Raw genomic sequence first — 142,517 nt, forward strand, 5'->3', positions numbered from 1 at the left:
AGAAGAAACATTCCCTTGTGAAAATTGATTACTTGTACTTCCTTAGTTTTTTAGGCTTTTTTATTAAAATAAATAAGAAAAAAACTTTAATTCCCTAATTAAGCATGCCTGAAAATAATTTCAAAAATACGTAGTTTCATGTCATATAAATCACTCACAAAATGGGTTTGCATACCAATTCAGGGGAGCCGCCCACGAAATGGGCCACGGATCCAACACACGAACAGCAGCCATGAAATAAGCACCTCAGGGCTCAGGTACAGCGTCCGCGAATTGGTGCAACTGCGCGAATTGTAGTATGGAACCTAGTCTCTTGGGGCACTCTCTTATTTCACTTGATACTAATATTATGCCACTTCTCTTATAAACAATGGCAGTGCGACAAGGGCAGATAGGAGTGTCAAACAAGCGTGAAGCACTAGTCTGAACCTTTGCAAAAACAAATTCTAACTTGGGGAGGATTCCAGTTAAAATTCCAAACAAACAAACAAATGTACCTAAATATAATACCTCATTTTAATTAGTCAAAATTACAATTCATACCTAAGAACTTGACAGTTAGCATATTTATAATTCACAATCAGAACACTCCAATCATATATACCTCAACAAAATAGAAGGTATTAGGTAATAATGTAATATTAGAAATCTTGGAATCATCATCATCAAGGAGCCACCAAATGAAATTGATTTGCTTTTACAGTGAGATCAGAACTAAGTTATATAACTAGCAATTCCTTGTTATTTCCATTATGGAAGTTCAACTTTCCAAAATCTAACATAAGATCGAACCTTAATATTCTCTATTTAAAGAAAGATAGTTCACATAATAAGCACAACATTACCGATCAAATGCTCACTACACTAACAGAAGCTTTGGGTCAGCCCAGTATGTAATTCGCCATCACTCCTCGCAGCAGCTTCAACGCTTTTGTTCTTCCCTCTTTAAGAGATGATTTAAATGTTAATACTTAACAGTTAGAAGAACTAGAAGCTTTTATTCCTTCAGATGCTGTCACTAGGATTGTGTAGCTTTGCAACTTGTTTTATTAAGTGAAATAAGAGAGTACCACCCCAGAGTTGCACCAATTCGCCGACGCTATACTTGAGGTGCCCATTTCGTGGTCCGTGTATTGGATCCGTGGCCCATTTCGTGGGCGGCTCCCCTGAAATGGTATACAAACTCATTTTGTGGCAGCTGAGGCCCAGCACAGTTGGCATACCTGTCCGCTTCATACAATGCTGTACCCGGGTTCAAATCCCAGCTGAGGCTGGTTGTGGTTTAAGAACTCATGATACCCATGGTTGTGTGTGTGAGTGTGTTGTGTATGTGTGTGAAACATGGGGCTTAATGCCTAGGATTGGGGGTTGTCCAATCCACTTGACCAAAAAAAAAAACTCATTTCGTGGGTGATTTATATGGCATGAGATTTTGTATTCTTGAAATTATTTTCAGACATGCGTAATTAGGGAATTAAAATTTTTTCCTTATTTATTTTAATAAAAAAGCCTAATTTTTTATGGCGACATAAATAAATATTCCATATTGAATAATTAAAGAAAAAAGAGTATATGTATTTAAATATGAAAAATACTAGAAAATTAGCTGAAGTTATTATTTTTTATTATTATTATAATTTTTTTAGTCTAATAATCTTAAAAAATATTTTTAATTTACACTTTAAATTTTAATGACTAACTATTGACAAAAAATAATAAATTCTACTAACTTTCTAGTATTTCTCTTTAAAATAACATAATTAAGTACATAACTACAACATTAAATTACAACTAAAATAAAACGAAATGATTTATTGTTTAATTTTTTTATACAAGAATTATTTATTATGATAAAATTTTTACTTTTTCTTTTTAATATTTGAAAAAAATATGTGTTTTATTGTATCATAAATAAAGAATGCATTATAAAATTGTAAAAGAGAAGTAGAAAAAATCTAATTATCAAATTTTATATTTAAAAAAAATTTTAAAAGTTAAATTTGTGTTTATAATTTTTTATATTTTATAAAATCATAAATTTAAAAGATCAGATTTGTGTTAATAAATTTTTTATTATTTTAAAATTACAAATCTAAAGGTTAGATTTGTGAATTTGTAAAAATTTATTATGAAATATGATCTTCAAATTTTTTATATCCACATTAACAAAAGTAAAAAGCACTCGACTTTTCTACACCAATAAATAACAGGTCATGCTTGTCTATTTCAAAAAAAATTAGCCTAAACTTTTGTCTTCTTATGTGGGATAATAGATTGAACAAGAAATTCACGTTGTGCATATGCTGAGATATCATGTTATGTTACAGACGTCAACTCATCTTTTGTATGTTTAGGCCTCGATATTCGAGGCCCAATTTATATTTACAGTAAATAAAAGAATGGGCCAATACTTAAAAATTTAAGGCCCAATTTATATTTACAGTAAATAAAAGAATGGGCCAATACTTAAAAATTTAAGGCCCAATTCAACCTCAAGGTTAGTACAAACAACTGAGCCCATTACGTTAAAAAATAAAAATATCATCCTTTTCCACTATCCATTATCAAGCAGACAAGCACCCACCACCACCACTCTCCAACTAGTATCGGCGACGGCAACACCGCCGGCGACGGAGATAACAGCGCACTTCTGTTCTCCTCTGCCGCCTTCTTCCGCTCTGCTTCTTCCAACCTTCACAATCCGTTCACCTCTGCCTCTTTGCCTCTGCTTCCCTCACTGTAAGTCTTGGATGTTTTGCCGCCGTTTTGCTTGCTATGAGAGTCTTGTTGATGATGTGTGATGAGAGATTATATGATTCCAAGAGTAGTTAATGTGTTTTATTTTGAAGCTTGTTTGAGTTTGTGCCGTGCTTTATACGTGTTTGATGAAATGCTTAATACGAGAATGGGTTGTAAGGGTAGAATACATTTCCCGTGAGGCAAACTACTGTGTGGATGGGTTAGCTTTTCTTCTTCATAGTTCAATAGATAGTATTATGATCCTGCAACAGGACTTGCAAAGATACACTGATTGAGGAGTGCTGTGTTCTTGTTCCTTTTATTTCAGAAGCATAATTGCAAAAAAAAGAGCTTTTTTTTTGGGTGGTATATTCTGTCTTTCTTCTTTGTTTATGTACTATTCATAATTTGGATTTAAGCTTAGAATGATTTCAAGATAATTAAGTGCTGTTTTTTGTGAGTAACATAAGGACATCATGTTTCTTATTCATTGTGTATCCTTTCTTTGATTTTTTCAGTATATCGATGTTGCATGCAGCATCACCTGCCCCTGGCTTTTGTTTGAGCTTTCCCAGGAACCTTGATTGTCCTCGTGAATCGACAAAGGCTTTGGTTAGAGTGAGGTTTTCGGTTCGCTGTTCGGTACCAGAGTCAAAGAATGGAGCTACTAAAGTGGAGTATACTCCTTGGCTTGTTGTAGGCCTGGGTAACCCCGGAAGTAAATACCATGGAACTAGGCACAATGTAATTAGTTATTCACCACGCAGTTCTTGAAAGTTCTTATGCACAATAATCTTCTCATGGTTTGATGTGTGAATCTTTTGTTTGTTTTTTTTCCCTATCTGTTAGGTGGGATTTGAAGTAATCGATAACATTTCTAAAGCAGAAGGGATTCGGATGAACACAATACAGTCTAAGGCATTGATTGGAATAGGTAAATCATCGCCCAGCAATGATTTTATTCTTATTAATATTTCCCCCCTCTTTTCCTCCTCCAAATTTATCGGCTTCATTTATCTTGGTAACTTTAGCATTGATTTGCCTTTTCTTCTGTTATCTTGTATAGGTTCTATAGGAGATGTACCAATTTTGCTTGCAAAGCCTCAAACATACATGAACTTTAGTGGTGAATCGGTTAGTTTCATTTCATCACATAATTGCTAGATTTTCTATGATACATACATGCACACTTAGTGAAATTGGTAATAACTCAAGTCAACAATATATCTGATTTACTACTTTTTTGTATACGTTGGTATTACATCTTTTGTGTCTCATATTCATACAAATGACTTATAAATTGTTACCCCTTTTTTCTCATTTATTTTCCTAATTTTTCTTACTTCTAATATTCCTAAAGGTTGGGCCTCTTGCTGCATATTATCAAGTACCCCTTCGTCATATTTTAGTAGTATGTTTTCTAACCTTACTTCTAGTTGTAGTCAATGATGACAATTTACAAGTTCCTTAAAAGTTACTGGGAATTTTGTGTAGGTTTATGATGAAATGAGTCTTCCAAATGGTGTTTTAAGGCTTCAACCTAAAGGAGGACATGGTTACCACAATGGGTAATCCTTGTTGAATTGTTTCATTACATGGTTTATAAATTTGTGATCGTGATGATTTTTCGTGCATCAGATAAATATGATTCAATATTACTTAATTATTAACAAGCATCTTTAAACTAATTGACAATAATGGACTGAAATGAATCAAGATATATTTGGGAAATTGTAGAATATTTCTGTGTTTATGTCTTCTTGTGATTGAAATCATGCATAACAAGTGTTAGATTGTTACAGGTTGAAAAATGTAATGGGCCATTTGGATGGTTCCCACGGGTTTCCTCGGCTTTCCATAGGTTAGTTCCTTCCCATATATCTGCTTTCAGTTGATGACTTGCTATGGTGTCTAGTTTATCCATTAGTAGTATGTTTAAAATTGTGTTTATAGGAATTGGAAATCCTCCTGGAAGTATGGATGTGAAAGCTTTTCTTCTGCAGAAGTTCAGTTCACTGGAGCGAAAACAGGTTATACTTCGTGGCTTTCAACCTAGCATGATTTGCTTTAGTTCTTTTATTGTTGCATTACACTTTTCTTCTTATATTTGTAAATACTTTGCACATTACACTCATGTTATGATAGTTAATATATTCTATCAGTTTGAGAACAGTTTAGAACTTATTTGGCTAATAGACTATAGATGGATCCTAACAAATTTGGACAGATCTAACCTACAAGATGCAGTTCGAGGAGTAAAATCCTCGAAGTTGTGTGATTATTTTATTATTTGTCGCAACTTATTTTCCTTTTTTTCCCTTCCTTGATTGAATTTTGATGAAAAAATATATATGTTTTTGACAGATTGATAGTTCATTGGAGCAAGGAGTTGAAGCAGTGAGGACCCTAGTGTTAAATGGGTTTAATAACCATGTCTATAGATTCAACTTAGGGCAAAAATACAAGTACCATAAGGTTTAATTTTTCATAAATTATAGAAATGAACAAATAATAGCTATGTAATATTATTCTCAACTGAACCACAAAATTTGGGGAGAGATGAAATCCATGAAGTGTATGCTTGGTAGCAATTTTATACAAAAAACACATGCTGAGATGTAAATTTTTAAAGCACACTTGTTTATATTCTGGCTCAAGCAGATAGTTGAGCTTCATGGTGAGAAAAATTAGTTGCTGCTAGGACCAGTTCACAGAATTGGTAGCCTGTATGTAAAAGTAAAACAATCAAACACAAAAAGCACGAACTAGAAGGTTTTTTTTTCTTAATTTAACAACAATGATTTACTAATAAAAAGAGTTAATAGACACACATGACTTAAAAAACAAACAAATAAAACCCATAAATGAATAAAAATTTCATGCCTCCAATTTCATTATAAAGTTTTAAGACCTAGTATTTTTACCACGTGTTCATAAATCATTATTATCTCCCATCTAGTAGCAATAATTGGTAATAATGATATTAATTAATTAAGTAGTAAATATAGAATCCAATGTAAACCATAGAACTTTGACTCTTCAATGCAACAACAAATGGGACCCTTTCCCAATCCCATTTGCAACGTTAATAAGAAAAACTGAAAAAGTGAAAAACCCCTCCTTTCTCTCTCTCTTGGCCTAGATAGATTTATTAGACCGTTACAGAATCAAATATTATATTTATATTCATTAATAAAAGCAAAGCATTATTTTTTATTTCTTCATTTCCTAATCAAATAAACCAATCTGAGAGAACAAAAGAAAACAGCAATGGCAACAATAGCAAAGAGCAACGTCTCTCTTAAACAACCGTTACAAACCCACCATCATCAACCAAACCCTTCTCTCGATTCTCTCTTCCACGCCCTTGACCCAATCTCTCTCATTCTCAATCCCAATAACAATAACAATAACAACTCTGTTTCGATCTTGAACCACTCTGTTCTCCCCATGAGTCTCACAACACAGAGCTTCATCATCATGGAGGACATGGAGAGAGGACCCAGATACGAAGCATACGCTGAACTCAGAGAAAGGAAGCTTAGAATGAAGTACCCAAGGCAACAAGAGCGAGAGGAAGAGGAAAGTGAGGAACTTGAACCCAAACAACTACCAACCCCACCAAGAAAACAGGTCAAGTTTCAGAGTGGTTTAAGAAAAGGTTCCTCTGTTTCTGCTTCCGCTCTTGCTCAATCTGTTCCTGATTTCTCTGCTGTCTTGAGGAAGGAGAATCGGAAACCAGTGAATGCATTGCCTTCAGTAATGGAGCTTACACCGCCATCAAAGAGTTACTACTCCAAAGGTGTGTTCTATAATTTACTGATAGCTCTCTTTGAAAGACCAAATCTTTTCATCAAATTGCTATGTTTGAGTTTCTGGGTATTGTGTTATTGTGTCTTATACTCTTATTCAATTCTGGTATTTGTATTTGTACAATTCAGGTGGGGTGTTATCGTCGAGTTCGAGAGGGAGTAAATCAGCAAATGCAGGGGAGAAGAAGAAGGGTGGTGGGATTTTGATGGCAAGAAAGAGTTATGCAACTATGGATGAACTCAGGAATTTCACTTCTGCCACTGCTAATGCTATCAATGGTGAAGGTAGCAGAGGAGTAGGAAGGAACAATGGTGGCAGGGTGGTGGGAAGAACTGTCTTGGGGTACAGACAATTATAGGTGGTTTTAAATTGTGATTACAGTTTGCCACGGGAGAAAGAAAATGCAGCTGATGTAGTCACATAAATTTGATTGAAAGTTTACAACTGCAACATTCCACAACTTAAAAAGCCTACTTAGTGGCTATGGTGATGGAATTCTTTTGAAATTTTGGGTTTTTTTTTTCACCCTTTGTTGGTTGTTTGAGTTTGTGAGAAGGCTTTGGATTTTGGTGATGCCTCCACTGGTTTTTGTTTTTTTCCTACATATATTCTTTCTGTTTCTATTCTTTTTTTGAAGAAACTTGCAGTATTGTGTAAGTTGTATCTGAAATTGAGGATATGGATAAAAGTGTATTGTTTTTCAAATATAATAAATGAGTAAAAATGCGGTTTCCATTATAACTTGAAAGGGTCTTATTCTTCTAAGTAAGACAAGAACAACCTTTGATATTGTCTGATCGGTCCTTATGTGTTTATGTTTACATCGATATTGCATGATCAAAGAGACACTCCTTGGTTCCGTTTTCTGATTTCCTTTTTTCTCTGTCCTAATATCAGAACATACACCCCCACTTTTGAGTTTTTTATTTCTATCAATGGTTGTTTGAAATATTCAAATTGATCCCGATATTTGCCCGAGCCTCAAATTGACCTTTAAGTTTTCTTTTACATAATCTGAATACCTTGAAATTTAAATAAGAGATTTTGGTGGGTTTTTAGTAACCACTCCAAAACCTAGCCTATAAAAACAACTTTAGTGGTTGGTTAATAAAAAAAAAAAAAGTGATGAGTGGAGGCATAAGAATATTAAATAAAAGAGAGGTTAAGATTTAGCTTCTGCATTAAGGAGAAGACGAGTAAGTGATCTAACCATGCATGTTTGAATATGCATCTAAAGATAGTTTTTTCCTTTCATAGAGAAATATGATTTTAGTGCTTTTCTTGTGTTAATGTTTTATTATGTGATTTTCTTGTGTTACTTCATTTTTAGGGTTTGATTCAGGATATTTGTTCCCTTTATGTTGAGCTTGTCATTTTGCTTATCAAAAACAATAATAAAATATATTGATCCTTGGCATATGTGTTTATCATGGGATTAAAGATTTGGCGTTAATTTTTATGAAAAACGTCACATTACTTGTATTTTCTTTCTTTCTTTCTCTCATTTTGCTACTGTTTAATTACAAATCTTTCGATGAATATTTAAAGAAATATAGTTTTAGTTTTTTTGACCTATTAACCATGTAATCCTGAATTATTTGTTTACATTAGATTCATTGCAAGTTTGAAGCTTTTATTGATATAAGTTCTCACATTTTAATTTGTTATTATGAATGTATCTTTTATTGTAAGTTTGTTTCTTTGTTGTATATTTTCAGAATTCTAAAGTAGTAATTGTTTTCGGATTTTAAGGCATATTGTCACGGTTTTGGACACACTCCAACGCTACAGTACCGTCACTCGGACTTACTCAACTTCTTGAGCTAAGACTAAGTCAGTCTCACCCTCAATACTTAGCAAAAAAGCTAAGAACACAAGAGAACACAAGAAAAAGGAAGCTTTGGTGGAAATAACACTTTATTGCTCAAGTATTTGTTACAAATGATTCACGCATACACAAATTTTAACTCTCACCCCTATTTATAGCCATCCACCTCCTCAATGGATGGTTAGGATTAAATCTAATCAACGGTCCAGATCAATCATCTAGAACCTTCTTTACAAATATCTATCCTATCACAACTTTCTAAATGTTTCTAGATTATTTCATACCACTCTTTATACTTTCATATACATCTACACTCTTCTAGAATACTCTATGACCTTCCAGAGTCTTCTAGAACCATCTAGGGTATTCCGGGACCTTCTAGGACATTCTAGAATATTCTGGAACCATCTAGAGCATTCTCAAACACTCTAAAAAATTATACAAATATTGTTAAATTTAACCTTCTAAAATTTACCGTGACATTCTTCCCCACCTAATGCGCAGACGTCCTCGTCGCGTTCTGTTCATGATAGCGCACTAGGTGTTCTTGGAATTGTCACAGATCTTCACGAGTTTCCCAACTAGCTTCGGTTATCAGGAGCCCTTTCTACTTGATCAAGTATTGGATACTTGGTAGTACCCCTCTTCGTCGCACGATGCGATTAGCTAAGGTCTCTTCGATTTTTTTATCAAAGGATCTAATTACCACGGGCGGAGTACGACTCGAGTCACCTCTACTCGGTTCGTCTTGGTCTCCGTGATATGGTTAAAGCATACTCACATGGAAGACCGGGTGGATCTTCATAGAGGGAGGGAGTTGTAGTTTGTAAGCAACCTCCCTAACACGTCCAATGATCTCAAATGGCCCTTCGTATTTGCGGATTAAACCCTTATAAACTTTGCGAAAGGCTTTGAATTGTTGTGGGAGAAGTTTGATCATTACCTTGTCTCCCACTTGATAGCTTGCATGCCTCCTCTTCTTATCTGCCCATTTCTTCATCCTCTTGGCAGCTTTGTCGAGGTAAGAACGAGTGACATCTGCTTGTTATTTCCATGACTTAATCATATGATAAGCTCCAGGGCTCTTCCCTGAGTAAGAGGAAGAAAGAGAGTGAGGTGTAAGCGGCTGTTGTCCAATCACAATCTCGAATGGGCTCTTCCCTGTAGACTCACTCCTTTGCAGATTGTATGAGAACTAAGCAATGTCTAGGAGTTTTGTCCAATCCTTCTGATTAGCACTTATAAAATGCCTCAAGTAACACTCAAGTAAGGCATTCACTCTCTTAGTCTGCCCATCAGTTTGAGGATGGAAGCTTGTTGAGAAATGAAGCTCCGACCAAGGAGTTTGAACAGCTCTGTCCATAGTCGTCCTGTGAAGCGTGGATCTCGATCACTAATAATGCTCTTAGGCAATCCCCAGTACTTCACCACATTCTTGAAGAATAGTCGTGCTGCTTCCTCTACAGTGCAGTCAGTAGGGGCAGGTATAAAGGTAGCATACTTCGAAAATCGATCCACTACCACGAGAATAGATCCAAACCCCTCGGACTTCGGTAAGGCAGAGATGAAATCTAGAGAGACACTTTCCTACAGTCGCTCTGATGGAGGCAGAGGTTTCAACAACCCACTTGGTGTCTTGTTTTCAATCTTATCTTGTTGGCACACAAGACAAGTCTTCACATAACTCTCTACTTCATCTCTCATTTGAGGCCAATAATAAGAAGATTCAATGAGTGCCAAGGTCCTTCGCTGACCTTGGTGACCATCCTACTTGGTGTTGTGGCATTCCCTTACTAATTTTTTTCTTAGATTTTCCCATTTAGGGACGTATAGTCTTCTCCCTTTAGTGTAGAGAGGTCATTTTCCAACCAAAATCTTTTTGTCTTACCTTCTCTAGCCAACTCCACCAACTTCTTGGCTAATGGATCGTAATGCAACCCTTCCTTGATGATATGCATAATATCTCCTTCAACCATATAAATGGCCGCTAACTCAACCTTGCGACTCAGCGCATCTGCTACCACATTAGTCTTGCCTGACTTGTATTCAAATTTGAAATCAAACTCAGCCAAGAAATCTTGCCACCTAGCTTGTTTAGGGCTTAACTTCTTCTGAGTTTGGAAGTAGCTTGTAGCTACATTGTTTGTCTTGACGATGAAGTGTGAACCAAGCAAGTAGTGACGCCAAATTCTCAGACAATGCACTACCGCGATCATCTCCTTCTCTTGGACGGTGTATCACCTCTCTGTATCATTCAACTTGCGACTCTCAAAGGCAATCGGATGTCCTTCTTGCATCAGAACCCCTCCAATAGCATAGTCAGAAGCATCAGTGTGGACTTCAAATACCTTTGAGTAGTCGGGTAGTGCTAGTACTGGTCCTTCTGTGATAGCAGCCTTCAACTTGTCAAAGGCCTTTTGACACTCTTTTGACCATTCCCAAAAGTGATTTTTCTTGAGAAGATCAGTTAATGGTGCAGCCTTGGCGGAGTATTCCTTGGTAAACCTCCGATAGTAATTAGCCAACCCAAGGAATGACCTCAATTTAGATACCTTATTTGGCGACTCCCATTCTTTGATAGCCTTCACCTTTCCTTGATCCATGCAAAGAGTTCCATCTTTAATGATGTGTCCCAAGAAGTGGACTTCGTCCCTTGCAAAGAAGCACTTTTCCTTCTTCACATATAGGTTATTCTCTCGCAAGATCTTAAACATGGTTCGTAAGTGTTCTACATGTTCCTCCAAGTTATTGCTATAGACAACGATGTCATCTAAGTACACCACTACAAACCGATCAAGGTAAGGTCGAAAGATCTCGTTCATCAAGGTACAGAAGGTCGCAGGAGCATTGGTCAAGCTAAAAGGCATCACCAACCACTCATACGATCCATACTTCGTGACACACGTGGTCTTAGGCTCATCACCATAAGCAATTCTCACTTGGTGATATTCTAACCTCAAATCCAGTTTTGAGAACCACTTGGCTCTACTAAGTTGATCAAACAACTCGGCTATCAAAGGAATAGGATATTTGTTCTTGATGGTTACCTTGTTAAGTGCTCGATAGTCGATGCATAGTCTCAATGAACCATCATGCTTCTTTTGGAACAAGACTGGTGCGCCATAAGGTGCCTTAGATGGACGGATGAACCCAGCATCTTGCAAATCCTTGAGTTGCTTCTTCAACTCCTCGAGTTCTGGCGGTGCCATCCTATACGGTGTTGAGGCGGGCGGCTTTGCTCCTGACTTCAATTCAATCTTGTGGTCCACCTTCCTCCTATGTGGTAGTTGTATTGGCAACTCGAGAGGCATCATATCCTTATTTTCTTCAAGGACTTCCTTAATTTTGGGAGGGACGTCTTCTCTTTCGGATGTTGACTCCTCTTGTAATAGAGCCAAATATGTAATCTCTCCCTTCTTGAACCCTTTCTTGAGTTGCATAGCAGAAAGTATCGGTGGTTCGTTAACTTTAAAGACTGTAGGGACCATGCATGGAGACCATTTCTCCATGACGCATACTATGTCGTAGTATGGCATAGGTATTATATTTGCCTTTCTTTACAAATCGAGCCCGATGACTATTTTAAAATTGTTCATGGGTGCTATTGAGAAATCCACAAGGCCCTTCTAAGAACCAAGAGTCATCTCAACCCCTTTTGCTACTCCCTTAAGGGGTTCACCCTTGGTATTCACGGGTTTGAACCAACCATTCTTTTCGGTGATCTTCAACCCAAGCCTCTTTGCTTCATCAGGCGTAATGAAGTTGTGTGTAGCACCAGTGTCGATCATAGCCATGACAGGTTTTTCATTGATAAAGGCTTTGACATACATCAAGCCTTTTTTTCTACAGTGCTTGCCTCTTTGCCCTTCACAGCATTTATGTGTTGGATAGATCCAACACACTCAGTTACTTGAGTTTGAGCTTTTCGTTCCTCGGCGATAGATGCCAAAGTCCCTAGTTTGGGACAATCCTTCATTTGGTGTGGTCCCTTGCACACGAAGCATCCTCCTTTGGGCACGAAAGCCTTCTTCTTTTCTTCGTACTCTTTCTTTGAAGAGTATTTTCCTTCCTTCTTGGTTGAGAAATTCTTCCCCTTGTCTCCCCCACCTTTAGCAGAACTAGGCTTGGAGGAAGACTTGGGTTTAGAGTCTCCCCTATAATACTCAGTGAGTGATTCGGCCACCATGATGGCCTCATCGACATCCTTAACATTCCTTCTTTATAGTTCTTGCTTTGTCCAAGGTTGGAGTCCATCAATGAAGAAGAACAATACATTCTCTGATGCTAAGTTGGGGATTTGAAGCGTGAGAGTAGTGAACTCCTTTACGTAGTTGCTAATCGTACTCTTGTGCTTCAACTCCCTCAACTTCTTCCTTGCTTCATAAACCACATTCTTAGGGAAGAATTGTCTTTTCAACTCCCTTTTGAAATCTTCCCATGTGCCTATGTTGCAAGTACCCTTTTCCATATCTACGCACTTTCTCCTCCACCACAAAGTAGCATTATCAGAAAGGTAGAGAGCTGCAGTGCGTACCTTTATTGCTTCTTCGACCACCCCTTGGCCTTTGAAGTACCTCTCCATTTGCCATTGGAAGTTCTCCACCTCGCGAGCGTCCCTTACGCCCTTGAACTCCTTTGCCTTGGGGAGATCAATCTTTGTCGTCTCCCTTATAATGGTTGGTCGAGATTTTGCCTCCTCGAACTAAACTCGAACTTCCTCAAATAGCTTTAAGGAATTCTCAAACTTCTCTTCGATTTGGAGCATGCTTTCTTTGAAAGCATCTAGTTCTCCTAACACGTGAGCCTCGAGGGTCCCCTTATCATGTTCTATCCTTTGGAAACGTTCATCCATAGAGGATAGAACATTCTCCAACACAGAAACTCTCTCTTGAAAAACGAACCTTCTTGCCTCCCTATTGAGAAGGAATAGCATTCTTTCCCCTTTGAGACTCAACATGCTCCATGGTGATACTAGAAGCCATACTCATAAGCGACTTGTGCTCCCTCTTGAACCAGGCTCTGATACCAAATTGTTACAGCCTTGGACACACTTCAACGCTACCGTGCCGGCACTCAGACTTACTCAACCTCTTGAGCTAAGACCAAGTCAGCCTCACCCTCAATACTTAACAAGAAAGCTAAGAACACAAGAGAACACAAGAGAAAGAAAACTTTGGTGGAAAGAACACTTTTATTGCTCAAGTGTTTGTTACAAATGATTCACATATACACAAATTCTAACTCTCACCCCTTTTTATAGTCATCCACCTCCTCAATAGATAGTTAGGATTAAATCTAATCAACGGTCCAGATTAATCATTCAGAACCTTCTTTACAAATATCTATCCTATTACAATTTTCTAAATGTTTTTAGATTATTCCATACCACTCTTTATACTTCTATATATATCTACACTCTTCTAGAATACTTTATGACCTTCTAGAGTCTTCTAGAACCTTCTAGGATATTTCGGGACTTTCTAGAACATTTTAGAACATTCTAAAATCATCTAGAACATTCTCAAATACTCCAAAAAATTATACAAACTCTAAAATTTATTATGACAATATGCTTTTTTTTGTTTGATGCGGACTTCTCGTCCCATTAGTTGGAAGGAACTTATGGTAACTACTGTCTCACACAAGTTTTCTAAGGCTACTACGTACTCATGTGCCAATTGGGTGAGTACATTCTCACAAGTTATTTTATTTAAATATATTAATATTAATATTAATTAGTCAATTTGTTTTTGTATAACTATTTTCTCTGTTAGTAAATTTATAATCTGTTCACGTACTCATGTGCCAGCTGAGAGAGTACATCTTTACACGCTATTTTATTTAAGTCTATTAATATTAATGAATCAATTTGTTTTTCTATAACTACTTTTTTTTGTAATTGTTTTATATCACAAAACAAAAAATCAATTATGTTTAAGAATTTATTATGTTTAAAACAGACTCATTTTTATCATGTATTAACTATGAATTATTACAACAAAAATTCTAGATAATAAAGTACTTAATTTATTAATTTTCTCAAAGTATATTATTTTTAGAGTATATACTCATTTTGGTCCTCAAAGAATTTCAAATCAGACATTTTAGTCCCCAACTAAAATTAATTATTCGATTGGTCTCTAACAATTAATTTCGTCAGTCACTTAAGTCCTTGACTCCGTCAACTCTAACGGAAGACAAAATGGTCCCTGAAAACTCTAACATAGGACAAAATGATCTCTGACAACCCTAATAAGGGACAAAATGATCTCTGACCCCTTTATTCGAAAACGACACGGTTCTTCCCCAATTTTTATCATATCTCGCATAACCCTAACATTTATACTCTCCTTCTTTTCCATTTTTTCCTTCCTCCTCTTTAACTCCAAGATTAAGCCATGGTGTAATTGTCACACGCGTCGCACCTACCTCAACATGTCATGAACCACACACTTTCTAAATCTTTGTGACTGGTACATCCACCTCCTCTGCACTTCACCCACCAAAAGCATCCACTTCCACGTCTTTGATAACATCACTGATAAACCACTATTTTATGGTTTATCTTGTGCTAAATTGAGTGATTTTTATCAGTTCTTCATACACTTATTCATGTAATTCGCATGTTCTACGTTTGCCTTCCAAATTTGGTATTATGATTGAAAACTTGCTTCTTAAACCTTTAAATTGTCAATTTTTAATTCTTCTTTATACTACTCAATGTCGTGATCTGTGCGTTAAGTGTTTTCAGGTTTCATAGGGCAGGAATGACTTAGAGAATGGACAGGGAGCTTGCAAAGAAATGGAAGGAACATAAGAAACTAAGGAGCTGACCAGCGAGGAGCGACGTGTACGCGCACCTGACGCGTGCGCGTGCTTTGGTGCATCCCACAGCGACGCGTATGCGTACTTGACGCGTACGCGTGACACGCGCAGAAGACCATCGACGCGCACGCGTGACTGACGCGTACGCGTGACGCTGGAGGCGATTTTAGGCTTATTTTGGACCCAATTTTCGACCTAGAAACACATATTAGAGTCAGGGAACAGCAGAGACTCAGGACATTTTTCATTCTCACTTAGTTTTTAGTTTTAGTTTAGGAAATCCTAGAGAAGAACACTACTTCTCCTAGGGTTCTAGCTTTTCATAGTTTTGCTTTTGGATTGGATTTTGAGATAGCACTACTACTACCTTCGCTTGAAGTTTCTCCATTATAGTTTGCTTTTCTCTTGCCTTATTCTTACGCTTTCCGTTCAATTGCTTGGATTCATGTTATGATTTTCTTAATTTTATATTTATTAATATAACGAATCATTTGCATATTTAATTCCATTCCTTGCTTGAATTTCTCCGTTCAATGATTAATTTTAAAATTTTTAAATATTAATTTATTTTATCTATCATGTCTCTCATCTCTTCTTATTCCATGTTATATAAAAATGGCATTTATGTTATGATTTAAAACTCCCAACTTGACTTGGGAGTTAATTAATTGGATCCCTGAGTTGAAAAATTCAAGTGTAATTTGAACTTTGAAATTGTTGTCTTACTCTATTTTCACAAATTCTAGCTCTTCCCTAGGAAAAGACTAAGACCTGTGAGTTAGAGTTAGTATACCCAATTAATCTTCCTTCGCAACTACAAGAGGATAACTAATTGGAATATTAAATTTATAGAGTGTGCATTGTATAGTTTGAAGTTATAGTGTTAGATTGTTAGATTGTTAAAATTAACGGAGTAAAGGACTTAAGTCACTGACGGAGTTAATTGTTAGGGACCAATTGAATAATTAATTTTAGTTGGGATTAAAGTGTCCAATCTGAAATTCTTTGAGGACCAAAATAGGTATATACTCTTATTTTTATTTAAAAAATCTTTTTTATTGATCTTTACTTTTTTTTTTAAAAGTTGATTATAACATTTTAAATTTGGTTATTATGAAAAAAACCAGAATAATATGCTTTGACAAGCTTGTTTTTCTTATTTTTCTTAGTCACGTCTCTTGGGAGGCTGCCCCTAAAAATGCTCCTTCTACAGTTTAGCCTAAAATTTTTTATGTACTTTTTATGACTTTTATAGTAATTTTGTTGATGATTCAGGTATTCTTATGTGAATGTATATATATAGAATTTTTTTATTTAAATAATCTTTCACTTATTATTTGTTAGAGAATAAAGATTATTTATAATCATAGATATTTTCTTCATCCAATCCATTTTAGTAGCATGTACTTATTTTTTCATTGAGACAAACAAAATATAAGCAACAAAAAAATTACTATTAAAATAATCACCAAAATTTTAATAATTAACAGTACGTACAATTTTTTTTAAATTTATTTTTAAATTTATAATGGATACAAAAAATATTCAACTTTCAATCTTATAATTTTTCTATTCACGTACTCCCACGTACTCCTGCGTGTTTAAATTTTTTTATCATATTTAATAGGATATAAAAATATAAATTGGGTTCAAATCATCTATATCAATAAATAAAATATCTAATTTAGAAAAAAAATTTCGTCAACTTCTGGCCTAGGAAAAAATGGCATAGGAGCGGTAGTGTTTGATAACGTGGAACATGTATATGCACCTCTGTTTGGGGAAGAGGTGAATTTGTATGAGCCTAACAGGGTAATGCTCCCCGATCTCGAGTTGGGACCTCTATCCCTGATCCTCTTGCTTTTGTTTGAAAGTAGAGAAAATTATGTACAAATTTTAGCAACATTTTTAGAAATAAAACAACAGTTTCCACTACATTCTTTTAAAATGCTTAAAATAAAAGAGACTTTGACCTTGTTGTCATTGATCTTATCAATTGGTTAGTTATGAATCATACACAAAATAAGCATTTGTATCTTATATTTATTTGTCTACTAATAATCCATGGAGCCCCAAATGGCTTTTGTACAAAAATACATGTTGATTCCTACGTACTCCCACGTACTCCTACGTGTTTAAAATTTGTTTGTCATATTTAATAGGATATGAAAATGTAAGTTGGGTTCAAACTATCTATATCAATAACTTCCATAAAGACACAAAAAATGTCTTTTTCTAAAGATATTTTTTAATAATTAAAATTTAACACATAATTATTTAAATTATGTTATTTTTGTCAAAATTAGGTCTGACAAATTAATTTGACCGAAAAATAGTGATCAAATTTTAAATTCATCTAAATTAATATTATTTTTTATAAAAAATGACTACAATACCCCTATTATATAAAATTATTAAAATATTCTTATTATATATATTAATTTTGAGAATTCTAACCCTTTTCTTCTCTATAGTTATAGGGTTAAAATTTAAAATTTTTAAAATTAATATATATATATAAAATATATAATAGAAATATTTTAGTTGTGTTTTATAATAAGAATATTGTAGTAATTTTTATAAAAAATATTAATTTATACCGATTTAAAATTTAATGTATTAATTTTTTGTTAAACTGATTTATCCAGTCTAATTTTAATAAAAATAATATAATTTAATTAATTATATGTATTAAATTTTAATTTTTAAAAAACATCTTTAAGAAAAGACGTTTTTCACATCTTTATCTAAGTGACAATTTCCCTGCCAACAATGACACTAACATGTTACTAGGAAACTCTTTCTAATCTTGTTTGGGGCCAATTATTATGTATGTTAGATAAACTTAGTAAATACTTTTATTGTTTTTCTGATTTTTTTTTTATTTGTGTGTCTTGTTATGGTTTTTGTTCCTTTCCTAATTCTTATTCTTGAAATGTAGGATGAATTCGAAAAATGAATCCAGTGAAGAGACCTAGGAGCTAAGATGCCTAGTCCCTAAAAAAATATGAAAGACATATTACAATAATGACTTTGAAAAAATAAAAAATACTTTATATTAAATGTTTTTGTATGAGATCTTTTATTTTCAAATTTAGGAATGATATATTTGGTAATAACAATTTTGAAAAATATTTTGTATTAAGTATCTTATGTAATATTATGCTTTTCACTATAATAATGATAGGTTTGGACATATATAGATGGAGGTGGTTTTAAATTGCAATTACAGTTTGCCACTGCTTCACAAAGAAAGGTCTTATTCATCTCAGTAAGACAAAAACAATCTTTGATCTTTTATCTTTGATCTTTTATTTGATCAAAGAGATACTGCTTAAAGTAATTTAATACATTTATTTAAATTTATCTTTGATTATCTTTGCTATCTTGTTCTCTAAAATATTGCATGTGTAAGATCAAAATTGTTATTAAACATTCAAATAATAGTAATTTATTTCTTTTACATTGTTCTGACTTATTGATCATAATTGGAATTTGTCCCTCCTTGTTACCTAACAAATCATGCCAACAAATCATGTTCTAACATTGAAAATGACTTCTTTTAAGAAAAAAAAAATTGTAAAGATTAGAATAGATGAAAATGCTTAAAACAAAAGAGACTTTGACCTTGTTGTCATTGATCTTATCAATTGGTTAGTTATGAATCACACACAAAACAAGCATTTGTATCTTATATTTATTTGTCTACTAATAATCCATGGATCCCCAAATGGTTTTTGTACAAAAATACATGTTGGTTCCTAGCAATGACTATTAGTGATAGGGAGATAGATATTGCATGATGAACAATGCTGGTGTTTGCAACCTACAACAAGGTCTTGAACAATTTCATCCAACAAACTTTGAAATATGCACCTATCTATCATAACACCAGCCTCAAATGTTTCAATATCAAAATCTATCCATTTCCCCAAAGAGTAGCTCATTTCCCATTCTATTATTTCATCATGTTCCATCCCAGCCATGCTCCCCCATCTTTCAATCTCAGCCTTTACCTCCTGAGCCAACACCTTGGATTTCAAGCATTGCTGCAATTTAGTCCACCATAGCTTGAATCCACACTCAAGATAACGGCAGCAATTTGATTCTAGATATTCTATAACACAGTCAAAGAGGAACCCCTTAAGTTTGTTTTGATGTCTAGAATCGGTGCAGCCCACAAAGAGATTAAAATTTCTCCACATAATATCACTTGCCATGGTGTCCAGTTCGTCGAGGAGGAACCGATGAATTACAAGTTCCGGGGCTTCGTCCCGACCAAAGACGGTGTCGATTCCGATAACCAATTCAGCATTCAAGATAACATCTTTCATATGAGTGAGCTTGCTTCTTGTCAAACTTGGCCCAAAAGAATATAAGCTTTGTAATGGCCCGGGAATTTGGTTGACAAGATCAATCAGTAGCTCACAAACTACTCTCCCTTTGTTTGAAGATGTTGTTGCAGAATCTGTGAGTTCAGCATCATGTTCCAATTGTTCCAGCTGATCATAAGAGTTATTCATGGAGTAAGGGTGATAACCCTGCCCTGAAACTAAACAAAGGATCATAGGCATAAAAAAGAGTACTCAACCCTGTAAATGCAGTGGTTAAACGAATTGACAAGACCTTTTCTGAAAAAATATTCTTGTTACCTGAGCTTTCATCCAAACTACTAGAAGAAAAGGAAGCTTCAAGAACTGATCCAGGACTGTGATGATTACCATTGCAAGAAGCTCCGAATATCCCTTCTTGTCTTGGCCCATTCTGATAAGAGTAGAAAAAAGAATGATAAAAGTCAAATAGAGATGCACTTTTCAGAAAGAATAGCACCAGGCTCAAATTGACAATAAACTAATCTCAAATAATTCCAAGTGCATTGGTTAACGTAAATTTAATGATGTTATATATGCATTTCATGCTAACAACAATAATCATACAAGGGACATGAAAGTCAGCATATGTGTATCCACTTAACCGACTGCATTTTCCTACAAATGCAATAAGTTAATATCTAGAATGAGTCTTTGGAACCAAAGTAACTCTATTAAAGTAAGCTAAGAGGGTCATGAAATTTAAAATATGAAATTTTTTTCCCCGAATGGCCGAATCACAAAATTCTGATATTGCGACCGATGCATGAACATAAGCAAAGAGCATGCTATGCATATATAATAAGAGAAGAAACTTATGGTAATCAAATGATCAGAATACAGTGAGATAAAAAAAAAAACAAAAAGCAAAGACTTACATGAAACCTGGAATTTTCATCAAACATATGACCATTACAGCAAATCAGGCGCTCTGAACTTAGAGCAGATATCAGCTCCTGAAGAATCATTGCAGTTGATTTTTTTGATGGAGTACCTGTAGCCAAATCATAATCTTCTTGAGAAGTTAATTCTTTCAACTTTTGTTCTAGAAAGGCACTTAACCCATCAACTCGCAAGGGCGAAGGTCTTTGGAAGCATGTCTTCCTCTCAATATTGTTGCTTATCTCTTCCTTCTCAGAATCTATGCCTATCTTTTGCTTCAAGTGAGAATTAAATGTAAAAGAAACCACCTCATTGGTTTTGTTGTCATTAACCTTCACTGTTTTCTCCTTACTGCACTGTTTACTTTTGATGTTAGAACAATTCCAGGAGGATGCGATGAATCCCTTTTGTTTCCCGACAAGTGCATCGGATCGAAGATTTCTCTGACTCACTCCAGCTGAACAAGGAGCTGTACTTTTACCTTGCATGACATTTGAGGTTCTTCTTTTTCTCTCTAATGTCCTTACATCAGACAAGGATTTGTTCTGACTAAAACTTGGTTTTTTCTCAAGGTCGAATTTGGAACTATCTACTTTGGTGGGTGACCTTATCCTCACTTGACCACTTAGGCTTCTATTCAGAGCAACAAAGTCTTTAGTCTCATTCACACTGCTTGTAGATGATGACATTCTTTTTACTCCTGTATTACTCATTGTAGAAGCAGATGAACTTCTTTCGTTGCTCAACATTCGTTCTTGTGTTTGCGGTTTGTGCTTTAATGCAGAGGAAGATGCATCACCCTCTCCAGTACTAACTGATTGGCTCGATGGGTTCCAGATATCTGGACCGTCACGGGGCACTGTCATTCTCTTGGTGATGTGTTTGTTACAAAATTGATGCACATTATCCATTCCTTCTTTCTCAGTAGCAAGAGACATGAGCTTTTCCTGACTTCTTAGAAGAACTATTTCTCTTTCTTGTTCATGAGAGGGAGAAGGAGAGGGAGTGAAGAACCTACCATTCTTCTGTGATGATACCACAGAGGTTGTTGCAAACACATCTGACACAACAGGTAAAGGAACATCCAGCTTGCAGTCAACAACATCAACTAAATTACCACAATTTTTGCAAGAAGTCTGCCCCATCAAAGGCTTGGCTGTGCTTGCATCATAGTCAAGTTGATTTTGCATAACGGCCGAACTAGGCCCCTCACAATTTGTCACATTGCTGGTTTTAGGAGGAAATGCCGAACCATGATATGTGAGAAGAGAACCTTTAGCTCTGCTTCTAGCCTGTAATCCAGGTTCCAAAATTCTAGTAGCTGCTCCTATCAACCTAGAGCTTCGAGAGGCACTCTTCGTCGAAGGAATTCTTGGGCTCATCAACTGAGATGCAAGCTTTGGATGGTGATGATGATGATGATGATGATACTTTCTTGCTCTGGCCAAAACATGCTTAATTTGCAAGGCCTCGGCTCCAAACCTCGTCACTGCCCGTCTCTCATCTGTCCCGGTCTTCTGAAGCTTCTCAGGTCTTGAATCATGCTTCATAACCACTATTTCCGAATCCATGCCGTGCCTATCTAACTCACAATTACTCTTACACTCCTTCTCATTATCACCAAAACCATCCAAATTCAAACCTTTCTTCGACTTATCACGCTTTGAAGCCGGAATAGATTCTAGGCCCATCAATCTAGCTACCAGACCGGGAGCTCGCATTTCACTCTTTTGTGGCACTATCACCTCAAAGCCATAATTCCCACCTTTCTTGGCACTTGGGAAACCTCCACTATTCTCATTAGCAATCTACAATTGAAACATAGGCACAACATTATTACCCAACAAAAGAATAAGATCCGAAAGTAAAAGCAACACAAATCACAAACACTAACACAAGCCATCAAGCATGAACTATATATATAAAGCCTTACCAAGTGGATCTTGGAATTTGGCATTTTTTCATCTCCCTTAAACCTTTTAGCACGAGCTGATACACTCAACAAAACAATAACAAAGGTAAAAAAAAGAATCATCGGTTTCCACAAAACCAAGTTTGTTGGTGACAGAAGAATTGAAGTCAAAACAAATATATATAATATAGATTGAGGACACAAAAAGAAACTAACCAGGAGGCAGAAGCTTCTTAGAGAAGAGCTTCTTCTTTGCAAGCTTCCTCTTCCATTCAAAGAGCTGAAAGAAAATGCCAGAACAGCCACCTGGCTTCTGTGCCTTCTTCTCCGCAATGGCCAAACATGAAGAAGTAGAATCACTCATTCCACCAAATCAAACCAAAAAACCCAACTTTTATTTAGAACCAAAAAGAAAAGAGCAAACTTTTAGCTCTTAAAAACTCTCTCCACCAAGAGGAACTTCACATTCTCTCACCCCACAAACCCAGAAGAAAAAAAATCATATCTTTTCTCCATAACCATAGCACAAAAGTAACCCCATTTGAGAAAGCAACAAAAGAGTTGAAATAATGTCAGGAACCAGAAAAGACACGGGAACAAACCCCTGCAAAAACCACTGTGCTAGACTGAGCAAGAAAGCAACCATTGATGGGGATAAAACGACGACGGAGCTGGACCCACCACCACCACCACCGTAGTAAGCAACAAAAACAAACACATAAAGATTGAAGTTACCACCGAATCATGCAAGGATCAAGAGGAGACAGGGAAGAAGAACAACTAGTACTGCATAACACTAGTGAGTGAGTGAGTGTAGTCGATGATGGAGATTGTGGAGAGAGAAAGAGAGAGAGGTGCGTAGGATAAGAAGGAAAAGGAGACAAGAGAAGAAACAAAACACACCACGCGCATGCCGAAGCATTGGTCAACTCAAAACAATGGAAGCTGCGAAATCTAAACAATATAGGTAGTAATAAAGAATAGTATTACGTATTTTCGTAGTATTAAGGAGTATGAGACAAGAAACGAAAACACAGGTTTTGGTTCGATAACGTTGTGTCTACGTCTTCCTCTGTTATTGCGCGCCAGATTAAGGATCCTTTTCTTTTCTCTCAATTATTTAAAGAAAAACCCAAAATAATCCTGACAATTATTTTAAAAGATAACGAAATCTTTGATAAAAAAAATATCAGTTGTTAATGTTATTTTTTTTTGTACAAAAACTAATCAGTCCTAAAAGAATTAGGAACTGGATTGGATTTTTTTTTTTAAATTTTGTTATTCTTTTAAAATAATTGTCAGGAGTCAGATGAAGTATTCACTCAATTATTTATATTCACATTTGGATCACTAGTTTTTTTTTCTCTCTTTAAATTCTTAATACTTGATTAAAACAAGAAAATGAATCTTATAGTGCTAGTACTTATTTAAGAAAATAAACAAATACTAAATTCTAGAGTTAATTGAACGAATTTGTGAAAATATTTATATGGATTTTCAATTTCCCATGTTCTAGTAAGTAGTGTTTAAGTTGAACTTTTTTGGAAGTCACGCGCTGTCGGTGAGGGTGTGAAGTAGCAATATTAGTAGAGTTTTATTTTTGAAGTTGAAGGAGCAAAATCAGTGGTGGATTCAATGTTAAACTTTGTATGACATGTAAAGCCCCCAAAAGGATATTAATCATCCTACACTTTTCCTTCCTTTCCACCATTTTCCTCATTACTTCTTTGCTTTCCATCAGCAAAAATGTGGTAAGTGGCAACAATGTATCTTACAATCATCATCACATTTTCTCAACCTTTTCTAGGGCTAAAATCTAAGAGAGAAAATATAGGGACAATAGAATATTTGTACAATGTGTATAATAGAGGTTTAAGGATGTCCGATTCAGTATTAGAGATATAATCATTAGTGTTATCTTTTTCTATCGGCTTAAACTTTTGAGATGAGTGGTATCATGACATGCTATCAGAATTTTAAATTTAAAATATCTACAAATATTCTATTGGCTCCCTAGCAGAACTCAATCTAAAATAATCCGCCTTAGTATCTCTGAGCTAGACAATAATATTGCATGATAATATATGTGATTAACAAAATTACATGATAATCTCACAAATTCGATTCCTATAAAGTTATGCAGTTATTTAAAAAAAAATACGTTAATTTACATTATAAACTACCTTTAAATTAAGATAATGAGACTCAGAAATAATAAATATTATAAATTTAAAAATAATTAAAACATTAATTTATAATTTTACTAACATTATCACTTTAATTTTTTTTCATAAATATATAATCTCTTATATAACACATTTCACATACATTACTCATGTAAATTTTTTTAAGTGTTAATCACTCAATATTTATAACATAATATTTCTCTTACTCATTACACATTGTTAAACAATATCTAATACTATTAAAAATATTAGAAAGGATAAGAAAAAACAATAAAAAAAGATTTTTATCTATTTAAATTATATAGAATAATATAATATAAAAAAATATTTATAAATATTAAAAAAATTAAAATAATAAAAATATAATATTTTATAATAAATATTCAGATATATTAAATAATTCTAATTAATATTAATAGATGCTAATATATTCTTAAAAAAAAACATAACACATGCGACAAATTTTTTGGTATACAAACAAACTAATAGTGCACGTTAGCAAGAAGTTTATCAAAACATCAATTTAACTTGTGCTAATATTTTTTAGCAGTTAACTTAAAACATTAAATTTTTCAGTGTTTCAATATGTCTATTTTATACAGTTACTCAATGCTCATACTTTGAGCTCAAATCATTAGCAATATAAAAAATATATATATGAAATACACGTGAATTTCGGTGGACCCCCCTCTTAGGGAAATTGGCAAAAAACAGTAACCAAGGTAAGATAATGTGAATATCAATGTAAAGAGAAATAGAACTATTGTCACATGATGAGAGTGGTTCGTATAAAGTGACCTTTCACCAATTATAGTTCTTTAACTTCAATAACACCAAACGATTACTACCTTTTGCATAGTACTAGTAGTTAATTTACGAAATAAAGTGAAAGGATTTAATTAATTACTATCTACTTTTTCGATATTCCTAAGAGTAGGTGACTAGATTATATTAGATAAACTGGATTGTGTGTCTTTAACCATGAGAAAAATCTACAGGAAATAGACGTTGGATTTTGTTATTTTGGTCTTTAGAAATGATATATCAGCTTTCATTGTCACAAAACAAAAAAGGTTATAGGGAATCGGCAAGCATCAACAGGAACCGCAGGATGACGTGGAAACTTTTATCAAAATTCAGGCATGAAGACAAAAGTGAAAAAAAGATAGCTGCCGGTTGGGCTTGAATTTATATAACATTATATTAATATATTATAAAATATGTAAATTGTGTTTATTAATAAAATGAATGCGGATGGAATCGATCGGATATTATATCGAATATATTTATAAAATATAAAATTATTTTTAAAAATTTATTTTTATTAAAAATATTAATAAAATTTATGTTTTTATTTTTTTAAATATGTTTATTCTTAAAATAATATTAAATATATTTTTTTAAATCATAAATTAAAATAATACAATATATATGATAATTATTAGTTAAAATAAAACATAAAAAACATTTACTTATTTATTTTTTTATTTTTGCGGATACGCAGATATACAGATAACTATACAAAATTTTCAATTCGATTCTATTAGTGTGCGGATTGGATCCATCCAATAGTTTTACGGATCAAATCCATATCCGCATTTTTTTATCGGATTTGGATAAAAATTGCGAATATGTGGATCGGATCCGATTCATGAACACCCTTATTTATTAGTATCTATTATGAAATAATAATGCTAAATATATACTAAAAATAACTATATTAATATAAAATATATATTGAATTATAAAATATATCCATGATATAATTTTGATGATTGATTTTAATATATAAATAATATTTTTTTATAAAAATACGTTGCGATTAAACACCAAAACCATACAAATAGAGAAGCATGAGAATGCAAGGGGGAAATTGTATATTAGGTAAGTGCAATGAGTATGCAAGTATTGGATTATTTCTCCAAAAATATTATTACATTACATCTTATTACGTAATTACGTTGGTCCTCTTTTAAAAACTTCTCATGTTTAGTACTTAGTAGGTTGTAATTACTAATTAGTATTAATCAAGGTTAGACACCAAAAAAAAAATCAAGGTCTTTTTTTGTGTGTCAAGAGTAAATAAATTGGGTGGTGGCAAAAGTTCCTTCTTCAAGTGTTTTGGATTAGAAACTTTCCATCTTTCTTTTTAACTAAAAGAATACTTGTGTACGTTTTTGGCCCAAAATTGATCATTGATGGAAACGGTGTTTTTGGGAAATGGGCTTCATGAATTAAAGAGTTTATTAGCCTTCATTATCCGGTGAAAGTTTTACTTAGCTTAATCCTGGCCCAATATTACCAATCAACAACTATAGTGTAGTTAGTATTTAATTTACTTAGCCTTAAAAAGAATTCTTTGTAACTATAATTGATAAAATATTAAATAAAATAAATTTTGATTATTTTTTTATCTTCATAGTATTACGGTTATCCTTTTTCGGTTCATATTATAAATTATTTCTCTTAAAATAATTAAGAGATTTGTCAAAAATGCTTAAGAATTAATTAGGGGTAAGTATTGTTTTGGTCTTAACGTTGAGAGTCAGAATGAAAACCGTTTTCAACCTAATTTTTCATTTAGAATTATTCTTAACGTTTTTTTTCGTATTAAAATTGTCCTTTTAACTTTTTACGGACAAAAATGCCCTCCACCATCACCAGCACCTTTACCACTACCACCATCATCAGCACCTTTACCACCACCACCACCACCTCCCTTACTCCCATTAAATACTAATAATCAGATTCAAGAACACCAACAATAACATATTTAAATTCAGAAACATCAACATCAAATTCAACAACAAAATCAATCAGAAAAATAATAAATCAAAATCAGAATCGAAAGCAAGAATCAGAAGCAGAAGCAAATAAGTAAAGCAGAAGCAAAAACAGACAAAAGCAGAAGCAGAAGAAGAAGCAGATGCATCCGGATCTCAAGCGACAGCGGCGTTTCTCGGCGGTGAAGGCTCGACCACCCATCACCAGCGGCAGCAACGGAGCGTGCAACGGCGGCTGGGCAGATCAGCGGTGGTAGAAACCCAGCTCAGCCTCGGATTCCTATCTACTTCGCGCGCCGCCCTCCTCGCGTCGGGCTCCCCTTCCTGGTGACACACTCCATGGGAGTAGAAGCATGCATGAACGGCGGCGACGTCTTCCTCTGTTCGCGGTTTTGGCGGCGGCTCGTGGGCAGACCAGCGACGATGCAGGTTTCGCGATGGCGGCGGCGGCTATGGCAGCAGCATCCTCCCCTCCACCGGCATTCCCTCTCTCTTTTTCGGATCTCCTCTCTCACTGGCTCGTGCTCGATGGCAAAAGACCCAAAGGTGGCGGCGATGGCAAGATGCGACAGTGGAAACTCGCAGTGAAGGCAACGACGGCACTGGAATGCCGGGGGCTCCCCCGTTTCCCCTCTCTCCTTCCCCTCCCCCCCCAAACACCCCTCGCGTCCTTTCCCTTCCCCTTCCCTCTCATTGTCCTTTTCTTTTTAAAAAAAATTATAATTTTTTTATTAGAATAGGGGTAGTTTAGTAATAAAATAAAAAAATTTATTAAAAAGAACGATTTTAATACAAAAAAAATGTTAAAAATTATTCTAAATAAAAAAATTAAGTTGAAAACGATTTCGATTCTGTCTCTCAATGTTAGGGGCCAAAACAATACTTACCTCCAATTAATTATGAAACTATTCCCGTATTAAAAGCAGGCAATAAATCCTTGTCAAACATAATATCAAGGGTCTCCAATAATAGAAAAAATAATATTTAAAAAAATTAAAATCTTTTGGGTTGTGATTTTATTTATATTTTTTATTTTTAAAATTTAATAAAAAAATAAAAAGTAAATTCATCTTTTAAATTTAAATAGTTGTACGATATAATATTAAAATTTTAATTAAAGTAAAATTCTTATTGTAAAAAAAAAGGTTAACTTTTCAAATTCAAAGAAATTATTGCCTAATGGCTACAAATATTCCTAGCAAAACCGTATATATTAATAACAAAGAATATATTTGGATAAGAGAATATTATGATGATATATATATGTCTACTTTTACAACTCATCACCTGCATTTGTCATATGTGCGCACATGGCATATTGTACTACCAAAATAAAAACACTATATATGTTTTCTTTGTGAGAACGATATGCTTCCATAGATTAACCTTGCTTATATATATGATGCTTATTTTGTATCATCTTCAACTTTGGAAAACAAATTGGAAATTTTATGTTATGTATGTTTTTTTTTTATTTTAACTTTAAAATTGTGTAAATTGACTATTTTGATAAAATTTAACATTCAATTTTTCCTACTAAGAATATATCTACATTATATTGGAATACATTAAAAAGAAAAAAAAGAAGGATATGCATAATTTGTACACAATGTACTTGGGAAGATGAATAAAGAGCACATGGTGTTGGTCTTGAAGATGGGTAACAAAAACCTGTGGCCATATAGTGTTTGCGTCAAGGAATTGGATTTTTGATGGTCATCCATGCCCTACACCTTTATTTATGTTGCTTTCTACAAAATTAAATAATTTTATAATTCAAATATTATTAGTGTGGTACCCTTCACTTGCGTTCTAAAAAGGGTTCTCCACTTCCACCACTAGAGTGTTAATTAGGACCAATGTATGATGTATAGTTAGTACCCTTGAGATCATATGGTTGTAATTCTCAACTTAATTAATCATCTAACAAAAGTTTTACAAATATAATTTAAGTACAAAATCACATTTAAATTAATCAATGTAGTTTGAGTTAGTTGAGTAATTAGTTTAATAGTCTGTTTAAATAATTTCAAAAATTTAAATTCTATTTTTATATATGAAGTAATTCATTAATTAATGATAAATATTTAAACTGGCTCAATAATAAGAATAAGGTAAAAATTCGTATGGAGTTGTCTTTATACAAAATTGATATTTAAAAATTGTTAGATAATTTGATTAATTTTAATACTTTTTAATTAGGATAAAATATATTTTTTGTCTCTAAAGTTTGACAAAAATTTCAAAAATATTTCTACGTTTTATTTTGTTTTAATTTTGTCCCATAAATTTTCGATTTGCATCAAATATACCCCTCCCTCAAAACAAACAAATCACGCATTATTTTCATACATTATTGTTAGATTGATCTTAAATTTGTTGAAAATTTAGCCGTCAAGAGTATATTTGATGCAATCGAAAACTTTTAGAACAAAATTGAATTTTAAAAGTTTTGCAAAATTTTAGAGACAAAAAATATACTTTATTTTTTTTAATTATAAATTTTACATAAAAACAACTTTACGTAAATGTTTATCTAAGAATAAATGGTCATACAAGATGAAATTTCTCTCTTTGAATTAAAAACCTTAACAACTTTTTAGTTAGTTCTTTATTGGATTCACTTGAATTTAACACTATTGGATGCTAATAAGAGGTGGCTACTATGCTGAATGTAACTGCCATGCTTGACTACTTCAGTGTGTGTATGGGTTTGAATTTCAACAACTATTGCATCATATCATTAATGATCAGCTTTAGTGGTTGGAAATATGGCAAGAAAGTTTGTGCCATGCATGCATTTTGACATTTTTGGTCATACAACTTTTTATCCTACAAAATGTGCATTCCATGCAATCATGTTCAGTTCTTCTTTACCGTCTCCGTGCGTAATTAAAATATCTCTTGACTTGGAAACTTTCCTCCTCATGCATCCAAAGGGACTGATCAGAATCCAAGTTTGAAAAACAGGGAAAGGGTTATTATTACTTCTCTTTGAAACGGTTAACCATCCTTCACTACTTTATAAAGTCATCAATAGTTTTATAGGGGATAAAGTATATTTTTTGTCCTTAAAATTTGACAAAAATTTTAAAAATACCTCAAAGTTTTATTTTGTTTTAGAAATTTTTAATTTGCATCAAATATACTTTTAATGGCTAAATTTTTAAAAAATTTAAGACCAATCTAACAATAATACATGAAAATTATGTTTGATTTGTTTGTGTTGAGAATTGTTCTTATGAAATTATTGTTAAATTTGTCTTAATTTTTTTGAAAAATTAATTGTCAGATGTATATTTAATGCAAATTGAAAATTTATGGGACAAAATTAAAACAAAATAAAACTTAAGGATATTTTTTAAACTTTTATCAAATTTCAGAGACAAAAAATATATTTTATTCGTTTATATATTAGTATCCTATACTTTACTTAATATTTATGAAAATGATGATACTATATACATTATTAAGGTAGTGTTTATTAGCGAGTAAAGTGGCAATTACATTTTTAAAGATTTCGATTTCGGACTAATTAGTTGCTGTTGAAAAACAAAATATCAAATATATTTTTTACAATTGTAAATGGTAGACATAATATGTCCTTTCATTAATAGATAGTGTAAAACAAATAGAGTTGTCCTTATATTTTATTATTTATAGTGGTGTATGTCTCGTTACTATCACATGAATATAGAAACAATGTAGTTTTGGATAATGAAACATTTATTATCTTTTGAGTTTCTATATAACATTTATCAACCGCTCTTTATTTACCACGAATACTATCAAACAGATGAAGTTTCACTCCAAAAATTATTATTTACGTGACAATAATATAATCTTTCAGAAATAAACATATCACAGTAGTTAACGATACATATAGACATCATCCTTAAATTTTACATAATAAATTAATAGAATGACATAACGCATCAATTATTTATTATCTTAAAAAATCAAATTGATATTTTTCTTTTCAAAAACTAGTTAATCCAAAATCAAAATCTTCAAAATTAAAACCTAATTGTGACTTTGCTTGTTTATTAGCAATTCCCTCTTGGGATGGCTCATCAGCAAGGTGAATGAGAGAGTGACATTACACTATCTAACACCTTGAGACTAATAATTAATGAGTATGGGTGAAACTTAGCTTGACTCAACCACAAAGTTAACTTAAGAAACTTGTTATGTCTTCATAATGTGTTTTCATAACTATATACTCTAATGCCCTTAGCATGATTGTCATGAACCATTTGTATGTTTAATTGATAATAATATAAGAGCAATGTTAGGGGATAGCAACTTTGGTGATTGGTAGTTATTAAATAGTTATCAATTATGATTTAATGGCGTGAGATTGGTGTGAGATTTCATCCAATGACTTATTTTTCTCTGCTGGTTATATGCTGGCTAAAATTTAATAAATTTGCTGGCACCCTAGACTTTTCCATAATATAATTAATGTGACATTGCATATATAATATCATTTATGCAAGATTTTCTTGACGAGACATGAGATATATCAATAATAATAATTTCAAAATGAATCATTTTCATTTTATTTTTCACTCAATATAAAATTAAGTGTGATTTATACTACATATATTAAACTAATGAATCTGCCGTTTCCTGAGACAGTTGGCAATGGTTGTTTATAGCTTCTAACTGAAGCTGAAGCTGACACAACGTGCATGCAACTACTAACGTAGGAACAAAAGTTAGCTATTTACGACGTTGTCTCCATTGAATTTCACCCAGAAATCTTTCTATGTATGCACTATATATAGCCATTTTATTTATTTATTTATTTATTTTTGGCCAAGGGGATGTTTGTATATAAGGACCTGCAGCATAATTCTTACTACCCACTAGGATTCTTCTTAGAAGATATATTCTTATTAAAAAAAAAAATTGTACCGTGACAAATACTCTTTTTTTTATTGGTGGAAACCTCGACTTCACGTGAAGTTGATAGTTGAGAGTCGTTAGATGAAAATTTAGCTAAATCAATCAAACCATCTAACGATTTTCAGCTATTAACTTCACGTGAAATCGACTACACCTGAGTTTCCACCTTTTTTTATTTTTATCTTCTATTTAAATTAATATTAGTCAATTTTTCAAATTTTTATACTACAAAATATTGACTATTAGCCTTCCCCTTCTATAAAATGATCATGGTAATATTTAGGTAAGAAGAATTAATTTTTCACCATATCTAAATTAATTATTAATTAATATATGCGAGTCTTGTTAATTAGAAAGTTCAACTTTCAATAATGTTGTACATGTTAAAAATTAATTTCCACGTCTAAAGTAAAAGCTTGTATAAATTTCCTCTAACCGCTTTACCTAACACATTATTATTTCAGAGAATAACTTGTTACAGAGCTATTTTATCTAAATTAGGCATTTTTTTTTCTAGTCATCAAGAAATTAATCATATAATCTTAGAGTAATCATTAAGAAACTGTCTAATGTAGTGATAATCTGATAATCCATCACCAACAACAAAACAAGTAGAATTAACATTAGAAAAAAAAATGTAATCAAAATCAATATATTTACAGAATCTCTAGAAGAACAAAAGCAGGGGAGCAAAACACAGACAAAGGACAAGAAGCCATGAAAACTACAATGATCTGTCATTTTGTGCCACAAAGCATCATACATTACTTAAAAAATATTATTCGTGTACTAAAATCAGCCACTAATGTATTTGTGTATAAATACATGTATTGTTTAATTTATTTTTAATGTGTATTTGTATTCTAACATGTATTTTATACTAATAACCGACTTTGGTAGCTGATTTTAGTGTACACATAACGTAGTCGTACGTTACTATCTTCCTTCTAAATCACCTTCATCATCTTGTTTTCTTGATGCAAACCATTCACCTTTCAAAATATCTAACCATACTTATTCCTTTTTTTTTCCAAATCACACACATGTTAGATAATACAAGAAAGTACATAGTAAAAGAGAGGAATTAATTTTTGCTTCACACTTCATTAGCTAATAAAATTGCAGATAAGAAAAATATATAAAACAGACAGTCTGATGTATAAGCATTTCGCGTTAACGTAGAATTCAGAAAGATCCGCACCAGGGTGTAATTTAGGCTACCTAACCTGATAATTATATTAGGTTGGAGTACATAGAGTTATTCTAATGCAAATTAATAATCACTTCTTCTTGCTCTTATCTCTATTGTTGGAGAAGATTGAGGCCAAACCAAATAGATTAGCAGAATGAACATTAAGAGCAGGACTAACAACTCTAACACTGTTGTTACCATAAGATCCAAGATGATGATGCTGGTGATGATGATGACTCTTATTATTCAGTGGAGGCTTTTGAGAAGAAGAAGAAGAAGAAGAATGTTTGTGTGAATTTTGCTTATTAGTACCTGCTTCCTTTGACAATGGATTCCTCTTGGTGGTGTTGGATGATGATCCAGTTGAATTGCTTCTTGATAGAAGTGGCAAAGCACATAAACTTCTTCTGTATCCATTCCCACAACTGCTACTTCTCTTGAAGTTCCAAAAGGACTTTGAATCATTATTATTATTGTTGTTCATGTATTTTCCTTCTTTTGATGAACCTTCTTTCTTCAAGTTCCTACTACTAGTAGAGCTAGAACAACCACTATTGCAATAATGGTGATTATGATCATGATTATGATTATGATTATGATTAACAGTAACACATGATTGTGGAGGCAATGGAGGAGGGTGTTGTGGTGCTAATTGATGAAGACCCTTTTGATGGATGATGTTGTTGTTGTTCTTCTTTGGTCCCTTGATTTCAGTGGGAATGATCCTTCCACCTGAGAAAAACTCATCCGCTGGAAAAGACTCAACAAGCTCAAAACTTTCAGTGACACAGAAATCAAAATCATTGCTTGATTCCAAATCAGAAGTTGTTGATCCAAAGGGGTGCTGCTCAACAGGTATCACATCAGATTGTGAGAAGTCATGTGAGAATGAGATTCTTGGACTCATTGATGAGTTTGAAGAAACCCCACAATTCTCTGAGCAAAGTTCAATTGCCATGTATGTATGTTTAATCCAAAAAATTCCAACCCCTTTTTTTTTTGTGGGAAACAAATCTGAGTGAAGAACTCTTGTATGGGAATTGAAGCCTATAATGGCAAAATCTAAGACAAGAAAATGAGGAACTTTCAGCAGTAAAAAAAAAAAAAAGAAGGATTTAAATGGGGCCAAAAAAAGTTACATATTAGAGGACTAGTCAATTTTGGTTTATAGAAATAAACCTAAGCAAGTAATGAAAGCATATGAAAGAAGGATACTACATATCATGAAAGGTCTCAAAAAGAGAGAATACCATAAAGGAGATGTGAATTATTATGAAAGGTAACAAATCAAGTATGCAGCTGCAACTTTATTTATTCTCAGTGGTCCAAAGTGGACAAAATTGGATCAGAGAGAAGGTGTGAGAAATTATATGCCTTCATTCTACCGTGTTGTTTCAAGGGATAGCTAACCAAACAGTAAAGACTTTTTATTTGTTAATTGAATCTGCATCGTTGTAAATTATGTGGAATAATAACAAAAAATAGGTTAATTAGTTGTGGATTATTATGTGGAATAAGGGACGTGTGGAGAGTGTTGTTGTTTGTTGAGAGTTTGATAAATGATAAGGATTAAGCACCTAATAAAATGTATCTAAATGCCGGCTTAGGTGTAGGGTAGGTAACTAGTTTTAAACAAATCCAAATTAAGCACCATTAGATACTATAAGATTAATTAATTAATAGATTTATGCACCTTTAATAGATTCGTGGCAGCAGCAACCGTACTATCATTTGGTATTCAAAGACACAAAAAGATTATTGTTATTTTAGGATACTTTTTAATTAAGTAGTTATTATTATTGTTATTATTATTAACGAAGAAAGAGAGAGAAAGAGAGAGCATTTGTGTTACTAATGGCGTGTGCGTACTGTTATATATCAGTGTCATGTAAACATCCAGGACCATATATATAATGTGTTTAATTTTTTACTTTTAATATATTTAGTAGTTTTAATAGATCAAATCAAATTAAAAAAAAAGGTAAAATATTTTTTTTATGAAATTTGTTAAAAATTTTAAAAAAATTTTTAAATTTTATTTTTGTTTCAATAGTTTTTTATTTATATTAAATATATTTTTAACAGCTAAATTTTAAAAAAATTTTAGACTAATCTAACAATAATATATAACAATTATCTCTGATTTACTTGTATTAATGATTATTTTTATAAAATAGTTGTTAAATTTATCCTAAATTTCTTAAAAGATTAATCATAAAAAATATATTTAATACAAATAATTTTTTTTTAAATAATATTAAATAAAATAAAATTTTAAAATATTTTAAAATATTTTAACAAAATTTAAAAATAAAAATATACTTTACTCAAAAAAAAATAAATGTGATGATATACTTCATTTTGTGTGTTTAAAACTTTAAACGTGAAAGATAGGAATAATTCTATATATAGAAGCTAAGGGTGATTAATTTACCTAATTGGTTGATGCATGATAAGGGTGTGTCCACATAAAAGATCCTTGTTATCTTTACTGTGTTGGTGAATGGGTCCATTGTGTCCAGAGCCTGCAGTGTCTGTTTCTTGGTGTCTACTACGTTGTATGTGTCCAATCTAAGTGGTTTTTTTTTTTTTTTTTTTTTTTTTCACTCATAATGGTACCTTCTCCACCACTCACTCATACACTCACAATCATATCCATCAAAATCAAACCTATTACTACTTGTGATCCCAATAGGCATTATATATAGTTAGTTCAACATTAGGGTGTCGTTTTTTAAATGTATTCTAGTCTTAATTTTAAATAGATTAAAAAAAATCACATTTAATGAAATTTTGATTTATCTAAAGTAAATGATTGATACTTATTTTCAAACACGGCAGTTCTTGAAAATCTTAAATTCAATGCTCTATAAAACTAAGGACATTTCGCTGATTTAGTGTAGGAGAGTCACTTTGATAAAGATGTTTAAAATATTTTTTTAAATATATTTTTTAATAATTAAAATTTAATATATATGATCAATTAAATCGTAATACTTTTATTAAAATTAGATAAGACAAATTAATTTAACCAAAAAATTGTGAAATAAATTTTAAATCAGTCTAAATTAATATTATTTTTATAAAAAATGACTACAATACCCCTAATATAGAAAATAATTAAAATACTCTTATTATATATTAATTTTGAGAATCCTACGTTATAACATTTTCCTTCTCTGTCGTCACACGGTTAGGATTTAAAATTTTTAAAATTAGTTATATATATATATATATATATATATATATAATAGGGGTATTTTATTTATTTTTTATAATAAGAATATTGTAGTTATTTTTTATAAAAAATATTAATTTATACCAGTTTAAAATTAAATTTATTAATTTTTTGACTAAACTGATTTATCGATTTAATTTTAATTTAAAAAAATATAATTTAATTGATTATATATATTAAATTTTAATTTTTAAAAAACATCTTAAAAAAAATATTTTTAATATCTTTATCTAAGTAATTTTCTTATTGTATTTATGTGTTAGACACATTTTAAATATAATATTTATTGATATTTGTTGGATACATATTTTTACTGTTTTAATAAAAAAATTTTATTAAACATAATTGAACATACTTAAATATTATTATATATCAACGTTGTTAATCTTATTTTTAATATATATTTTTGAAATAAATTAAAAATTATTAAAAATAATTAAAAATTAATTTATTTTTTAATATTATATATATGTATATCTCTCCAAATTTTATAAAGTTTTAAAATTATTATATTTACGTATTTTATATTGTATCGTATCTCATATCTGTATTAACATTATTCGTGCATCATAGATAGAACTGCTATACTCATGACTTAGATTAGTTCCCTCATAGTTTCTTATGTGGCATTTTCCCCTTGTCTCTTTCTATATATATTGTCATATATATCCACTAATCCAAGTTTTGAAAGAGGAATCTAAAAGAAATTTCCGTATCGACGGGATTTTAATGTTTTATATTTACTGAAAAAAATAGATAGATGTTAAGGGTGTCCTGTGTATGTTTGTATGTTCAGATATAATAATAGCTATTCTCTTCACATTCTCACTAAAAAAATTTGAGTAGTTTTTGGATAAGTGATTACAAAATACTAAATAAGAGATTTGATAATAACAAAAATTAAAATTTTATTCTTATTATCCGAAAAATAACTATACATAATTATATTTTAAGTCTGAAAAAACTCTTATGAAAATAGAGGGCAAATTACTTAAATAAATAGAATAGAAAAAACGTTTACTCAAATGTACAAAACTGATTCTTGTTACCTGCATGTGCAAAAAGTCATTTTTATGTAATCCGTGGCAACTCACCACGGTTTCAAAACGTGCATAAATCGTGGCAGGTCCTAGCGGATTATGGCCAAAAGATATAGAGTGTAAACCGTGGTAGGTCACCACGGTTTACTAAGGAGAGATAGCGTGCATAAACCGTGGAGAGTCACCACGGTTTATGAAAAAACTTGTTTGCACATAAAACTTTGTGGGTCACCACGGTTTATGTATGGTAAATAATGGCCAGAAAACCTTGTTAATTTTATGTTCAAGAGACACAATTTATTTTTTATTTTTTTTTATTATTCTTGTTAATTTTTTATAATTATATTTTTTATTATTATATTTTTCATCTCAAATTTTTTTAATGAAAAAAATGAGAATAAATTAGATTTCCATAATTTGTTCTAGTTTATCACTAAACAGAATTACAAGAACACAAAATTTTGTGTCTCTATCCATCAGTGTCTTGTCCTGTCCTATTTTCAGTGTCTTATCCTATTTTGTTGTTGAAAACAAAGGCAGCCTAATAAATACACACTATATAGTACATTTTATAAAGAAAAAAAATCATCTATTTCTATTGAATATTTATAATAAAAATTTTTCGTTCTCTTTATGTATTATTGACTAATATATACTATAAAATTTTTACATGTATTATCAATTAGTTTTTCATTATGTTTATCCCTATTTTTCATTTTACACTATATTTAAATATTTATTATACTATAAAAAATATTAATGAACATAATAAAATAATTACTTATTAATATTTTTTAGAATACTCATTAATATTCTTATAATATAATAAATATTTTTTATTTTAAATTTAACAAATACTAATGTATCAATATACACTTATATGTGAATTTATTAAATCTATATAAAAGATTTAATCAATAAGCATGTTAATGAATATTAATATACCAATATTAACAAGTAATTATTTTATTGTACTCATTAATATGTTATAGTGTAATAAATATTTATTTTATAAATAAAAAAATAAAGATGAATATAATGAGAGAGGTCACCTTAAGCTTAAACCAACTTTTGAGTAGTTTTTATAACTTCGCCTAAGATTTTGAAAACTTCATAAAAACTCAAAATAAAAAATAAAAACACAGATTCCAAACATTAATGTTAGTGTAATTTATTTTTAAAAATATTTTTTTATTTTATAATAGAAAAAAATCCAAAAATTTCATGGTGTTTATTATTGGAGTCTAATTTTTTTCTAATTTATTTTACATAACAAATTTTAAATATTTTAAATTTATTAAATTTCATCATTTTAAATTAAATATTAATTTTTTATTTTTTAGTAAATAGACATCAATTTTTTAAGCACTATAAAAATTATTTTCTTAGTATTATCTGATTTTTTTTTATTGTACTCTTTCTATTATAAAAAGCTGTTGTTGATAAGACATAATTTAAGATTCTGCTAATAAATTTATTGTGCTAATAAATTAAGTTGTGTCTCTTGGACAAAAAATTAACAAGGTTTTTTGGCCATTATTTACCACACATAAACCGTGGTGACCCACAAGGTTTTATGTGCAAACAAGTTTTTTCATAAACCGTGGTGACTCTCCACGGTTTATGCACGCCATCTCTTCTTAGTAAACCGTGGTGACCTACCACGGTTTACACTCTATATCTTTTGGCCATAATCCGCTAGGACCTGCCACGGTTTATGCATGTTTTGAAACCGTGGTGGGTTGTCACGGATTACATAGAAATGGCTTTTTGCACATACAGGTAATAAGAATCAGTTTTGCACATTTGGGTAAACGTTTTCTCTATTCTATTTATTTAAGTAAATTGCCCGAAAATAGATCAAAGAGATAATTATTTATATATCATCTTTTAAAATACAATTATATTAGTACATATTACAATTAGCTATCAAAATAAATATATAATAAAATATAAATATACATTAAAAATAAATTAAATTATACATGTGTATTTATATATAAATAAGATAAACTATATTTTTTATCTTTGAAGTTTGACAAAAAATTTAAAAATATTCATAAATTTTATTTGGTTTCAATTTTTATCCTAAAATTTTTTTATTTGCATCAAATATATTTCTAACGGTTAATTTTTTAAAAAATTTAAGATCAATTCAATAATAAGTAATAACATAAGAACAACCCTCAATACAAGCAAATCAAACATAATTTTCATGCATGGTCTTAAAATTTTTTGAAAATATAGCCATCGAGGATATATTTGATGCAAATAAAAAACTTTTGGAACAAAATTGAAACAAAATAAAACTTACAGATATTTTTAAAATTTTTACCAAATTTCAGGGATAAAAAATATATTTTATCCTAAATATATGGTGACTGATTTTAATAGCCGATTTGTATAAAATAATTTCATGATTGCACCCCATAAACTTTATACAAATTTTTTTTATAATATTTTGTTATATTTATTTCCAAAGTATATATGTATCTTGTTGTTACATATATATTATATAAAATAGAAGTGCATGAGGGTAACTAAACTAAAAATGTTGCAACGTAATAACCTGAATTATATTATTCTCTATGAGCATGCATGTTTGAAACTGGAGACAAGTTCTATATTACAGGGATCTATTGTTGGTGGCGTTTTCTTTTCAATTGGTTGTGTCATGTGTGCACACTGTACAGCACAGCATTGCAAATTTGCAATTAGCTAGTAAATAAATAATTAAATATAGACTACAAGCCTACTACTATAAATCTATGATAAATTAATAATTATTAGTACATATATCAATCATAATGTGTACATTATTGATGTTATGTGCCAAAATAGAAACTAAGATGCCATTATTAGAATCTTCCAAATCAATGGATACAAATGCGTAGTACCTATTGATGGTTGTGATGATGATTATTATCAATGTTGTATAGTTCTGTATGTTACTCAAACAATTATTCTCGGGTTAATATCATCATTTATTTGTTAATAATTTCTTAACAATCTATCATTCACTTGAATCCATTTTGACGCGTTTTGCACTAAGTTATTGTTATTATTTTTTTTTTATCAAACTTTGTTTAATTATGTAATTTTGCTCTAAGGACATATATAGTTGAAATGGTTGAATATTTCTTCTATTAGTTTAAATTTTTTTAAAAAAGTAATATTATGATATATGTTCAAAAAATAATATTATGATATAATAGTATAAGACAAATAAAAATAAATTATAAAAAAATTTTAGAAAAAATTCTTACTTAAAGAGATGTGTTAGAGATTATAATATTTTATGTGTGTTTTTTTATCACCTTAAATTTTTTAGAGAAATGATATTATAAGTTTATAACAAAAATGTCATGTGTATTATTTCTATATTATTTCATATGATCAATATCTTCTAAAATAATTAGTAAAATAATAAAATAAAAAATTAATCACTCTTAAATAATTAAAATAGTAGGACATATATATTATTTTTAAAAGTTATAATTTTAATAGTGATTAATCTTTTATTTAATCATTTTATTAACTTTTTCATCTTACAAAATCTAAATTTCTAAAATATTTAATTGAGCGGGCATATGATTTATACACAAGACATGACATTGCTAATCACATCTTATGTTAAAATCAAGTAATTAATTAATTAATAATGTTGCTTCCTCTCTTACACTTCAATGTCATCAATGACTCAAAAGAAGGGACCATCATACATAAATGGCACCTTCTTTGCCCCACCTTTTGAAATTTAAATAATTTTCATTTTTATCTCTGGCCACTTGGCATGTGTGATTGAAAAAAAAAAGCCCTTTGGAATAGTCTAAGCTAAGTAAAAAAAAAAAAAAAAAAAAAAAACTTAGAACAATATTTGAATTATATTACCATCAATATATAAATTAAATAATAGTAGTGCCAATAATTTAGATGGACCAATATATTAGTAAAAATCATTACAGAATATCAATCAAATTTATTATTGTACTATATATTCAGTAATAATAATAACCCATTTTTAGTTAACGTGTTACTCCAAAGTGAAATCTAAAGTATATGCAAAACAACCACCAATTCCATGATAATAAACCTCATTAAAAGGTGGATGTTAAATAAGATAAGATCATTCCGAATGCAAATAAAGTGCAAATTAAAACAAATGTTTATTATTATTTATTAATATCTTTTGTGATTGTCAGACAAAATTGAGAACATTACATCTTTCATATAATCAAGTTGTCACAATCTGAAAGCTCTGATTGTCTTGGCATAGCTCATAGGAGGAAGAGCACAATTGGATTCATATAACTTTGGGGTCCCTAAATTGGCAATAAGCTCCAATCTTATTGAATTAAATATTTTTGGAAAATAGTTAATGTCCTTCAAGCATGCACCAAATGGGGCATATAACAACAATTGGTGTCTGCTAGAATGTTTCAGTTACGTAAGCCCTAATATAATTGCCCTATGATATAATATAAAGGCCTTTAATTTTTATGACATTTACATGCACATAATTAAGGAAAATAACAAGCTTTACATACATACTGTTTCATTAAAAATCCAAGTAAATGAAATAATACATATATTCCAATAAAAAATGTTATTTATACACCAAAATCAACTACTAAATCAGTCACTATATTATATATAAATACGTGCATAGCTATTTTAATGAAATAATACAAAATGATTCTTGCCATATATAGTGCATAGCTATTTTAATAATCTTAAATTCCTGAAGGGAAATTAACCATTGTTCTTGATGCTAAGCAACCAAATAAAGAAATCAAACTTGTTACCGTAGACGATTAAAAGTTAAAAACAAAAATAATCTTTGAAATTTAAACAAAAGTAATCATAATTTTTTTTTGGGTCTAAAGAGTAATCATAAATTCATTAACTTTATTTTTTGGGACATTTAAGAATAGTTTTTTTTGCGTAAGTAGGTTTTTTTACATGGATATTGGGCCTATAGCGAAAGGAGCAAAAACTAATACTTTTTAAAAATGGGCCCAATACATGTCAAAAAAATAAATGGGCCCAACAATAAAGCCCAAGTTTTTGTTTGGTCTATTGTTCGGCATTGAGGTATGAAGAACAAGCACAGGAAGCGAAAAGAATCAACGATACCTCAAATTCAATTCCTCAGAGACAGAGAGAATGAAGTACGAGGTAATGAAGCTGTGATGTCTTCGTAGAATACTAGAAATTATGTTGTGTGTTCTTAGGAACAGAAATGGAGGTGCTTGTTTTTCCATTACATGTCACCTTTTCAATAATCTCTCTGCAATTGTTTCAGTTCATTCTTCTCCTCCACAATCCATTCTATCTACTAACTCCATTGTTCCCACACGCAAAACACCACCAACCACATCTTCTTCTTCTTCTTCTCTTGCTGTTTCCATTTGTTCTTTGCTCTGCCACCGTGTCTCTTCCAACAGTGATAACATTGATAATGTTTTGGGTCCCTACAAGGGAGTGTTGAGCTCCAAGATTGTTCTTAGGGTGTTGATGAGTTACAAGCAACTGGGTAGGGCCAAGACCTTGAATTTCTTCTCTTGGGCTGGGACCCACATGGGGTTTCAGCTTGATCACTCTGTTGTCGAGTACATGCTTGATTTTTTGTGTAGGAGAAAGCTCTTTGATGACATGAAGTGTTTGTTGATGACTGTCTCACTGCATAATCAAGGTAGTGTTTCTTGCAAGGCTTTGTCTATTTGCATCAGGTTTTTAGGTAGGAATGGAAGGATTAGGGAAGCATTGTCACTGTTTGATGAAATGGGAACTGTTTTTAGGTGTAAGCCTGATAATCTTGTCTACAATAACATGCTTTATGTGCTGTGCAAGAGGCAATCATCTGAGGAGATGGTTGACCTTGCGCTTTCGATTTTTCGCAGGATTGAATCTCCTGACACCTATTCCTGTAGTAACATGCTTGTTGGTTTGTGTAAAGTTGGTAGATTAGAGGCTGCTCTTGAAATTTTTGGCCGAATGGATGAGATTGGTGTGATTCCATCTCGATCTGCAGTGAACATACTCATTGGTGAATTGTGCTCAATGAGTGCTAAAGAAGGTTCTGTTGAGAAGCTTAGGGTGAAAAATACTCGTAGACCTTATACTATACTGGTTCCTAATGTTGGATGTAAGAGTAATACTAATAGTGGTTCAATTCAGGCTGCAATTGCTGTATTTTGGGCAGTTCATAAATCTGGCTTGTGGCCTAGTTCTTTTGTTGTAGTTAAGTTTATCTCCGAGCTTTGTCGCTTAGGTAAGACAGAAGAAGCTGTTGAAATTTTGATGATTGCTGAGGAAAAGAAGTTAACTTGCGTGGGAGAGGGATACTCGATTGTCATAAGGGCGTCGTGCGAACAACGCCGAGTGGAGGAAGCTAGTAAATTGTTTGGGAGAATGCTGCAACATGGTTTAAAACCGAAATTGGTTGTTTACAATTCTATCATATCCATGCTGTGTAAGTTGGGTAATTTGAATGATGCTACAAGGGTCTATGAAATCATGAACAAGAAAAGATGCCTTCCTGATAATTCGACCTATGCAGCTTTAATCCATGCTAATGGTGAGAGGAAGAACTGGAAAGTTACATATGACTTGTTAACCGAAATGCTGGGATTTGGATGGATTCCACATTTTCACACTTACAATTTAGTAGACAGTCTTTTGAGAGAACATGATCAGTTGGATCTGTGTTGTAAATTGGAAAGAAAATTAGAGAACAAAAAGCTGCAGAAGCTGTGTAAGATTGGTCAACTTGATGCAGCTTATGAGAAAGCAAAATCAATGCTTGAAAAGGGTATTTGTTTATCACCATCTGCCAGAGATACATTTAAGGATGTGTTTCAGAAGTGTGGAAAGTTAAATGTAGTGCGGCAATTACTGGAGACAACTGATAGAGCCTGATTAGTTTTGATTGAACAAAATGTACAGTCCTTTGTAGTTGGAACAATTTTTGAAACCTATATTTCTCTTCAAAATTTCACTTACCCTGTGATGTTCACTGAACTGCTAATAGATGCTTAGTAATTTTGGTATCACTTAGTTGTTGGAACTTGGATCAGTTTTGATGATTCAGATGTGAAGTTTATATTACAAGATGTTTGGGAGACAATAAAAAACAATCTAAATCAACTCAAAATTGCATTATCTTACATTCATTAATTACATCTGAAATAAACGTAATAAGTATGTAATTTTAAATGTTATATACATAAAACTATAGATGTTAAGTTAAATAAGATCATTTTAGATTATTCTCTTCCTAACATTACTATTTTTTTAATATTTTTGACAATTTTTTTAAGTAATCTAACTTCTCCTCTCCTACATTCTCCTGCCATTAAACCATCTATTAACTCTAAATGCCAAATTTGTTGCATTTAGTTCTTTATCAGGGCTAAATTAAAACTTTGAAAAATAGTAAAATATTTTTATTATATTTTTTTATTTAAAAAAAAAAGTAAAAACTCATGTGCAGTTAACTTTACATGAAGTTGATAGTTGAGAGTCGTTGATTAATTTGACTAATTTGACTAAATTTTCATCTAACAGTTCTTAGTTATTAACTCTACGTAAAGTTGACTGCACTTGAGTTTCTACCTTTAAAAAAATTATGTTAACATAGAGTTTTGAAAAAAACTAACTGAACATAGAGGTAAAATTTGTATTATGTAAAATGTTGGTTATTAAATTAGTTAATTAAATTATAAATTATAAAATATACACTAAAAATATGTAAATAAATATATGTAATTTACACGCATTTAGTATTTTTTTAAGAAAAATATATAAATTAAGGCAATAATGAAACAAATTAGAAGTTAACTTAGAAGTGGCAAACGAGAGAGAACTAGAGAAAGATCCAGCTACACCATTTTGGCGGTTCACTCATTCACTTCTGATTCTCTGAACTCTACTTCAGTTTTAGGGTAGATTAGGTTCCACTTCTTCTTCTTCTTATTCTTCTTCTTCTTCTTCAATCTCTAATCTCCAATTTTGAAGAAGATGGAGAAAATGAGAGCGAGAAACTTGAACTCAGTTTTCTACGCTGAATCCTATCATCCCATTCAAGCTGGCAGCATCGACGGCACCGACGTTCTTCCTCACGACAATGCCATTTATCGCGCTCACCTCTGTTCCTCTATCGGCCTCTGTTTGTATCTCCTTTCTTTTCTTCTTCTCCTTTTCTTCTTTCCGACGATGAAATAAGAATAAAAATTTGATTTTTTTTTTATTTTTATGTTGAAAAATTGGATTTTGCAGATGACCCTTTCGGTGATCCTAAGATTATTGGAGACCCTTATTGCACTCTTTTCGTGGGTCGTCTCTCTCGTCTCACCTCTGAAGATACTCTCCGCAAGGTTCCCCCTTCTCACTTCTTTTCTAAATTGTTATTTTTTTTATTGGGTACAAAATGATGTTTTCATCTTCCATGTTAGATTTTTTTAGTAGTTAGCAAGGCCTACGAAATAGGCGTAGATGTTACTTTGATCTTGTGGAAACTGGAAACTACACATAAGAATATTTTAGAATTGTCTTAACTATGTTTTAAGTTTTAACTTAGTTAATGTTGATTTGGTTTTTGCCTTGAGAAGAGAGAAGTAAGAAGCAAGATATTGGATTAGAAGGACATATTCAATTCTGAATTTTGCTTGTGCTTCTGAGCAAAGAATCCATTGGTGAAAGTATGAAAGTAACTCATTTGTACTACTTGTTGTTTGTAGATATAAATTTCTGCATAGATTAGATTGATGCAATTCAGTTTTAAAGACTAAAGTGTGCTCGATTTAAGAACTCAGAATTGATGAACAAATGAAACAGAGAGGGAAAAGACTATAATCCTGATGCACATTTAGATAATATTGCCACTTCTTTTGCTGCCTCATTTTGTAGAACTTTTGTCTGATGTATTATGTGGTTTTGGTCTTTCAGGTTATGAGTAAGTATGGTCGGGTGAAGAACTTACGCTTGGTCAGGGACATTGGTATAGTTCTTTAGTCTATCCTAATATTCAATCTCTCTACCATTGTGATTTCATCATGCATCTTTTAACAGCCAAGTTTTTATGGTTCACGATGTTATACATTTATTGTTCTGAATGACATATATTGATAATTACTCTTTTAGCCATATTTCTGTCAAGCTGTGGGGTTCAAGTTTATAATTTGGATTTACTTTGATTTTGGTTGCAGTAACAGGAGCTTCTCGTGGTTATGCTTTTGTTGAATTCGAAACTGAAAGAGAGATGCGACGTGCATATATGGTGCTGTAACGTGTTAAAAAATTGCTTATGTTTTTTAATTGTTTGAAATGTTAATTGTGCTGATATATGTTTTTCTCATTTGCAGGATGCTCATCATTCGTATATCGATGATTGTGAAATCATAGTTGATTATAACAGGCAGCAATTGATGCCAGGATGGATTCCTAGAAGATTAGGTCAGTTAAAGTGTCTCATTCCTTAAATTGTATTTGTAGTATCTGCTCACTGAGCCAGAGCCATCTCATATCTCTGTTTTCTCTCACAGGTGGTGGCCTTAGCGGCAAGAAGGAATCAGGACAACTTCGTTTTGGAGGAAGAGAGAAACCGTTTCGTGCACCCTTGTATATATTCAGTCCTCTCAATTATATCTGCTATTTTCTTTGGAAATATCTTAGAAACTAGTTCTCAAACCATGATCTGCTTTTTACCAGGAAGCCGATCCCATACGAGGAATTGAAGAAGCTTGGCATTCCACCACCACCTGAGGGTAGATACATGTCACGCTTTCAGGTGTTGTTATTAACTTTACAGCATATATTTCCTTGAGATGGTTTCTTATATTCTCATTTTGTAAGAATATTTCTGTACTTACTTCCATTTGCTAATGTGTATATACAGGTCCCATCCCCTCCTAGAAGAGAAAGGGACCTTTCGGACAGGGAAGAAGGCTCTCATAGAAGGAGTTCCAAGGACAAGAACAGGACTGAAGATGCCCTCAAAAGTTCGGTAGACACTGAGGAAGAGCATTATAGAAGGAGTTTGAGTCACCGAGAAGATGAGGAAAGGCATTATAGGAGGAGTTCGAGTTATCGAGAAGATGAGGAAGGACATTATAGAAGGAGTTCAAGTCACCAAGAAGATCACTCACGCAAAAGGAGATCTTCAGAGAGAAAAGAAGAGAAGGCTAGCCATTACCATCATAGGGGGTCGTCTGAGAAAGAACATCGATACAGGAGTTCTGAATCCGAGAAGCATTCTCGTAAACAAAAAGAAAGAGCTGAACACTCTCATAGGAGGGAAAAATATAGCCGGCGTTCACCGAATGAAGACTAAGGCGGACGACGATCCGGCGATCAAGCCCTTTTGGATTTGTATGTATATACTGTATACATGGAAGATATAGGAACTCTCAATGGTTAGCACTTTGTAGTTACTGATTTCTTATTAAGAAGGGTCATGTCCCAATCCTTACTGATAGAGCCAACTCATTTTTCACCAATGTATGTTAATTCAAGTGATACAACATTTTTAAGGTACCAGCCCCAAAAAGTGATTATGATAAAGTCATAGTTTGAGTAGAATTAGTGTTGAAGCTGAAGGAAGTTTGGATCAAGTCATTTTAAGATAGTGTCACACAGACAAAGATATCGAAAGGTGACTAGGTCTTTACATAATTACACAGGATATTTGTTCGAGAAAAGTTAAACGAAAAGTTCAAAGGATCAAATTAAATTATATCTAAATGTGTTTTTAAGGTATTAATTGGTAAAAGCAGTTGAGTTAATTACTTAATAGCCAAGTATTATGCATTTCATTTGAATAGACATTCTGTGTTTTACCTTCATTTTCTTTTCTATTTTCTTTTGATAAAAAGTACTGTTTGGTAATCAAAATACAGATTTATTTAAAAAGTAAGATAATACGGGTATGTCTAAAACGAGCTCAAGAGTTATGTGCTTATTGAATGAGCCACACTTATATAGGACATTAGATTTTATTAAATGAAAATCAAAGACTAATATAAAAAAAGAGCATTAATGGACTCTAATAAATATAGAATATAGTAGTACATAAATAAATATTTTAAATAACAATACTTTAATACACAATACTTTAAACGACAATAAAATCTTTGATTCTTAAATAATTAAATATAAAATATATAAATATAAAATATATGAGTATTTTTTATTTAATAAAATTAATTATTATGTAAAACTTTTTTATAATATTAAAAAATTATATTAAAATAATATTTTAAACTGTAACATAAAAATATAAAATTGTTAAATTTTATTTTATATTACTTGATAAATAATTAGATTATTATATTCAAAATTTATTAACTAATTACTTTTATTAAAGATATTATTATATAATATAATTTTTCATAAAAATATTTTAAAAAAATAATTTATTTAAAATATTATTAATAATACATGTAAATATTAATTTTTTTATTTTTTAATTTTAAAAAAATAGAATAAATAATATAATTTTAAATATATACCTACATAAAAAAATTAATATTTTTATGTATTATATATAACGTTTTAAATAAATTTTACTTTTACAAATATTTTGATAAAAGATTATATTATATAATAATAGATTTAACAAAGTAATTAGTTAATAAATTTTAAATATAATAAATTAATTATTTATCAAGTAATATAAAATAAATTTTATTTATTTTATATTTTTATGTTGTAGTTTAAAAAATTATTTTAATATTATAAAAAAAATTATATAATAAATAATTTTAATAAATAAAAAAACATATTTTTTGTATTTTGTATTTTATATTTTTTAGAACAAAAAATTTCTATCTTTATATAATAAAATATGTGATAATCTTCTTTTATATATATATATATATATATATATATATATATATATTAGGGGTGGTAAAACGGGTCGAATCCGTCGGGTCGACCCGCTAAAAAAGGTGGGTCGGGCTAGAATTTGAGAATTGTCAAATTAAAAAAATTCGTCAAATAATGTATATATGTTCAATTATGTGACTTTATTTATTTTATTTTACAATTTCGTATATATGTTCAAATTATGTGATTATTTTTTAAAATAAAAATGGTTCTATTGACAAATATTATTTTGAACAATTTTATTAAAGTTAAAAATTAAAAAAATAATAAAAAAATTATATTATAATTTAACTATTTTTTATTTGTATTTAATTGTTTAATTATTATTATTTTGTTAATTTTAATTAATTTTATTTAAAAAAAACAAAGTCAAATGACTAACATTTTGTACCCACTTTAGTTGGCGAGGCGGGCCAACCCGCATTGGCACTATTATATACTATCTAGTAATTTTTTATATATTAAATAATTATAATAATATAATAACATTGAAATCAGAAAACATATTAAATCTGTTATAGTATAACTATTTAAAATATCATTTTAATATAATTTTTTAATATTATAAAAAAAATTTGCATAAAAATTTTGTGGGTTTAGCGAATTTTTTTAATTTGATAGGTTTCAAATCCTAGTCCAACCCACATTTTTTAGCAAGTTCCGCAGGTTGGCCCGACGGACTCGACCCGTTTTGCCACCCCAAATATATATATTAAGAAGATTATCACATATTTTACTATATAAAGGTAGAAATTTTTTTTTCTAAAAAATATAAATTAAATAAATACAAAAAATATAAATTTTTTATTCATTAAGATTAATTATTATGCAAAAATTTTTTATAATATTAAAATAATATTTTAAACTACAATATAAAAATATAAAATAATTAAAATTTATTTTATATTACTTGACAAATAATTAGATTATTATATTTAAAATTTATTAATTAATTACTTTGTTAAATATATTATTATATCATGTAATTTTTTATTAAAATATTTGTAAAAATAAAATTTATTTAAAAAATTATATATAATACATGAAAATATTAACTTTTTTTATTTGGATATATATTTAAAATTATATTATTTATTATGTTTTTTTAAAAAAAATTGAAAAAAAATAAAAAATTAATATTTTTATGTATTATATATAATATTTTAAATAAATTATATTTTTAAAATATTTTTATTAAAAATTATATTATATAATAATATCTTTAATAAACATAGTTAGTTAATAACTTTTAAATATAATAATCTAATTATTTGTCAAGTAATATAAAATAAAATTTTAATTATTTTATATTTTTATGTTAGTTATAGTTTAAAATATTATTTTAATATAATTTTTTAATATTATAAAAAATTTTGCATAATAATTAATTTTAATAAATAAAAAATACTCATATATTTTATATTTAATTATTTAAGAATAAAATATTCTGTTGCCATTTAAAGTATTGTGTATTAAAATATTGTCATTTAAAACATTTATTTAAGTATTAGGATATTCTATATTTATTAGAGTCCATGAATACTTTTCTTTTATATTAGCCTTTGATTTTCATCTAATAAGATCTAATGGCCTATATAAGTGTGGCTCATTCAATAAGCACATAACTCTTGAGCTCGTTTTAGACATACCCAGATAATACTACACCTAAACATAAAGGCAAGTCTAATAAAGATACAAAGACCAATTTTAGAAGGTAGTCTCTCATCTCTCATCCGACCTCTTTTAAAGAAGTCGGACACCAATCCAGGAGCCCGACTCCACTTATCTAACGCAGTAAGGTCACTGTTTCGAGAAGCAGTTACTAAATTCCTACCTCCTCCTAAAGATAGAATTTCAACAAACTTCTAAGATATAAGATAAGATAACTAGCCCGGCTCCACTTATAGGTAAGATAAATCTGTACCACCTCCCATCTCCTCATAAGAAAACTTGGACGGCGACACTTTGACACTGCCATCTAAACGGATCTGGACCTCACGTTTAGGCCCAAATCAACGATTCAGATAACCCCGAAACAACTAGTAATACTCTTCAAAATCAAAAGAAAATAAAAACCAAAACAACTGCAAAAATAATAAATTACTACTTAGTAAGTAATCTTGAAAAGATCAAACAAGTCATTGTAAATACTAAATACCAAAATCATACAATGACAAACGAACGAAGAGACCACCTCAGAATTGTCATTGAAAAAAAGGGTTTGTTTCATTAACGTGGTTGACTTTTCACGCGTTGGGGCAGGCAACGAAACCTTCCCGTTGTAGCAGTCGTTTAGGCCAATGAATCCTTTAGTTTTCTTTTTAATTATCATTACTTTTTGTCTTTTTCAAAAACAATTCCGATTTGATTGCTCCTTTTTTTTCTTCCTTCCTTTCTGTACTTTGCCTCAACTTTCGCACCCACCAAACGCTGTTCCTTCTTCTTCAATCAGACACAACAAAGTTCGATCCTTTCCTTCATTTGGACTGAGAAAGAGCATCCACAATGCCCAACTGGGAGCTCAAGAACTGTTGTGACAAAGATCAGAAGATCTTCATTGCTTGTGTTGCTGCCTTCACCGTTGTTATCTTCGTGGTTCGTACCTTCTCTCTCTCTCTTGGACCACTTATCTTTCTTCTTTGCAGAAAGGAATAACAGTATAACACACCCCACTTTAGCATTTTGCGCGATCACTTGCTTTTCAGCTCAAAGTCAGAGACTTTAGTTTAAATTATCAGTACTTTATGATTAAAAATCACTCCTTTTTTATTTGCCATGTCAAAATTTGAAGCTTTTAGTTGAGAGAATCATGCATCCCAAGAGGAAGAGTATTGGGAATCGTTTGTCATTTTCAAATTTCTTGTTTCTCAAATCTGTTTTGACTGGGTCAAATTTGGGTAGCTCTACTATGAGTTGATTTGACATTTGAAAATGGAACATTTATAAAAGAGGTCCTTAGTTTGGTTAGTCTCATATAGTATACACTTGAATGTTATAATTTAGTTTTTTCTTTTCCATATATCTGGAACTAATAACCATAGTTATTGCCATATCTATTGCAATATTTGTGTTTGTTCTCGGCAGCTGTATAATTGAACTTCTTATGCTAATACTTTGATGTGGTGGTTTTAGCTATGGAGGACCTTTCTACTTACACCTTTCAAGCTCATCACTGTGTTTTTGCACGAAGCAAGTCATGCAATTGCTTGCATTCTCACTTGTGGCAAGGTATAACTGCGAATACCGAAGCTTACTGCATTTTGTTGTACAAGTTGCCAACTCTGGTCTCTGTCTCAACATAGGAAGGAACACACACACACACAATGATGTTATGGCTTTTATTTTATAATGCAAGAAATCAAAGAATGTCTTGAATCAATGATGGTTCTAGTTAATTTGAGTGGAGATATTTAACTTTAGAAGTTCATGTAATGATCTATTTAATTTTGTTGCATTTTAAACAGAGAATACCCTTTTTTAAAGATATTAGTAGGGCATGACCTAGTTTAAGTAAATTTTAGTTCACTAGGGACAGAAACACAGAAGGGCGTGCTTCTAATTTTCTTAAAGAAACATCATAATGAATCTTATGTGTATGAACTATGAAGGGGAAAAGGGTAATAAAATGAAAATAACTGTACTATGTGGCAAAAGTTAATGCTGCTAAGATTGTTTTACTTTCTCTTCTGCACACTAACCTATCATTAGTTTCATGCCAACAGGTTGAGGGAATCCAGGTTCATGCAAATGAGGGTGGAGTAACACAGACTAGAGGTGGCGCATACTGGATCATCTTGCCTGCTGGATGTAATGCACTTTTCTCCCTCCTTTTTCAGTTAATGCATTAATCTTTAACTTTGTTCCACATGAATACATGATATATGCAATAGGGTAAATCTTTTGAAATTAACTAGACCATAGTCTTGTGTATTGTGTCTGATGAAAGTGGCAGCACCACACGCCCTATGACTTTGATCCGAAATTGCATACGTGAAAAGTGAGAGCAAATAATGTGATTATGTGATGTACAAATATGTAGATAATCTCTAAGCTGAATATTTATTAGTGTAATTAGGCAATTTTGGGTTGCATTAATTATTTTTCTGATTGGTTTTGTATTTAGATCTTGGTTCATCATTTTGGGGGATGGCTCTGATACTTGCTTCCACAAATCTTCTCACTGCGAGAATTGCTGCTGGTTGCTTTATTGCTGCTCTTGTTATTGTGCTCTTTGTTGCTAAAAATGTAAGATGCGTTATAAATGCAAAAATGCAAAAATGCAAATGTTTTTACATAATTGATTTGAATTATTTAGGTCCTGATTTTTATCCTTTTCTCTTTGCCTGCCTACACCCTTTGTCAAAAAAGTGGACATTACGAGGACTCTGCATTGGTGAGTGCCTTCATGATATTCTCCAAATAAAAGAATTCGAAAAATCTTGACACAATTTCTGACATTGTTCTTCTGATCAATGAACATCAGGATTCATTATCTTTATTGCTGTAATTTGGGTACTGCAAGAGAAAACTACTGTTCATATCCTTCGTTATGTCATTCTCTTTATCGGTATGCTCTTGTCCTCTTTACTCGATCATTTCCTGTAAAAAAAAGAAAAGAATTTGTTTATGGTAGTTAGTGGTGCCATTTCCTGTGAAATATATCATCAATTAATTATGATTTTGTTTTCAGGTGTGATGAACAGTTTGTTTTCAGTTTACGGTACGCTTTCAAGCACCTTCTATATGGTCTATTCTTGTATTTTTGCTTCATATGATAACAAATATCTTGAAATGGCTGCTATAATGTGACTGTGTGCAATTCTTGTGTAGATATTTATGACGATTTAATATCTCGAAGAGTTCATTCGAGTGATGCTGAGAAGTTTGCAGAAGTTTGCCCATGCCCCTGTAATGGATTTGGATGGGGAGTTATTTGGTGAGTCTTGTTATATAAATAATAAATAAAATCCGGACTTAGTATCTGATTTTATGGGATTCAAGTATGATAAGTTTGAATTCATAAAACTTTTTCGTTTTGATTATTCATCAATATTCCTTTATGTAATTCGTTCCACTTGCAGGGGGATGATATCATTTGCATTTCTATGTGCATCTTTGTACCTTGGACTTGTCATATTATCATGAGGTAAATATTTATTTATTCATATGCTATTGCATAAGGAGCATTTATGTAATTAATGTAATAACTATTATGTTTTGCCTATATCTCAAGTAATCAATTTAATCATTTAGTAATTTGAATGTGTTGCATTTGTACATGAAAAAAAATAAAGCATAAAAAACTGTTAATCCTACTGATGGGGAAATTTTGTTTTTGCAGGTTGAGAAATATGTAACCAAGCTTGGTATACTGAATTTATCTGTGGATATTTCCCCATGCATGTGGATTCATTCTTTGCAGCCTGAATATTTCAGGTTGCTTCTTTAACCATAGCTTTGTATATCTTTTTCATTAATCTATTATTTATTGACTCTCATTTGTACTTACTTGTTGGAAATACAGTTGAAGTATTTCAAGCTGTCTGTTGTCTTCATTGGTACTTTAGAAGCTCTTAGTATTATTATTCTACTTTTTTTTTTATGATTGAAAGGATATAATCATTCCCTTAAAAGGTGTAGAAAATTGGAAATATTTAGTAAGTGAAACAAATATATAATATAACCACTAATGAACAATTTTTTTAAAAAAGCTTAGCCTTCGATTGCATGCCTTTTGGCGTAATTTGCAAAGCAAGATAAGTTTCTAACCTTTCTCCAGATCTGATGTGCAAACTCACATCGAACCGTTCTTGTTGCAAAAGGCATTGTAGCAAGCAATTGCAATTCGAAATTCAGGATTGAGTCTTCTTCTTGGTGACATAAATTTCTTTGAATTCTTTTTTTCTTATGATATGATTCAGCAAATCATGACCTTCAATTGTTGACGCAACTTGATTAATTTGAGTGTGTCTTATGCTTTATGTAGTTTGTGAATAATGTAAGGAAGCCATGGTAGCATAGCACAAGCTCTGATACCATATTAGTTCTTGAATTTAGGGTTTTGATTTATTTGTGGTGAGAAATAATGTGTGAATGAATGATTTGCATCTTTACTTAATAGGGTTCCTCAACCCTCACTCAAAGCACAACCCTAATCCAAAAAAGATAATCACTTCAAGTCTCCTTCAAAGGCCGCCAGCATTCGAGTAATTATAAAAGAATACTACAAAATACTGGAAGCCTTTGAGGGAACATGAAGAGTTCTTTCACATTGTCAATCCCTCTAATGTGAGAAGATTGCTTAGCTTGTGAATTATAATTAGCTATAGGTTCTTATTTATAGGCATGGTACGGTAGGCCTTGCTCTTTAAAAAGAAAAAAAAAAGCGAAATAATAATCGAATCTTTGGCTCTTTGCCTTATGTTATTGATTTTCTTCATTATTCATTTTTTCATGGATTGTTTTTAATTATGGTGAAAACTTAGGTGCAGTTAACTACTTAACTTTATATGAAGTTGATAACTGAGAACCGTTAAATAACAATTTAGTCAAACCTGTCAAATCATTTAACGACCCTTAACTATTAATTTTACATGAAGTTAATTGCATCTGAGTTTCCACCTTTAATTATTGTCCATATAACGAGGAATTTGGTTGCTGAAAAAGTAAAGGACAAGTTAAGGTTACCTCTATACTCCACAATATAACACTTGTATGAAGTGATACTGCTAATTATTCTTTCACTATGTAAAACACATAATGAATGTTTTTGATAGAAAGATTCCGTAGAAACGAATACATGGGATTCCTAGAAGAAAATGACACGTTCATAGAATCTGATTTATTGGTAGAGGTGCTTACCATGGATAACTTATTCCGTGTATACAGAATGCCGCAGTTTCAAAACGATGTTTGAATTATATTGGATACCAATTACAGTGTATATTAGAATGTCAATGCAACTTTGTGGCATTCTCTTTAATTTGTTGAAGAAATAAAATCCATGGTAAAATGGAAGAGATATTCTTGCACATGATGAATAGCCTACTCATGAAACACCGGAACATTCAAGTTCATGAAGAATAAATTCTACGTGACCTTATTATGCTACATATATTCAAAAATTAGGTTATTAAATCAATTATTCGTACATACACAAGCTCAAATAAGAAAGCATAATATTCTCAGCCATGATATATGAATTTCTATGAGCATAAAGCTATATATTAAAAAATCTTCCCCCGAACAAAGTAACCAACTTATATAATTAGTCTCCTCCATTAATGAATGGCTTCTAAGGTTGTTCATCACTTGCACCAGCATATGGTTGGTCCAAAAACAGTTCCCACCGGCAACGGTGGCGTCACCCCACCATTCTCACTAACAAGTACTCCACCTTACCAGATATATTCACTTCCTTCCCCAGATTGCAAGAATTGTTTCTCTCTAATAACAACCTCAGTGGGGAAATCCCCAACTCTTTAGCCCTTGACAACCAGAAATCAGGCTTCTCAGGCTCCATACATGACTCCAACATAACAATTTCACAGGTCACCTTCCTCACCTAACTGAATTGAGGCTTGAGAACGATTTGTTAACTGGTACGGTTCCATCTTCTTTCGCAGCTCTACCCAGATTGAACCAACTTTCTTTGGAAAGAATGTGAACTTCACTTTCCAACCAACCAACAGGTTGTGTCCAGATGGTGTTGCTAGACATTGCACAAGCATTTGGGAATCCAATTCATGGAGATGGAACAACACTGATTGTCAAGGCAAGGTTTAACGGGGTTGATCCCTCCTTCATTTTCTAATTTAAGAGATTTGAAGAACTTGAATTTAAGTGGAAATAATTTGAGGGATTCAATACCAAAGAGCTTCACAACATTGCTTCTCTGGATTTGTCTTATATATATCTGGAGAGGTTCCTATGTTTCCAACAAGACTGAAGCTTCAAAGTTCTCAAACGCAGGTAGTTTCATAATAAGAATTTCATTGCACTAGCCCTAATTCCATCATATTTATGTATAATTTTTTTGCATATGTGCAGGTGCATTAACAATGGCGACGTAATAATTATTGTGGTTATTTATAATTGAAAAAGGTGTCTTAATTTGATAAGAAAGGTTTACTCCAAGAAAGTAAGAACTTTTTCAATCACAATGGCGAGGAGGATTTCATGAAAAAAATTAGTTTTTTTGGCACTAAAGCACTTCAGCTATTCAGAAATTAAAAAAATTGACTAAGTCATTCCAACATAAATTAGGGCAAGGAAGATTTGGAACCTTGTATGATGGTCGTCTTGTTGCGGTAAAAGTGATAAGTGAATCAAAGGGTTCTGAAGAAGAATTCATGAATCAAGTAATTAGCATCAGTAGAACATCACATGCCAATATACTTTTACTTTTGGAATTTTGTTATGAAAAAAAATAAAAGGCTCTTGTGTTTGAATTTATGTCAGCTGGTTCACTAGATAAGTTTATTAATAGAAAAGGATTTCCAAATACCAATTATTGTTTGAATTTGAAGATATTCTATAAAATTATAATTGGTATTGGTATTGCTCAAGGATTAGAATACTTGTATCGAGAAGGTAGTATAAAAATTGTTTTTCTCGATATCAAATATCAAAATATTCTTTTGGACGAAGAGTTCTATTCAAAAATGTCTGATATTAAGCTAGCTAGATTACGAAAAAAAAAAAGAGTATAATATCTTTATTAGGTGCCAGACGAACTCTTGGATACATTGCTCATAAGCATGTTGATTCTCGAAATAATTGGAGAAAAAAATTATGAGCGCAGAAAATCACGTACTAGTGAAATCTTCCTTCTAGGAATGATTTATGAAAATTTTGTGCAAGATAACATTCATTCAAGTTATTCTTCAATCATGGAATAACACATACATCTTCCAGAAACATTCTTGTACCCTAACATTTTTCAGAAACATCTTCCAGTAACGGTATATATGTAACACATTCAAGAAAGTTAATTCCGATGCATCTTATCCCTTATATTTATATTAGTTTGTGTGACTTTCAAGTACATCAAAAAGAAAATGAGCATTTGGCTCTACTAATACTTGATAATAATTTCTTAAACGGTGCGGTTCATCAGAGTTTGAGAACTATATAAGTCTCCTCTCTTCAGTGTTCAACCAATCAATAGGTTTTGCTTCACATACATTTCACACGAGTTTGGGAATCCAATTTAGTTGATCAATTAATGGAAATGGAGCAACCCTAATTGTCAAGGAGTAGAAGAATTTATAAACGAAATTGTTAATATTAGTAGATCATCACATGCTAATAGCCTAATATAGAGTTGTTAACCATCTCTCCCGAATTCGATACTTGCTTATTTGGGAGGGTCACGCTTGTTTGAGAAGGTCGCCTACTTTGTGCCTCTGCAGATAAAATTATTTACAAAATAAAACACATACATAAACCTTGTGAAGTTCACTGTATGCTTGGCATAGTCACCAACAATATAGGTAAAGTATTGAATAACATCCAAGAACAAAGAATAAAGTCTTGTGTACCCCTCTTGGCCCAGTCCGCTACTCCATGTTTCTTCATATCGATTTGATTTGAAACAAGATGTAGCGGAAGCCTTCGAGGGGTGCAGAAGCCAATTTCTTATTGAATCTTCGAAGCCTCTTATAATGCTATGCCCTAGTGAACGGTTCTTCAATGGCCTTATATAGAGGAAGGGGGATAATAAAGACAAAAAAAATAGTGGGTATGTTCCCTGCACTCTAAAACGGATCCAATTCCACATCAACCACCACAAAAGTTTTTCATATGTCAAAGATACGGTTCTCCATTAATCCAAGAGAGTTAAGGGGAAAACATGAAGAAACATGAATGAATATTATTAACTATACGAGAATGTTTTTGGCGTGTTGACTTTCGTTTGATTATGAGAGATGCAAACACGATGGTAGATACTATGGCAAAGATGACGATGAAGTTATAATTTTCGCATGTGGAGCTTCTTTCACTTTGGGAGAAATTTAAGAGTAGTCTTAAATAAGACGGTCCCTCTATTTAAGCAGTTCCTTATTTTGTTTGTTTTGTTTTTCTTTATTTAATTTATTTCAGTCACAAAAAAAACAAAAAATTAGTTAAAATTAACTAAAATTTATGTTATTTAATATTTATTAATTATTATTAAAATTAATGAATGTTAGATAAAATAAGTTTAATTTTTTTTTATCTCTCTAGCATTATGTTAAATACAATACTGTATGAATAAACCTACTCGATTATATTCATAGTGTATGTGTAAGTCACGAGCTTTTTGTGAACAGCAAAAATGGTAAGTTGGGAAGAATCAACATCCTTAACCTTCGCCTTAGCTTAATTTGTTAATGGAAAAGAGTTGAAAGTGCTGGAGAATGTAGTATTAGCCAACACATTAAATGAAATGCCTCCAAATGAATGGAAACAAGTCAACTAATAATGAAACAATATGTATTCACTCGTAAGATTTCTCTGCAACTTGATGCTCGTTCATTCCTTTATTTATCTTTAAAACAAATAATCAGTACGTCACTTAGGACATTTAGCGCTGCCGCGGCTATTTAACTGCCAAACCGCTGTTAAATAAAAGAATTGCGACGGTTTGTCCAGCAGTTCCGTGGTGTGTAGCGAAATCATGAGAATTAGCGGTAGTTTTTGGGGTCAACTGCCAACACATTTTTAATATGGTAGAAACTCATTTGCAATTGTCTTTATAAAAAGTTGATATTTAATAATAGTTAAATTATTTAACAAATATAACTAGGTCATTATCTAATGATTCTCGACTTTTAATTTCATCTTTTAATATAACCTAATTCATTCTTAATTCTCATCATCAGTTCTACACATAAATCTTGCACGTAAAAATTGTGATAATTTATCTCATTTTTAAAACTATGTGAATAATAAACAGAAATTATATATAAAATGATTAGTAATAGTAAAGATATAATTAGCAAACCTCCTAAATACAGTTCTTTTTGTACAAAATTAATATTTAAAATTTTTATATAACAATTTAATCAAATATATTAAATTATTTGATAATTTTTAATTATTAATTTCATATAAAAATAATGATGTTTGAGTGTCTACCAAAATAAAAACTAAAAACACATATATCAACTTTTAAATATGGAAAGACTATATACCTAGAGTGCCTTCAACTGTATAAGGATGCATGGTAGGTGGAGCATTTAAAAATTTAATTTGTTGGTCCCAGCAAGCAAATGGCAATAATAAAATTTGATAGAATATTTTTTGTAAGATTAATACGATGTTTCAAGAAAAAATTGATCTTCACACAATATTCCTAGATGATGCAATGAACTTCTTGTTACTCTTTAGTTTTAAGACTTTGATATATTATTTGTGATATTTTGATGGTTAAAATAGTAGTATTGGAAATTTGGCTATGGTAAAAATGTTTAGGTAGTGAGATTAACTAGGATGCAATTTAGATGAAATTTCAATTTATGCTTTCTTGAATATTGTTTTATTCATATAAATTTATTTTAAACGTTTACCTTTTTTTTTTAAATTTATGTCTAGATGTAATTTTAAAAGATCTTATACTAGAAGATAAATTTTTTTATTATTTTTAGCATAGAAAGATGTATTCTTATTTTTACAAGTGAATGAGAGGAAATTTAAACGGCAATTTTGAGCACATGATTAAAAAAATGCTGAAATATTATTTTGAAGTATGTTATTTTAGATTTTTACAAAAGAAATTTTTGTAGCATCTTTTATTTTGTGACATTGTACTATAAATTTAAAATGGATTTTTATTCAATTTTTTTATGTTAAATACTTGCTGAAAAGTAATTTAAAAAATATATTACTTTTAATACATTAATTCCTTTTTGAAAACACTATATACATATTTAAATGCATAAAAAGTGACTTTGTTTCAAATTAAACAAATGCAAAAATAATGTCATGAGATAAACAGGAGTGATTCAAACAAACTTGAAGAATAAGTTTTTATTAGTGGATACATAGTTTGAAAAATGAGAACTAATGAGTGGCTTACTTCTTGATTTCGCAACGATTTTAGTGAAACCGCCACTAGATAACAAAATGGTTTATATGTTCTTCTTGGACTAACCTGTAAATTAGCGGCGGTTACAGCAACTAAATATTATCGATTTGGTAGCTGATATGCAACCCTAGGCTAACTGTCGCTAATAAGCATTTTTGCGACAACTTGAGTCAAACTGCCACTAAATATAGTTATTTTGAGCACTTGTCTTATTCATTGTATCAACTGCCACTTAAATCTCATTTGGCAACAATTTTTAAAAATCGCCGCTATCTTACGTTTTTGATGTAGTGAATCAACAAGGGTGATTTTTTTTTCCAAATAAATTCATAAACATTTATCTTTAATGGACCCTCAAGTACTTCCACGTCCCCATATAATGATCATATCTTTTAATATTAGACAATAATCAATTGCAACATGGAGTAGTGGAAGCCTTTGAGGGTCACTAAAAACATGCTCCGATCCATATATTATTACATTATTCAAGATGGCATGCATAATTCCAACTCATGCACACCCCTTAATTGTTATTCCTAGTCTACATCGTATGTTGGCTATATATAGAGAAGAGTGACTAGGAACATGCTCATAAGATGTCCACCACAACTTGTCTTACCAAATTCTCTTATTTTGCCTGTTTAGATTATTCGCCAAATTATTATTATTTTTTTAGTTAAAAGAAAAAACTTAAATGCAGTAATTATAATTTTTACGTAAAGTTGATAGTTAAAGAGTCATTCAGTAATTTAACAGATTTGACAAATTTGACAAAATTATTATCTAAAAATTCTTAACTATCAACTTTATATAAAAACAACTGCATATAAATTTTTACCTTAGTTAAAATAATAATTGGTGGTGATGGCGGTACTTTTTGTAAAAAAAAATTATATACTCTTTTGGTCTTCAAAATAAATAAAAATACATTCAACTGCTCTATGTATATTTTTTTTCTTAAAAAAAACACTTCTTTAATTAACAATTAATACTTTAAACCATGTTGTTAATTTTATTATATTTTGTTTGCAGTATGTAGTTTAGATCATCATCATCTTTAAATTAAATAAATTCTTGCTTGTTTTAACATAGCATGCATCTTAGTTTTTCACTTGACAGAATGTTACCAAAAATGGAAATTTTGGCAGTTGACATTAATTAATTAATTAATAATTAATGGATGCATGGATGGATGGATGCATATATATGGATATGGTGGAATATTTGTATAAGTGGATGCAATAAAAAATTAATAATTTGCGCTTTAATTTGTTGATTCGATTAGGTTCTCTAGATAGAGCCTGCTAATAAGACTAGCTAGCTATGTTGCTTATATCCAGGTGTCTGAATAAAATTAGTGACAACTAGATTTAAACGTGACATTTAAAGATAAGATAAAAGGAATATGAAATAGTATAAATTAAACTGATGAAATTCAATCAGGATTATTTTGATGAACGTAACTACTACAAAATATATGATACTATCAATATGATACCAACTTTATAATTTTGTCAACTATATTATATATTGGTAGATATTCTAACGATAATTTTATAATTATTTACATATAAAAATTATTTTTTTAATTTTTAAATGTTAAATTATAAGATTAAATTTTGATATATTATAAAAATATTATTTTTATTTAAAATATAACCAAATAAATAAATTATATTTTTATATAAAATATTTTATAAAAAAATATTTTTAATGTCTTTATTTAAGTAGTTTCTTAAATATTATTTGGTGTATTCATGCATGATTAATGAATCATTTGTATACCGATGCATTTACAGGCCACGTGCCGATATTGAAGAATAAAATCCGATGAATGACAAAAACATATCAGGCCCTATTCTTTCATTTCATGCGCATATTGATACAAAAATTTTAATTAAAAAAAAACTATAACCCTAATAATCAGATATTAATAATTCAATCCCACTACGTTACTAACAATATTTCTGTCAATATCTACCAACTCTTATTTATAATTGTATTTAATGGAAGTACTTTTGTAAATGTGTCTAATAAAAATGTCTTTTTTATACCTGTGTTTAATAGAAGTGTCTTTATAGATATATTTTTTAGATGTATCTCTTTATATATGTGTTTAAAATATAATAATTAATCATTTTTGATAATAAATTAGCAGATAATATGTTGGTACCCTATACTTTTCTTTAATAATTCTACCATTTACAAAATGGCTTAAATATAACAATAATATTAAGAGGAAAAAACCTTATCTTAATTATTAATTATTAATTAGGAAATGTTATAATAATTAATGTCAAGTAGCTAGCAGAGATGTTGGATCAATTAAGTTAAAAATTATAATTATTAATTAAGTGAAAAGTAACCCTTATTATTTAAATTATTTAGACATTATTAAGTGCTATATATAATAATTCAATTTAAGTTTGATTCGATTCTATCAAAAGCAGGAGTAGATAGAGTTCTTGTCGACAAATAACTTTTTTATAAATTAACAAGAATAATAATTAATTAATTTTATACCTAAAAAAGGGTGCCAAAAAGAAATCCAACAAAAAGAATCAAACTGAGAAAGGTTCATAATAAGGGGTATCAAATTTGACTTATTTTAGGTAAGAATCTTTTTAATTCCAATCAATCCCACAATTATTCACAACACCTTACAATGAAGCCAAAGGCCAAGGTACTGTGTGCATGTAACTTGTGCGTTTTCAATCCCATGCAACATCTCCCTTTCTTTCTTGCATAGTCCACGTTTCAATTCTCATATAAACGAGGAATCCATTATAACTTTTACCCTAGCTAGCTAATACTTTATCATTCAGGTGAATTATTCTAGCATGTCTTCTCTAATAAAGAATAAATTATTTTCTGTGATTATTGATAAATTATTTTTTAACTAAAATTTTAAGATTCGAATGAGATCGTAAAATTTTATCGCTATCTTTAATATGATCGAAAAAAAATTCTAAAAAAAAGAGAGCTAAAAGACTGATAAAAATTTGTAATATATTAGTTAAAAATAAAGATAATTAATACGTGAAAAAAGACACCAAAGTATTTTATTTTTTATTTTTAATTGCTCTTAAATTATCTTTTAATCATTATTCAGATAATAAAAATTCTAAGATGGTAATTATTGACTCATTATTCTTAAGACTAACTAATATTTTAGTTTATTTTTGTTATATAGTTATACAAGGCTATGTGGTTGGTTACCTGAAGAGGAATATTATTGTTGATCCGGCTGAATTTTAAGAAAAATACTAGAAAAAAAATTTTAAGAATGAGAGAGCTGAAAAATTGATAGATGTGCTCGTTGAAATTGAAGAATGAAAGTGCAAGAACAAATTCAAAATTCTAACCTAATTGATTGAAAATAGTAATTAGATTTGAGAGAAATTAGGGTTTTAAAATTAGAGAAAAAGATGTATATTTAGTGGAAACGATGAAAATGACATTGTTATCAAGTTGCTTTAATAAAAAAAGAGAAGATAACGTGAATTTGAGAGCTCTGATAAAAAAATAATTTATCAATAATTATTGTATATATTATAATGGATAATTTATCTTTTATTTTTTTTAAAATATAGTAGAGTTATTCACCATATATTTATATTATTGTTAAAAAAATTTATTTTTTCAGTCTATTTTCTCACCGGTCACATTTTCACTGCTCCTTTCACTTGCTTTTTCCTCTCCTCCCTTCTCCAGTTTCTCTAGTTTCAATTTTTGCTCGTTTTTCTTTCTATTTTCAATAGATCTAAATAAAAAAAAATCTGTGATTGTTATCTTCTTTTGTGTTGTATTGCTCTCTTTATAAATATTTTGGATATGTTTTCACAGGTTTAAAATAAAGATACAACCAAAAAAAAATTGTCCATGCAGATATTTTAAATTTGAAAAGCTTTTAGATTTATTCAAAGAAAAAGAAAGTATTTTTCTATGTTACAGAGCATTTTATGTATAAATTTAAAAAATAAAAGAGATTATGATTTGTCTTTGTTTTTGTTTTATAAAATTTTCTATAATTGAATATTGTGCCTCTTTTCAGACAATAGTTTAACATAGAAATTGTCTATTTTCTTTTTTAATTTCAAATCTAATATTTTTTCTGTAATTTATAAGTGTCATTAGTTTATCTTCTTGAATGAATATTTTTCTTCTATAAAAACGATAATTGTTACCATAACTACAATAACTATAGTGTTTTAAAAAGTATTGTTAAAATTAAAATAATATTTTTTTATTATTAAATAACACTTTTTTAAAAGTATTATTTTAAAAAGTGTTACTAAAAAAAGTATAACTTTAATTTTAACAATATTTGTATAATCACCGTAACTATTATAACATGGTCATTTTAAAATTCTTCTTTTTATATTTTGATTTATATAAGATAATTTTATTATTAATTTAAATAATAAAAATAAAAAATAAAAAATATTTACTAATTTAAATTTTAACTAATTATTTTATTTTACTTAAGTCTTCGGTATTGAATAGAAATTAATAAACAAATATAAATAGAGTTCTAAAATTATAACACCAATATATCAAAATTATCTTACGATTTGTATCTATCACAAAATTAATATTCGGTCTCAAATATTAAATTGGGAATAATAAATTAAGATGATAAAAAAATAAAAAATTTTTAATCATACTCAAATGAATTCGATCGGATATGATTTTACTCTCATCACTAATTATTTTTTAATAATTTAATACGGTGTATCTTAAGATTAAGGAATCTAATAATTTCAATAATTATATGTAACAAATACTCCATATATGTGTAAAGAATTTTGTTTTATAACTTAATGGATTATATATCTCATTGACTAATTCGAGCTAATAAATTATTTAAATTCAAGTGTTATATATACATGAGTTATGAGTACAGAAACTGAAGCGAAATTTATGAGGAATGCTAGGAGGCCAATAATTTTAGTATTTGTAATTATTAATTAATTATTAATAGTATTTTTAATGGTGTGAGATTACATTTAATAATATCTAATGATAAAAAATCTATCACTTTTATTTTAATAATTAAATACTAACTAGAAAATACAAAAGTTACTAGCCCTAAATATTAATTGAAGCAGCATAATAACACTTACTAGAGAGATATTAGTTACGTGTATAAGTAACTATTATATACGTGTTTCTCTATTTTGATATAAATTTGTCACTCTCTTTATTTTGTTTTTCTAGGTAAAAAATGCATATGAGATTGGAAAAAAATATATAATCAGAGAAGAAGAGAAGAAATTAAATAATAAAATTTATATTAGTGAAGAGTTTGAAAGAATATAAGTTTTATAACTATTTATTTATAGTTATATTATAATTATATAAAATTGTTATCACGCTAACTAATTTTATACATTTCAATTCACTAATGATTTACAACTAGCTGATATTAAATATCAGTAGTGATAATAATAATATTAAGTAATATCCTCCTGTAAATTTATATTGTTAGAAGAAAAATGATTCAATAATTCAAACTTAAAATATACAGCATAAAATGGATTAAGAATAAGGGGAGTTTGTGAGAATATCTGCGGTTTAATTGTGAGTTGAAATGAAAAGAAAATGAATTAGTTTTTTTTGTAATTTATTATAAACTATGTGACAATTAACTTCAATATACTTAGTCCATTAGTAAAATACAGGATTAGTAGCAATATAAATTGCTGAATTGTTATCGCAGTATATGTTGATTGGTTTTTGGATTGGAACACCAAAATCATGAAGAATATAGCTTAATCATTGAATTTCTCATGTTGTCAATGCTAATGTTCGATATTCTACTTCAAAAGAGGAGGCTACAATTGTGAGTTGTTTCTTGCTTTTTCAAATTATTAAGGAGAGTCCTAAATAAAAACAATATGCAGAAGTGGATCTGCAAGAATCAGAGCACCGATCCGATCAGAATCTAAAAACTAGTGAGATGCAAATCTAACTTTGCTGAGAAAAAAAATATCTGCAGTTAGAGATTCATTCACATAGCGTAGTACTCACTTAGCTTACCAATTGCATAACTAATGTCAGATCTAGTATTAAATAAATATAAAAATTTACCAATAATTCTTTTATACCGAATAGAATTATGAAAAATATACTTTTTCTTAAAAATTTTAATTATAAAATAATTATGTGAAAAATATAGTTTCAACAATGGCTTGTATTATTACAATGTAATCACTATTTATATATTTTCTTCTATATCTTAAACTTTTATAATAAATAATTTATAATATAATATCGGAATTTTTATATAAATATAAAATTTCATCCAAAAACATATATATTATTAAGTCACTCACTTACAAATGTATTTATTTTAGACATCACTCAACTAATTATTTCTCTCAAAATTTTGATTTTTGAACCATTTAGGATAGGGAGAGATGAATATGTAATTTTATACTTTTGATTATAAAATTAACCTCAATGAGCAGTTAAATTGAATATATTATTGCACCATCATGCATGCACTTATTTTAACTAATGGAATTTAAAGAGCAAAGCCTTCAACGACCCAAAAAGGCTCCCCTTCTTTATGTTCATTTTTTCTGTCCAAATTGAATAATGGAATTGAACATACAAAAGATTGGAAGCCTTTGAGGGTGGCAGAAGATAATTTCTCCACTCAATCGCCAATGCATACATATATGGTGCTTATTATTATAAGTTATGTTAATGAAATCTAAAGAGCTTAGTAACCCTATATATAGAGGAGGCTTCAACGATATCATAAAAGAATATAAGTGCTTTTCATGAAAGATAGTGGCTATTATTAATGCACACAACGGATCCAATTCGGTGACAAGTGTCTACTATCCACCATCAATTGTTAAGAAAAATGAACATCCAAAATTAAATTAGATTGATCTAGTGATTAGTTTATTAGTCTGTTTAAATAAATATTAAAAATTTAAATTTTATTTTGTGCATATAGTAAATTTATTAGACAATAACAAACTCTTAAATAAATTTTTTATCCACAATGAATTAGTTTTTGACCTGTCGAATTAACAGATACCGTAAAAAAAAATAAAATTCTACTATTCTATCATCACATATTTCTACCTTAGTCCCAAACATCCGAAACAAATGGATATAAAAAAATATTAATTAATATTCAATAGTATCATTTGGATACAAAGTTGATGATGTAATATTTTTTTCATATGGAAAAAATTGAATTAAATATCTTCCTTAATTAATACTTGAGAAAGAATTACATAACAGATTAAAATTGTATTGCATAGTCAGTACTAATAAGTACAGTAAAAATTAAATCTATATGTTACATTATTATTAGTTTGTTTCGAATGAGGCTTTTTTTTTTCGCATTTGGTTAAAGAGTTAAAAAAAATACATTTCAAAAGTAGAACCACAAGCCAAGGCAAAAGTTTTTTTTTTTTTTGTGGTTATGTATGTTTGGATATAGTGATATAAGCTTTTTATTTTATTTATTTGTTTGGGGTAAAGTTCTGAATTTGGAAGTAATAAAGTAAAGATAATTTCTTTTAACGTGAAATTATTCAATATATGGAGAATGATATAATTTTTTTAAATGTAGCTACTGATTTCCAAATTCTTCTTCTCTTCAATTTTTTTTCAAGTTCTTTTATATTTGTTGTCTTATTATATATAATTTCATAAAATTATTGTTAATGTTGCAAGTGTGAGGAATGTTAAACTTAATCCCACATAAAAAAATAAAGAAGAGTAAAAAATTTATAAGATAAAAGATTCATTAATTTACTACCTTAAAATTTTGAGTCGATGGTCGAGAGTTCAAATAAAATTTCCCTTATTGTGTTGTCTCCATCTTAATTTTCTCTCCTCTTTTTTCAGTTTCTCTGATTTCAGTTCTAATTCTTTTTTATCTTTAAAAAATATAAATCTGAAATCTAAATCTAAATAAAAAATATTTTTTTGTGGTTATGATTTTTTCTTTGTATTGTTTTGCTCCTCTTTATTGGTTTGTCCATAAAAATATATTTTCAATTCAGAAAGCTTTCAGATTTATTTAAAAAAGAATAGAGTATTTTTCTATGTTACAGCACTTTTTTGTGTAAATTTAAAAAATAAGAGACTGTTATTTGCCTTTATTTTTGTTTTATAAGATTTTTTACAATCCAATACTATATCTTGCTCCTTTTAGATAATAGTCCAACATAGAGATAGTATATTTTCTTTCTTAGTTTTAGATCTTATATTTTTTTGTAATTTGTAAGTGTCGTCAAGTTATTTTCTTGAATGAAATTTTTTTTATAAAAAAAATGATTATGTTACCATGACTACTGTAACTATAGGGTTTTAAAAATTATTATTAAAATTAAAATAATATTTTTTATTGTTAAATAATACTTTACAAAAAAGTGTTACTTAAAAAAATATTACTAAAAAAAGTATAGCTTTAATTTTAACACATTTGCATAATCATCGTAATTATTGTAACATAGTCATTTTAAATTCTCTTTTTATATTTTAATTTATATATGATAATTTTATTATTAATTTAAATAATAAAAAGAATAAATTAAAAATATTTACTAATTTAAATTTTAATCAAAATAAAATTAAATATTATTTTATTTTACTTAAGTCTTTGGTGTTTGATAAAAATTAAGTAAAGTATTGTTTTTGTCCCCAACGTTTGAGATAAGTCTCAAAGTTGTCCCTAACGTTTAAATCGTTCTATTTAAGTCCCTAACGTTTTAAAATTGACTCAATATTGTCCTGCCGTTAGAAATCTATTAACGGAATTGACGGGAGAGACAAAATTGAGACGATTTTGAAACGTTAGGGTCTTAATAAATAGGACGAAAATGTTAGAGACAAAAACGATACATAGAAATAAATTTTAATTTTATCATTCACCAATATCAATCTTTTACCATACATAGTTATTTAATTATTTTTTAATCATATTTAAGTCACGTTACTTTGATTCTAAATAAATTTATTTTTTTTATAAATTTACTCTTAAAGATTTTTACTCATCATGAAATGTTTGTAAAATGACTAGAATCACATTACTTTATTATATATGTATCATTTTTTTCCACAAATTTATGTACTAATCATTCTACAAACATTTTATGATGAATAAACATTTTTAAGAGTAAAATTATAAAAAATAAATTTCTTTAGAATTAAATTAATGTGATTAAGTGTAATTTACTTAGATGTGATTAAAAATAATTAAATAATTATGTACCATAAAAAATTAATATTATTGAAGGATAAAATTAAAATTTATTTCTATGTATCGTTTTTGTCCCGACGTGTTTGTACTATTTAAGTCTCTAACGTTTCAAAATCGTTTCAATTTTGTCCTGCCGTCAATTCTGTTAACAGATTCCTAACGGCAGGATAACATTGAGTCAATTTTGAAACGTTAGAGACTTAAATAGGACGATTCAAACGTTAGAGACAACTTTGAGATTTATCTCAAACATTAGGGACAAAAACGATTCTTTATTCATAAAAATTAATAATCAAATATAAATAAAATTTTAAAATTATAGCACCAATATTTCAAAATCATCTTACAATTTTTATTTATTACAAAATTAATATTTAGTCTCTTAAATATTAAATTAGGAATAACAAATTAAGATGATAATAAAAAAATTAAAATTTTTCAATCATATTCATAAATGAATTCGATCAGATATGTTTTTATTCTCACTAATTAATTTTTAATAATTTAATATGGTGTCAAGATTAAAGAATCTAATCATTTCAATAATTTTATGTAACGAATTTTGTTTTATAACATAATGGATTATCTCATTGACTACTGAAGCGAAATTTATTTTGATAGATATACAACAGATTTTGGTACGAATCCCAATCATAAGGATGGCACTAAATATATTAATTGAAGCAGCATAATAACACTTACTAGAGAGATATTAGTTACGTGTATAAGTAACTATTATATACGTGTTTCTCTATACTTATCCACTTATCTCTTTTACATTTGTCACACTCTCTTTTTATTTTTTAAATTAAGATTTTTAATTATAAAATAATCATGTGAAAAATATACTTTCAGCATGCAATGACTTGTATTGTTACAATGTCGTCACTATTTATATATCTTCTTCTATATTTTAAACTTGTATAATAAGTAATTTATAACATCATATCAAAATTTTTATATAAATCTAAACTTTTATTTTTAATAATCCAAAAATATATTATTAAGTCACTCATCTACAAATATATTTATTTTAGTCAACATAAAAATTTAACTCTCAACTAATTATTTCTCTCAAAATTTTGATTTTTGAACTATTTAGGATAGGGACATATGAATATATAATTTTATAATTTAACATACAATAATCACTATTAATTCTTGGTTATAACCTATATGAATGAGTTAAATCTTAATTTAGCTCCTGAAATTTGGTCCGATATTCAAAATGACTTCCATAATTTCGTTGGTCCCAATTAGAATTTCCAAATTTATAATTTTTGTCACCAAAATGTTAATTTGGCGCAATTGCATGATATGATGGACACTACTTAAACGACGGCGCATTAGTTTTGCACTCAAACCCTTTGAAAACCACTTAGTGTAAATGTTTTTTTGATATTTTGCAACTTATGCTCGTCGTATAGTGAAAAAAAAGAGAGTTTTAACCCACAAAAAATTGAAACGACGTGGTTGTCAAAGGGTTTGGGTGTGAAAATAATGCGTCATCGTTTAAGTTGTGTCCACCATTTCATACAATTACGTCAGATCAGTATTTCGGTGACGAAGATGATCGCAGGGGCAAAGCGAAGCCACGATTGTAAATTTGGGAGTTCTAATTGGGCCAACAAAATTGTGGAGATCATTATGAACATTAGACTAAATTTCAGAGGTCAAATTGAGATTTAACTCCTATATGAACAGTTAAATTAATTAAATATATTATTAAACCATCATGCATGCACTTGTTTTAACTATTGAAAGACAGAGCAAAGCCTTCAACGACCCAAAAAGGCTTCCCTTCTTTATGTTAATTTTTTCTTTCCAAATTGAATAATGGAATTGAACATACAAAGAATGGAAGCCTTTGAGGGTTGCAGAAGATAATTTCTCCATTCAATCGCCTATGCATACATATATGGTGCTTATTATTAACACATGCTATATATATGTATATATATATATGTTAATGAAATCTAAAGAGCTTAGTAACCCTATATATAGAGCAGGCTTCAACCAATATCATAAAAGAATATAATTGCTTTTCATGAAAGATAGTGGCTATTATTAATGCACACAAACGTATCCAATTCGGTGTCAAGTGTCTACTATCCACTATTAAGGAAAAAAATAATAAAATTTCACTGTTTCATCATCAGATACTTCTACCTCAGTCCCAAACATCCAAAACAAATGGATATAAAAAAATATATATTGAGATTTAAGAGTATCATTTGGATTATACAAAGTTGATGTAATATTTTTTTCATATATGAAAAAAAAAATTGAATTAAATCACTTCCTTAATTAATACTTGAGAAGCTATCTAAATGAAACAAAAATTAAATAATAGATTTAAATTGTATTGCGTAGTCAGTACTAATAAGTACAGTCAAATTAAATTTATATGTTAAATTATATATATATGTGCCTCTCATATAAACCTTAATATACAATAATGTCTATACTCTATAAGTACAACATGCATGAGTTCAAATAAAATTTCCCTTATTGTGTTGTGTCTCCATCTTAAATTTCCTTAATTTGTTTCTCTGTGCATTGTTTTGATTCCAAAATTAAGATTTGATTGCTTTTTTCCTTTTTCTTTTTATCAAAATTAATGGATCTGTATGCTTGAAGAACCTTTTAATAATTCAGAATCACATCATAACCAATGTGAAGATAATGTTCTGGTTACTTCTAAGAGAATGCTTTACAAAACATTAGAAATAATATGGCATCTTTTAATTTGCATGAATCTGCAGTTGACAACGAATGGCTGAGAGAATATATATTTGACTGTGATAATCACTATTAATTTTGCACTTGCTGAAGTGAAGGCTAATTATCCACTATTTTATGAAGAATAAATAAAAATAAAAAGTGACTTTAAAGAGAAAAAGAAAAAGAAGAATATTATAAGAAATTGTAACCCCACAAAAATAAAGTCAAAACTGATTAAAGATAATCACAATATGCCACTAACTTAGCAGTTCCATTTTGTGTAGGACTTTTAGACTCATCACCAATTTGCAAAAGATATCATATCCCTTTTGCCATGATCATGATTCTAGTTTAATGGAGTATTCCATATGTATCTATTCTCTTTTATGTATTTACAACCTTCACCATGATAGTTTATCTTTCAATTCTTACCAACTTTGATAACTAGAGTTACTAAGTACTGTTTCTTCTGATGTTCCTGCTTTTTAACAATAAAACTATGTTTGTATTTCACCTATTTTTTTAGGGAAAAAGACAGATAGGTCCCTGACTTTTTAAATTTTTGACAAATACATGCTTGATAAAATTTTAATACAAAAAGGCCCCTGACTTTAACAAACGGAGGACAATTTAGTCCTTCCGTCTATTTGCCTCTCATACACCAAACGGAACTGGCTAACGTGGCTGAAACGGTGTCCAGGTGTCTGTTACGGTGCCATGCTGTAAGAGGAGATAAACAGATCTAGAACTATAATGTTGACCAATAAGGAAATGGATCAAGAACCATATTCTTTCTACACCAATGGATTCCTTCCATTGAGCTCGAACACTAATTCTCATTTTCAAATAAGATGAACTTTGACTTGGCACAAGCACCTTTGTTTTGGTTATCATTCATTTATATAATTAAATCCTGACCAAATCATTGTTTATGGCAAACATTTTGGCATCATCCAATGGCATTACATGGGGATATTTAGAAACTAGAACACATCAGTTAAACAGACAATATATTACATTTTTTTTCCAAGAAAGTGGAAATATTCATGAGCTCTGGAAGGACAGAGAAAAATACATTTGTAACATATTATACAGAATGCATAACTTCCTACCCAATTAAAATTCTTGTTGAACCAAACCAACCATGTTTCACACCTACAATTATCCTTGCTACCCTGTACCCTCCTAATGATTTTATCAAATATCAACTGAATTCCTATCTGGCAGCACATTAAATCAAATTTAGCTACAATAGTGTGACAAACACAGCTTTAATTACATGTTGAATGAAGGTCTTGGTTTTGGTGGCATATAATAAGAATTTCCACAGTCAATTGGGGTCTGCATAAGTGGATTCCATCTGTCAAATATTATACGGCCTCCTCTGCCAATTCTTCCATGGAATTTATATGCTCTTGTTGGCACACCATTATTATCTCTTAAAGTATCTGATGGTGGCACAATGCCTGCCATAGCCAACTTGTCTGGAAGTAAAGGTTTTGTGAACAACAAAACTGGCTCAAGAGGATCCTGCATATACCCATGAAATAACTCACAAAGATTGAACCATGCAGTTCATTGAGCTTTAAAGATAATAAAAATACAGACCAACAGCTATTTTTCACAGCAAATAATTTCCTTGACTGAAAAAAGTACTTCTATTGCAGGGGATAGCACAGTGCTCAAGCATTTGGTGTTATGCAAGGTCCAAGAGAGGGCCACATCCAAAGGGTTTAAAAAATTACTTCTATTGTAACGAACTTTTAAAAATAATTGGATTATAATTCTTCCAGAGTAACTTTTTCAACTTTTTCAGCTATCTAGAGCATTCAAGTCTCAATCAAATTTTCCAAAATCTAAAGAAAATCACCCCTTTTTTCCCAATGGGTAAAAGGATTATGCTAATTGCTAAAAACAAGAGGAGAGAAGTACAAAACAGAAACCTAAGAATACAACAGTCTAACTCTAGATACCAATATACCACACAAAAAAGAAAAGCACCTTAACTTCAATGCTTTGTTAATATAAGAGTTTTACACTATTATTATCAATCACATACTACTTCTATAATGTGGCAGCGCATAATTAAATATTTGTTTAGAAACTTTTATACAATGATGTACACCAAATTAAATTCATAAAAAAGTGTGAAATTTTCATGGATAATCTCACACAAAAGATAAATACCAAAACAAGGAAGGAGAAGAGGACACTGCAGAAAATACGGCAAAGAAACCAGTATATTACCAACTTTTGAGGCCAGCCTTGTGGAACATGTTGCCTCCTAAACTCTTGCTTTGAAAAAGCTGCAGGAAGCATGGCTGGGTTGGCATCATATGAAGGATGAATCTGTACTACTGAAGGCCTTGAATGAGGATGGCTAGTCATCATATCTGACTCAAAGAACTCCTCCTCACTTGAAACAAACTTCGAAGAGTAGGGAGCGAGTCTCGAGAGTGCTAAGCTGTCTTCCAAAAATTCGGTTTCATGCTGAGATAGGGAATCACTCGTTAGTTCATAAGTTGCCTGAAACTACTTCAGGAATTGGTGCAACAATACATTGAGATTAAATGCAAGAGTTTTAAAACTAGAACTTTATACAGCCTCCATATTCCATTTATTGTTGCCCCATAAACAGAATGGGAAAGGAAATGGCATAGTTTTGCTTTGGCCTCACAATGAATGGCAACCACCATACTACACCAACTTCTAGTAAGGACAGATGTAAGAAAGCACGTGGGAAGAATAATGCAAGTACCTTATACTTCATTTGTATCCTCTGCAGCATAACTTCATTATCCATTACTTCTCTCTTTTTCTCCTCCCTCTGGTGATGATCATATACCAAGAAAACATGTATAATGGCTAAAGGATATACATATTGTATTATAGGCAAACTCTCATAAACTACTTGAACATCATACCTTGATCACAGCCTGCACCAAGCTCTTAGCTTGTTCAAGGTTCCGTCTAACCTGTTTAGGAAGAAAGAATTAACGTAAGTTTTTCAGGTAATATATACTGCAAAGGAATACATGTATATATTTCAATCTGAAAGGTAAAAGACAAAACAACTTTCGAACAGCTATAACTTCTGGTAAACCGCAACAACTCTGAACATTTTTAGAAGCTAAATGATCATATGAACCATATAATTTAATCCATAGCTTCCACAAGTTATGATGAGAATCAAAATGATAAAACATAAACATGTATGACTGTTGAAAAATTGCTAGGTAAAAAACACATAAATCCATAGTGCCTTCAACAGAGAAAACACTTCAAGCTCATCTAACTGACTTCCAGATACCTAAGAACCAAAACCAGCAAAAGGAGCTAACCTGGCGAAGCTTCTCAAATGACTGGACATTGTTTTCTCTTCGTTGCATCTGAATAGAAAATAAGCACCAAAATTCAACCAAAAAATATATGCCAATTTCCAAAATGCCTTTGACGAAAAAGCATTTAACCAAAATTGTATAAATGAAAGCTAAATTTTCAACATACCCTTCTTGTGTGAAGCCTGTGGGCTTTTTCCCTAGGACGGAAGACATTATATGGGTTGGTGTCATTAGAAGGTGGAGGGGGCTGCACAGAAATGCAGTCAATCTTGTCAAACTTCAACAACATGCTTGTCTAGTAACTTTACGCCAACAAGTAAATGGAGCTAGAACAGAGAAATATTTTGAAGACAATACATCCAGGAAAAAAGCTTGAGAAGGGAGCATAAGCCCCTATTTACAAGGGAGAAAAAAATAGACATTGTATTTAATGAACTTGAAAACTTGTTATTGGGAAATCGCTTACATGTTTCAAACAAGGGATCACATATTAAATTCACACATAAAAATGTTGATGACATGGCTAGTTATAGGGAGGGAGAAAGGCTGAAAAAAAAAATGCATTCTAAAACAAATTAGCCAAGAGATTTCCTGCTGAATAAAGCAGCACAATTGAGAAATCACAAATCCAACAAATTTATCATAAGTTTAGCTCGAAATGCATCTATATTAAAACAGATCAGCAATAGAATAAATTGATTGTAACGTGCTGAAAACCAACCTGCAAACGTCGCAAAATTGGCTTTTGCCACCTTTCTCGCTGCATCCAAAAGAATACAGCAAATAAGAAAAGAAAGATAACAAGACATCAATATTTCGTAATTCTGACTAACAATTGGAAGGAACCAGTGTATGGTTGATAGTATAGTTAGAGTAAACACCAACAAGAATGAATGAAAGAGACCCTATATAACAGTCTCCAACTCCTTAATGAAACTATAACAAGCATAAGCCCATATATTAGTCAAGTTGCCTTGATATACCCCCTCCTTCCATCAATGCTCCACATGCAGTCATGTGAAAGTTAATAAACACCACACCATGGATGGTACAATATCCAGAATCCTCGATGAAGAGAAATTGGAAGTCATCCAGAAAATAAAGTTGACATATAAGAGGAGACATTTCACTCATTATTGATGGTCTATGGATATTAGCATACCTTCTCTTTCCAGTAATCATATACTGATTCAATAACTGTATATTTTGACTGAGCTTGTAGGGCCTAAAATGTACAAAAAGAATTCTCAATCAGCCACAAATCTAAATTGTAAAAAAGAAATATCTTTTTCATACTATAATTATAAGAAATACATTTAAGAAAAATTAAGATGCATTGTCAACCATTCCAATCAAAGGTAACGTAAATAAGGAAATCCTTATAAACAACAAACATTAATTGAACAAGAAAAATCAATAAAATGTTTAATTTTTTAAACAATAAAAATGTACGATCACTTCTGTTAGTTTGATATTTCTACAGGAAAGGCAAATCTATTAACAAGAAGAGAGATAAAAAGTAAAATAAAGTAAAATAAAAGGGACAGAAACATAAAACCATTGTTAGCATAGATTGTAATAATAACAATAAAAATAAACAATGGAATCAAGATATAATTTGACCTCAATAGCACCATCAAGCCGTAGTAGCACCGGAATTGGTGAACCAAGAGTAGGTGTTATAACTCCAGCCCTTTCACGAGCCTTATGATCCAATACCTCCAGCTTGAAAATAAGAGCCTCAAACCTATTTACCAGGCATTAAATGAAGACCAGAACTTGCACCCGGAAAAAAAAAAAAAAGGAGCACTAAAGAAAAAGAGGAAACATCATATATTATTTACACCTAATACTAATATTACAAGATTTATGAAAAGATTAGTCACAAGTATGTGTGTTCCAAGAAACGTATATTGTAACAGGAGTGATAGTTAAGCGATTCGATCAAGCCATGATCAATAGTGTCAACTTGATTTCAAGCAACCAGGACAAACTCCTGACAAGGAAAAATAAATAGAAAGAATACAATGATAAAACCTATTAAAAGGATTAACCCCCTACCAACCAAAAAATTGACAAATTAATTGACACCAATCAATCCAGAAGACAGTCTAAAGGTTTACATTTCAGGCATCAGAATCTTCTTTTCCTTGTTAAACTCAAAAAGCCAGTCCTCATCTTCATTGTCCAAGTCATACTCAACAAACTCTCCAATCTCAGCCCGAGCTGCAAAAGGACAAGGAATTTCAGTACAACAGTGGAGTTTTCAAATTCTGAAATACTTTGGCAGAAAATTCTATCTAGTGGTACTGGCCAAACCTCCTCTTGCCCGCAAGTAAGAATTTGGTTGAGCAAAAGTGCAAGAATAGTCCCTTTCATATGTATCCACAACAACAAACTGAGGAGTAGGGATTTCAGAGGCCACTCTCCTGCTGGGAACAGGATGTACCTAAGAGAAAATCAGTAGATGTTACTGATATACCCGATCTCGCCAGCTTTGCAATTTGACCAAACATTATCATCAAATTTTAACTAAGTACATTCATATTAGAAGGTTGCTAATATGACACTATTCTATTGTTCCATAACAAGCACATATTAGCGTGTTGCTTTATTGATTTTCCTTTCAAAAGGGGAGCAGAGTAATCCATGATTAATTGTTGAATATTTGAAATTCTAGCTATCTACACAACAGTTGTTACTAATTTCATTGATGCTATTGATATATTCAAACACAGTAATGGATTAAACAGGTAAATGTAATACAATAACAAACCACTATAAATCACGAAAGAACCCCCTTCCCCCCTTCCAGCACACACACACCCCCTCCTTCTCTTTCTTTTTGTTCAAGGTAAGGCGACCATACCTCATGCTCAACCTCAGTAGCAATTCGCAGCAACTGCGAATTACGAGTAGAAGTAGGTGCCTCGTCATCTTCGAAGTCCTTAACAGACTTAACAATGGGGAGCTTCTTGTGGATGTCAAGTGGCCGGGGCCTGAAAGACAACCTAGTCATTTTTCTGATTATTAATTATTCCTCCAATCCTATACAATGTTTCATGCCAACACCTTCATATATGTATCCCTGTGTTACAAAACAAAAGTAACATAAGTCTTAAACCCAGTGGCAACTAAAAGACCATAGCATGCCCAGTGAGGAATCCAGCAAATTTTGCCAGTGAGCGCAAAATATATATAATATAATAATACTTTTTATAATTGTACTGTGGTATTATAAAATATGATTATTCCTCAAATTATTTAACGAACAAATTAAAACAATAAAATAATAACAAATAATTTAAAATTCCATTCTTCTGGGTTTCATATTTTGAAAAGATTGAATAATCTTTTCATTGTCAATACAATCAAATATTTCTCTTTCTATATATGTCACTAAACAATCATTTAAAAGTACATTATAAAATTATAAATAAAAAATTAACAAACATATGTCATTCAAATTAATTTCCAACAACAACAACTAATAATATCCTAAATTCCTAATTAAAAATAAGTCAATACACAAAAATAATTAACAAACAGATTAATGGAACCAAACTAGCAATTACATAGATAGAACAAATTCAATCACAATTAACAAACTAATGAATGCAATTATCAAACAATGAAGCAAATTAGCAATGAAGCAAGCAGATCAGTGATTCAGTATTTCAGAATTTCAGTGAATCATGAATGTACCAAGAGTCCAAGGAGGCAGACTTTCAGTATTTCAGACTTTCAGTTTCAGTATTGCTTTATTGCTTCACTGGGCTGAACTGCTGAACTCCAGGAGGCAGAACACAGCAGCGGCACCTAGGCCCAGTGGCAGCAGGACTGCAGGACGAAGGCTGAACTGCTGAAGACTGAAGAGCAGGGACGGATCGCAGAAAAAGAAGGCAGAACCAGGAGCTGAAGAGGAACGCAGAAACAGAGTACCAGATAACCAGTGAGGCAGTGACAAACGCTGAAGAATAAGGTAGAACCAGACACGGAAGGAATGCAGCGGCAGAACCACACAGCCAGTGATGCGGAAGAAGAAGGAAGATTCAGACGGCAATGCAAGGAGAATTAACAGTGACGGAGCCACGCGGGAGAAACGCTGAATGGGGGGCAGCGCCGGCGGCGACAGTGAGCCAGTGACACCGGTGGAGTACCGGCACTGGCGACAGTAACTCTGGAGGGCGGAGGCTGGAGCAGAGGCAGAAAATTGGAAAAGGGAAGAAAGAGAAGGGTTAGGGATTTGGGGGGTGGGGTCAAAATTAATTAGGTAGTGGGGTAAATAAAGTATATCACACTAAGCACTACTCACTACTTTTTAAAATTTCACTGGGGGCTGAAGAGTACATCCGTCCCTGCTGTTGAGTGTTGATCAACCCAATCATAATTGCATAAGAACATAACCTTCTAAAAGGAAGGGGTTTTTTTACATTTGCAAAAGAAAAATAATCTTGATTAATTCAAAATAATTAACATTTATGTTAGCTCCTCCTCAATAAATCAAAGAGATCTTATTAAATGTTGGTGGGGATGTGGTTCTGTAATCTAAAGGTATTTGCACTTAATCTTCTAAAAGCAACAGCAAATAACTGGGAAATAGAAACACACAGTAAGCTCCTAAACCAAACACATTAAATAATTAAAAGACACACAATCAAAATTCAAATGTCAAAGCACTCAATTAGATGATGTATCCTCTGTCAGCAAAAAACAATCAAATAATACACATAAGCATTGCATTCATGGCCTTAACTTAATAATGCAAGTGTCAAACACCAAACATCATTCTAAAAAAATAATAAATAAAATAAAATTGCACTGCCTCATCAAAATCAGCACTTGCATATTCAAACAATAATTCAAAACAACAAGGAATAGATATTAATTGACTTTTTAAAAAAAAAACATAAAATTGGGGCAGGAAAAAGCAACGACAAACACGGAGAAGAAGAAAACACCAAAGGTTCGATTTGACTCACCGGAAGAAATAGATTGGCGGGAACTTTATCCGATTCCGTCAATCTCAGATGTTTTATCACTCAGTGTGTTTTTCGGTAAACCCTAATTTGATCCCCTATCAGAACATCTGCACAAAAAGCTCCATTTTTGTTTTTCATTTTCTTCAGCTCTTTTTCTTTTTTTTTTTTTTTTTTTTGGTTCCTGTCGGGTGGATCTCTTTCGATTGGACTCATCATACGATTATGGGCTTCTAATGCTTCAACTTACTTTTTTTTGGGCTCACATATTTTTTGTGTGGATCACTATAAAGCATCCACTCAAATCACAAAAAAAAAAAAGCTTCCACTCAAATCCAACTACCAGTCCACAGATGAGCCTTAACTCAAGTGGCATATGTTCTCCTTTTTTACCAAGAGGTCTCGGGTTCGAGTCTCATCTAGTGCTTGACAAAAAAAAAAGGGATATCATGTGTGTGAGTGTGGTGTGAGGGAGTGTGCAACCTAAGATTGGGGATTGTCCAATCCATCGACAATCATTTGAATTTGATAAACTATAATGCACGATTTACAGATATACAAGGGAAATAGAGGGAGAATCTCAATACTCAAATCAAGTAATAAAGCATGGATAGTGAAAGCAGTACCACTAACCTTCGACGGAGACACGGACGGCAACCGGCGAGACGACGGCAAACGACGACCCGACGGCGAGCCAGCAAGGATAAGGACGACGTGCCGAGCTACCTGGGTTCCGGTCGGGACAGGGGGAAGAAGAAGAAGCGGAGGCGCCGGGAACCTGTGGACGGCGGCAACAAAGAACCTAGGGCTAGGATTTTGTGTTTGGTACCTTGCTTTGTTTCAGAGGGGGTGTTGGGGGAAGGGGGTGCTGACTACTGAGTTGCAAACGGGTTTTTTTTGTCTAAACACAAAACGGTGTCATTTTTTATAACCGGTCGGTTATCAACTCTGTTTTCGGCCGGTTCAGTAATTTCTGAGCGGTTCGTCATTCAACAGTTATAAGCAGTAGATTGGACCATTTTCATGGTGGATTTTCAGTTGGACTAGTTCGACCGTGGATCTGGTCCAATTTTTATAACTATGACTATTATAATTAAAAAAATAATTTTAACAAAATTTTCGATTTATGTGTATAAGAATCTATTTGTTGGTGGCAAATCTTTAAATAGAACTCAAATTTTTAATATTTGACCTGTTGGGGTTGAGAGATATTGTGAAAAAAATTATGAATATCTTAATAATTATATTATGTAAATATCAAATATCAGTCATTCGTATAAAATATATATTAAAATATAAAATATGCATAAAAAATAAATAAATTACATATGTATTTATACATAAATATATGATATATAAATGACTATTTTTTATTTTCATCTAGGATTTTGTTTTGCAAATTTTGATTATCAAATGTTAGTAATATTTAACTATCTTGTGTTAAATAAATAAATGAGTTGATCGTAAAGTTAAGACAACAACATTTACCAAATGGATAAGTTTATAGCTCCTATTATTGCATTGCTTTCTCGAAGGGAAAATTCCCAGAAAAGTTTCATTTTGTTTGACTGGAAATAAAATTGATGTGACTATATATGCAACGTAGACACAGTTTGGTGATACATAAACTACACCTTACAGGTCAAATATTATTTTAAAAAAAATAACAACCTAGCTCATAATTAATGAAAAATAATATATATGTCACATTCAAGAATAGCAATGCAAGTTGCAGATAGGAAAATGGCTCCTAAACTAAAGAACAAATGGCTGGGAATGGTACAGCCACTAACCACTTCCAATGGTTTCATAAATCATCAATCAACGTCACGTTTTCCATATGATTGAGTCAAATTGAGCTCATATATCTTTGTCAATACCAACTATATCCCACTTAAATGGTTGAGATCCATGACATCTTTTTTTTTTTTTCTATTTTACTATAAATAATGGACTTGAGATGCAAACCAATTTAGGTAGATGGAGTGGTTAGCTCACTCGTCCGCTTAAGCAAGTGTCAGGGGTTTGAATCTCGCATTGTGCATGCAGCAATTTATTGGTCAATTACAGATTCTTAGATGGAGTACAAATCTGTAACGGATTAGTCTTTAACCTATTGAATTGAAAGTTGTCGTGAAAAAAAAAAAAAAAAAGACTTGAGACGCATGGTTATTCTCTGTGACTTTATATATTATGTTCATGCCTAATAGTATTAAGTTGTATTTAATTTAATTTGTTACATAAACATTGGTGGGTCAAATAATAAGAAAGTTTGTTATGATATCGCATCGTAGCTTGACTGGTATATATGATGCTGTCATTAGAGATTTATTAATACTCCTATTGAGAATCTTATATTATATAGTTAGTTATTATTTATAAACACTAATCAGTAAAAATGATAACAATCTATAAGCTAAGCTCCCAACTAATCTGGGCATGGGTGTGTGTGAGTGCTACCTTAGCTTGGCAAAAGCCATGTTATTGTCGGCAGAAGATTGCATATGAAAATAATAGACTTCCATTTCATTCAGATCCGTTGATGGGACCTACTTCATGATCTCACTTTTCTTTCTCTTGTAAAATGTCTGTTTTATAATAAAATTTTAGGTGTAATTATTTTTATGCGAAGTTATTAATTAAAAATTATTAAATAATAATTTAAATAAATATTTTAAAATAAAAAATTATTTAGATACAAATATTTAAAATATTTTTTTAAAGATATTTTTTAACAATTAAAATTATATATATATATATATATATATATAATTGTCGTGCTATTTCTGTTAAAATTATATCAGACAAATTAATTTGATCAAAAAAATCAGTGAATCAAATCTTAAATTAATTTAAATTAATTTTTTTTATTAAAAATAACTATAATAATTTTATTATAAAAAATGACTAAAATATTTATATTATATATATTAATTTTAAAATCTTAAATTCTAATTCTTAAAAGGTTAGTTCACATGGATTTTTTTATTTTAATTTATTTGATCTAATTTTGATAAAAAATATAATTTAATTAATTATATATATTAAATTTTAATAATTAAAAAATATCTTTAAAAAAATATTTTAAACATCTTCATTTAAATAATTCTTTTTAAAATATCTAATAATTTTTAATTAATAATTTCACGTAAAATAAGTGAATATCTTCTTTGTGTTACATGTAATTTGTAGTTTTTTACGGTTAATTTATTTAGAGTATATACTTATTTTGGTCCTCTAAGAATTTCAGACTAGACACTTTAGTTTCTAACTAAAATTAATTATTCGATTGGTCTCTAACAATTAATTCTGTTAGTCACTTAGGTCCTTTACTCCGTTAACTCTAACGGATGACAAAATAGTCTGTGACAACTCTAATAGGAAACAAAATGGTCCATGATCTCCTATGTTCGGAAACGACACTGTTTTCTTCCAATTTTCATCATATCTTGCATAACACTAACAGTCTAATACTGTAACTTCAAGCTACACAATGCACACTCTATAACTTTAATATTCATAAGGAAAAAAAATCTTCAAGTTGTTATCAACTCATTCATACTCAGGAAACTAATGACTATGTCTCTCAAATACTTGCCATCTTCGATGGATTCTATAAATTTGGACAGCAAGTCTAATTTGTTAAGACTCGTCGTCGTCGTTGTCATCTCCCCTCCTTCTCTAACCTATCATCTCCATGACACCACATTGTCCACCACTCCGATCGCGTCCTTCAACTTCTTATCCGAACCAATGTTAAGTAATCGCTTCAATTTTCATATGAGCGGCAACGACGACATTGCTCGTTGTACTGACAGCTTGGATGCGAGGTCGAAGCTGTCTGCCAACTTTGACTTCGGAAAAAAAGGAATAAAGTACTTGATGTCTATTTCACATATAATATCGAAGGAGAATCTTCTCATGATGTCCTAATGTCCAACAATCTATATTACTTGCTGGAGAGTGGAAAAAGACATGCCCTTGGGTATTTGTGGAACTTGGTCTTGAGGATGTCGTGGACGTTGTCGGGGTTAGAAGTGATGTTAACGAAGACGTGGAAGTGGATGTTTTTGGTGGGTGAAGTGCAGAGGAAGTAGATGTACCAGTCACAAAGATTTAGGAAGTGTGTGGTTCATGACATGTTGAGGTAGGTGCGACAAGTGTGGTCATTACACCATGGCTTAATCTTAGAGATAAAGTGGAGGAAGAAAAAAATGGAAAAGAAGACTCTGAAAGTGAAGAAGGAGAGTATGAATATTAGAGTTATGCGAGATATGATAAAAATTGGGAAAAAATAGTGTCGTTTTCGAATAAAGGAGTTAGAGATCATTTTGTTAGAGTTGTCAAGAATTATTTTGTCCCCTATTTTAAAATTTTTTGAAGATGAAAATTGGTATATACTCATTTATTTATTTGTATATGATATATAATAATATAAAATTATTTTTCTTGTATACAAGTTAATTCCGGAAAACATTTTGTCATGTGATTAATGTATTGAGGAAGGAACATAAATTTGATGCTGAGAATCACGTGTCGTCTTCATCAGACGTGGCTGTCTCTGTGCCGCTTTCTCGTCTTTGTCGTTCATGGCTATCATAATTTAATTAGTGGAGATTGCTTCTTTTTCTTTTTTCTTCTCGTCTCCTTTTCTTGCTCATAGAATAATATTATTTCTTTTTTTCTTTCATTTACGAAATCTGCTCTGACAAAAATAAAAGGTATGATAAATAATTTGATGTAGCTTCAAGAATAAATAAAATATAATAATACTGAATTGTTTTATTCGTGTGTATGCATCAATACAAGCTTCAACTTCAAACTTGAAAGTCATGGGTATGGGATCCATGGGAACTTGCACGCTGAAAGATCTACCATAGTTTTTTTTAATTAAAAGTAAGATTTCATTAGCAAATATTATAAGAATAATTATAAAGAATAAAAAATAACAAATACTTACAATATATATTAATTTGTGTTTAGTTGAGTAAAATATAACAAATAACTAAAAATTATAAATTTTACAGTTACAAGAATATATAAATTTGACAGTATAATTTACTAATTATTTATAACTTCTTATGATATTTTTCACTTAATAAATTAAAATTATAGTAAAATATTATTTTTGTCCCCAACGTTTGGGGTAAATTTTAGAGTTGTCTCTAACATTTTAATCGTTCTATTTAAGTCCCTAACGTTTCAAAACTAACTCAATGTTGTCCTGTCGTTAGGGATTCGTTAACAGAATTGACGGCGGGACAAAATTGAGACGATTTTGAAATGTTAGGGACTTAAATAGGACGAAAACGTCGGGACAAAAATAATACATAGAAATAAATTTTAATTTTATCCTTTAGTAATATCAATTTTTTACTATGCATAGTATTCAATTATTTTTTAACCACATCTAAGTAAATTACACTTAATCATATTACTTTTATTTTAAATAAATTAATTTTTTAAATCATTTTACTCTTAAAGATTTTTAGTTATCATGAAATGTTTGTAAAATAATTACTATATAAACTTGTATAAAAGAAAAAAATAATATATATACAATAATAATTATACCTTTTCTCTCTAATGTATCAAAATTCTTTAAAATTATAAAAAAATAATTTATTTAAAATGAAAGTAATGTGATTAAGTATAATTTACTTAAATGTAATTAAAAATAATTGAATACTATATGTACAGTAAAAATTAATATTATTGAAAGATAAAATTAAATTAAAATTAATTTTTATGTATCGTTTTTATCACTAATGTTTTCGTCCTATTTAAGTCCCTAATGTTTCAAAATCGTCTCAATTTTGTCTTGCCGTCAATTCTGTTAACGGATCCCTACCGGCAGGACAACATTGAGTCAATTTTGAAACGTTAGAGACTTAAATAGGACGATTGAAATGTTAGGGATAACTTTGAGACTTATCCCAAACGTTAGAGACAAAAACAATACTTTACTCTTAAAACTAATTTATTATAGATCTAAATTTTTTAAAAATTTATTATTAACCAATAAATTATTATATAAATAAAAAAATTTAAATTTTTAATATTTACTTAAACATACTTGTAAATTAATAATTAATTCAAGTTCGGTAATTCTCATTCATTTGGGTTTAGGTGGCCTATTTATTGTAGTATTTTTATTTATCATGAGAGATTGATGCAACTGTTTAGTGTTTATAGAGAAAAAAAGAAAAGAAAAAACTTGAGAAAAGTCAACTAAGAATTTAGAAATTCAACGTATACAGAAGAAGGAGGGAGCTTATCATGAAAATGTAATCCCCAATGGGAACTTGACTAACTTGCGCCCTAATTTTGCGGTAGATTTTAATTCCATAATTAAAGTACATAAATTTATTTATAAAAAGAAAGTTCATAAATACGGAAAATAAAAAAACAAAAGTGCGTTGTTGAGCATGAAATTTCGTGCTGCGTCAGTTACTGCGAATGAAACACATCTGAAAACGGAGGGAAGAAGAAACAACAAAGAAAGGTAACAGCTTTTGGATTTTCGAAGATAGAATCGCACTCACAACACCGAAAAGGACGCGCCTTTTCCCCTCTTCCCTCTTTCCCATTCTCCTTCTCTTCTCTTAATTGCGTGCTCCGTGCTTCTCTCTCTCTCTCTCTCTCAATATTCCAATATCCAAATTCCAAATTCCCCAAAGCTCACAAACACTCTTCAAATACCAGCGACCACTCCAATGACAATTCGCAATCACCATTCTCCTCCTTTCCTTTGACTCTCTCTCTCTCTCTCTCTGTGTCTTTATTTTTTCAATCTCTGTCTCTGTGTCTCTTCCAATTTGAATTGCAATGGCCAAGGAGATGAAGGACGTTACTACCAAGTCGTCGCAAAAGGAGAAGCATCTTCTTCAGAAGCTTCATTGCTCTGTGAAGAACTACGATTGGGGGCTTCCGGGTCGGGTCTCCGAGGTTGCCAGGCTAGCCAGGTTGAATTCCGGGTCTCAATTGGATCCGGAGAAGCCCTACGCGGAGCTTTGGATGGGTACACACGATTCGGGGCCTTCGTTTCTCGCCTCCAACAATGGTGGTGAAATGGTTACCCTTAAGAAATGGCTCTCGCAGAACCCTGATTTTCTGGGTGAGAAGGTTCTGCAAAACTGGGGTTGTGATCTCCCCTTCTTGTTCAAGGTGAGTAGCACTCTGATCTTTTTTGTTCTATTAATGAAAAATGGTATCTTCATCTTAGAACAAATTGGAAATTTGAGCATCATTGTTAATAAAAAGCAAGTCCTTTTTTTTCCCGGTTCAGTGGAAATGGGTATGTAGATGCTTTGCACAAGTTTGAATTTTGAGCATAATTAGCTGGTATCTGCTTTTCCTTTTTCATGGGAAACAATCATAATAGTTGTTTAAGAAGTTTTTCTTATTATTGTTATAATTTGTCTAAATCCAACATAAGCTAATTTAAACATGTAGTTTGCATGTAAATTATTTGATTATTGTTATTGGCATTAGGTGCTATCGGTGGCAAAAGCCTTGTCTATACAAGCACATCCTGATAAGGAGCTAGCTAGGACACTGCATAAGTTGCTGCCTGATATGTATAAGGATGGGAATCACAAGCCGGAGATGGCTCTGGCAATGACAGAGTTTGAGGCTCTCTGTGGTTTTGTTACACTCAAGGTACTGAATTATATGGAAGGAGTCTTTTGTTTCTTTCCTTAATTTTAGTTCTCAATTTTTATATTAATAAAGTTAATGTTAATGCGATTTTGTTTCCTTTTCCCTTTCGATTGTGTCTAGAACGCTTTCTTGTTTTTATGTTCATAGAACTGTTTTTGAGCTATTGTGAATTCGAGCCTTGTTATTATAAGACAAAAACTGGTATATTAGGTGTTAGGTAAATTCGATCCTTTTTTTAATGGGTTCATTGAGATGTTGATATTATTACTTAGAGTCTTTTTTTTTTTTAAATATTAAAAAGAATTTGGTATTCATGCACTTGAAGTGATTGGAAATGAACTTCCCACCTGTCGGTACAATTTCATATTGATGTGACCAAGCCTTTTTCCTGTTCATTTTACTTTCTTTAATTGCCAATAATGTTTCCTGGTCCTTTGTGATACCCCCTCAACCTCTGATAGCTGACCAAACTATTAAAAAGAATCATATGATTTCTGTTGTGTGTTAAAGAAACATGAAAAAGTGTCGGTTGCAAAGCATAAAGTGGAAATTTTGTGTGTTTTTCCATTGTAGATCTGTTAGTTTTTCCTTGAGAATGAATTTGGTTTTGAGAGAACTTTGATGTTTATTGTTACCTTTGTATGAGTTCACCTGAATAAACTGGGTTAAATAGAAAGGGGATTAAAGGAAGAATTTAATCTAGAACCCTATTGTAGTTTTCATGTATATTGTTACTTTCAATCATGCCAATGATTCAAAGATGTCTGCTTTTGTCGGGAAAAGAACACGTGTGTAGATCAGTGAATCCTTGTATTCTGTTTTTGCTGATTAGAGGTTGCTATCTGGTAAATGCACAGACATTAGAACTGATTATTCTAATGCATCATTGAAAAATTATGCAGTATGGGCTAACTCAGCGCTGTGTTGTGTTTTATTTCAGGAGCTTAAGGCTTTGATTCATACTGTTCCGGAAGTTGCACGATTGATTGGGGCTGAAAATGCAGACCTGGTCTTACGAACCAGTGATCAGGATGGTGAAGGGAAGGTAAAAGCTGTTTTGCAGGCAGCATTCACACACCTAATGTCAGCTAATAAAGAAAGAGTCACTGAAGCAGTAAATAGTTTGAAATTTCGTCTCCATGATGAAAGCAAGGTTAGTTGATTGCTTATTTAATTTTCTCTGGGAAGTTATGATTCTGTTGTAGCTATACTGTTGATAATTTAAGATGGCTTAATGTAATATAATTTAACTTGTTTTTTCGCGAGTGTGACTAAGAGATATCGAAACATTCGTGTTTTACATCAGGTGAGACAGTTGACAGATAAGGAGAAGCTGGCGCTGCAGTTGGAAAAGCAATACCCGGCAGATGTCGGTGTCATTGCAGCATTCTTTCTGAACTATGTAAAACTTGCTGCTGGTGAAGCCTTGTTCCTTGGCGCAAATGAGCCACATGCATATTTAGCCGGTACTTGTATTGAATGCATGGCAACTTCGGACAATGTAGTGCGAGCCGGCCTAACTCCCAAACACAGAGATGTCCAGACTCTTTGTTCCATGCTCACATACAAGCAGGTAAATGATACATCACAGAAACAAGACAGTTAAACTTTGTAAGGCTATGGCTGGTAAGTGTTTCATGACAGAAAATAGAAAAACTCAGACAATGGAGATATAGATAAGAAAGAAAATTTGTGGCTGTCTTTGTTCCCACTGTCCTAGTTTTCAAGTAGACAGCTTGGACAAATTTTGTCAGAAGATAGAGACATTTTACTTGTTTCTATGTTTGTCTCCTCCTAACAAGTAGTTGTGTCTCCTATGTCTTTGTAGTTTTGTCTTGATATATTTACCAAACGGGATCCAAAGTGATAATTCAAAAGGTGGCATGAATATTTTGGAGACTGGCAGTTTTTTTTATGGGTTTTGCCTTTATTTTATGCAGGGCTCTCCCGAGATCCTGCAAGGAGTTCCTCTTAATCCATATGTAAATAGATATACACCGCCATTTGAGGAATTCGAGATTGATCGATGTATTCTTCCCCAAGGGGAAACAGTTGTGTTCCCAGCAGTCCAAGGTCCTTCAATTTTTTTGGTCACAACTGGTAAAGGAATGATGAACATAAAAGGAGGATCACAAAAAGGACATGAAATAACTGAAGGTGATGTTCTTTTTGCAGCTGCTAACATTGAGATTAGCATCATTAGTGCATCCAAGTTGCATCTGTACAGAGCAGGGGTTAATAGCAAATTTTTTCAAGCTCCCTGAGTTTCAACATTGCACCTTTTTTTCGCCATATTGGAGTTGTGTCATAGGTAATAATAGCACGTTTTACTTTAGTGTACATGTTAGAGTAATAATAAGATCATAGAGTTTGTTATCAGGTTTGAGGGAAAGTGCATTCACTATAGAGAAGAGGATTGTCTTAATGTATTTTTTTTATGTTCAATTTGTTTGTTGTTAATATAAGGGTAAGTATTCATTTTATGTCTTAAATGTATTCTATTTATCGACTAATAATCAATAAATGAAGTTCCTCCAAAATATTCTGATCTATGTCTACATCATTGCCGAGGATATATTTGTAATGATCTTTTTTAATATCTTGGAAATTATTAGTTGAAAAAGAAAAATGAAATATTGTTATATACAACTCTGCGAAAGAAAGTGTTACATCTTGTAAAGTAGAGTCAATGACTTGAGAATCAAGCTAGGAGATTAGAAAACAGAAATTATTCCTTGACTCTGAAAAACTATGTCAGTGTGACTTAGCAGTTAGCAACAGAGAAATCATTTTTCTTCTCTTCATTGATTCTCCTAAACTTCTTGATTACTAAATGAAGAAAGTAGGATGTATACTTATTAGTCTCTTTTGGAAGACAGCTTTTTTTTTTTAACAAGATTTTGAAATATCAACTCCAAGAAGTGCAATCTCAACTTTGCATGCAAAACAAATAATCAAACTTGTCTAGTACATCTACAAATCATTTAATGAGGAAGAATTCTTGTTCACACCACTGACTCTTCTTGTAGACAACTATGATCTTCAATTCACACCTCCAATATTTTCTAATGATTGAAGGCACATGATGTTTATGTTTCAGCAATTTTTTCTATTTTTGTATTCGTTTTCTTTCACGAAGTCTAGTCAATGTTAGTAGTTAATTAGTTATTAACATGAAAATAAAAAAATTCAATATTTGATTATTGAGTAAAGTGACAATTAGATATTCGAGTATTTTGACTTAGGACTAATTAGTTTTTGAAGGAAAAAAAAGTATCAATTAAATAAAACCTCCAAGATAGTACACAGTAACGGAATTGCCCATGTATTTTGTTATCCACAGTGGTGTATGTCCCATTGTTTTACATGAGTATAGAAACAATATAGTTTTCTATTTATAACAAATCATAGTAAAACAAATGAATTTTTACTTCAAAAATTATTATCTACATAACCATATTTCATAAATAGACACTGTCATAAGCACCACTGTTTTACATGAATTGATAGAGGGATATAACATGACCAAATTGGTACTTTTTTTCCTTTAGAGATTAATTAGTCCGAAGACAAAATTCGTAAAGACCTAATTATCACTTTACTCTTGATTATTTAAGCACTTCATATAAGGATGAGTATTTCACTTCTAATAGACTTCCAAGGGTAAATAAATAAATCGATAAAGATAGCATGCAAGGAAGTATCAAGAATGCAAATATGCCGCATCATGCACAATTGCACACCATGGATACCCTCTACAGTATGTAGTAATTTTCATGTCAATCTAGAATATTAAACAACACCAAATAAACTCTTAGTAGTTGGAACAAAAATACTAAAATTCCATCAAGACATTCTAGGCTTCTGTGATTGGAAACTCAAAAGATACATCTTTTCCGGTAAGCTTCCTGTAAACTCCAGAGAAAGTCTCCAGCTTGTATTCAGTGTTGTTGCGTTCCTTCGGATCCAAGAAAACCTTAAATTGGCAACAATGGTAAAAACCAAACTAGTGTCAGCTTATAAAATAAAAGATAAAGACTTGGCAAATTTGAATGAGCAATATCTTCACAAGAAGTTACTTTGATTATTTTCGATCCATCGAGTCTGTATCTGACTCGTTTGCCAACAATCTCGGCAGGATAAACTACGTCTTCAAGAATAGCATCATGCACAGCAGTCAAAGTGCGGGTACGCGGCCGCTGAACAGCAGACCCTTTCTTTGGAGGACGCACGATCCTTCTTGTGGCGACCAACACAACATCCTGTCAGTTGGTACAATCTTTCATCCATCAAAACACAGAACGAAACAGAAAGGAAAATCATAGGCATGTATATTGGTTTCACATTAAGGTCAAATGTAGTAAACTACAACCTTCCCACTAAACTTCTTCTCAAGCTCCCTGACAAGACGAAGATGAATCTTGCGAAACGACTTCCTCAATCTGAAAGGAACATAGATGACCACAGCCTTGCGATTCCCAGCCACGTCCATCGGACTGCACAAGAAATAGCATTAACTTTATCATATAGAGCAATAACATTGTCTCTATCAGAAAATTTGTACTAGGAAATTTGTATACATTTCTGTATTCAGATGGTCTCTAAATGCAGCCTTAATAATTGGCAATTTACTTACATTGCCTGGTTTATGTAGAGATCTTTCAAATCACTTTTCAGGTCCTGATTAGTGTTCTCCAAATCAAACAAGTACTACAAACAAACAAACAAAAAATTCAGGATTTTTCAGTGAATAGCATAGTGTTTAGTTCATTAAATCAGTAAAATCCTTAAAAGGAGGCAACATAAACCTGTGCAGCTGTCTCCTCAAACTCAGTGGGTTCAGCATCATTATCCTTGTGGATTTTCTTCCTTGAGGTGAACATTTTGGTCAATCTCTGTCATGATTCAAAAAAAAAAAAAAAAAAACCATCACAATGTTGCCCTATGAACTATTATCCACTCAAAAACTAATAAGCTAGAATTAGTTCGAAGTTAGAACCTAAGGGGGAAAAACACTCAGAATGAATGTTTTACATCAAACATAACACAACAATTTAAAGTAATAATTTTTACAAGTAATTCTAAGCAGCGTAAGAGAGATTCAATCAGGTGACTAAATTGGAACGGCGAAAAAGATAGAAGCTTTGGGAATTGATTGGATAAAAGAAAAGCGTACCGAATCGTTGCCGAGATGTGCAGTTGCAGTCCTTGAGCTTCAGAAAGAAGAAGACGCAGCTACGCCCAGGGATGCTATTATACATATACTCCATGCTGACGTTGCCCTAATTTTCTTATGCACATTCCAGTTTTCTAGGCCGTTTAAACGGGCCAAATTTATCGGGCTAGCCCGTTTATCCATTTAAATGGACGGATTTTGTCTCTAAAATAAAACTTGTTTAAATTTCAGGCTAAATAGACCGAGTCCGATTAATCCAAAAAAATGACGATTAAACGGGTTAGTCCGCAGGATAAACAGGCGACCCGTTTATTTTTTTATATATATATATTTTTAAAAAATAGCACTTTTAGTCTATATTTCTTCAGATTTGACTCGAAAATTTAACCCATCAACTAAAAAATACAGTTTATTTAAGTTTTTTGACATAAAAGTGATAATTTTTGTCAAAATATTTTTAAAAAATAAAATAAAAAAATAAACGAATCAGCCCATTTAATCCATCGAACTGAACATAAACGATTCAAGTTGAAAAATTATGGATTTCAAATAAAACGAATTTAAACGAATCAACCCATTTAATTCATAGACTTAAATGGACTGGATCTAAAAGGACCAGACTGACCCATTTAAAAGCACTACATTTTTCTCCCAAAACATGTTAACTCGGTATGTTATTTTACATAATCTATATAATATACATTAATTTTGATGCACTGTAACGTAATTTTATATGTGCATCTACTAATTCATTTATATAACGCTAAAAATAATTACTTTTTATATTAACTGTAATTACACGATTGTATAAAATATTTTATATCATCAGTTTATCAAAATTAAACTTAGTATTATAATTTATTTTTATGTTGATGGTTGGTTTAATAATCTTGAATTGAATTCTCACTATAAGGTAACCATATTTATGATTTCTATGAAATTTCTAATGCTTGAATCGGATTACTTCTAGTAAAATGATATATGTGATTTTACTTAAAATAAAATTGTATTATTTTATTTAACAAAAGATTATTAGGTAAACAATAACAACAATAATAAAATTTACTAAAAAATTTAGATAAGGTTGACCCAAGTAATCCTATCAACGCCAAATTGCTAACAAATAAATAGTTGGAAAAAAAGGGAACAGATTGAGTTTTATATATGGAGTATTAGTATACTATAAAGGCTACTACTAAATATACTCCATTAAGTTTTGAATTAATTTTCATAACGATGAAATAATTCTAATAATTAAATAATTCATAATTAAAACCAGCAATGAGTGTTATGACTTATGACCATATAATCAAATGGCATGATCAAGAAAAAGTTGCATTTTCTATGCCAGAAAATTGCAAATATATATCATTTTGAATGATTACAGCTCAATGAAAATCCTGGTTGAAACCTTCCATATTGCCTTAAAGTTGAAGATTTGGAGCACCTTCAACCTTGTTCATTTACAACTACTTAAAGCTAAAAAAGAGAAGAACAAAAAAAATGTCCTGTGTCTCAAAGTCTCACTTGTCCAAACCATTAATCCATGACAGAATAACTTTTGCTCCTTTTTCCCATGATACGTCCAACATCATGTCATGCGCAACGGCATCAACACAAACCGGCGGCACACTGTAAAACTTCGCCGTCTCATTGAGTCCTTCGGCGTCCTATAAACAACAATAGTTCAGTGAATTTGAATTTGACATCATCTGAGGGGGCCAGAAACTCTTTTCGAGTGTTCGGCATAGAACAACATACCACAATGAAGTCATCTTTCGCACCCAAAACAAGGACATCGACAGGGCAGTTTGGCGCCGAAGGAACCGGAAGTGATGCATTCAGCTTTCTTAAATCAAACAATGGCAATCTCGAACTTTCTTTCATTAGCTCTTGATATCTGAAATCCAAACACAAACCAAGCTAAAGGCATGATAGTGATACTCAATATGAATAGACCATTTGATATTTCACAGAAAAATGCATACTCTTGTTAAGGGGGTTTATGAGTTTAGTTTCTAGACTTGTCTATTTGAATTCAACCAAATAATACCACAGCTATGGTAAACCAGTATGCTTTACTTCTTTAAAAAATCATGGATTCTGTAATTCCAAGGCTCCGTGATATCTTATGTTCTTAACCATATTCTTCCGATATCAAATTTCAATTGACATGCTGACAAACAAACCTTTTAACAATATGATCCTCCATTGTGGCTGAGAAAAATGTCTCTCTACACAGAGGAAGAGAGGTTTGAAAAGCTTTCGCTGCCAAGCTGCGTGTCACCTGCGGCCAGGACAATGGATATATACATATAAGAAGGTAAATACAGAAGAATCACATTCTTGAGAAGGTCTGTTCAAAATACCTTGAAGGCAGCAATTGGCTTGGTAAAGAGATATCGCCAGACAAGACCACTAACAAAAATAAAAAAGAATTCTCAACGAGTGAAATCACAATTGAAGTTGTTAACATCTCCTTATTCAAAAGTAATGATAACGCACTAGAGATCTTAGTTACTAACCTGTTACCAGAAGGAGGCACAGAGCAGACAAGGATAGCTCCTCTAAGCTTTGGATATGTATTTTCTATTAACAGAATCATACTCAATCAGATTAAAAGCTTCAAGGAAAGTAAGTATCTGAGACTAAGATGAGATATATATGATATTCATATGATGGGGGAAAAACTAATAACATACTAATACCTTAATTGACTACAAAAACATGTAGCAGAATCAGAAAGAAATTGGAAAGTACCTTCATGGTTGTTGCTTCCCAAAGAGGAGATATAATATTGAATGATAAGTCCTCCAAATGAATGTCCAACCAAGATAGGTGGTGACTGAACTTTATGATTGACGAAATCTGCAATATCTCTTGCATGCGTCTACTGCAGAATCAAGTGCATGCAGGAAATTAAAGACTGTGGATGAAAGTTCATTGATGAATAGAGTTTTGCAGGGAAGATTCATATACCTCGAGCGTACCAGCAACCGAACCATGGGGTGCATCACTTTCACCCTGCAGATGTAGCATACAAGCTGGAATGGTTATTACCAAGATTACTAGTCTAGACTTCAGAATCACATAAGAGATTGGACTTCCTTATTTGTTAACACTAAAACTAACATCAAACACTCATAACTTCATTACATTTCTTTGCCACTTACCTTCAACTTATAGTCTTATACACATCAAGCAAATGAACAAAATTTGATGGTTGATTGTAAGATGTTTTCCAAACCACTTGTTTCATTGTAACATTACTCCTACAGAATATATTTGGGACCTTGGTAATTAATTCATTCTAGAAATGTAATGACAGATAAACTAAACCAAATAAATTTAGCTTAGGTGACCCAAGAGAGTATATTTTGACACACATTGTGATAAATATCTTGTTACTAACACACATTTTGTGTAAAACCCTAGTCTCTACAAAACCAATGATCATATAAGTATAACACTATCAGAGAGAGAGAGAGAGAGAGAGAGAGAGAGAGAGAATGGACCTGTGCTAAGAGGCTAAGAGCATAGCAATCGAAGCCAGAAGCTGAAAAGAAAGGTAACCAATGTTCAGCCCAGCACCAAGCAGCATGGTAGCTTCCATGAACAAAAACCAAAGGTGACTTTTTCTCTTCTTCTCCTTCAACATTCTTCTTCTTCTTCTTCTTCTGCACAATCACCTCCATGCTTAGCCCAGAGGGAAGCTTGTGGAAGATACGAGACTGCCCCTGCTTCAGCTCAAAAGGGACCCTCATCTTGTTCTTGTTGCTGAGAACAGCCACCACAGGCTTCCAAGAAGAAATTGTGGTGGAGTTTGAGTTGGAAGAAGCAAAATGGTGATTGTGGAACCCAGAAACAGAAACACCCACCATTGATGTTGTTGCCATGCTTCTCTGTTTTTGGACTTTGGTTCTTCAAAAAGCTTTGGTCTTTTCGCACCAAACAAGATAAGGGTATCAAACAGAGACTCGGACACACTGAAAGCTTAAACCTTTTTTCTTATTTTTTGGATAATGAAAGCTGAAACCTTGCTTTATCTTGACTTGTTTTAAGGTAAAAAAAACAATATTTAAAAAAAAAACACATGTAATTAAACATTGATTTGTATTATCATTTATCAATAGAAAAAATTATTAATTAGTTTTCTTAGAAAATGTTTCTTACATATTTAATTATTTATAACATGGATAAAGTACTAAATTAGGTCCTTATTTTTGGGTGTAATTTTGTTTTGATTTAAAGTATCTTATTTGAATTTAAAAAATTTTCATTTAATTTTAATGTAGTCCTACCGTGAGGTCAAAGTTAAATAATTAACGGAATGTCCTATATGACAGCAGTACAAAAATAAAATCGATAATCTGAAAAATAAGTATAAGTTCGAGATGTACAAAATTAAGTGTGAATACATTAATACATTTACGGTTGATTTTATACTTTTGAAACTTGTACTTGTTCTGCTGGCTTTGTTTTTGTATTACTGTTATGTAGAATATTCTGTTAATTATTTAACTTTAACTTTACAGTACATTAAAGTTAAATGAAATTTTTTTGGATTCAAATAAAACACTTTAACTAAAATAGGATTACTCTCAAACGTAAAAAACCAATTTAATTATTTAACCTTATAATATTTACGTTTTTATTCTAGTATTCTGTTTGAAATATGTTACTTATAAAATATACTTACTACACTTAAACTTTACAATATTAAAATTTAAAATTTAGAATATAATATTTTGTGCTTAGAATTAGCTTAAAATTTGTTGGTCATGTAGCGCATAACATTGCCTTAATGTATATTAGTCATGTTAGATAAATTAAACTACTACACATATGTAATTACATAAATGCATAATTGCTATGTTTTTTTTTTCTTATATAGCATTTTTTAAATGCATATATACCTATGATGACACCCACTACCCCAAGAATAAATTTAAAATAGAAAAACTAGGCATATTATTATGAGCATGCTGGACATTTTTAAAGTCATTAAGCACGCACTTTATACAAAATCTGTTAGACTGAATTCTCTCTTAAACATTTTCCGTTGACATGCCTTGTAATATATATATTGTATATATATTTAACAGGATTTAGTTACATTTATTCCAAATCATGTTGCCACATATAATAAGAATAAATTGCAAATAAATTAATATAAATTAAATATATTTCCCTCATGCTACTAGAATTATTATTACTTTCCCATGCATGCAGTATATATATTAAGAACAGTGTGTAAGGCTAATGAATATAAGTCACTTAAATTTGCATTGATTCATTGAATTATATCCAGTTAGATACAATGAAACGTCAAGGTCGTTTCCTCGATCAAAATTTCCAGCAACGAGAAGCAAGCTCTTCTGGTAAGGCCACTAAGAAAACATAAATACACTTCTTTTCTTTTATTTTTAAAAGATATACCGACTATGTTATGTGTGTATACTAAAATCAGCTATCAAAATTAACTATCAGTATAAAGTGTATAAAGTATATGTAGTGACAGATCCAAAAAAATTTTGGTAGTGGGGACAAAATTTATATAACATGATAATAATTTTTATAATAAAAATAATATGTGTACATAAAAATTAAATATTAAATTATCTATTAACTACTATATATTTATGTATAAATACATGTATTATTTAACTTATTTTCAATGTGTATTTTATATTTCAATATATATTTTATACGGATAATTATTTTTTATGTATATATAGCATGATTATTATTATGATTATATTTTGTTATTATAAGATAGGATTAGCCTTCAAAATATCTAATATACAAATTAAAACACTAAAATAGTAATTTAAATAATAATATATAATTTAAAATTATATTATTTTAGGTTTTATATTTTTAAAAAATTAAGTAATTTTTCTCTTAACACTACCATCAAAAAATTTTTTCTATATATATTACTAAACAATTATTTTAAAATTTACTTTCCAACACAATTATTAGAAGCCGACTCTTATTGATATTCATAATTAAAAAATTTTTTCAATCAAATACAGTTGCTATGTAAAATTTAAAGTTAATTTTAAAAAAAGATAAATAATATTCTACCTTTTGAGTTAATTTTTAAGAAAGAACAGTAATTTCATTTAAATATGAGAATTTACAATTCTAACGAATATCTATTATAAAATTTTTAATTTGACGATTAAGTATCAAAAGTTAAATAAAAAATTGTTGTGAGATCAAATTTAATAATCTAATAGAACAAATATATATTATTATTGAAAATAAATTAAAAACCATACATATATTTATACACAAATATATTGCTGCTGATTTTAGTGTAAGAATAACATTTTTGAATTAGCAAATACAAACTTATTAAATATATTGTTGTATATATATAGGTTCAAACAAGAACAATAATAATAATGCACGTGGTGAAGAAGATCAATGGTTATTACCACCTAACAAGGTGGTAGATATCATGCGACAGGTTCTACCATCACATGCACAAATCTCTGAGGATGCATTAGAAGCAATGCAAGATTGTGTGTGTGAGTTTGTGACACGTGTGACTGTTGAGGCCAACAAGAAGTGCAGATCTGAGGGGAGAAAAACTCTTAGTGTTAATGACTTGTTATTAGCAATGAACGATGATTTGGCCTTAAATAAATATGCTGAGCTTCTTGCAATTTACTACGATCGTTACTCCCTCCAAAATGTGGCTACTTATATGAATTAAGAATGCAATAATGCAAGTTCATAATATACTACAGTTACAGTAATTAATATAAATAACTTAGGTTTAAATTTGCAGCACAAGAGTATTAAATTAGTGATGAGATAGATGGATACTATATATGTTTATTTAGCTATTTTTTTATGGTTACATGTATTTCTGATTATTAGTGCCAAAATTTGATTGTATGTATTTTTCATGCATGAAAACATATAAATAAAAGCGTGTTATTACTTTTTAATCACTAGTAAGTGTCTTTTTACTTAAAGGAAAAGTATAGGTAATTAACAAAATTTTTGAACAATGTGTAAACAATGTGAATTAAGAGAGTTAAAAGAATAAATTTAATTAATAGCATTAAATTAGGATGTAGTGTATTTTCATTTGATTGATAGTTATTCATATTATTTAAAATTTTCATTGATCCCCTAGCACTCCCCTTACTTAAATTATAAATTCTTGCTTAATAGTTCGTTTTGAAGGATAGGTTATTAGTATAAAAAAATAAAAAAATTATAGAAAACTAATATATATGCCTAATAAAAAGGATAACCAATATAATTGAGACATTTACAAAAATTATATAAAGAGAGAATATTTCATTAATTATAAGAATTCAAATTAATATAGTTTTTATGATTATCAAATTAATTTATATATTTCATGGATAAAATCTTCCAGTGACGTCAAAAGACAACGAGACCCTTAAAAAAAAATCTAATTCGACTCCTGAGATTTACTCTTATGGGACTGATTAGCTCCTATGCCAAAAAAAAGATTAAAGGCCGGGTTGGGTGTTTTTTTTTAAGGATCTCGTTGTCTTTTCGAGATAATTGTCAGGGTCGGATGAGATATTCACTCTTAATTTATTTTCTCTCAAAAAGGCTTGGTCTCAAAAGAGCCCAATTTTTCGTTTAAGAGTTAAGACTAGGTGCCTTGGCCCAAACTCAAAGATCAAGACCCGAAAAAAAAATTCCAAGACCATGACCAAAAATAAAAATCCAAGACTAATAAAAAAATTGATAAAAGGTTTGAGTTTGACTTGTTTAGCAATTAGCACCACAAAACTTGGAGTCTATACGACTATACTACGAAGTACGAATCACAACTCACAAGTTCATAACTCTCTCAGCAGCCACCATTTTCCCCCCAAGGTATGCTCTTTACTGTATTGGCTTTCTACCCCATCATTCAAGTTTTGAACTTTTCACCTCTTTCATTAGTTTTGCCCAACATCAACAGCTTAAGTAAAAGTGGCTTTTTTTTTCGCTGGATGTATTATTTTGATGAAATGCCCAAAATTTATCTCTGATGATTTTGATATTTGGACCTTTTTTGTTGTTGCTAAATCCTTAATTGTCTTGCTTGAGGATATGGGTTGTGATTTCGTCTTTGAATTCCTGAATTTGTTTGTAGTTTGGGGTTTGATTTGATTTTGATGCTTGAGTTGAATGCTTGATTGGTTGATTTTGAACTTTGTATATTGGTTATCTCTTGTTCTGCTGGTCCAGAACTTGAACTTGGTTTCTGAGTTTTATAAGAAGAGAATATATACTTATACCTAAAATGAAATGCTTTTATGTAACTACCAATGGCAAATATCTTCATTCCACCTAAGACCAAGTCATTCTGCTTCAACCAGCTGTCACTAACAGGACTGAAGGTTTGAACAGTGTTCCTGAGCTCTATGATTGCCCTAATTTTACTCTTGAATGTTCTTATGCTTCTGCTAAGATCAGGTTGTAGGTTTAACAATCTTGAGTTAACTTGTTGGTTTATTACTTGAGATTTATTTGTATGTTTACTAAGTTTCATGAGTTTAGATGAATTCTCTTGATTCTTAATGGATCTATATCCCTTCTCTCTGGTGTGGTTAAGCATTTCTTCAGTGACTCAAAATACAGGTATGGCAACAGAATCAGATCCTAGGTCGCCGCAGGTGAAGGCCACGCTGCGCCTTGGCTCAGAATCGTACTCCGTTCAGGCGAATAAAGGTTGTTTATCAGAGCAACTAGTTTCACTGAAAGAGGAAAGTATGAGCATATTGAAGGAGTTCATAACAAAGCATAACATCCCTCAAGATGTCCCTGATGAGCCATTAGAAGCTTCTTCAGAAGATGATGATGATACACCTGAGAAACCTCAAGTGAAATCTAAGAAGACTAAGTTTACTTAGCTTTTGAAATTATTATGTTAGAATCTGTATTGAGTACTTTGACATTTGAATTTTGATTGTGTATCTTTTTAAATATTTAATGTGTTTGATTTAGGAGCTTATTGTGTGTTTCTGTTTCCCAGTTATTTGCTGCTGTTTTTAGAAGATTAAGTGCAAATAACTTTAGATTCTAGAACCACATCCCCACCAGCCACCAACATTTAACAAGATCTCTTTGATTTATTCAGGAGGAGCTGACATAAATGTTAATTATTATTTTTATTTTACAAATGTAAAAAACCCTTTCCTTTTAGAAGGTTATGTTCTTATGCAATTATGTTTGGGTTGATCAACACTCAACAGGGACCAGTTTTGTCCATCCCACTAATAATAATTATTTTGATGTAATTTTACTGTATATATATATATATGATTATTTGATCTATAATGTAAAATATATATAAGAATAGAGTAATATTTTAATAAATAGAATTAATGACAAATAAATACTATGACCCTTTTTTTCTTAAAAAATAATCTGATAATAATATTAAATTCATTATTAATTAAAAAGATAATGTTAATAAAGGTCATTAGATCAGGAGGGATAATAAAAAATTTTAAAATTCTATAAAAATTAAAATTTGGCAAAAGAGTTTATGTGACAACAGAATAAGATAGAAGAGATATTATTCTCTAGTTGTAAGAAAATATGAGTATTTACTTTTATATAGATAAAATAGATAGATAGGTAAAATAGATAGATTATTTAATTCATTCAAAATAGTGAAATAATAATCTTATTTTTTGTTAAATCTTATGTTAGTCTGTGTAATTAAGACATTAAATCAGATTTTATTTTCAATGTTACACAAATATGCACAGAACGATAGCAACAGTTTGAGAATGGAGAAAAGCCATGGAAAACTGTATATTTTCATTTTGTACGATTAAATTAAATCTCAAAAAATGTTTCCATGAGGCAGAGCACTAGATTTTGAAATATGAACTCTAGTTTTTCTTCACATATTAGGATAATCATCCCATGTTTGTCTATTACAATTTACAAGTTCATTTCAAGTTAGAAAGCCTAAACACAATCAGGATCAGAAAAATCTCCACTTGGCAAGTCATTTTGATTCAAAGATATCTCCCAATCATGAATACCCCAACCATGGCAACACTAACAGAGATACAAAAGTTCATTATAGTATTTTTGGGAGATGGAACTTGGAGGAGAGGCGCCACCTAACAAAAAAGTAAAACCAAATTGCATTAATAAAACCTCCTTTCATACTTTAGAATGCAGATATAATGAGTTATGAATGTACCAAATTTTTAAAGTGACAAAAACCATGGAACGAATGGATTAATATAAATGGTTTGAAGTTAACAAGCTGCATAATCTCATGCATGGAATGCTGCAGATAATTGAAATGTGAGAAATGTTCCTAACCGATATATCTTGCTGCCAATGCTTCATTATTCCTGGTAAATGCCCCTTTCCAACAACAGCAACAACACAGTTATTCCTCTTCGCCACTTGTAGTAGTGAGTGAGACATGTATCTGAATTTTTTAAAGGGAAAATGAATCGACAATTGTTGATATTGTAGACACAACATAGTAAATGCATAACAAAGATAAATTGGACGCAGTTAGACGTAAAATCTTTCATGTGGTTCTGCTGAATTGTTTATGATTTTGGGCGAGGGGATTCATAACAACCATAGACTCCTTGACCAAATGGTCTAGAATCATCCTTGCCCACATTTTTCTAAATAAAAGAATGTATTTCAACAGACCTAAAGACCATTTATTATACATAACTTCAGAAGCAATCCACTACTATTTAGAATATTTTGGATAAGAAAAACTGTTAAGGAAAAGCTTAGATTTCTTTTCTCAGAGAGTAAGGTAAGTTAGAGACATCTTACTGAGCTCGTTCATGTAGAATGGTCTCCTGCAAAACCATAAGCACCTTAAACTCACGTATTTCCTGATTAATACCTTCTCCTTCCAATTGTTCAATTAACTCATCCTGAAGAAAGCAATCCCAGATTAGGATCAAACAAGAAGGAATTCCTTTAGATGTAATATATAATATAATAACCAATTCATTCCAAAATTATGTAAGGATTCTGAAGCTTAGCTTACCACTTTGGGAAAACCCCGAATGTTGCCTTTGCCATCTATTGCCAAACGAAGAAGAAAACTAGTTAAGTGGGGAAGGTCTTTGAAGGGAAGAGAAAACAGTTTTATCACATCCAAAAATCCAATCTTTCTGATAAATCTGGCGTTGGTAATCTGTCACAACTCACAACCGTTGCATAGAAATTAATTAACCTTAACCACTGTATTCATTCACGTCTCGTTGAATGCACAACAAGATTTCACGCAGCAGCAATAAACATACTTGAATATAAAATTTCATCTAACCTTTTCAAGGCGATCGCCAAGATACACTTTGCCACCATATTTTCTTGCTTCTTCAAATGCCACTCGAAATTCGCTAACAGGACCAACCTCAGGTTGTTTCCCAGGCTGTCAAAAAATTTGAATGCAAATATGATGAAGCTGTTAAGGATAATATCAAACTATGATTGAAACTTGAAAGTTCTAAAGCTAATAGACAGAAAAATCTAAACCCTTGTATCAATTGGAGGATAAAGCACTGCTGAGCGACTTTGGCATAATCCTAAAAACACAGCCTGCAGGAAAAAACCAATACAAAATAATAATTTCAAAATTAGTGACTTTTGCTAATACCCGAGTTAACCTTCAAAGTGGTCCTTGAAATTGACCATAGTCCAGAGATCCCAATTGCACTGATTACGTCCTAAGATGACTCATCACACCAATAGGGACATAATTAGGGCAATTGGGATCATGTACTATTCAATGCTCGCAGCCAATCTCATGAATTACTTTAGGGTTTAACTCTAATACGCCATTGAATATTTATCTAAACCTTAAATCCTAAAAATCCTTTACACAGTAAGTACATGAAAATTAAATCCCAAAAACAATGAATAATGATTTCAAGAACTGAGGTTCATAACGTAACCTGTGGTTTCAAGTGGCCGATTATTCTTTTTACTTGTTCGCGTGATCTCTGCAACCAATGGAACAAAATTGAAAGGGGTAAAAGAGAATAACAAGGATGAAAATTGTGGACATCGATTGAATGAATAAATGCATGTACCTGAGAATTATAAACAGTGCCAACAAGAAAGACATTGCAAAAACCAGAGGAGGACTCGCACTTGAGCTGCACCACATTCTTGCCTCGCAGTTCCGCTGGCAGCTTTATTTCATTTCCTGAAAAGGAAGCACCTTTTGTTCTTTCTGTTGTTGCATTTGTCGAGAACCGGCGGTGGTGGCGGTGGTGAGTGAGAAGGCACCGCGTGAATCGGGCGAGTCGAGAGCAAGTTGGCGGTGTTAGCAATTGAGGAGCCATAAACAGAGACTGAAGCAACAAACCTGAAGCATACAGTAATCATGTTAACGATGAATATATTTACCAAATGCAGAAATGCTATTAGCGTGTAGCTTCCACCAACAACGATAATATTTACGTGTTTAAGTTTTTTATGTCCTTCTTAATATATATATACTTAATTTATTTGTTTGAAACTACTGGTATCCTCTGCGTAAATACACCAAGAAGATTACTTGGGTTTTCCAGAACTACTATTAGCAGTTCATAACCCGGATTTTAGACTTTTGGTGGGACTTATTTAAGATAATTCAGTGTTCTTTATTTAAATTTTCAAAATATATTCTTTTGTCATATAAAGCACCAATAAAAATAGTAATTCTCGTGCTTCTCACTAGTGTTGTTTATTGTAACAACATTTCATATTCCGTAATGGGAGTTAATACTCAAAATGACTCTTGAAATTTGACATTCAACTTAATTTAATCTTTGAATTAGTGTATGTTCCCGTACTTTGTATGGGATAATACATAAAATTATATTAAAAATTTTATTAAAAAATTAAATAATATATAATAATTATTATTATAAATATTTTATAAAGTTATAATTAAAATCAAACTCTCAAAATTTTTAATATTAAATATTAAAAATAATTAGTATTTATCTTAATCAATTTGAGTTTGTTAAGTGATCATCTCACTCGTCCGCTTAAACAACTATTAGGAGTTAGAATCTCGCCTTGTGTATATAGTAATCCATTAGCTAGTGATAAACCCTTAATAAATGGAGTATCAATACGTGGTTAGACTTGGCAGGAGTTTTCGAATATGCAGGTACCCGACCTGTCCATATCCAGATGAAAAGGGTAATAACTTGACCCGAGTCGGGGCAGATTTTGCTTAAGACAGGGTTTGGTCGGGTTTAGGGTATACCCGCCCCAAATATATACATATAAATACTTTTTAGAAATTAGGATTTGCCTCGCATTACACATGATTCATAGCTTCGGTCTATACTCTATAGCCATGCAAGATAAACTCAATCATCCTCATCTAAAATCTTCTTCTTCTTGACTTCTTCACAAAAAAACCGCATAGCTCCTGTCATGTTGTTGCTGAGTTCATCGCCGCTTACCTATTCACAACTCCCATCAGCTTCCTTCACAGCCAGAGACGGACCCACGTTTAATATAGAAGGGCATTTGTCTCCACAAATTTTTTTTAAAAAAAGTAATACTTATATACATATATACCACTTATTATATTATATTTGTCTCAAAATAAAATATAAATAGTTCTTTTGTATTTTATGTTAAAAAATATTTTGTTAAACTTAACACATAATAATAATTATATTGTTAAATTTGATTTAGTATGAAAAATAAATAAATACACTAAAAAATTAGTGATAATTAATTATATTATATTAGTTAATTAATTAATAATTAAATTAAAACTTAATTTTTTAATTAAATACAACTTAAATTATTAGCGATTTTTTAAAAATTGTTTAAGATAAAAAATATATTATCTATGTATTAATATACTGTAATTATTTTGGTTAAAAAACTTATTTATACTATAAAAATTATAATAAGTAGATTTGACAATTAAGTAAAATAATTGTTTAAAAATATATATATATAAAAATAATATTTAATCATGTTAAAAATAAAAAAGGTCCTTATAAATATTTTTTGTTATTTTAAATATTATACTATGTGTATGAAATTATATTTTTATTATTTTAAATATTATAATAATGATTGTGTGTATATTTCTAGTTCTTATCAATATGTATTAGATAGTTTTAATTTTAAATTTTGAATATATCTAAACCAATTTAGATTGATCAAGTGATCAACTTAGTCGTCCGCTTAAATAAGTATTGAGGGTTCGAATTCTGTCTCGTATGTATAGCAACTCGTTGCCGGCCAATTGTAGATTCTTAAATGGAATTCAAATTCATGACGGATTAGTCCTTAACTTGTTGAATATCGTGGGAAGCAAAAAAATATCTATACCTAAATTTTATTATATTTTTATCCCTATTACTAAATTTTTCTGGGTCCGTCACTGTTCACAGCTTATGTCATTATCGCTGCTCATCCCGTTACCGTCGTTGTTGAGCCCGTCGCCACCATTCTCCTGCCGAGTTTCTTTTCTCTAGGTAAATTTCCCTCTCTCTCTCTCTCTCTCTCTCTCTCTCTTTCTCTCTCATTGTGAGTTTGTTAAGTTCTTCTCTTCTTCTTCCACAGACTCATCACTTAGTCGCCTTCGCTATGAGCCCGGACGTTGCCGTTGCAGTTTCATCTGAGTCTGTCACCGAATAAAATAAAATTTTTATTCAAGTTAAAAATAGACATGCATGAGATCATTTTTGCATGTAATTTCTGAATTTTCTCATCCAAATTTGATCTAAGTGGTTGAGTATTTTAGTATGGGATCATCATAGTTTTGTTGTGACACTAATGTGATAAAAGTTTCGGTAATTTCATAACTAATATATGAGATAGACCAGATTATTAAAGTAATAAGAGAAATATCATTCAGATTTATGCGTAAAATTTATAAGAGGTTATATCAGAAAAATATATATTTATAACCCACATAGAAGATTGTTAGGAAATTATTATTTCTTAATATATTTATGGATAATACATATATTAATTATAATCGTAAATTAAGTAATTTCACATTAAATGACTTATATAACGGTGATCTCATTTATTGTCATAAATGTTAAATTAAATAAGTCATTATTACTTTTGATTTGGATAAATGAGATTAAAATCATAGATACTATTTTATTTGAGTTTTAGGGTTTAATGATTGTCACACTCAAATATAAATAACGACTTTAGAATTTTGGTCTCTAACACATCAAACTCGCCTTCGTAGCTCTTTTTCCACAGTAAAATTGTGATTCAGCCCTATAAAAAATACAGAAGGTTTTGGTTAACGAAGATCAAAGAACCACAAGAGTCAAGCTCTCTGATCTCAATCATACTCTCGAATGAAGAGATGCTTCCGCGCTCTTAGTTATATTTTTTTCAGCTAAAATAAAAATTTTATTCAATCAAACGATAATAAATAATTTTATTGAATTAAATTATATTAATGTGATCATTGGATTGGATGATAAAGAATGTTAGAAAAATAAATAAATAATATTTTAAGAGTATAGAAATATTAGATTGTCATTTCAATTTACTTTTTTAATCAACGATAATAAATATCTTAAATTAATTAAATTTTTACAAAATTTATACACCTAAAACTATTTCATTTTTTTCAAAAATCTTTTGAAAATACAATGGTTCAATGAGAGGTTGACTATTGAGAATTGAATATAATATTTTTAAATTTGTATTTTCAATAAAAAGATGTACTTAGTTCTATCCATCCTAAATAATTCTATATTCACTATTACTTATCCATCTAAATAATTCTAACATGGATAGAATATTATTTTTAGATGCAAAAAATTTAAAATATATTTATTCTATTTCAAAAATTAATATTCATATTTAACTTTGAATTCCAACAAATTTAACAAAAAATATTATATTTTTTAGTTAAAAAATTAAAGTAAAATATCTATAAATATATTTTTGTGCTTTAGCTTTAGATTTTTCAAAAAAATTTGGCAAGTTAATGGAATCAAATCATATTTCTATAACATACATAAGAATATATATTACACATAAATAAAAAAAATTAGGTATAGTAAGAACAAATACATAAATTAAAATAAAATTTAGAAAAATAAGAACCAATAAAATATTGAAAGAAAGAAATATAAATGGAAGAGAAACAAAATTATTAGATGGAAGAAAAATAATTTAATAAATTTTATGTGTATATAAAAGAAGAATAAAAAGAAGATATACAGTACTTTATTTAATTTAGCAAGATTTATGAGAATAAACACATAGAATAAGAGAATAAAAAATGATAATAAAAAGAAGCTAAACATCTGAATTAATATCAACAAATAAAAAATAATAAAATAATGATAATCTATCATAATCTTAATCTTTTAATATAATTAATGAATAATAATATAATTAATCTACCATAATCTTAATATAATCTTTTAATATAATTAATTTTAATTAAATAATCAAATAAATTGAATATAAATATGTCTAATCTAATCGTATAAAAAATAATAAATTTTTTACAATTAGACATATTATATATATATATATATATATATATATATATATATATATATATATATATTGAAAATAAAACATCACTTTAAAATGAGATTATTATTATTAATGACATATAAATATTAAAATTATATTAATATATTAATAGAAATACATTATTATAATAAAAAGTTGCAAGAATTAAAATAACTGAAATTTATTAATTTTAATTAGTTAAATTAGTATAAAATAAGAAAGAGATGATTAATCAGATTAAATAAATTAAAAAAATATTACTAAACAAAGTAAATATCACAATAATTATATTACTAATTGAAAAATAATCTATTTAATCAATTCAAATTTTTATTGAAAATAGAGAACTATTATCAATGAATAAAAATAAATAGGATATAATACATTAAAGAATAATTTTGGTAGTATAAATAATAAAATTAAATTATTATATACAATTTTTACTTTTTACCTTATTATGATTGAAGTTAACATTAATGGTAAAAAACTAATTTTAAATAGTCCCAATTTGTATTTTACAACATAATTAAAGTACAATTCATATTTTTTTATTTTGTGATTAATCAATATTTTTTAAATTTTTTGGTTAAGCCTTCTATGTTTTATGATTGATAAATTTTTTTTACAGAATACAAATTTATGATGAGTTATTGCAATCATAATTAATTAAAAAAATCAAGAAAAAATTATAAAAAATCAAATAAAAGATAAAAAATTGAGTAAACAATTATTTTGAAACTAAAAATTTGGTAATTGTGCTAGAAATTCTAAAAATTTATATCTTATTATATAATCAATTTTGTTACTCATTTTAACCTTATTATTCATTTATTGTATCTAAAAAGTATATAATGTCACACTTTATTTTTAAAAAGATGAAACTCTTCAAATACACGGTATACTATATAATTTAAGAACAATAAAATAAAAATATCTAAAATTTTATAATAGTATTTAAAATTTTCAATGACGATAATACAAAGTGTTTAAATAGACCAAATGAATTCAATTGTTATTTTTTGCACATCTTATTTAAATTTGAATCTTAAAATTTACTTTTATCTTTTTTTTTTCTAATATAAATTATTTTTGACAAAAAATAGAAAAAAATTATTAGACCAAAAAAATATCCGATCAAAAAATTATTATAAGGAGATTTATAATTAGAGAAGAAAAGAATAAAAGTATTAATAATAATTAAGAAAAAGAAAACGAAGCTTGTATTAAAGAATGTTAGAAAAGAAATAATAAAGTTCATATTAATAATAATAATGCTGAGAAATGATGTTGTTGCTTTAGACTTCTAACCTTCGTCTTTGGCCATCTTTTTTTCTGTTATTTGCTCTTTTTTTTTTTAAATTATCAAGTCATAAAAAAATAAAGGACAATTCAAGAAAACAAAAGCAGCAAGATCGAAAACAGTAAGATTAATAGTAACTATACAAATTAAAATACATAGAAGAAAAACAAACTATTATATGATAGAATTAACATGAGTATATTTTATCATTAAATAAACAAAGTTAATACACAACAAAATTACATGTAAAGAGAAAAAAAAAAAGAAAAAAGAGTTAAAATATCCAAAATGATAAAAAGATTATTCTATAGAAGACTATAAAATAATAAACTTCTAACTAAATTAAACTGTACTTATTATTATTAGAAAAGGTAAGAGAGAGCAGTAGAGAAAAGGTTTGTGTGTATTCAAGTTGTATAAAATGATACAATATAGAAGGATATTTATAGGTGCTAAGAGAATCGAAATAATAAAGACGTAATATCCTATAATAAATATTTAGATATGTTAAATAATGCTAATTGATTCTAATTATACTCTAACAATTATATTCAATTAATTGATATACATAATATTAAATTATGTGATACTTAAATATCTCAATTAGTTGATATAATTAATCCACTGTAATGAATTGTATTTAATGAGTTAAAAGAAATAAATCAGAAAACATTCTAAGAAATATGTCACGTCAACTTTATCATTAAATGCCCCGATTTTTATATAATAGAATAAATAGAATAGATAGATATCTCATTATTCGTTATTTTAACTTATCTATTAATTATATATTTTTTTATATTTACCACTCAATATATTAAAATACAATTTATATATCTAGATAAGAATTACATAGATATTTAATTAAAAGAGCATTTAATTTTTTAAAATATAATAACAGTTTTAATTTCTTTGATTTTTCTTTTTACATTTTTTTCAAGAGGAAAAAAACAAATATAATTAAAATTTATACATTTAAAATGTGTTTGAACTTTGAAAAATGAGATGAGACATGAGAACCCACAGACACTTGGCTTCAATGAATCTGTTTACACCATTCAACTCAGTGTTCTTTAACTTTCTGTTTTCTTCTCTTCTATTTCATATGAATTTATCAGTGCCAAACATGCATCACATATAGTATTTTTTAACTCCATCCTAATCCATATATTATCTTTGCTAAAATAAATATAAAAGAAAAAAAAGACAATAAATAAATTAAAGTTATTATTATTTAAAGAGACAGTAAATATATTAGTATTTTTGTATTTTAAATTAATTAAGATCTAAATGAAATATAACATTAATTTAAAAAAGTTAAATTAAAATTAACTCAAATATTGATATTTAAATTATAAAAAAATTGATTTTCATATTTTATAAAATATCATACTGGCAGTAATTGTAAATATGACGCTATTTAAAATTAAATAAAATAACACAGATAAAACAAATAAAAAATAAAAAATAACTTAATATTGTATAAAATTTACCTATAAAATTCTATACCAAAAAATGAATTTAATTTTAGTATATTAATAATATAAAATATTTTATATAATCATTCAATTCAATTAGATTTATCTATTTAGGTCATTATTAAAAAATAAATTTAAGATACCAACATACAATTACTTTAAATTAAGCAACAATTATCAATACTATATAAGGGACACACTATTCCACTCAGAGTGATTGCCATAAGGAACAATTTTCTAATTTTGTATACTAATATTAAAAAATTTATATAATACTATATAATAATATTATAATTATCAATACTATATGATATCAAAACAAAAAAATCACCGTGCTAATATAATATTATTGTTCATACACTGGCCCAATGTTTAAGGGCCCAGGTCCAACTAAAAGGCCTAATCCAATAGATTAAGCCTAACTAAGCGCCGACCTTCACATAAGAAGTCGGTGTTCATTACGACCTGCTCTAAAGAAGTCGGACATGAGATTAGCTGGCAGATAAGCACTCATTCAAATGAGTAACCGTCCCTGAAATCTCTCTAACCGCTTCACAAAGCCATATCTTAACCTCCCTAAGATAATGAGACAGTTATCATCCTAAAGATACGGCACTACTCCAACGGTGGTTATTGGCTCACCACTATAAGTACCTTGACACTCTTCAGGTATTTCTAAGCCCAATACTCTCTAGACCTGCTCACACCCTTGCTAACTTAGGCATCGGAGTGTCTTTGCAGGTACCACCCCCCATTCACTCACGCACGCACGTCGGAAGGAGGCTCCAGCGTGCAAACCAGCTCGGAGACTACCATCCTTAGGCGATTGGGCTAACTAGCACTATCCATTCAATCCATCTCCGGTTACCCACCGTAACATTGGCGCCGTTTTCGGAGACCCGAGAGATCACCCATTGATGACGGATAGATCCCACGAAGAAGTCCATGCGGAAACAGATTCCGAAGAAGAGAATCTGGACGCAGGTAATAATAATGCGGACTTAACCCTCCATCAAGAGGTTAACGATCAGCCGAGAGAAGGCACCTCCGGGGTAAAAAACCCGAAGGCAAACCCCTCAGACGAGCGAGAATCGGAAAAAGGCGGACCATCCCACATAACTGAACTAATGGGGTTAGTCCACAGCCGCCTGGAGCAGTTAGAACAAGAGCAGGAGAAACAAAAGGAAACAGAGAAGTACCTAAAAGAGGAGATGGAACGGCGAAAAGAGTTAGAAAGGAAACTCTCAAAGCTGGAATCCTCCCTCAAGAGTCACAACTCCCGCGACGACCAAGAAGAGTCACTCTTAGGCGAAGAAGATCCTTTCAGCGAGGACATAATGAGGGCAAAAGTTCCGAAAAACTTCAAAAGCCCTGATATGGACCTCTACGATGGAACCACGGATCCAAAGCACCACTTAAGCAACTTTAAAAGTCGGATGTACCTAGCTGATGCTTCCGACGCCACACGATGCAAAGCTTTCCCGACCACTTTATCGAAAGCAGCAATGAAGTGGTTCGACAGCCTTCCCCCACGATCGATCACTAGCTTTGAAGACCTCTCAAGGAAGTTTTTAATGAGGTTCTCAATTCAGAAAGACAAGGTGAAATATGCACCGAGCCTCCTGGGAGTAAAATAGGAGGTCGGAGAATCTTTGCGAGCCTATATGGAAAGATTCAACAAAGCATGTTTGGAGATCCAAGACCTGCCCACAGAGGCAGTCATAATGGGGCTAGTCAATGGGCTCAGAGAAGGTCCCTTCTCACAGTCCATATCTAAAAGGCACCCCGTTTCTCTAAGTGATGTACAAGAGAGAGCTGAAAAGTACATCAACATGGAGGAAAACGCCAAATTAAGAGACCTGAGCGGACGACCTGGGCCCCCTCCCTCGACAAAAGAGAGGGAAAGGGAGACCAAGAAAAGAGAAGAGCTCGGTCTCGAAAGGCCAAGGAAATATCACTCTTATACTCCACTGAAAGTTTCTATAGTGGATGTATACAGAGAGATTTGCAACACTAAAAGACTGCCACCCCCTAGACCTATTAAAAATAAAAAAGGGGGGAGCCGCAACGACTACTGTGAGTACCATAAAATATATGGTCACTCCACCAACGACTGTTACGACCTTAAGAATGTGATAGAAAAGCTGGCTAGAGAAGGTCGGCTTGATAGATATCTCATAGAAAGGTCGGACGGCCACAGAAAGAGAAAGCGAGATGATATGGACAGAAGAGACCCACCACCGCAGACCCCAGAGAGACATATCCATATGATCTCAGGAGGATTCGCGGGAGGGGGACTCACCAAATCCTCTCGCAAAAGACATCTCAAAAGAGTCTACCAGGTCGGGGAAGAGTCACCCGACCTTCCTACAATTTCATTCACAAAAGAAGATGGGCAAGGAATAATCCCTGGACACGACGATCCAGTGGTAATAACTATGATCCTAGCAAACGCCCATCTCCACATAACCCTAGTAGACCAAGGAAGCTCGGCGGACATTCTCCTCAAACCTGCTTTCGACAAGCTAGGGTTAGATGAGAAAGAATTAAGGGCTTACCCCGACACCCTGTATGGATTAGGGGACACGCCAATAAAACCACTGGGATTTTTGCCCCTCCACACCACTTTTGGAAAAGGGGAAAAATCAAAGACTCTGAGTATAGACTTCATAGTCATCGATGTGGGGTCAGCTTATAATGCTCTAATCGGCAGAGCCACCCTCAATCGACTCGGAGCAGTGGTATCTACCCCTCACCTCTGCATGAAATTTCCGACCTCAGCGGGAATAGCAACGGTAAGGGGAGATCAAAAGCTAGCAAGAAAGTGTTACAATGAAAGCCTAAACCTAAGAGGAAAGGGCAGAGAAGTTAACACAATAGAACTCGGCGGTGCAAAGGCCAAAGAAGAGCTGCGACCACAACCGGGAGGAAAAACCGAGGAGATACAGGTTGGTGAAGAAGAAGGGAAAAACACTCATATAGGAGCCAACCTAGGGAAAACTCTAAAACAAGGGTTGACGAAGCTCCTAAGAGATAATTCCGATCTCTTCGCCTGGAAGGCCTCCGACATGCCTGGGATTGACCCCGAGCTCATGTCCGACAAGCTCTCGGTTTATCCAGGATCCCGACTTGTACAACAAAGAAGACGCAAGCTCGGCCCAGAACGAGCCCTAATAGTAGAAGAACAAGTACAGGCGCTCCTGGAAGCCGGCTTTATTAGAGAGGTCAAGTACCCAACATGGCTAGCCAATGTAGTGCTAGTCAAAAAACAGAATGGTAAATGGAGGATGTGCGTCGACTATACCGACCTAAATAAGGCATGTCCTAAGGACCCTTATCCCCTACCAAGTATCGATACCCTAGTAGATTCCAGCTCGGGGTACCAATACTTGTCATTCATGGATGCCTACTCGGGATATAATCAAATTCCGATGTATGAGCCCGACCAGGAGAAAACGTCATTCATCACACCCCGAGCCAACTATTGCTACGTGGTCATGCCATTCGGATTAAAGAATGCAGGAGCCACATATCAAAGGTTGATGAATAAAGTGTTTTCCTCCCACCTGGGGACCCTGATGGAGGTATACGTCGACGACATGCTAGTAAAAACCAAGAAAGAGGTCGACCTCTTATCCGACCTCTCACAAGTCTTTGACACCATAAGGCTGCATGGGATGAGATTAAATCCGGCAAAATGCGCCTTCGCGGTGGAGGCAGGAAAATTTCTAGGATTTATGCTAACACAAAGAGGGATTGAGGCCAATCCCGACAAATGTAGAGCCATCCTAGAAATGAAAAGCCCGACCTGTTTGAGAGAAGTCTAACAGCTCAATGGCCGACTTGCGGCCCTCTCCAGATTCTTAGCAGGATCGGCACTAAAATCCCTTCCACTATTCTCCTTATTAAGAAAGGGATGCCAATTCGAATGGACTCCGGAATGCGAGGAGGCGTTCCAAGAGTTCAAAAAGTTTCTAAGCCAACCTCCTATCTTAACCCGACCAGTACCAGGGAAAGACCTCATTTTGTACTTATCCGTAGCAAACAGGGCTGTCTCGTCAACCCTGATAGAAGAAGACGAGGTCGGACAGCACCCGGTCTACTTCGTCAGTAAGGTACTACAAGGCCCTGAACTAAGGTACCACAAACTTTAAAAGTTTGCCTACTCCTTAGTGATAGCCTCACGAAGGCTACGACCTTACTTTCAGGCTCACACAATAAGAGTCCGCACAAACCAACCCATGAAGCAAATCCTCCAAAAGACGGATGTTGCAGGGAGAATGGTTCAATGGGCAATAGAGCTCTCCGAATTCGATCTAAAATATGAAACTCGGACAGCAATTAAAGCTCAATGTCTCTCCGACTTCGTAGCAGAATACGCAGGGGACCAAGAGGAAAAGCCGACTACATGGGAACTCTATGTAGACGGATCCTCCAACAAAACGGGAAGCGGCGCAGGCATAATATTGGTAGATGAAAGAGGAACCCAGATAGATGTTTCTCTAAAATTTGAATTCCCAGCCTCAAATAATCAGGCAGAATATGAAGCCTTGATTGCTGGGCTAAAATTAGCAGAAGAAGTCGGTGCTACAAAAGTGATGATATACATCGACTCACAAGTGGTGACCTCCCAAATAAGTGGAGAATATCAGGCAAAGGATCCTAATATGAAGAGGTACTTGGAAAAAACCCTGGAGCATCTTGGACGCTTTGCAGAAACCGAGGTCAAACACATAACTCGGGATCTGAACAGCAGAGCGGATGCCCTATCCAAATTAGCAAGTACCAAACCAGGAGGAAACAATAGAAGCCTGATTCAAGAAACCCTCCAAGAACCCTCGGTAGCAAAAACAGAAGATAAGCAAGAAGTGCTTAAGGTAGTCGGTTTAAACCTTGGATGGATGAATCCCTTAGTCGAATACTTGAAATTCGACATCCTCCCTAAGGAGGAAAAGGAAGCCAAAAGAATCCGAAGGGAAGCGCAGCATTACACTTTGGTGAGAAATGTCCTTTACCGAAGAGGGATATCGACACCATTCTTAAAATGCGTACCGACCTCAAGAACTACCGAAGTGTTAGAGGAAGTACATAGCGGGATCTGCGGAAATCACCTAGGAGCAAGGTCACTAGCCAGAAAAATAATCCGAGCTGGATTCTACTGGCCGACCTTGCAGAAAGACGCCACAGAATTTGTGAAAAAATGTCAACCGTGTCAGATGCATGCAAATTTCCACGTGGCTCCACCAGAAGAGCTCATCAGTATCACTTCTCCATGGCCTTTTGCAAAATGGGGAATGGACTTATTAGGTCCTTTTCCCCAAGCGCCAGGACAAGTCAAATACTTGATCGTGGGAATAGATTACTTCACAAAGTGGATAGAAGCAGAACCATTAGCCACCATCACCGCTCAGAGAAGTCGCAGGTTTCTCTACAAAAATATCATCACAAGATATGGGATACCTTATTCCATCACTACGGATAATGGAACCCAATTCACCGATGCTACCTTCAGAAGCTTAGTAGCCAGTATGAAAATCAAGCATCAGTTTACCTCGGTAGAGCACCCACAAGCCAATGGGCAAGCTGAGGCAGCTAACAAAGTCATACTGACAGGACTAAAAAAGAGATTGCAAGAAGCAAAAGGAGCTTGGGCTGAAGAGCTCCCTCAAGTGCTATGGGCCTACAGAACAACACCCCAATCCGCCACGGGAGAAACACCTTTCCGACTAGTCTACGGTGTAGAAGCCATGATTCCGATAGAAATCAATGAGCAAAGCCCAAGGGTAATTCTCCACGACGAGGTCGGAAATGTACGGGGACACAAAGAGGAGCTCGACTTGCTCCCCGAAGTCCGAGAAAATGCCCAGATAAGAGAAGCTGCGTTGAAGCAAAGGATGATTACAAGGTACAACAAAAAAGTCATCCGAAGAACATTTGCTCCAGATGATTTGGTCTTAATCAGAAACGACATTGGAGTCAACAAATCGGGAGAAGGAAAGCTCGCCGCAAATTGGAAGGGACCATACAAAGCCAATGAAGTCTTAGGAAAAGGTTATTATAAAGTAACCGACCTGAGCGGCACTGAGCTACCAAGGTCGTGGCATGCTTGTAATATGAAAAGGTACTACAGTTAAAAGCGAACTCTACTCCCTGATGTACTCTTTTCCCAACTTCATGATTTTTTCCCAAAAAAAAAAGGGTTTTTTCTGGAGAAGGGTTTTTAACGAGGCATCATAGTAGAGACTAAGGGAAAATAGGCTATCAAGACCCTTAGTAGCAAAAGAAGGTACCTCCCCAATTAATAAAGATCTTTTTCATTCATAATATCTCTTATAATATCCTTCTTTATTTTTCTAAGTCTTTCTACGAAACGCGCCGACTTAAGCTCGACAAAACGTGAAAATCCCATGAACCGACCTAGATGGTCATCAGGATAAAACGACGAGGCACAAGTCGGTGTAAAGAGGTTATAGGAGTCGATCGTAAAAACTCAGAAACAAATCTGACTCATAAGTCGGAACAATATTCCGAGTAGGAAAGCTCGGAAACATTCCGATCCCTAAATCGGAGCGTAGAACCGAATAGAAGAAAAACGCATCGCAAAAATAACCTAAGTCATAGGAACTCGCTAAAACAAAAGTTGAGTATGAGGAATAGCAAAAAGAGATATGAAAACCTAGGAAGAAGTTTAAAGGATGCCCCAAAAAAAAATCCTTAAACGAAAAACTCCGAAAGACAAACAAGTCAAAAGGTTTTCAAGAAAAAGTCAAAGGGAATTCAGAAAATTAGAAAAGCATACACGCACAAGGTAACTTAAACCCTTATCCAAAAAAGGGTATTTATTTTGTTAATCTAAAGCCCTTATTCAAAAAGGGCACTCGCCAAAATATTTTGTTAACGGCCTTAAAAGGCCAAAAGAAATTGTTCAGACTACACAACCAAGAATAAAACATAAATAAAGAGTTTAAAAAATGGGGGGCCCACAGGCCGGACCCCAAAAATAGCCAAAGATCATTTTTTCAAGGCAGACGGGTCACCACTACCAAAATCGGGAGGAGCACCAGAAGCATCCATGGGAGATGAAGGGATCGGAAGAACATCTGAAGAACTCGGAGCGTCCTTAGATCGTGGAGGGGACTCAATAATCCTCTGCCCACGAGCCTTCAATTCCGACTCGGAAACAACTACGGGGGCAGGAGGATCCACGATGGCACCATCAATAACGACCTTGTCAGGATGTAAGGGAGAAAGATCCAAGTCGGGAGCAATGACCCTGACTTGCTCCAAGAAAATCCTCCAAGACTCCTCGGCGCCATCAGCAATTGAGTCCTCCAACTCATCGTATGCCTTCCGAGAGTTCAACAGATCGTTCTTCACAGACACAAGGTCCTTGAATAAGCTTTGATAACTGGCCTGCGCCGTTTTTCTCAGCTCCACCTCCATGTTGTACTGGGCCTGCAAAGCCTTCCCCTTCTCCCGAAAGGTATCTCTCTCCTCCCTCAGCTTGGCAATTTCTTTCTTCAATTCTCCCTCATGCTCCTGATATGAGCGAAGCCTCCCCTCCAGCTCCTCGACCTTCGAGGTCGTCCCTAAAGAGCTGAGGGGAGCCTTCTCAAAAATATCCAAGAGCTTACGACATACCCCCGCCGCCTTGAGACTTTCCTCGACCATAGTGGTAAGATGACCCCGAACAGACATATCATCCATGCCTATACGAACATGGGGATAGATATTCTTCCGGACAAACTCAAGGGCATCCGCCCTAACCTCAGAAGCACCAGACTCTAAAGTCTTGCGCTTCTTTGGGTCGGGGGAAGGTCGGACGACGGGGAGCGACTGAGGGGGAGCTGAAGAAGAAATTACAATAGGCTTGGAAGAAGTCCCAATGTTGCGAGGAGGAGGAGGAGGAGAGATAACCCTGGCGCCACCAGACCGAGCGCGAGATTTAGCTTTAGCCTCCTGGACCCTCTGAAAAGATTCTTGAGCGTTTGTCTTTGCCATTTCTGGAAAAAGAAAAACAACAGTTAAAGAATCGAACAAGTCAGAATGATCAGTTAACAAGTCGGAAACTTAGCAGATCAGGAAAAACTACCTAGCTGTGATTGAACAAAGGTCGGAGACCCTTGGAGAAATTTTTTAGTATCCAAATAGGGGGCCCTCCCCCAGACTTCTCGGAGGAACCCCACGACAGCAGCCTCTACCTCATCCAGGTCATCCAGACCATATTTCTCACAAGGGGAGGCCTCTAGCCAGTATAAAGGAAAGCGAGGAAAAGAATTATCATCCAGAAAAAAGGGGTGATGACCCTCTACAGCTTGCACTTTGAAAAAGAAATTTTTAAAGTCATGAAATGATTCATCAAAAAGGGTAAAAATCCTCCGACCTTGTATGGCTCGGAAGGAAACCCATTGTTGTTTATTATTCAACCCACTAAAAGGCTTGGTCATATGAAAAAGATGGAAAAAGATTTTCAGAGAAGTCGGGAAATCCAGAGCATGGCTAATAAATTGGTAAATTTTCAAGAAACCCCAGGAGTTGGGGTGAAGTTGGGTAGGTGCAACCCGACAGTGCTGCAAAACCGACATCTCAAAATCTAAAAAGGGCAGAAAGACGCCCAGACGGGTGATCATGCACTCATACATAAAGAAAAAATGGGGAACCGTTTCCTTGGCTCTCCCATGACAGACTCGACCCTCTGAACCAGGAATAAGTAACTCATATTTAGGCTCATCCTCATCCGAAGTACAGAGCCGATGATGGGTGCGAAGGTGAGTAATAAACTCCGCATCTACCAAGGGCTCCTCCCCCAGAACAGTAACGTCAACCCAATCTACGGAGGCCATTTTCTTTCTCTAAGAAAAACGAAGAAACCTACAAAGGAAAAAAAGAAAAGGGAAAGAAAAAATCAAAAAACGAAGGTCCCTAAAAGAGGAGAAAAAAGAACCAGTCGCAAGTCTACAAGCCTATTTCTCTACAAAGCGAAGTCATATGAAAAGTGCGAAAAAGGAGAAAGAAACTAACCTCTCTTTGAATGAAGATAGGAAGAAGCAAAAGTCTCCGGAGCACAAGAATATAGTACGAGTAAACACGACACGTACAAAGAAAGAAGAAGTTTGAAAGATTGCAGAAACGGAAAATGGAAAGAGAGGGAAAGTATTTATAAACATGCTAAGGGGCATAATGGTAAAAGCAAAGCAGTCATTAATGAGATTGCGCCGTTACCAAAGCCCTCAATCCCTAAATGCCTCCCCAACGGACACGACGCTTGAATTGACGTAACTGTCAGAAACAAAAGGTCGCGAAAATCACGTCGGTTTCAAAACCCGTGAAAGTCGGGTACGAACCCGAGTTAAATACTTGAACCCAAGCCTTAAAGAGATCTTGGGCTCAAGTAGGGGCACTGTTCATACCCTGACCCAATGTTTAAGGGCCCAGGTCCAACTAAAAGGCCTAATCCAATAGATTAAGCCTAACTAAGCGCCGACCTTCACATAAGAAGTCGGTGTTCATTACGACCTGCTCTAAAGAAGTCGGACATGAGATTAGCTGGCAGATAAGCACTCATTCAAATGAGTAACCGCCCCTGAAATCTCTCTAACCGCTTCACAAAGCCATGTCTTAACCTCCCTAAGATAATGGGACAGTTATCATCCTAAAGATACGGCACTACTCCAACGGTGGTTATTGGCTCACCACTATAAGTACCTTGACACTCTTCAGGTATTTCTAAGCCCAATACTCTCTAGACCTACTCACACTTTTGCTAACTTAGGCATCGGAGTGTCTTTGCAGGTACCACCCCCCATTCACTCACGCACGCACGTCGGAAGGAGGCTCCAGCGTGCAAACCAGCTCGGAGACTACCATCCTTAGGCGATTGGGCTAACTAGCGCTATCCATTCAATCCATCTCCGGTTACCCACCGTAACAATTATCAATATTATATAAATCATCTTTTTATTTATTTTTCTGTGCGTATATAATATTTAATTAACACATTAAGACATATATAATATTTTATTAATACATATATAATATAAAGTGATTTACAAATTATTATTAATTCGTATATAGTGTATAATTAAATTTAATAAATTCAATTAGAATAAACAATAAATTATTTATTTTATTTCAGACTTTATAAATAAATAAATTAATTAACTAATATAACAAATTACAATTAATGTAGTAAAATTAATTAAGTAATATATATTATAATAAATTATATTAATATTTAAATATCTAATCAAATCAATTAGCTAATATAATTAAGTCATGGTAATAAATTGTATTGAATGAGTTAAAATAATTAAATCGGAAAACACTCTCCAGAGTATGCCACGTCAGTTCCATCATTAAGTGCAGACATCCGATTTTTATATAATAGAATAGATAGAATAGATTACTAATTGATTCAAATTGTACCCTGAAATTTTAAGCCGCGGCCCAAGTTGGCTCTTCTGTCTATTTTCGTCACCAAAAAACTGATGTGGCACGTGTAATTAACACCTGACAGCCTCAATGGTTGTTTGACGTAGCAAAATTTCTGTATGCATCAATTTAGTCCCAAATAATTTGAAAAAAAAAAACCTAGCAACCCTTATTTCTCCCAAATCATTGTGTTTCTAAAATTTGGTTCTTATTTTTGGCCTCCTATCATGTCCCCTGGATCTGTCTCTTTTCGTGCTTCTTTATTCCATTAGCCTTCGTCATCCTCTACTTCGGCCTCTGAGTCATCGTCGCCATCACAGTTGTGGGTCAGCATCTGCCTCTGCTCTGGCTCTGCGTACTTTGGTTCTTCTTCACCGTAGCGGTGCTCGGGTTGGCCATCTGCCTCCACTCCTCTTCTGAATCTTCCGCTTGGCCTACAACAACACCATGTACCCATAGCATCGGCAAGACTTAAATCCACTTTCTGAAATTAGACTCTTGAGAATTAACCCTCTTTTTTTTTGTGTCATGGGATTCTGATTCCTTTTAATTGGATTGACCACCATAAAAATCCATTGTAGCAATCCTTTTAATTGGATTGGCCACCATAAAAATTCATTATAGCAAAGTTCTCTGAAAAGGGTGGACAACAACTATTTTCTTGGAAACATTATTTTGGGAAACAAAGAGGGAACATAAGTTGAAAGTTGGAATCTTTAGGAAAAAACCAACATACTAATACTTTCACTTAAAGGATTTGATCTTACTTGAGATCCAATTAGCTTGATTGATTTCAGCTTCCTCAACAATTTTTCTTTCAATCCATTCATTCTTTGTCCTAGAATCAAAAAATCATAAAAAAGAAAAATTGAACTTGATTTTGTTATCTGAACAAATTAGGGTGAAGATTGGGAAAATTTTTGGAATCATCTTTTGAAGTAGTGATGTATTGGACTCTTAGTTTCAATGGCTTGTTTGGCCAGTGATAGTTGCTTCAATGGTTGAGAGGAGAGAGAAAGAGAGAGAGAGTAGCATAATGATAATAGTGGTGGTAGGTATAAAAGAAGGGTAAAACTGGAAAAAAATTTGTTGACCATATGTTGACTGTTAAAAATTTGATGGTAGGGGTAAAATTAAAACAAGTTAATACTCAAAATGATCTCTGAAATTTTCCAGGTCAGCTTTCCAGTGACGAAAAACGACGGAAGGGCCAAATTGAGGCACAGATCAAAATTTCAGGATACAATTTAAGTCAATTGAAAATTTGAAGACTAAATTGCATCGAGTCAAATTTCAGGGCCATTTTGAGTATTAACTCTCTATAATGGTGATGAATGGAGAAATCTAGTGTTCTCATTTCAATGTTACACAAATATGCACAGAACGACAGCAACAGTTTGAGAATGGAGAAAAGCCATGGAAAACTGTATATTTTCATTTTGTATGATTAAATTAAATCCCAAAAAATGTTTGCATGAGGCAGAGCACTAGATTTTGAAATATGAACTCTAGGCTTTCTTCTCATATTAGGATAATCATCCCATGTTTGTCTATTACACTTTACAAGTTCATTTCAAGTTAGAAAGCGTAAACACAATCATGATCAGAAAAATCTCCACTTGGCAAGTCATATTTTGATTCAAAGATATCTCCCAATCATGGATACCCCAACCATGACAACACTAACAGAGATACACAACTTCATGATAGTATGTTTGGAAGGTGGAACTTGGAGGAGAGGCGCCACCTAACAAAAAAGTAAAACCAAATTGCATTTATAAAACCTCCTATCATACTTTAGAATGCAGATATAATGAGTTATGAATGTACCAAATTTTTAAAGTGAAAAAAGAATCATGGAACGAATGGATTTAATATAAATGGTTTGAAGTTAACAAGCTGCATAATCTCATGCATGGAAAGCTGCAGATAATTGAAACGTGAGAAATGTTCCTAACCGATATATCTTGCTGCCAATGCTTCTTTATTCCTGGTAAATGCCCCTTTCCAACAACAGCAACAACACAGTTATTCTTCTTAGCCACTTCTAGTAGTGAGCGAGACATGTATCTGAATTTTTGAAAGGGAAAATGAATAAAAAATTGTTGATACTGCATACACATCATAGTAAATGCATAACAAAGACAAATTGGACGCAGTTAGATATAAAATCATTCATGTGATTCTGCCTAATTATTTATGCTGTTGAGAGAGAGGATTCATAACAAACATAGACTCTTTGACCAAATGGTCTAGAATTCCATCATCGCTGGCCACATTTTTAATCCGCTACTATTTAGAATATTTTGGATGAGAAAAAACAATAAGAAAACGCTTAGATTTATTTTCTCAGAGAGTAAGGTAAGTTAGAGACATCTTACTGATCTCGTTCATGTAGAACAGTCTCCTGCAAAACCGTAAGCACCTTAAACTCACGTATTTCCTGATTAATACCTTCTCCTTCCATGTGTTCAATTACCTGTCTCTGAAGAAAGCAATCCGAAATTAGAACCAAACAAGAAGGAATTCCTTTAGAAGTAATATATAATATAACAACCAATTCATTCCACAATTATGCAAGGATTCTGAAGCTTAGCTTACCAATTTGGGAAAACTCTGCATGATGCTTGAGCGATCTATAGGAAAAGTTTCAAGAAGCTTCCTTAAGTGGGGAACGTCTTTGAAGGGAAGAGAACATAGTTTTATGAAGTCCAAAAATGTAATCTTTCTGATGACTCTGGCCATGGTAATCTGTCACAACCGTTGCATAGAAATTATTAACCTTAACCACTGTATTCATTCACATCTCGTTGAATGCACAACAAGATTTCATGCAGCAGCAGTAAACATACTTGAATATAAAAATTCATCTAACCTTTTCATGGCGATCGCCAAGATACACTTTGCCACCATACTTTCTTGCTTCTTCAAATGCCACTCGAAATTCGCTAACAGGACCAACCTCAGGTTGTTTACCAGGCTGTCAAAAATTTTGAATGCAAATATGATGAAGCTATTAAGGATAATATCAAACTAAAATTGAAACTTGAAAGTTCTAACCCTAATAGACAGAAAAATCTAAACCCTTGTATCAATTGGAGGATAAAGCACTGCTGAGCCACTTTGGCATAATCCTAAAAGCACAGCCTGCAGGAAAAAACCAATACAAAATAATAATTTCAAAATTAGTGACTTTTGCTAATATGCCGAGTTAAACTTCAAGGTGGTCCTTGAAATCGACCATAGCCTGAAGATTCCAATTGCACCGATTACGTCCTGAGATGACTGATCACACCAATAGGGACGAACGTGGTGCACGCCTTAGGGATGTAATTAGGGCAATTGGGATCTCATGTACTATTCAGTGCTGGCGGCCAATCTCATGAATTACTTTAGGGTTTAATCTAATACGCCATTGAATATTTATCTAAACCTTAAATCCTAAAACTCATTTACACAGTGAGTAGATGAAAATTAAATCCCAAAAACAATGAATAATGATTTCAAGAACTGAGGTACATAACGTAACCTGTGGTTTCAAGTGGCCGATTATTCTTTTAACTTGTTCGCGTGATCTCTGCAACCAATGGAACAAAATTGAAAGGGGAAAAAGAGAATAACAAGGATGGAATTGTAGAGATTGATTGAAATGTACCTGAGAATTATAAACAGTGCCAACAAGAAAGACATCGCAAAAACCAGAGGAGGACTCGCACTTGAGCTGCACCACATTCTTGTCTCGCAGTGCCGCTGGCAGCTTTATTTCATTTCCTGAAAAGGAAGTACCTTTTGTTTTTTTACTTCTTTCTGTTGTTGCATTTGTCGACAACCGGCGGTGGTGGCGGTGGCGGTGGCGAGTGAGAAGGCACCGCGTGACTCGGGCGAGTCGAGAGCGAGTTGGTGGCGTTAGCAGTTGAGGAGCCATAAACAGAGAAAGAAGCAACAAAACTGATGAAGCATACAGTAATCATTTTAACGAAGACTAAATAGTCATTGATATGAACTTGGAAGGGGTGAAGCCAGCTCGACTAGTTAAAGGCCAAGCTAGTAAGCTGGTGAGTCGATCCTCAAATTGAGTTCATAAATTAAATAATTTGAGTTTGAGTTTGAAAAAGTTTAATTCTTTGTGAGCCGACTTAATTACACATAAAAATTGTAATATATAATTTTAATTATATATCAAAATAATTTTGTATCTAAGTTTAACTAATCACATCTAAACTAAAAAAAACACTTTTGTTGCTTCTTTCTCTTTTTTTTTTTTTCGCATTTCTTCTTTTTCTTTGCGTATTTTCTCTTCATCGTCATTCTTTTAATGTTGCTTTTGTTGCTGTGTTTTTTTTCTTGTTCATTTGGATTCATAAATGAACTGAAATTGATTCAGATTTGGTAAATATTTATCAGTAGTATCAAGTGAACCTAACTCAATTCATAAATGAACCGAATTCAGTTCAAATTTAAACAAAAAGTGATAAATATCCAATCAGCAAAAAAAAACACATTTCAATTCATTTCTGTATGCACATGAATTCAATTAAAGTAAAATATGAATCAAATTTCTTAAAGAATAACAGATTTGGTGAATACTTAAAAGTAGTATCGAGTAAATTCTAACTCAATTCACATATGAAGCGAATTTTATTCAAATTTGAACAAATAGTTAAAAAATTATTTAAAGAATAAAAAATTTGGTCAATACTTACCAGCAGCATCAAATGAACCTCAATTAACACACAAATGAACCGAAATTATTTTATGATGGCATCAGAGAAAATCAGAACTAATAAAGATGTTAGCAAAATGTTGGTGTTATTGGTGATGACGATAACAAAAAAGGAAAAGAAAAAAAAAGAAGACGCAACCAAGGCGCATGATTTAAAAAGTTGTTATAACAACTTGGTTAGACTTGGTTAAGTATTTTGCTTGGATGTAGAGTTTTATTCTAATTTTATATATATTAATGTTCTTATTTAAAGTTTTATAATTATTTTTTATATGATTTTGATGTAGGACATAAGCAATATATAATTTATTGATATACAATTATAAATTATGTTCATGTTATTTAAGTCAGCTCGTGAGTTCGAGTCGGCTCATGAGCTTTTAATAAGTCAAGTTTGAGTTTAAGAAATAAGTTCGACTGTTAATAAGTTGAGTCATAAGCTAAGCTCAATTTTTATGAATTGAGTTTAAGTTTGGTCTAGCTTGACTCAGAGTCTTAAATATGGGGGATATTTACTAAATGCTATTACCCATTTTTCACTTTGAACCAAAATGTTTTCTGCAAATTCAAATATCAATCTAGTGTTTATCATTTCATGTTTTCTTTTTGATTAATAGTTAATCAAAATAGTTCTTAAGCAATCACGAGATAATACTTCTTAAATGGACTTTTCCATGACAAATTGCAGCGCGCACATAATTTTAGGGGTCATTTTAATCACTAAACCTGTTCTTTTCGTATGAACTAAAAGAAACATTTTATTTGTTGAATTTATCTTCTAATTTTGCTTTCTAATTTCCATATTGATCATTAACTTCTCATAATTTCTAAAAGGATGTGTCTAGAAATGAAATAGTTATCTACATTTAAGCTTGGCTAATTCAATAAATGTAGCACATATGTCATTGCTGGTTTAATTTGTTTCTAAATAATGAAGCATAGCCTCACCTTGTTAGAGGTTCCTATAATTCCTTGTATTAATTCTCATGAATCAATTTTGTTTGAAGTTTCTTTCATGAATTCTTTAACATGTAGTATTATCTGTGAATGGCAGATTTCCATATGAGATTATTGAATTGGTAAATTACACACTTTTGATTTGGATTGAAGCAGAAATGGCCATAAAATTTTGCAGTTCAACTCATACAAGACTTGTGAAATTCACATGAAATCTATGTTTGCATGCATGTGTGTGCCATCATCTACAAGCCATGCCCCTCTTTTCTGCTGGTTTTGGTCATTGCTTTTGTGATTACATGGGCAAGAATCCCAATGGGACAAAAGAACAAGCAAAAAGAAACCGAATGCCGAGTCTCGACCTGATTCTGTTGTCCATCTTCAAAAACTTGCCTGTAATTAGAATCAAATACACAATCAGAAGAGTAATCTTAACTATTACAGTGACAGATATTTTGGATCAGAAGGAATAAGAACCAAGAATGTAAGGACCTTGCAGCAAAGAGATCAACAACCAGTAAGTGAATCCATGCAGAGGCTAAAGTCAATTCACTAGAAAACATCTTCCCTATACTAGAGAGCTGCACCAAATATACAACAAGATAATGCAATTTTCAACTGATATAACTCTGGCAAAAATCAAAATTCAATTTTGTTGAATGAATATATACACACATACCTCTGGCAGCAAGTATTTACTTGCAAAAATCAATTTTACTGTCTCTGGAGTCCATGAAAGATACAACAAATATGCATATAGAATGCCAAGCACTACATATGGTATGTTACTTTCCATACACTGCTTAGTCTGCATTTTTCGCATTCAAGGATATCAAAACATTATATGAATGACATGAACCAAAAGCATTGCAGATGAATTGTGATGATAACCAAGAAACATACTAGGTCAGATTTTGGAGCAAGAACCATTAGTGTGTAAAATGGGAGCACTGCAACTGTTCCCAGTGTAAATACACTGCTCACTAGTTGGGATCCGTCGAACCCTGAAACATAATACACGCGACACAAGCATTGAGCAGAGTGCTTGAATCAATTTGAAAAAGTACAAGACACAAACATTGAGTAATAATAAAAGGGAGTTTAAGAACAGCAGTAAATGTAGCAGAAAGAAAGAATCACAGGAAGCTTGTATTCGGCTGCTTTTCGGATAATGAACCGATCGTGTAGCATTTGGTTTGGCAACAACTCTGGATCCTCTTATGAAACTCCAATCTCCAACTAAATTGACTCTAGTTTTCACAATCCGTTTGTTACAAAGCTCAACACCATTGCTTATGACAGTAAAAGGTTGCCTCTTACAAACCGTGCCACAAGGTTTAATAGGCTTCCCCAAGTGCTTAATCTATAAGAAATAGAGATTCAATTGTAAGCCAACTTCCTGAGATCAAAATACACCAATTTTTGAATATGAAAGTATAAACCAACCGCATTAACTTGGCTTTTATCTTCCATTATACTTTAACCTTCTCCTCATTGTGAAATAATCAGGTTTTGCATATTATTCCTTGAACAATAGATTTTGTTATTAACTAGTGTTTGGTAAGTATCTTAATACAAAAGATGCATATACAGAAACACTGAGACACATATAAGAAAGAAGTTGTATGCCCCTATTCCTGTCTCTAGTGTCCAAAATTTTCAGGTAGACATGTAATTGGGCAAATTTTGTCCCAAATCAGAAACATTTGATTCATCACAGAGATACTTTTACTATACCATTAGCCAAGGTAGCAAAGGGAGCTCAGTGTTTTTTGTGACACAGAACCAACTTTCTGAAACCAAAAGTCCCTTTTAACAATACCATATCAACATAAACCTAGTATAGATCAATCCAAAGGACCCCTTTAATCTATTGAAAGCATTAGAATAAATAAAGAACAAAGAAAACACAAATTCCCATTACTAATGTCTTACTGATTCTAAAGTCCAAAAGGAAAAACCCATTTAAGGAAAGAATGCACAGAAGTCAACAAAGAAAAAAGCAAGCAATGCAAACAAATTTATGGGAAACTGTATATAAGACTAGAAGCACCAAAGAACAAATCAAGCACTAAACTTGAGAAAGAAAAACTGTACCTTTAATGGCAATGGAGAATGGGAGAAGCAGCAAGACAAGGACATGGTTGAAGCAAAAGCAAGAGACCCAATAAGAGATTCAGCAAGAATGGCCACCTCCTCATATATATAGCATAAAAAAGAGAAACTGAAAATTCTCAGTGAAGAGAGAAAAAAAGAAGCAGCACTGAATTCGAGACCGGAAAAACAGGAATAGTGAGTAATTACCCACTAACTCAAGACTTGGCTTTGTATGGCAAAGAAAGGAAACAAGGAAAATGGGCACTCACTTAGAAACCCAAAAATAAAATCTAGTAACACTCTCCCACTTGCACCATCATTTTTGGTTTTGTTTGTCCTTTTTTTCTAGTTTGTGTTTCTTTCACCACTTCTTGGGTGAATTATTGTTACTACTTTAGGCTGAGGAGTGCAGTGCACAAAGCATTAATAAGCATTTGCATCCATCTACCCATTGATGATGATGTATTAATTGATTAAAAATACCTAATCCACTTAAATTGTACTATACAAAAAGCGATTCCACTACCCCATCAAAAGAAAGAAGATTAATAATGCAAAAACGTGTCCTATATAAATATAAGTAAGTACCAACTACTAAGTACAAAACATTGCATGTGAAGAAACTGGGAAGCATATAGTTAATTATATTGTACTAAGTTGAAGGGGGGTAGGGCATAAGAGATTTAAACAAGAACTATATACTGATACATGTCACAATAATTAATTATTGTTTTGTGGTTGGAATTTGCATATTTTGTATATGTATTTAATTTATGCATGCATGTGAAAATCCAGTAACTCACCACCTAACCTAAGAATCCAAAACAAGAAAATACTAGATCATTATTTGTTTAAGGAAGATGATATATGATTAAAGAAACAATTTTTTAGAAAAAATTCGACCAGAATGTGGAGGATCTCGTCAAAAGTTATGAAACTTTAATTCTGTTGTGATAAGCACCAAGGATGTGGATGTCTATTAATATCATGGGTGACTCAATCTTTTTTACGAAAGAATATTCATGTTACCAAGAAAGAATTTACATTTAATAAAGGTTGAAAATATGAATCATATTCATGTATAAATAGAGAATATGGTACAAGACAATACACACAGTAATAACAATCAATAATGATATTCTTTCTCTCTTATACTCTTTTCTCTCTACATACGATACTACTTATATTAGATATATATATATATATATATATATATATATATATATATATAATTTATATCTTATTTATTTATTTATTTTACAACAAACTCCACTATGCTATATATTTGTACAAAAATAAAACTAAAAGTAAGTGGTTAAATTAGTCCCTAAAAAATTATTTGTTCTTTAAATTGATTTTCTAAAGATTTTTTTTAATCAAATTCGTTCATTAAAGATTTTAAATTAGTCATGTTAGTTATTCCATCACTTTGAGGTATTGAAATCCTTTAATTTGGGGTTGATTTTATCTAATTTCATAAACTAATTATGTTAATAGTTAATTAAAATTTCTAAGTGCGTGTTGGAGTGTCACTTAATGTATCACATTAGTAAATTTTGACATCATTAATAAACAAAGTATTAAAAGAACTAACATAACTAATTTAAATTTTTTAAAGACAAATTTAATTAAATAAATTTTTTAGAAACTAAATTTAAAAAATAAATAATTTTTTAGAGACTAATTTAACCATTTATTTGTAAAACTAATGACAAACTCATCTTGTGAAAAATTAGCACAGGCGGATATATTGAATTGTGTACAAGGCAAGCTTAATTGATGTCCATATAGTAATAATAAAAGTACTTAATGACAATGATGCAAAGGAAGAGTTAAATCAGGTTGTAACTATTCATTGAGTGTTCTATAAAAAAAATGAAGCTTTTATTCTAGATACAAATTATTCATTTGAGTACATTATATTATACATACCTATGCTTACTTTTTTCATTGGCAGAGCATAAAAATCATACCGCGTGTTAGAATCTCAAATTCTGAATGCATGAGTGTGGACGCATGCTAATGGATTCATCATAATAAGAATAAGTTAAGATCACACTCATTATGTCTGATATCCATTCATTGATGGTATAAAAAGTCAATGACACTTGTCACTTGCAACTATTTTCTTAAAACTAAAGTGGTTGGCAACTTGGTTTTCTTCAATCTCAGATGCTATAATAACAACAACAATAGCCGCTTATCACTTTAGCAATTACTCCTATAATATTCCAATTCTTGTAATGTTTAGTACTTTTGATTCATAATATGGCACTGCTAATTAAACATGTTACGATGGGTAACCGGAGATTAATAAGATGGATGGCTTTGGTTGGCCTAATCGTCCGCGGATGGTGGCTTCCGAGCTAGTTTGCACGTTGGAGCCTCCTTCCGACTTGTGCTCGTGAGTGAATGGGGGATGGTACCTGCAAAGACACTCCGATGCCTAAGTTAGCAAGGGTGTGAGCAGGTCTAGAGAGTATTGGGCTTAGAGATACCTGAGGGGTGTCAGTGTATTTGTAGTGGTGAGCCAATAACCACCGTTGGAGTAGTGCCATATTTTTAGGGTGTTAACCGTCCCATTATCTTAGGGAGGTTAAGATATGGCTTGATTAAAATAGTTAGAGAGATTTTAGGGGCAGTTACTCATTTGAATGAGTGCTTATCTGCCAACTATTCTCCGTCCCGACTTCTTGGGAGTAAGTCGGGTTTGACACCGACTTCTAAGTGTGAAGGTTGGTGTTTAGTAAGACTCAATCCTCTGGACTAGGCCTTTTACTTGGACCTGGGCCTTTATTATTGGGCCAGGGTAGGAACAAAACATATATCTAACAAAAATTATTTTACTTTATTGAAATCATGAATATTAGGGTTAGTGTTTCATTTTTGTTTGGATATAATTTAATCATTTGGGCCAATAAATTTTTTTTCTCTTTTTATTAAGATTGTTTTTGTAAGATTTATTTAATTTAATATTTCTTGAGAGAGGTTAGTCATTTGGGTCCAACAACTTTTTTCTTCTTATGAAAATTTCATTTTTTAAAGATTTATTTAATTTTTTTTATTTTTATCATAATATACACATATATTTAAAATACCAATATACATAAATTATAAAATATATAATCTAAAATAAAAATATGTCAAAAAACATATTGTGGTTAAAAGGAAAAAATAACTTTGAAAAGATTAAAACTTTTAAATTCTTAATATAATAGTGATATAATTTAACATTCAAATTGATATAATAAGAATATGATTTAATTATTAGTTGTTCCTACCCTGACCCAATAATAAAGGCCCAGGTCCAAATAAGAGGCCTAGTCCAGAGGATCGAGCCTTACTAAAACACCAACCTTCACACTTAGAAGTCGGTGTCAAACCCGACTTACTCCCAAGAAGTCGGGACGGAGAATAGCTGGTAGATAAGCACTCATTCAAATGAGTAACTGCCCCTAAAATCTCTCTAACTACGTTAATCAAGCCATATCTTAACCTCCCTAAGATAATGGGACGGTTAACACCCTAAAAATGTGGCACTACTCCAACGGTGGTTATTGGCTCACCACTACAAATACACTGACACCCCTCAGGTATCTCTAAGCCCAATACTCTCTAGACCTGCTCACACCCTTGCTAACTTAGGCATCGGAGTGTCTTTGCAGGTACCACCCCCCCATTCACTCACGAGCACAAGCAGGAAGGAGGCTCCAACGTGCAAACCAGCACGGAGGCCACCATACGCGGACGATTGGGCCAACCAAAGCCATCCATCTCATTAATCTCCGGTTACCCATCGTAACATTGGCGCCGTTGCCGGAGACCTGAGAGATCATCCAACGATGGCAGAAAGATCCCACGAAGAAGGCCATGTGGAGACAGATTCTGAACAAGAGAATCTGGACACAGGCAACAACGATGTGGACCTCACCCTCCATCAAGAAATCGATAATCAACACAGGGAAGGCACTTCCGGAATAAAGAATCCGAAGGTGAACTCCTCAGAAGGGCGCGAATCAGAAAAAGAAGGACCACCCCATGTAACTGAACTCATGGGATTAGTCCACAGCCGCCTGGAGCAATTAGAGCAGGAGCGAGAGCGACAAAAGGAAACTGAAAAGAGCCTAAAAGAGGAGATGGAACGATGAAAAGAGTTAGAAAGAAAGCTCTTACAGTTGGAATCCTCCCTCAAAAGTCGCAACTTGGTGCACGAAATTGCAATAACACTTTTGCAATCCCGCACAACTAACCAGCAAGTGCACTGGGTCGTCCAAGTAATACCTTGCGTGAGCAAGGGTCGATCCCACGGAGATTGTCGGCTTGAAGCAAGCTATGGTTATCTTGTAAATCTTAGTCAGGAGATCAGAAATTATCAGGATTGATTGGGAAAAGCAAAAGAACATGAAATGGTTACTTGTTTTGCAGTAATGGAGAATAGGTTGAGGTTTGGAGATGCTCCATCTTCTGAATCTCTGCCTTTCTACTGTCTTCTTCATCAAACACGCAAGTCTCCTTCCATGGCAAGCTCGTGTAGGGTTTCACTGTTGTCAATGGCTACCTCCCATCCGCGCAGTGAAAGCTAATGCACGCACTCTGTCACAGTACTGCCAATCACCGGTTTGGTTCCCTCCCCTACCGGAATAGAATCACTCTTTTGCGTCTGTCACTAACGCCCAGTAGGTTACAGGTTTGAAGCACGTCACAGTCATTCAATCATTGAATCCTACTCAGAATACCACAGACAAGGTTTAGACCTTCCGGATTCTCTTGAATGCTGCCATCAGATCCTGCCTATACCACGAAGATTCCGATTAAAGAACCCAAGAGATAACTACTCAATCTAAGATAGAACAGAGGTGGTTGTCAGGCACATGTTCATGGTTGAGAATGATGATGATTGTCACGGATCATCATATTCATCCGGATTAAGAACAAGTATTATCTTAGAATGGAAGCAAGCATGATTGAATAAGAAACAGTAGTAATTGCATTAATCCATCAAGACACAGCAGAGCTCCTCACCCCCAACCATGGGGTTTAGAGACTCATACTGTGGAAGTAAACGTGTACAAAATCATAAGGTCGCATTCCGTACAGATACAATGTCAAAAGGTCCTATAAGTAGTAAACTAGTATCCTAAGGTTTACAGAAATGAGTAAATGACAGAAAAATCCACTTCCGGGCCCACTTGGTGTGTGCTTGGGCTGAGCATTGAAGCTTTTATGTGTAGAGACGTTTTCTGGAGTTAAACGCCAGCTTTCATGCCAGTTTGGGCGTTTAACTCCAATTTTTATGCCAGTTCCGGCGTTTAACGCTGGAATTTCTGTAGGTGACTTTGAGCGCCGGTTTGGGCCATCAAATCTTGGGCAAAGTATAGACTATTATATATTGCTGGAAAGCCCTGGATGTCTACTTTCCAACGCCGTTGAGAGCGCGCCAATTGGGCTTCTGTAGCTCCAGAAAATCCGCTTCGAGTGCAGGGAGGTCAGAATCCAACAGCATCTGCAGTCCTTTTCAGTCTCTGGATCAGATTTTTGCTCAGAACCTTCAATTTCAGTCAGAAAATACCTGAAATCACAGAAAAACACACAAACTCATAGTAAAGTCCAGAAAAGTGAATTTTAATTAAAAACTAATAAAAATATACTAAAAACTAACTAAAAGATACTAAAAACATACTAAAAACAATGCCAAAAAGCATACAAATTGTCCGCTCATCACAACACCAAACTTAAATTGTTGCTTGTCCCCAAGCAACTGAAAATCAAAATAGGATAAAAAGAAGAGAATATACTATAGACTCCAAATTATCAAAGAAACATAGCTCCAATTAGATGAGCGGGACTAGTAGCTTTTTGCCTTCGAACAGTTTTGGCATCTCACTCTATCCTTTGAAGTTCAGAATGATTGGCATCTATAAGAACTCAGAACTCAGATAATGTTATTGATTCTCCTAGTTAAGTATAATGATTCTTGAACATAGCTAATATATGAGTCTTGGCTGTGGCCCAAAGCACTCTGTCTTCCAGTATTACCACCGGATACATACATGCCACAGACACATAATTGGGTGAACCCTTTTAGATTGTGACTCAGCTTTGCTAAAGTCCCCAATTAGAGGTGTCCAGGGTTCTTAAGCACACTCTTGTTGCCTTGGATCACAACTCTATTTCTTTTCTTTTTCTTTTTCTTTTCTTTTTTTTTTCGAATTTTTTTTTTTTTGTATTCACTGCTTTTTCTTGCTTCAAGAATCAATTTGATGATTTTTCAGATCCTCAATAACAGTTCTCTTTCTCCTCATTCTTTCAAGAGCCAATAATTTTAACATTCTTAGAACTACAAATTCAAAAGACATATGCACTGTTCAAGCATTCATTCAGAAAACAAAAAGTATTGTCACCACATCAAACTAATTCAACTAGTTTCAGAGATAAATTTTGAAACCCTGTACTTCTTGTTCTTTTGTGATTAAAGCATTTTTCTTTTAAGAGAGGTGATGGATTCATAGGACATTCATAACTTTAAGGCATAACTTTAATTTTTTTTAATTATGAATTAAAAACAAGACTCAGAAATAGATATAGAATGAGACTAGAAAATAAAAATAAGACAAGAAAAATGAAAAAAATAGGCTCCTAATGATAGAGGTTTTCACAAAGTTAGGACTCAACAACCTTGATTTTGAGAAGTGGATGCTCCCTCAGCTTGAGAGGAGAGCTTTTGGCGTTTCAACTCTTGGAGTTCACGCCCCTGCTTCTCTTGCAGCTTGTTAATAGATGCTTCTAGGTTGGCCCAGTAGCCAATTTCAGGGAGTTCAGGGAGGAACTCATGCGCCCTCCTTTTGATGGAGTTGTCTTGCACTTGTCCTTCCATTGACTTCTTGGTGATTGGGTGTTCAATGGGTATGAACTCATCTACTCCCATCTTCACCCCAGCCTCTTTACAGAGCAAGGAAATCAAGCTTGGGTAAGCCAGTTTGGCCTCAGTGGAATTCTTATTTGCAATGGTGTAGATCTCACAAGCAATCACATGATGAACCTCCACTTCTTTTCCAAGCATAATGCAGTGAATCATCACTGCTCTCTTGATGGTGACCTCAGAACGGTTGCTAGTGGGCAATATGGAACGCCCAATAAAGTCTAGCCAACCTCTTGCAATTGGCTTGAGGTCTCCCCTCTTGAGTTGGTTTGGGACACCCTTTGAATTGGTTATCCACTTAGTCCCAGGGAGGCAGATGTCCTCTAGAACTTGATCCAACCCTTTATCTACTCTCACCATCCTCCTATTGAAGGAATCAGGATCATCTTGTAGTTGAGGTAGTTTGAAGATTTCTCTTATTTTGTCCAGATGGAAGTACATAACTTTCCCTCTGACCATGGTTCTGTGGGTATGGTAAGCGGTTCCAGTCATTCTTTGCTTATCTGTTAGCCACAGATTTGAGTAGAATTCCTGAACCATGTTCCTTCCAACCTTTGTCTCAGGATTGGTCAGAACTTCCCAACCTCTGTTTCGAATTTGCTCTTGGATCTCCGGATATTCATCTTCTTTCAGATCAAATTTAACTTCCGGGATCACTGACCTCAGACCCATTATTTTGTGATAATGGTCTTCATGTTCTTTGGTTAAGAACTTCTCTTCATTCCAAAGATTCTTTGGATTAGTCTCTTTCTTTCCTCTTGAGTTGGTTTGTTTTCCCTTGGGAGCCATGATCTTGATAGATCTTAGCTTAGTGATCACGGAAAAGCACACCAAACTTAGAGGTTTTGCTTGTCCTCAAGCAAAAAGAAAAGAAAGAAGAGAGGAGAGAGAGAGAGAGAGAGGAAATTCGAATGGTGTGAGGAAGGAGGGGTGAGGAACGTTCATTTATAGAGTGGGGGAGGAGAATTTCGAAAACAAAAGAGAGATTTGAAAGGAAATTTGAAAAGATTTTGAAAAAATTTGAGAAAAGGGTGAGTTTTTGAAGAAGATTTGAGATTATTTTGAAATAGATTTGAAGAATGGTTTTGATTTGTGAAGATTTGAAAGTGAATGATGAAAGGTTGAAGTGCATTTATGTAGAAGATTATGGGTAAAAAGAGGAAAGTTTAAAAAAATTTGAGTTGAAAACAAAAATGTGGTCCCCCCACCTTTCTGGCGTTAAACGCCCAGAATGGCACCCATTCTGGCGTTTAACGCCCACTTGGCACCCTTTTTGGGCGTTTAACGCCCAGCCAGGTACCCTGGCTGGCGTTAAACGCCAGAAAACCTTCCTCACTGGGCGTTTTTCTGAACGCCCAGTGATGCTGCACACCTGGCGTTAAACGCCCAGAATGGTACCCATTCTGGCGTTTAACGCCCAAAATGGTACCATTACTGGCGTTAAACGCCCAGAATGGTACCCATTCTGGCGTTTAACGCCCAAAATGCACCTTACTGGCATTTTTTCGCCAGTAAGCTCATTTTCTCTACTTTTTGAGCTGAATCCTTCTGTAACTCTGTGAATTCCTTCATTTTTTGATATTTGCCTCTGTAAAAACAAATCATACAACCTACTAATGACTGGGTTGCCTCCCAGTAAGCGCTTCTTTACTGTCTTTAGCTGGACTTTCACTGAGAATCACTCTAGTCTCAGTTTTGAGCACTCCTACTCAAAGTTTCCTTCAAGATAATGTTTGATTCTCTGTCCATTAACAATGAACTTCTTATCAGAATCAATATCCTAAAGCTCAACATACCCATATGGTGAGACTCCTGTAATCACATACGGACCCCTCCATCGGGATTTGAGTTTTCCTGGAAACAACTTGAGCCTAGAGTTAAAGAGCAGAACTTTTTGTCCTGGCTCAAAGACTCTGGTTGACAATTTTCTGTCATGCCATTTCTTTGCCTTTTCCTTATAAATTTTTGCATTTTCAAAGGCATTGAGTCTGAACTCCTCTAGCTCATTCAGCTGTAGCAGTCTTTTTTCACCAGCTAACTGTGCATCCATGTTTAGGAATCTGGTTGCCCAGTAGGCTTTATGTTCCAGTTCCACAGGCAAATGGCAGGCCTTCCCATACACCAATTGGTATGGAGAGGTGCCTATAGGAGTCTTGAATGCTGTTCTGTATGCCCACAGAGCATCATCCAAGCTCTTTGCCCAATCCTTTCTTCGGGCCATTACAGTCCGTTCTAGGATTCTTTTTAGTTCTCTGTTAGAGACCTCTGCTTGCCCATTTGTCTGTGGATGATACGGAGTTGCCACTTTGTGGCTAATTCCATATCTGACCATAGCAGAGTATAGTTGTTTATTGTAGAAATGAGTGCCCCCATCACTGATTAGCACTCTGGGAACGCCAAATCTGCTGAAAATGTTCTTCTGGAGGAATTTCAGTACGGTCTTAGTATCATTAGTGGGTGTAGCAATTGCTTCTACCCACTTAGATACATAGTCCACTGCCACCAGAATGTAAGTGTTTGAGTATGATGGTGGGAATGGCCCCATGAAGTCAATTCCCTATACATCAAACAGCTCTATCTCTAATATCCCTTGTTGAGGCATGGCATATCCATGAGGCAGGTTACCAGCTCTTTGGCAACTGTCACAGTTACGCACAAACTCTCGGGAATCTTTATAGAGAGTAGGCCAGTAGAAGCCACATTGGAGGACTTTAGTGGCTGTTCGCTCACTTCCAAAATGTCCTCCATACTGTGATCCATGGCAGTGCCATAGGATCCTCTGTGCTTCTTCTCTGGGTACACACCTGCGGATCACTCCGTCAGCACATCTCTTAAAGAGATATGGTTCATCCCAAAGGTAGTACTTGGCATCTGAAATTAATTTCTTTCTCTGCATGTAACTGTACTCTTTGGGTATGAACCTCACAGCTTTATAGTTTGCAATGTCTGCAAACCATGGAGCTTCCTGAATGGCAAATAATTGCTCATCTGGGAAAGTCTCAGAAATCTCAGTAGAAGGGAGGGACGCCCCAACTACTGGCTCTATTCTGGACAGATGATCAACTACCTGATTCTCTGTCCCTTTTCTGTCTCTTATTTCTATATCAAACTCTTGCAGAAGCAACACCCATCTGATAAGCCTGGGTTTTGAATCCTGCTTTGTGAGTAAGTATTTAAGAGCAGCATGGTCAGTGTACACAATCACTTTGGATCCTACTAGGTAGGATCTAAACTTGTCAATGGCATAAACCACTGCAAGTAATTCTTTTTCTGTGGTTGTGTAATTCTTCTGTGCATCATTTAGA

General features: G+C 32.1%; 15 protein-coding genes across 19 annotated transcripts; 7 read left to right on the plus strand and 8 right to left on the minus strand.

The window, feature by feature from the left end:
• The first annotated feature begins 2,548 nt into the window (after nt 1-2,548).
• LOC130976115 (chloroplastic group IIB intron splicing facilitator CRS2-B, chloroplastic-like) lies at nt 2,549-5,370 on the plus strand. The gene is made up of 9 exons (XM_057900884.1): nt 2,549-2,739; nt 3,258-3,483; nt 3,589-3,673; nt 3,806-3,873; nt 4,100-4,150; nt 4,234-4,307; nt 4,542-4,600; nt 4,693-4,769; nt 5,104-5,370. Exons 2-9 carry the CDS (start codon nt 3,265-3,267, stop codon nt 5,218-5,220), a joined length of 750 nt encoding a protein of 249 aa, XP_057756867.1. The 5' UTR covers nt 2,549-2,739; nt 3,258-3,264; the 3' UTR covers nt 5,221-5,370.
• A 605-nt stretch (nt 5,371-5,975) lies between these two features.
• Nucleotides 5,976-7,275, plus strand: LOC130976536 (uncharacterized). The gene is made up of 2 exons (XM_057901421.1): nt 5,976-6,541; nt 6,681-7,275. The coding sequence occupies exons 1-2, from the start codon at nt 6,010-6,012 to the stop codon at nt 6,908-6,910; spliced, it is 762 nt and encodes a 253-aa protein (XP_057757404.1). The 5' UTR covers nt 5,976-6,009; the 3' UTR covers nt 6,911-7,275.
• Nucleotides 7,276-18,868: 11,593 nt separating this feature from the next.
• On the minus strand, nt 18,869-23,284 carry LOC130973022 (uncharacterized). Its single transcript, XM_057897385.1, has 5 exons — nt 22,586-23,284; nt 22,391-22,446; nt 20,454-22,265; nt 19,858-19,969; nt 18,869-19,757 (listed from the first exon to the last, which is right to left on the minus strand). Exons 1-5 carry the CDS (start codon nt 22,731-22,733, stop codon nt 18,967-18,969), a joined length of 2,919 nt encoding a protein of 972 aa, XP_057753368.1. The 5' UTR covers nt 22,734-23,284; the 3' UTR covers nt 18,869-18,966.
• Nucleotides 23,285-32,887: 9,603 nt separating this feature from the next.
• Nucleotides 32,888-34,813, minus strand: LOC130973671 (uncharacterized). The gene has a single exon (XM_057898288.1). It carries the CDS (start codon nt 34,397-34,399, stop codon nt 33,530-33,532), a length of 870 nt encoding a protein of 289 aa, XP_057754271.1. The 5' UTR covers nt 34,400-34,813; the 3' UTR covers nt 32,888-33,529.
• An 8,042-nt stretch (nt 34,814-42,855) lies between these two features.
• LOC130976634 (pentatricopeptide repeat-containing protein At3g53700, chloroplastic-like) lies at nt 42,856-44,834 on the plus strand. The gene has a single exon (XM_057901547.1). It carries the CDS (start codon nt 42,937-42,939, stop codon nt 44,638-44,640), a length of 1,704 nt encoding a protein of 567 aa, XP_057757530.1. The 5' UTR covers nt 42,856-42,936; the 3' UTR covers nt 44,641-44,834.
• Nucleotides 44,835-45,576: 742 nt separating this feature from the next.
• On the plus strand, nt 45,577-48,354 carry LOC130976280 (U11/U12 small nuclear ribonucleoprotein 35 kDa protein). Of its 2 annotated transcripts, none has more exons than XM_057901101.1 (8): nt 45,577-45,889; nt 46,000-46,097; nt 46,669-46,720; nt 46,929-46,999; nt 47,085-47,175; nt 47,265-47,340; nt 47,431-47,509; nt 47,618-48,353. In XM_057901101.1, exons 1-8 carry the CDS (start codon nt 45,742-45,744, stop codon nt 48,050-48,052), a joined length of 1,050 nt encoding a protein of 349 aa, XP_057757084.1. In that variant the 5' UTR covers nt 45,577-45,741; the 3' UTR covers nt 48,053-48,353. The 2 variants fall into 2 exon arrangements, with proteins under 2 accessions (XP_057757084.1, XP_057757086.1); XM_057901103.1 differs by having other exon boundaries at nt 45,630-45,893; nt 47,618-48,354.
• A 3,569-nt stretch (nt 48,355-51,923) lies between these two features.
• On the plus strand, nt 51,924-55,149 carry LOC130972947 (uncharacterized). The gene is made up of 10 exons (XM_057897297.1): nt 51,924-52,200; nt 52,738-52,833; nt 53,328-53,412; nt 53,729-53,850; nt 53,974-53,998; nt 54,089-54,172; nt 54,296-54,325; nt 54,436-54,541; nt 54,687-54,751; nt 54,947-55,149. Exons 1-9 carry the CDS (start codon nt 52,111-52,113, stop codon nt 54,748-54,750), a joined length of 702 nt encoding a protein of 233 aa, XP_057753280.1. The 5' UTR covers nt 51,924-52,110; the 3' UTR covers nt 54,751; nt 54,947-55,149.
• A 19,478-nt stretch (nt 55,150-74,627) lies between these two features.
• On the minus strand, nt 74,628-82,072 carry LOC130976985 (uncharacterized). 2 transcript variants are annotated; one of them, XM_057901971.1, is made up of 14 exons: nt 81,958-82,072; nt 80,681-81,169; nt 79,845-80,063; nt 79,295-79,424; nt 79,099-79,201; nt 78,599-78,722; nt 78,138-78,200; nt 77,697-77,735; nt 77,142-77,222; nt 76,976-77,023; nt 76,559-76,609; nt 76,393-76,461; nt 75,882-76,124; nt 74,628-75,164 (listed from the first exon to the last, which is right to left on the minus strand). In XM_057901971.1, exons 3-14 carry the CDS (start codon nt 79,992-79,994, stop codon nt 74,910-74,912), a joined length of 1,356 nt encoding a protein of 451 aa, XP_057757954.1. In that variant the 5' UTR covers nt 79,995-80,063; nt 80,681-81,169; nt 81,958-82,072; the 3' UTR covers nt 74,628-74,909. The 2 variants fall into 2 exon arrangements, with proteins under 2 accessions (XP_057757954.1, XP_057757953.1); XM_057901970.1 differs by lacking the exon at nt 80,681-81,169.
• Nucleotides 82,073-88,398: 6,326 nt separating this feature from the next.
• On the plus strand, nt 88,399-92,167 carry LOC130976718 (mannose-6-phosphate isomerase 1). The gene is made up of 5 exons (XM_057901640.1): nt 88,399-89,121; nt 89,449-89,616; nt 90,557-90,769; nt 90,923-91,189; nt 91,557-92,167. The coding sequence occupies exons 1-5, from the start codon at nt 88,783-88,785 to the stop codon at nt 91,878-91,880; spliced, it is 1,311 nt and encodes a 436-aa protein (XP_057757623.1). The 5' UTR covers nt 88,399-88,782; the 3' UTR covers nt 91,881-92,167.
• A 1,101-nt stretch (nt 92,168-93,268) lies between these two features.
• Nucleotides 93,269-94,933, minus strand: LOC130973336 (40S ribosomal protein S7-like). The gene is made up of 6 exons (XM_057897819.1): nt 94,793-94,933; nt 94,425-94,511; nt 94,253-94,326; nt 93,989-94,112; nt 93,696-93,878; nt 93,269-93,592 (listed from the first exon to the last, which is right to left on the minus strand). Exons 2-6 carry the CDS (start codon nt 94,497-94,499, stop codon nt 93,473-93,475), a joined length of 576 nt encoding a protein of 191 aa, XP_057753802.1. The 5' UTR covers nt 94,500-94,511; nt 94,793-94,933; the 3' UTR covers nt 93,269-93,472.
• Nucleotides 94,934-96,111: 1,178 nt separating this feature from the next.
• On the minus strand, nt 96,112-98,791 carry LOC130972906 (uncharacterized). Its single transcript, XM_057897244.1, has 8 exons — nt 98,308-98,791; nt 97,772-97,816; nt 97,553-97,682; nt 97,318-97,381; nt 97,162-97,210; nt 96,982-97,079; nt 96,554-96,692; nt 96,112-96,462 (listed from the first exon to the last, which is right to left on the minus strand). Exons 1-8 carry the CDS (start codon nt 98,686-98,688, stop codon nt 96,316-96,318), a joined length of 1,053 nt encoding a protein of 350 aa, XP_057753227.1. The 5' UTR covers nt 98,689-98,791; the 3' UTR covers nt 96,112-96,315.
• A 1,321-nt stretch (nt 98,792-100,112) lies between these two features.
• Nucleotides 100,113-101,519, plus strand: LOC130975973 (transcriptional activator hap3-like). The gene is made up of 2 exons (XM_057900682.1): nt 100,113-100,173; nt 101,182-101,519. Exons 1-2 carry the CDS (start codon nt 100,113-100,115, stop codon nt 101,517-101,519), a joined length of 399 nt encoding a protein of 132 aa, XP_057756665.1.
• A 3,135-nt stretch (nt 101,520-104,654) lies between these two features.
• LOC130976807 (uncharacterized) lies at nt 104,655-107,231 on the minus strand. Its single transcript, XM_057901732.1, has 8 exons — nt 106,876-107,231; nt 106,738-106,785; nt 106,319-106,381; nt 106,110-106,214; nt 105,828-105,977; nt 105,608-105,711; nt 105,128-105,239; nt 104,655-104,919 (listed from the first exon to the last, which is right to left on the minus strand). The coding sequence occupies exons 1-8, from the start codon at nt 107,128-107,130 to the stop codon at nt 104,812-104,814; spliced, it is 945 nt and encodes a 314-aa protein (XP_057757715.1). The 5' UTR covers nt 107,131-107,231; the 3' UTR covers nt 104,655-104,811.
• An 18,702-nt stretch (nt 107,232-125,933) lies between these two features.
• On the minus strand, nt 125,934-128,536 carry LOC130973591 (uncharacterized). The gene is made up of 8 exons (XM_057898201.1): nt 128,172-128,536; nt 128,046-128,093; nt 127,601-127,663; nt 127,392-127,496; nt 127,118-127,267; nt 126,898-127,001; nt 126,475-126,586; nt 125,934-126,263 (listed from the first exon to the last, which is right to left on the minus strand). The coding sequence occupies exons 1-8, from the start codon at nt 128,439-128,441 to the stop codon at nt 126,156-126,158; spliced, it is 960 nt and encodes a 319-aa protein (XP_057754184.1). The 5' UTR covers nt 128,442-128,536; the 3' UTR covers nt 125,934-126,155.
• Nucleotides 128,537-130,223: 1,687 nt separating this feature from the next.
• Nucleotides 130,224-132,731, minus strand: LOC130973493 (protein ABA DEFICIENT 4, chloroplastic). 3 transcript variants are annotated; one of them, XM_057898049.1, is made up of 7 exons: nt 132,501-132,692; nt 132,294-132,389; nt 131,337-131,559; nt 131,100-131,200; nt 130,876-131,004; nt 130,689-130,777; nt 130,224-130,589 (listed from the first exon to the last, which is right to left on the minus strand). In XM_057898049.1, exons 2-7 carry the CDS (start codon nt 132,336-132,338, stop codon nt 130,442-130,444), a joined length of 735 nt encoding a protein of 244 aa, XP_057754032.1. In that variant the 5' UTR covers nt 132,339-132,389; nt 132,501-132,692; the 3' UTR covers nt 130,224-130,441. The 3 variants fall into 3 exon arrangements, with proteins under 3 accessions (XP_057754032.1, XP_057754030.1, XP_057754029.1); XM_057898047.1 differs by having other exon boundaries at nt 130,225-130,589; nt 132,294-132,420; nt 132,501-132,731; XM_057898046.1 differs by having other exon boundaries at nt 130,225-130,589; nt 132,294-132,693.
• Nucleotides 132,732-142,517: the final 9,786 nt, after the last annotated feature.

This window comes from Arachis stenosperma, chromosome 4 (genome assembly GCF_014773155.1).
Source record: "Arachis stenosperma cultivar V10309 chromosome 4, arast.V10309.gnm1.PFL2, whole genome shotgun sequence".
Taxonomy (NCBI): domain Eukaryota; kingdom Viridiplantae; phylum Streptophyta; class Magnoliopsida; order Fabales; family Fabaceae; genus Arachis; species Arachis stenosperma.

What these genes read in the sequence shown, in the direction of transcription:
- LOC130976718 (XM_057901640.1), top strand. Translation starts at nt 88,783, where the DNA reads ATGGCCAAGGAGATGAAGGACGTTACTACCAAGTCGTCGCAAAAGGAG. An exon ending in ATCTCCCCTTCTTGTTCAAG is followed by an intron (nt 89,122 to 89,448) that starts GTGAGTAGCACT and finishes TATTGGCATTAG; the next exon opens with GTGCTATCGGTGGCAAAAGC. An exon ending in GTGGTTTTGTTACACTCAAG is followed by an intron (nt 89,617 to 90,556) that starts GTACTGAATTAT and finishes GTTTTATTTCAG; the next exon opens with GAGCTTAAGGCTTTGATTCA.
- LOC130973022 (XM_057897385.1), bottom strand. Translation starts at nt 22,733, where the DNA reads ATGAGTGATTCTACTTCTTCATGTTTGGCCATTGCGGAGAAGAAGGCA. An exon ending in CAAATTCCAAGATCCACTTG is followed by an intron (nt 22,266 to 22,390) that starts GTAAGGCTTTAT and finishes TTTCAATTGTAG; the next exon opens with ATTGCTAATGAGAATAGTGG. An exon ending in ATGAAAATTCCAGGTTTCAT is followed by an intron (nt 19,970 to 20,453) that starts GTAAGTCTTTGC and finishes TACTCTTATCAG; the next exon opens with AATGGGCCAAGACAAGAAGG.
- LOC130973336 (XM_057897819.1), bottom strand. Translation starts at nt 94,499, where the DNA reads ATGTTCACCTCAAGGAAGAAAATCCACAAGGATAATGATGCTGAACCC. An exon ending in AGAAGAAGTTTAGTGGGAAG is followed by an intron (nt 93,879 to 93,988) that starts GTTGTAGTTTAC and finishes ACCAACTGACAG; the next exon opens with GATGTTGTGTTGGTCGCCAC. An exon ending in ATGGATCGAAAATAATCAAA is followed by an intron (nt 93,593 to 93,695) that starts GTAACTTCTTGT and finishes TGCCAATTTAAG; the next exon opens with GTTTTCTTGGATCCGAAGGA.
- LOC130976536 (XM_057901421.1), top strand. Translation starts at nt 6,010, where the DNA reads ATGGCAACAATAGCAAAGAGCAACGTCTCTCTTAAACAACCGTTACAA. An exon ending in AAAGAGTTACTACTCCAAAG is followed by an intron (nt 6,542 to 6,680) that starts GTGTGTTCTATA and finishes TGTACAATTCAG; the next exon opens with GTGGGGTGTTATCGTCGAGT.
- LOC130976985 (XM_057901970.1), bottom strand. Translation starts at nt 79,994, where the DNA reads ATGACTAGGTTGTCTTTCAGGCCCCGGCCACTTGACATCCACAAGAAG. An exon ending in GGCTTGATGGTGCTATTGAG is followed by an intron (nt 78,201 to 78,598) that starts GTCAAATTATAT and finishes TGTACATTTTAG; the next exon opens with GCCCTACAAGCTCAGTCAAA. An exon ending in CAATTTTGCGACGTTTGCAG is followed by an intron (nt 77,223 to 77,696) that starts GTTGGTTTTCAG and finishes ATTTCTGTGCAG; the next exon opens with CCCCCTCCACCTTCTAATGA.
- LOC130976115 (XM_057900884.1), top strand. Translation starts at nt 3,265, where the DNA reads ATGTTGCATGCAGCATCACCTGCCCCTGGCTTTTGTTTGAGCTTTCCC. An exon ending in TGAACTTTAGTGGTGAATCG is followed by an intron (nt 3,874 to 4,099) that starts GTTAGTTTCATT and finishes ATATTCCTAAAG; the next exon opens with GTTGGGCCTCTTGCTGCATA. An exon ending in GTTCACTGGAGCGAAAACAG is followed by an intron (nt 4,770 to 5,103) that starts GTTATACTTCGT and finishes TGTTTTTGACAG; the next exon opens with ATTGATAGTTCATTGGAGCA.
- LOC130972947 (XM_057897297.1), top strand. Translation starts at nt 52,111, where the DNA reads ATGCCCAACTGGGAGCTCAAGAACTGTTGTGACAAAGATCAGAAGATC. An exon ending in TCACCGTTGTTATCTTCGTG is followed by an intron (nt 52,201 to 52,737) that starts GTTCGTACCTTC and finishes TGGTGGTTTTAG; the next exon opens with CTATGGAGGACCTTTCTACT. An exon ending in TGCTCTTTGTTGCTAAAAAT is followed by an intron (nt 53,851 to 53,973) that starts GTAAGATGCGTT and finishes TTGTCAAAAAAG; the next exon opens with TGGACATTACGAGGACTCTG.
- LOC130976807 (XM_057901732.1), bottom strand. Translation starts at nt 107,130, where the DNA reads ATGGCTCCTCAATTGCTAACACCGCCAACTTGCTCTCGACTCGCCCGA. An exon ending in TTGGCGATCGCCTTGAAAAG is followed by an intron (nt 105,978 to 106,109) that starts GTTAGATGAAAT and finishes GAGTTGTGACAG; the next exon opens with ATTACCAACGCCAGATTTAT. An exon ending in TTCGGGGTTTTCCCAAAGTG is followed by an intron (nt 105,712 to 105,827) that starts GTAAGCTAAGCT and finishes TGCTTTCTTCAG; the next exon opens with GATGAGTTAATTGAACAATT.
- LOC130972906 (XM_057897244.1), bottom strand. Translation starts at nt 98,688, where the DNA reads ATGGCAACAACATCAATGGTGGGTGTTTCTGTTTCTGGGTTCCACAAT. An exon ending in CGGTTGCTGGTACGCTCGAG is followed by an intron (nt 97,683 to 97,771) that starts GTATATGAATCT and finishes ATTCTGCAGTAG; the next exon opens with ACGCATGCAAGAGATATTGC. An exon ending in GAGGATCATATTGTTAAAAG is followed by an intron (nt 96,693 to 96,981) that starts GTTTGTTTGTCA and finishes TTTGGATTTCAG; the next exon opens with ATATCAAGAGCTAATGAAAG.
- LOC130973493 (XM_057898049.1), bottom strand. Translation starts at nt 132,338, where the DNA reads ATGTCCTTGTCTTGCTGCTTCTCCCATTCTCCATTGCCATTAAAG. An exon ending in GTAAATACTTGCTGCCAGAG is followed by an intron (nt 130,778 to 130,875) that starts GTATGTGTGTAT and finishes TATTTGGTGCAG; the next exon opens with CTCTCTAGTATAGGGAAGAT. An exon ending in GTTGATCTCTTTGCTGCAAG is followed by an intron (nt 130,590 to 130,688) that starts GTCCTTACATTC and finishes TTCTAATTACAG; the next exon opens with GCAAGTTTTTGAAGATGGAC.
- LOC130973591 (XM_057898201.1), bottom strand. Translation starts at nt 128,441, where the DNA reads ATGGCTCCTCAACTGCTAACGCCACCAACTCGCTCTCGACTCGCCCGA. An exon ending in TTGGCGATCGCCATGAAAAG is followed by an intron (nt 127,268 to 127,391) that starts GTTAGATGAATT and finishes CGGTTGTGACAG; the next exon opens with ATTACCATGGCCAGAGTCAT. An exon ending in ATTGGCAGCAAGATATATCG is followed by an intron (nt 126,264 to 126,474) that starts GTTAGGAACATT and finishes CTTTTTTGTTAG; the next exon opens with GTGGCGCCTCTCCTCCAAGT.
- LOC130975973 (XM_057900682.1), top strand. Translation starts at nt 100,113, where the DNA reads ATGAAACGTCAAGGTCGTTTCCTCGATCAAAATTTCCAGCAACGAGAA. An exon ending in ACGAGAAGCAAGCTCTTCTG is followed by an intron (nt 100,174 to 101,181) that starts GTAAGGCCACTA and finishes GTATATATATAG; the next exon opens with GTTCAAACAAGAACAATAAT.
- LOC130973671 (XM_057898288.1), bottom strand. Translation starts at nt 34,399, where the DNA reads ATGGCAATTGAACTTTGCTCAGAGAATTGTGGGGTTTCTTCAAACTCA.
- LOC130976280 (XM_057901101.1), top strand. Translation starts at nt 45,742, where the DNA reads ATGGAGAAAATGAGAGCGAGAAACTTGAACTCAGTTTTCTACGCTGAA. An exon ending in CTGTTCCTCTATCGGCCTCT is followed by an intron (nt 45,890 to 45,999) that starts GTTTGTATCTCC and finishes TGGATTTTGCAG; the next exon opens with ATGACCCTTTCGGTGATCCT. An exon ending in AGATGCGACGTGCATATATG is followed by an intron (nt 47,000 to 47,084) that starts GTGCTGTAACGT and finishes TCTCATTTGCAG; the next exon opens with GATGCTCATCATTCGTATAT.
- LOC130976634 (XM_057901547.1), top strand. Translation starts at nt 42,937, where the DNA reads ATGTTGTGTGTTCTTAGGAACAGAAATGGAGGTGCTTGTTTTTCCATT.